This window comes from Coloeus monedula, assembly GCF_965178545.1.
Source record: "Coloeus monedula genome assembly, chromosome: 28".
NCBI lineage: Eukaryota > Metazoa > Chordata > Aves > Passeriformes > Corvidae > Coloeus > Coloeus monedula.
In genome coordinates this window covers 4909147-5044350 of record NC_138808.1, presented here as the reverse complement: position 1 = coordinate 5044350, position 135204 = coordinate 4909147, and the positions used below count along the sequence as shown (strand labels likewise).

The following is a 135204-nucleotide window of genomic DNA, read 5'->3' as shown; positions in this document are numbered from 1 at the left end:
TGGATGAAGCTGGGAGGATCCGTGCCCTGGGCCCCCAGGTCCCATAGCCCTGTATCCCCAAAGCTGAGAAGGGATCCAGATGAATCTACACCCCTGCAGGGGTAGAGGCAGGTCTGGGGAGCAGTACTGGGCATACGGGGTGCGGCACCAGGGCACTGAGTATGGGGGATGCAGCACCAAACGTGGGGCACAGCACAAAGTGTGCAGGGGTGTGGCCAAGTGCGGAAGGGTGTAGCACTGAGCAAAAGGGAGCACAGACCCTTGCACATGGGGAGCAGCATCGATCACACGGGTGCAGCACTGAAGAGATGGGGTGCAGGGCCAAGGATGTGCTGGGAAGGAGCAGGAGGGGTGCCCTTCAAGATGCCCCCAGGCCAATACGTTGCAGGTTCCTAGCACTGGGAGGGGATCCTCAGACCTTTGTCAGCTTCACTCCTACGCTGAGTCCCACTCCTGAGCAGTGGGACTGTGACACTGGAGGCACTTAAAGCAGTGAGGCAGCACTCTGGCAGCTGCTGGGAGCGCCCTGGGAAACACTCCAGCCCGTGGCCATCTCACATGCAAACCCAGAGGCTACATCCCCCCGCCCCAGTAACACCAGTAAGTCTGTAACTCCTGCACTGGGAGCCTTTGATGGATGCTGAGCCTGCCCTGCAATCCACCTGCTTGGCATTGGCCCTTCCGGTCCTGGTGCTGGCTTTGACCTGCAGGTCCCTGCACGTGCCCTGCACGTGTTCAGCAGCATCACTGGGCATCCCAACACTCGCTGGCACACTGTGGACCTCGTAAGTGTCACCAGCAGTCTCCGGAAACCCCCAGCACCTGGCTACCCTGGCTCCATGCCTGACCGATCCTCTTATTTTATGTTGTCCTACTCTGTTGTTAATTGGTAATAAATTAAAACTAATTTTCCCGAGTCAAGTGTTTTCCCCGTGACTTAACTGTTGAATGATCTCCCTCTCCTTACCTCACCCCAAAAGTTGTTCCGCTGCTCACAACCCTGCCACATGTGCCTACATCACCCCTCCCTGCACACCCAGAGCACACCACTTCCCCTCCAACGCTGCTCTGGCCCCCCAGCCAGCTCACATCTCCCCTCTTTCCCCAGTGCCGAGTCACACCTCTTTCTTCTGCCCACTGTGTCCACTCTGACCCTCCATTTCTCCTTTGCTCATGCTCAGATCTCTTTTATTCACCAGTCTGGATCACTCATGTCTCTTCCTTTTCCTCTTGGGATGCTCAGAGTCCCTTCCGTGTCTCTGTGCATGCTGACATCTCCTCCACAGACCCCCACCTAAACCAAGGGATCTCTGCTTGCTCCTGTGCCAATCCTTTCCCCTCCCAGGATGATGGCTCTGGTCACCTTCCCAAAATCCTCTTCTGCTGCCCTGCAGTGCAAGAGAGATGTGAGATGAATAGAATCACAGGAGTGTTTGGGTTGGAAAAGCCCTCTGAGACCATCGAGTCCAGCCATTCCCCAGCACTGCCAAGACCACCACTAACCCGTGTCCCCAGGTGCCACATCCACACAGCTGTTAAATCCTGTTAAATCCCCCCAGGGATGGGGACTCCAGCAAACTATGTCCTCAGATCAGAGCCTTCCCCACAAGCCCAATGGACCCCCTAAGGTGTCTGTGTGCACACAGGGGAGGGTAAGATGTCCTGCCACCTTCTGCAAGTCCCATTACTGGCAGAGGAACCATGTCTTGAAAGGATGGGCTCTCCAGGGTGGAAGGGCAGGGCCAGATGCCACATTCCTCCTCCTTCACCTTCCCTGGCAGCTCTGTGTGTGTCTCCAGCCTTGCCAGAACTTCTCATGCTTGTGGTGGCAAGCAGCTACGATGGTGGTGAAGTATCACAGTATCCCGCAGTGGTAGAGAGGAGAAATCCCGCAGGCAGGAATTGTGCAGCAAGATTCATTTATTTAATTATTTTACAAACTCTTTTATAGACTTTTTTCTTCATAGTCTAATTGGTCAAAGGATCAGCCACCTCTTGGGGTGATTGGCTAAAATCCTAAAACACCCATCGTCAAAATATTTTCCTACTGTACTATAAACAAAGCTTTGCAAGGTTGCAGGTGTTCTATAGGTGTGCTTTTAGAACTCTGTAGATACAAAAATGCTGCTAGCGAGGATTTTCTTGCTATTTTCTAAGTCTGTGAGAGACTTTTCTCTCTCACAGAAGAGGTAGCAGGGAATGTAAACAACCAAGCCACCTGCAACCTTGAAAAGTCTTGTTTATGGTATAGTAGAAAAATATTTTGACAATGGATGTTTTAGGATTTTAGCCAGTCACCCCAAGGGGGGGCTGATCCTTTGTCCAATTAGGCTGTGAAGAAAAAAGTCTATAAAAGAGTTTGTAAAATAATTAAATGAATAAACCTCGCTGCACAATTCCTGCCTGCTGGATCTTCTCTCCTCCTCCTCCCTATGGCTGCGGGACATGGTGATATACCCTAGGGCCCAGGCCTGCGGTAATAGAACTCTACCAATATCTTCTGTGAGAGACAAAAGCATCCCACGGAACTGGAAAGAAGCAAGAGAAATTCTTGCTAGCAGCATATTGTATCCACAGTGAAGGATTACCTCTGGGCCCTGGCTGAGCCCCAGCCTCTGCCCAGGGACCTCCACAGCCCTGCATGGCATCACCCAGGTGCCTCTTTGGCACTGCCAAAGCAGGGATGGCTGGGTGCACAGGGATAAGGAGGGCAGGTCAGGGATGTCACAACAAGCAATGCCAATCGAAGGGCTCTGGAGCCCTCTAGTACCACTGCCACAGTCCACTGGCAAGAGTTTAGAAATTTGGCAGGAAACAAACCCCCTTGTGTTCCAGCTGGTCCTGAGAAATCAGAAGGCTAAATTTCAGAATATCACCAACTGGGCACTGTAAGTGCAGTCATGGTCTGTGAGAACTTAATTGATCCAGATTCATGAATAGTTTGCTTAATTGGAGCAACAGGAAAGCAGGTTCAGAATAAATGCATGAACTACAGAGTGTTAACATGTCATGGCAGAAGGTATAGAAGAGAATATATATATAATATTCCTGGGTCTAAGTGTTGCTGGAGGCTGGGAAGCACTCAGTGCCTGTTCTGGACAGCAGCCAGACACAGGGGATGCCTGCACAAGCAGCCCACCTTTTCCTGGTGTCCCAGGAAGCCGGGATGGAAAAAGCCCTGTCAAGGTCTGCCCCAGCTCACTCACCCGGCTCCTTTCCTTGCCATGCATCTCTCCAGGAGATGGTGCCCAAGCATATGAAAATATCTCACTGGGTGCCTCCCCTGCATGGGAGACCCCTTCCACTCACTGCATGCTGGTGAATCACTGGCAAAGGTATGAGTGAAAACAAACTTGAATCACATTGTGGATAAGGTTGAACGGAACAACAGTGGGGTCATCTGGTCCCACCTCCCTCCTCAAGCAGGGTCATCCAGAGCACATTGTACAGAACTGTGTCCAGATAGTTGTGGAATATCACAGATGGGGGAGACTCCACAACCTGGGCAATCTGTTCCAGTGTATGGTCACCTGCACAGAAAAGTTCTTTCTCATGTTCAGGTGGAATTAATATGAATTTGCAAAAACACAACAAATTGTGATGTCCGGGGTCACTGTATTGCTTACAGCATGGATCATGCAGTGAAAATCAAATTAGAAAAAATTAGAATCAGTGGCAAGTTAGATTCAGTGGTGTCGTGGGGACCCCCACACCCCCTCAGAACCCAGGGGACCCCCAGGGTTCTGAAGGGTGTAGTGGCACTCATGGGAGTTTGCTGCCAGTACAACACAGTTGATTGTGCTGCTGATCTTTATTTATACTCCTGCAAATATTCTGCTGGCTTCTGTCCGGCTGTCCGGGCGCTCCGAACTGGCTTTGGAAGCTGCGAGGCGCCTGTGGAGAGGAAGCTGCTGAGGCCCGGCCGGGGCACGGGGCGGGTGTGAGGGTGAGGAGCAGCACTGGGTGCCCCACGGGCTCTGGGCACCCAGCTGCACCGGTGAGCTGTGGGCACAGAGAGCTCTGGGGAGAGCACAGGGCACCAGCTCACAGCTCCAATCTCCACAGTGACTTGCTGGGCACCCAGAGCACCAGAGCTTGAAATGCCTCGTGCCACTCAATACCGGTTTGGCAGCTCCACTCCGCCCCACCAACTCACTTTCTCCTCTTCCTCCACACGTGGAGTACACAACACAGCACCATTCCCAGCAGCATCGAGCCAAGGACCGCCACGATGCCTTCGATGCAATACTTCTGGAAATTATCAGCATCCACGGCATTTGGGTCTGCCCTGCCCACTACAAGGTATGGCTTTGCCCCACCATCCACATCATCGTCCTCATCATCATCCTCATCGGCTGGGTCTGCTCTGCCATTCCCAGTGCTGGTGGATCTCCTGCTGACAGCGCTGTTGAGGCTCAGGCTCTTCACACCTGGAGGAACGATTCTGCATGTTAGTGTGCCCTGCACACCTCTGGCAATCTCACCGGAGAGCTGACATTGCCAACAAAAGTTCTTTCCCACTTCATTAGCATCTCTGAATGAGGGGATATCCTTTTGGCAGCAACATTTCTATGGCTTCGGTAGAAACCAAGGGAACTCCCGAATGTCTTGCTGGTCCGTGCTCTCTGGACCCTCTCTCTCCTCTCAGCTTTGCTTACACTTTGGAGTGGCCACAATCCTGTTCTTCCAGTGTCTGCCTTTCCTCCCTGTTCCTGGGGATCCTTCACATGTGCCCACAATTTCTCTTGTGTTCCAGCCAGGGATGATCTGACTGGGGCAAATGCAGTCCCTGGGACTCAGCTGGAGACACAACTGGCAGTAGAGACTCTGGACCACCCTTGCAGCTCACCAATACCCGCAGGGCATGACATGGAGGGTACCTGCAGTGAGGGACTGAGGTGTGGGCAGGGGTGCTACGGTGTGCCCCTACATGCACCTGAAACCTCCGCTGCCCCATTGTGCTGGTTAGGAGTGACCTGTACCCACCTGCTAGTACCACCCTCATCTCCCTCAGGATTTCATGTAGCACTTTGGATGTCTCCAGGGAAGATTGCCTCCTTCCATCTTGATACTCTGGACCTTATTGGAAAGAGTAAAGTTGCATTTTCCCCCCAGCAAGCCCGGGAAGCAGCGCTCAGGCTGTGCAGTCGGTCAGGACCGACCAGTGACTCCTGCAGTGCCAGGGGTCTTCCAGTGCAGGGTCCAACCGAGAAGCTGGCAAAGCCCTCCCTGTGCCCACAGCTGCAACCAGACCTCCCCCTGGCAAGGAGCTCCCTGCATACCCTGGAGCACCATCTGTCCTGATGGAACAACAGAACAGGGAAGGGGATCAAGGAAGAACACAGCACACCCAGGCTTTGCTCCCTGTTCCCGGGGATCCTTCACATTTGCCCACAATTTCTCTTGTGCTCGCCCATCTTCCCTTTTGAGGCTTGGCAGGTGCTGCCCTGGATGGAGACTCTGTCTGATGCTGAAGGATATTGCTGTCTCCCTGGGAAGGACTCAGGGGGTTGGACAGAGAGCATGGGGGAAGCACAGCTGTCTGACCAATCACCCCTTGGAGTGAGATGGACAAAACCCATCCCTGTGTCAAGGAGAGCTACCCCCAGCTCTCCCTCTCCAGCCCAGCACCCATACCCCAAGGGGATGCAGTCAGGCCCTCTAGGGAGATACCTGAAGTTCCCTCTCCCTTGTTGCCTTCTCTGCAGTATGGGCAGCATTTGCCTGCCCCCAGCTTTCAGGACTTGTCTCCCATTTACAACCTCTGGCAGGGCTGCCCAGTGCCTGAGTAATTTTGAAAGCATTCCTATATCCTGGCATGGGGGCCTTCCCCAGGGTTGGCCAGCACTGTCAAGGATCAGGGAAAAGTAAAGTGTCAGCATGGCTCAGGCACAGAGTTTGCAGGAGGACAATGTAGGGTCCCCTTAAGCCATGCCAGCTCTGAGAGTGCACCCCTTTGGACCCCAGTTCCAAGGAGGGATGCCCCTCTGTTGTGGTAGGGCCTCCAGGGTCTCACAGCAAGGTCTGGGACGCAGGTGCTGGGGGAGGGACATTAGACCCAGAGTCACATTTCCCATCATTCGCTGAGGGGTGTCCAGGTGGCCTCATTCCCAAAAGAGCACAGTTCTGAAATCCCTGAGAACGGAGTGTGAGAGGTGGTGAGCATCTCGCTGCACCCACAGAGCGTCCGAGCGCGTGTCCCTGGCACAGCAACAGCAACAACCTGCACCCCAGAGGTGACAGTCACCCCAGAGCCACTCCTGGTTGCTGGCAGAGCCCTGGCTCTGCACTGACAGTTTGGCTGCTGCTGCTGCTGCACACACCCGGGGATCTGAATGGCCAAAGGACAGCGATTACCTGACACACTCGTTGTGTGAAAGGCCCTGGTGTTTTCCTCAGGGACTGGCACTGCCTGACGGCCTTCCTGAGGTGCTTCCTCCTGAGGCACAGCCTCACGCTCGGCTGTTTTTAGAGAGAAAGTGTGTCAGCTGAATTCCAAGTTGCTGTTGCTCGTCAGGATCTGTCAGAGCTGGGTGCTGGCCCTGGCCTGCCCACCTACCCACTGCCTGTGCCTGCCGTGGAGCAGCCCCAGCATCCTGGGCTGGGAGGGCCACCAGGAGGAGGACGAGAGTTAGGGCCCACCGTGCCTGTACCATGATGCAGCTGCTGCTGCTCCTGCCACTGCTGCTGAAGCCCCTGACACGCAACCTACACTGCACACCAGGGCCTGGCTTTGTGACCTCACAGGGAGCTTCTAACAGCAACATTCTGCCATCTCCACGGTGCACCCAAATATTCCCCGGCTGCTGGTGACAGGTCAAGCAGAGCCACCAGGTTCAGCCCTTCCCCAGCGTACACAGGGTTCTCTGGAGAGCTGTCCTGGGTTGCAGAGTGTTCTATTACCATCCTCAGGAGCTGTTGAAACCAGGTGGGGCAGTGTTCCCTTGCCTCCTCTCCCCAGACTATCTTTCTGTTAATTGCCCATCATTGTCCTGCCGCCTGACTCAGAGATAACTCCCTCCGGACTATCATCTGTTAATGAGCCTAATCAACACTTGGCCTCATGACTCATTACCCCATTGTGAGATGCTCCACCCAGAGGGAGGAACCAAGCATCCCATCGTGGATGTAATCTGGGACTCTGACCACCAGAGACAATCCCTTTCCACTGGATTTCCAGAGGACAGGAGCTACACAGCCACCATTGGACTTTCTGAGGAAGAGCAGACCCCTTTACTACAGGATTGCCACTTCGGGAGGACTGCAGCCACCATTCTACCAGACTGCTACCACCACCTTGCCTAACAGGGTGCCAGGTTGTATCCTAACTCTGTCAGTTTAACCCAGTGATTTCTGCTTTTATTGTTTTTTCTTTCCCCCTCCTTTTATTTCCCTATTAAATTGTTATTCTGACTTGGTGTCTCCCACTAGTTTGTTTTCAAACTAGTACAAGAGCTGCTCTAGAAAACACTGCAGAGACTACCTGGGACTTAACCTGTCTCCAGAGCAAATCCCAGTGCTCCTGGAAGTGCCTGAGGGTGTCAGGCAGCTGCTGGTATGGACCTGTCCTGAACGTGGACCAATCACTTCCTGGAGTTCCCTTGGAGGAGTCAGGAGCTGGCACCTGGGAATTATCTCAAACCCTTCATGCTCCACATCGGTCGTCAAAGAGCACTGTCAGCTAGCAATTAAGCACCATGAAGTTGCTCATTTACTTTGCCCCGACAGGATAATGAGCATAGTCAGGAAAGCAAAGAAAATAGAACTTGTGGGCTGAGACAAAAACAGTTTAATAACTGAAATGCAGGAAAATAATAATAATAATAACAATAATAGTAATAAAAAGGAGATGGTGAGAGGGAAAGAACACACAAGAAAACAAGTGATGCACATTACAACTACTTGCCACCTGCTAACCAATGCCAAGCCAGTCCCCAAACCCCTATCAGCCCTTTGTTCTGAGTAACTCCCCCACACTGGGCATGACATTCTATGGCACACAGTATCCCCTTGGCCAGTTCAGGACAGCTGTCCCAGCCATTCTCCCTCCCAGATTTTAGTGCACCTCCTCCCTGGCAGAGCATGAGATACAGAAAAGTCCTTGGCTCAGGGCAAGCAGCTCCTTGGGGCCACCTCTCCTCTCTCCTACCTGATTTGCTGCCCATCCCACTGGCCCAGCGGCACCCACTGCCCTGGCCAGCAGCTCCCAACGTGCCTGGCACAGAGCTTGGGGACGTCCACAATGGGGGCCAGCTCAGCGGGTGCCCCTGAGGTTCCCCCCAGCCCAGCACGGCTCCCACTTGCCCAGGTCTGGAGGGGCACCATGCAGCTGTTTCTTTGCCCCTCAGAGCTTCTGTCTCCAGTGGACCGGCACCAACCCACCTTCACTGGTCATCTCCATGCTGGGCCACAGTGCCACTGCCCTGGGGCAGTCACTAGAGGCATTAAAATGTTCATAAACAGGATCTATGTCTGACTGTTTGAAAAGAAATACCTAGACTCTGGGAACTAGCAACTGCTCAGCTTCAGCTCTATGCGTGGGAAGATTTTGGAACAGATCCTCCTGGGAGCTCTGCTGAGGCCCATGGAGGGCAGGAGGTGATTCAGGACAGCTAGCACAGGTTCACCAAGCACAAGTCCTGCCTGACCAGCTTTCTGCGATGGAGCAACTCCACCCGGGGACAAAGGGCGGACTCCGGGTGGCACCTCCCTGGGTTGTGGACATGGCACCCCCAACACCCTTCTCTCCCCTGGAGAGGTGGATTTTCAGGGGGTGTTGGATGCACGTCTGGTGGGTGAGTTGATTGGATGGTCGCAGCCTTGATCAAGTCGATCAAGGGGAGCAGCTGATGGAATAATTTTTGGTATCGGTAGTTTTGATACGGTCTGTCCCGGGACCTTTCTGGACCAAACGTCCCGCACACGGCTGGATAAACCCATCCTCCGTCAGGTGAGGAACGGGCCGAGGAGTCACAGTGAGCGGGGTGACACCAGACCAGAGCCCGGGGGACAGGAGCGAGGGGACGGCTCGGGGAGTTCCCCCGGCTCCGAACGCAGGCACCGCCGGTACCGCAGCGCCCCCGCCATGACGGACCCGGGTACGTCACTTCCGCCCCCACCGCCCGGCCCTGGCCCCGCCCCCGCCCCCGAGCGGCGGCGGCGGCGCCCGGGCGCCCCCTGGAGGTTCGGAGCGGGTACTGCAGCCCCGGCCCCGCCCGCCCCGTGGGGGCAGAGCTGGGAATGGCGAGGGGAGGGGGAGGCCGGGGACATGGGGGACACGGAAGATATGGGGAGGGGGACACCGGGGACATGGGGGCGGGGGTCTGGGAGTCCTCTGGTGCTGGGAGGCGACAGGAGGTCCCAGCGGTGCCACTGGGGGACCGGGAATGCCTTGGAACCCCCAGCGGGGCGGGAGGGGCCTCCGGGGAGGCCGGAATACATGTGCGCGGGGCGGGTTCCGGGCGGACCGGAAGCGGGGCCGAACTCGTTGCCGTGACAGCGGGCCCGGGGCCGCCATGGAGGCCGCGCTCACCGACATGTACGACCAGGCGCTGCTGGGCATCCTGCAGCATGTCGGCAACGTGGAGGAGTTCCTACGCATCCTCTTCGGCTTCCTGTACCGCAAGACCGACTTCTATCGGCTCCTCCTGCGGCCCGGGGACCGCTTGGGCTTCCCGCCCGGCGCGGCGCAGGCCATGGCCCTGCAGGTACCGGCGGGGCCCGGGGGGATGACGCAGCCTGGCCGTGCTGGCGGCCGGCGCTGTCCCTGCTCGGGGCCGAGCCGAACGGGCCGTGTCTCCCCGGCCGGGCGGTGTTCGTGTCGGGCCGGCGGCGGGGTCAGGTCCGGGCAGGGCGGGGGATCTGGGGCGGGGGTCGGGCAGCACAGCGCTGCCTGGAGAAGTGCAGAGGAAGGCAGGAGAGGTCCCTTGAAGCGGGGGGAAGCGTCACCCTCGTAGGAAGATGAGCAGCCCCGGAGGCAGGCGAGGACCCCGAGACCCCGGTGGGAAGAGCCCGGGTGCGACATCTGCTCGGAGGTTGGCCCCGGGAGCACCGGCCAGGGTGGACTCAGGGAGCTGCCGCCAGGAGCCGTGGGAGTAGACAGGCCAGAGAGAGGCAGGAGGCAGATGAGAACCCGGGAGACGTGGGGGGAAGTACGTCTGAGCTCCGCTTAGCGAGAGCTTGTGGCCGGCATTGCGCTGGTCCCGCTCCTGGACGGGAGGGGGCAAAACGCCTGAGCTACCTGGTTCGGTGTTGGAGGAGCTTTGACTTGGGGTCCTCTGGCGTGTTATTAATTTTCGTTGGCAAGGAGGAAACGAGCTCGTAAAACTTAGAGTGAGGCTGGGTTTGGGGTGTTTGTCTGCTCGGCCTGGATGAGTTTTCTTTCCCAGGTGCATCAGGCCCGACGTGACATGGGTGGGGGGACAGGAGTCCTGCCCCTCCCTGTAGTGCCCCGTGGCACATGGGGGTCCTCATCACCCCCCAGGGTAGCCCCTGATGGCCTCTCTGGATTAGGGGGACCCCAGAGGGTGCTCAAGCTGCAGAGGGATGGCATGGAGCTCAAACTGTTGGGCAGAGGGGCAGTGCTGATGGGGTTCCTGTCTGGTGGCCCCCTGGGACTGTTTGGGGCTGGGCACAAGGAAGGAGGTGCAGCATTGCACCATTGGGAAGGTCTTAGGCAGGGTGGCCTCATGGCTGCAACCAGAGGTACCCAGAGTGTGGGGGCAGTGTGGAAGGGGCTCATTCCTCCTCATCCTGGCTCGACGGCAGCCCAGGGAACACAGTTCTGCGGTGTTGCTTTGCATGATCCATGCAGGGCTGGCACTCGCCTTTCCCACATGCTCCCCTCTGCTCATTGCTTGGGGGGGAAGGCCGGGGTAAGTGGCACAAGTTTCTGTCCTGTTGTGGTTGCGCTGGCAGGAGCCCTCTCTGGGCCATGTCCTTTGTCCTGCACCTCCTGGACCCAGAGGAAGACTCAAATCAAGCAGGTGTGCCAGTACACTGCTGGAAGAACTAAATCTGCTTCCAGAATATTCCTGGGAAGCAAAGGAGGGTTGTGTTTGATGCTTGCACACTTTTCATGTTTACAGTGCCAAAGCCCTGGCACTCAGGTGGGAGAAGTTGCAGCCCTTTCAAGGAGCAGGTGCAGGGTCTGAGTCGCCATCAGCCCTTGCTGCAGACACGGCTGTGGGCTTCACTTCTGACCTCCAGCCTGCACTGGACAGGCATGGCCAGAAGCCACCTGTGGGGTAGGATTACATCTCCTGGGATCACATCTTCTCCTGCACCTGTCCGTTTGGGCACAGTCAGTGCCAGCTCAGTTGTCCTGCAGCTTCTCCTGGGGCAGCTCATCCTGTTTGCCTGTTGGAGACTTTGTCTGAGTCCAGGCTTGCAAATGGTCCCTGGGTGAGTCCCGGAATTTGGGGTATGGGGAGGCTCCCTTGGAACCCCCTCCCAGTCAAGAGCTGAATCTCACCGCTCTGCTTTTCCCTGGAGTAACCAGCCCTCTTCCCAGGCTGGTGTGAGGTTGGCTGCAAGAACACAATCCTAGAAACAATTCCAAAATGCTCCCAGGAGTTTTTGAAGTGTGCTTGACATGGCCATGGAACTTTTCAAAGAGTCACCAGCTGTTTTTGTTGGTGACTCAAGCAGCTCGAGGTAGGTGTGTGGTGCGGAGAGAGGAAAGGCAGGAAGGAGTAGGTGCCCCAAGTGTGTGATGCTGCTCCTTTCCTTTGCTCGGCATCCCAGGCAGAGCTGGCAGTGCTGCTCACTCAGTTTGCTCTTTCTCTCCCAGGCATTCCGAGTGTTTGAGCGGATGGCCAGGCAGGATGATGAGAAGAGGCGCCGGGAGGTGGAGGCAAAGCTGAGGAAGAAGGAGGAGGAGGAGGAGGCAGCTGCAGCTGCTGAGAGGGTGAAGCTGTGCCCTGCGGCTCAGGAGATTGAGGTGGAGACAACGGAGCACATCCCAGCACCAGATGCCGGGGGAGCTGCAGGCACACAGGAATCAGCCGCAGCCCAGGGTGCTGCAGCCCCCAGCCCTGTGTCAATGGAGCCTTCAGGGGCTGCTGCCCCAGCAGAGCTGCCCACGTAAGGGTCTCTTACTTTCTTCATGCTCCTGGCGGGGGGAGGCAAAACCATGGACAGGGTGTCCACTGTTCCCTGCACAGCCCTTTTTGGGTTTTGGCCTTCTTCTGCAGGCACTCAGCCCTTTGGGAAGCTGTGAGGATTTCCCTTGCAGGCTTCCAGGGCCAGAGGCATCATGTAACTTCCCACAGGAGGGCAGGAGTTGTTGTCCTGTGGGTGGTTTGGGGTTTCCCACTCTGCTCTGAGCAGGGAAGGTGGCACATCCCGTACATGGCCCCACAAAGCTGGGCTGGGCCATGTGGCTCCTCCACAAACTGCCTGTGGTGAGCACTGTCCCTCTTCTGGCACTTGCTAAGGCTCACATGGAAGTCCTGGCACCAGCCTGCACTCTTTTTGTTAGTGCTGGACTCCCTGGTGTGCTGGGAGACATCCCAGCAGCTGTCTGGGAGTGTGCACGGATACCTGCAATGCCTACAAGTTGGTACTGGCAGGCCTGGCCGTGTGACAGGCAGCTGCAGCAGCAAATGGGTTTGGAGCCCTGTAGAGGTCTCTGGCCCGGCCCTTGGCTCAGAGCAGGGCCAGCTTCAAAGATCAAGCAAGTGCTGCAGAGTTTTCTCTTTAGCCAGGCTTGGTGGCTTTCCAGCAGTGCCAAGCAGCCTCCATTTGTGCAGAAATGTCCTTGTGTCAAAGTCCTTCCATGGCTTCTGGGACACTTCCAGCCTGACTCTGTCTGCTGAACAGCAAGACGTGAGCTCCAGCGGGCCAGGGTGGCCTGTCTGAACCGTGTACCTGAATGCAGGTTCTGTGCAGGGTTCACTCGTCCTTCCTTGGGCATCACCTTGACCCTGGGCCAAGGAAGAGCTGCCCAACCCTTGCTCAGGGCCTCATGGCCCATTGAGGTTCAAGCTCCTGTGTTTCTTTGCTGACCAAGTTGGGGGAGTGATGCTGTGAGCTGGCTGTGCAGACTCCATCTCCTCCTCCCCTTTCTGGTGTGTTCTGTGGTCAGACCCCATGTGATGGCTGCGCTGCCCCTCTCCGATCACCACGACTGTCCTGGCCGTATGCGGGGCTCTGCTGTGGCCCGTCCCTGCTGTCCCACTGGTGCTTGGTGAGGAGGGAAGCTTAGGCTGGTGAACCCTGTCCTCCCAGCCAGTTTTGGACATGTTATGGGGAAGAGCAAGCTGCCAGAAGGAAGTGGACCACTGGAAGAACCCCAAATCGTGGAAGGACTGGGGTGGCCTATGCCCCTGAGGGGCATAGAGAATTCAGAGCTCAGATTTAGGGGCTGTTGACCTTTGGCATATGGAAGGAACAGTCTGAGGACCAAAATCTTGGGAACAGTGGAATGATACATGGCAGGAGTGGAGAGGTTTGGTTCCTGCCCCTGGGGATGGTTGGGCACTTGAACAGGCTGCTTGGTCACGGCTTCAAGGCTGCCAGAGCTCAAGGAGCATTTGGACAATGCTCTCAGGCAAATGGTGGGATTGTTGAGGTTGTCCTGTGCAAGGCCAGGAGTTGGACTCAATAATCCTTGTGAGTGCCTTCCAGCTCAGGATATTCCATGATTCCATTATTCTAGGACAATGTTGGAGTCAGGTTCTGCAGCCTCGGCTGGAGGCCATGATGGGGAAGGGCCTGAGCGTGGCCACCACTGGGGGAGGAGGAAAGGGGACTGGCAAGGTGCCTGGTGAGTCACGTGGTCTGTGGTCCGATGGGAGGAGGAGAAAGGACTTAGGTGTAACTGATGTGCATCCCAGAGCATAAAGATAAGCCAGAAGCCAAAAATGAGATCAGCTGCAATGCCTGTGCTGGAGCTCTCCTGGTAAAGGAGGATTGTCCCTGGGGCTGCCAGTCTGACACCGATCCTGGGCAAAATTAGCAAGTCAAAAAAAGCCCTGCCAAAGTGCACAGCAGTGGCCTGGGTGTGTCCAGCTCAGCTTTCTCCCAGTGGAGAAGACAGGGAGAGACTAGAGGCCCAGTGAAGCCATGAGCAGAGGGAGCTGGGCTGGGCTGAGTGCCAGCTGCTTGGCCCTGTGCAGGCCACATCTACTTCGCTGCCCTGTGAAGTTTCACCTCAAGGACTTTTGCTGTGGGGCAGCAGCTGGTGTGAGAGAGTTCAGCTGCCCGAAAACAAATGTCAGAGGGAGGGATCAGGAAGGAAGGTGAGGGCTCATGTGGAGCAGGATGAGTCTGACAGCGAGTGTGTTGGAGACAACAGGGATGGTTTCTGCTGTGTGTGGTGAGAGCCTGGTTGAAACTCGGCCATCGCATGTGCCACCCTCTGAGTGTGTCCTGGCACCGCTGGAGAGTGGCCCCTGTCCGACCTCAGACACTCAGGTGTTGTTTTGCAGCCTGCAGCTGTGGCATTGAACACCAAGCCATGCGTGGCAGTTTTCCCGTGGGTGTTGCCATGAGAAGAAGATGCCTTCAGCTGAATACAGCTGCCGCTGCAACTTCTGCCTTCCCTGATGGGCTCTTCTCCCTCTTACTGCTCCTGCCACCCCAAACTCGCTGGTGGGGTGGAACACCTGCAGCTCCCTTGGCGCCTGCCCAGTTTAAACACGTGGTGGGCGAGGTGGGGTGCAGGTCCCAGTCCCAGTCCCAGGAGTCTCTAGTGGTTTTCAGGCCAGGAGGATGGGGTGGCTGCAGGCCTGAAGTAGGGCAGAGCAGCCCACGGGTTTGTCACGGGGCTGTAGTTGGTTTCGATGCCTCTGGGGGGCACTGGAGCCCCCTGAAAGGCAGTGGGGGCCGGGCGGGCACCCCCCGACAGACTATTAATAATTTAACCGACTGCTTAATTCTCCACAGCCCCTTCCTTCTGAGCAAAACCCAGAGCACCCAGCCTGGGTACGAGGGGCGCATGAGTAATGCACAACTCTGGCAGCAGGAATGCAGAAAAGAGCTTAAACAAAAATATTTTCCATCTCCCTTCCTTCCCCCCGCCCCTCCAGCCACTGGTGAAGAAAACCGCTGCCACCAAAATCTATATAAAAACTTGCTCATTCTGTCAACCTGACGGCTCTGGAAATGTAGGGCAGGTACCATCCCAGATCTGCCAGCTCCCATCAGAGCCTTGCGCTGCGCCTGGATGCTGGGGTGCTGGTTGGGAACATCTTGTGAAGCACAGTGAGATGGTAGCTTTTTCAGGGTCGATCCAGATGAATTGAGCCAGTTTTGCAGGTGTGGAGGCTTTCAGGGCTCAGTTTGGGGCTCGGCCTGGTCTCCCCAAGTCCCTCACCTTCCCCACTTGTGAAAGGCAAGCAAATCAATTCCTCTTTGCTGTCCTGTAAGTACACCGAGGACTGAGGTGTCTTTGGGGTGATGCTCGTGCCAGGACCTGTGCCAAGGGGGACAGAGGTCTCTGTGCCACAGAAGAAGCCAGGCTCCTCTTGCAGTTGCCCCAGGTGTTGCAGCCATCCTTCTCTGGCTGTCAAAGCTCTCTTGCTGTCCTTCCTTGTCAGGAGGGTAGCAGGGCACAGCCCTCCTCACACCTCACCATAGGGCTGTTCTTCCTGGCACTGCAGCTGCACAGTCCCAGCTCTGGCTCTTCCCCCATCTGCTCCCAGAAGCCATCCTTGCCTGAGCTCAGCTCCTAATTTTGAACACCTCTGCTGCCCAGCACCCTCGCCATCCCCCAGCTTGGATTCCATCCTGCATATATTTGCCACACAGCATTTAAAATAGAGCCTGGCAGCCCACGTGTGGCACTGCGCAGCCTGGCCTGTGCTTGTGCTTTATGACTTTGGTTCCTGGCTTCCCTCTGCTCTTTGCTTTCTCCCAGTATGAACTGGGGGGGAAGCTCTCATCCCCCTGTCCTGTGAGTCCCTTCCCTTACTCCATGTGTGGGCAAGAGGTAGTGGCAGGAGGCTGGGAAGGGCAGTCCTGGAAGCCTGTGCATGATGGTGAGGTTTCTGAGGGGAGGATGTTTGGGTGTAGACAGCACAGCCAGGGCTGGAAACAGGGCCAGTGGGACATGGAACACGGTGCCAGGTGGGCCCAGGAGGATATGCAGTGCCTCATTCCTGAGGAAGGCTTTGACTGCTGCCAGGCGATCTGGCACAGTAACATGCAGAGCAGAACGAAACGCTGGGGTCTCTGTGGCCTTCTGCGGGTGGAGAGGGAAGAGATGGCTAGAGGAGTGGGCTGAGGTGAGGAGGGAGCTCTTCATGGCTCCACCACTGCTTTGTGGGGCCTTGAAGGAGATCCTTCAGGTGTTCTGGAGTCCGTGACTGGAGAAGGGACTCCACTCACCCTATGTGCACAGTGCCGTTGTGCCAAGGAAGGGGGCAAACAGGCTGCTGCTGAGCAGCAGAGCCCTGGCCACCCTGACCACCCCAGTCACCTGGTCCAGGTGAGCCCTGCCACCGGGGCTGGTCTCCCTGACATGGCTCTGTTATCCCTGGGAGTGGGTGTTTGGGCTCAGCAGTGACCTGCAAAAATCCTTGGTGTACTCCCTGGCTTGCTGGCCGGTGAGAAGCAGAGTAGAATTGAACTGAAATGCATTAATCTGGTGAGCTGACTCCTAATATTTCAGCTCTCTCCTGAGACCCACCACTCCCATTCCCAGAGCTCCAGGAGACCTGGGGTTAACCCTTTGTGAGACTGGGAGCGTCCCTAGGATGACACAGCAGAGCTCTGGGAAATTTCCATGAGGCGCCTGTGTGAATCTAACTCGACTTAGCAACGGCTTGGCTTTGCTGGAAGCCCAGATGGCGTTTTGTTGTGAGGTGCCTGCAGGATGGGCTTCCTGGCATGGCTGCATCCTTCTTGGGGTGTTGGGAGTTTCACTGCTGGTCACCCTCTGTGGGGGAGCAGGGCTGTGAAGAGGAGCTGTTGCTGCACGCTGCTGACTTCGAGGCCGGTTTTGTTTGACTCAGAGACTGTGTTGTCCCAGGCTTTCTCCTCTCAAGCCTTTTCCATTCAAAGGGAGGGGAACCCTTAGGTGCTCAGCAGTTTTGTCTGGGACTGTCCAGACCAGAAGCCAGTTAAACTGGTTTCCTTCCCCACTGCCCCTGGGGACTTTCCTGATGAGCTCACCTCAGAGTCTGTGCTGTTCTTTCAGCCTGACCCAGAAAGGAGCTGATCTTGATCCACATTTAAGGAGAGTCTGTCCTGGTTCTGATTCCTCTTACGCACGTGGGGCTGTGCACAGGGAATTCCTCCAGCATGGCCAAGGCCTGTCATGAGCAGGAGTCAGACAGTGCTCAGAGAATGGCCTGACCTGATACAGCTGAGCTCCATCTGGCCCCGTATCCTGTCTCCATCAGCAGCAGATGCTGGGGGAAGAGGAGAAGAACAGAATGAGCGTGCAGTGATACTTTCTCTGTGCTTTCACCCTGCTCTGGTACATAGTGGCTCAGCAGCTTTCTGAGCACTTGGTCCTTCGGCTCTTTGGGGGGATTATTTTCCCTTTTCTTTCTGAATTTCAGCCCTCTCATGCCTGAGGGCTCTGCAATAGCATCCTGCAGCAGGTCCCTGCCACACAGCACTGCCATGTGTGGCTATTTTCTCCATGTGGGTGAAGAGGCATTGAGTGGATCCTCAGTCCCCTTCTCTGCCCTCTATGGGGTTCTTCTACTGTGTCCATTTTCCCCTTTCAGCCTGTTTTTGGGCTGAAGAGTCATCATTTCCATGCTTGTTTCTCACTTGAGCATCCTTATGCTCCTGGTCCTGTACGATTCTCCAGTGTTCTGAGGGCCATCCCCATGCTCATGTATGGACACATTGGTGGTCTCTGCCTCCTACCCCATTTCTTTTCTCCTTGGCTGTCCTGCTTTTGCAGTGAGGCCATGAAATCGTCTTCCAGCAACATGGTACTTCCTGCAGTAAAGTGATATCACTCCAACCCCTTTTCTTCACTTCCCAGCTCTCCCCAATGATGACAGCTTTTTCAGGTGGGAGCAAGAGCTTCATGGAAGCTCTGTGTTGGTGAGACCTCCTTCTGCTGACATGCCCCAGTGTGTCCTTGGCTCCTTATGTGTCACCAAGGCTTTTTTGGCCCTCAGGGTCTGCAGCGCTGCACTCGCAGTGCTGTTGTGTTTGGTTTCTGGGAGGAATGTGTCTAGGTGATACAGAGGGAAGCAGGGAAATGTAACTTAAGTCGTTTTTGCTAAGTGTAGTCTTTCTTGCAATGGAGAGAGGCTGTGGTTCCTGCTGGAATTGTGTGCCTTCTCCCATTGTGGTGGGAACTCAACTGCTCAGGAAGCATTCTTTTCTAAGGCCTGAAACACTTGAGCTGAGGGTAAAATCCCTTAGTCATTTCTGGTGCAGCCCTTGTCACTCCCAAGCCTTTTGCAGATGATGAGGAACTAGTCAGGGTTCAATTTCTCAGTGTTTTCATGGAGAACCAGGCCCCTCCAGCTGGGTTGCTGAGATCAGCAGCAGAGTGCCAGTTTCCCTGTCCTGCACTGAACTGCTAAGGCTTTTGGTTGCCCTACCAAGCTACTGAGCTCCAAAATTAGGTCCTGGGACCAAAAATAACTAAATTAAAACCTATAAATTTTTCTCTCAACATGCAGAAGATCCCAGGGCTGGAAACCAAGGGACAGCATGTGCCCAATTCTTAAGTAAAAAAAAATTGCTGTTTGCTTGGTTTAATATTGCAGCGTTCACCGAAAGGAGCCTAATGTGGAAAACTACCTGGACTGGGCCAGGTTGTGTTGGTGGTGCAGGGGTCTGAGAGGCCACCTCGTACTCTCTTCCCACAGCTCAATCCCATTGGCTTCCTTCGGCCTTATCCCCCTTTCCCAGGGGAGCCTGGTTGGCTGTGTGTAGGTCTCTCTCTTGGGAGACCTCTGAAGCCCAAGGCTGTATAAGCTCTGTGCAAACAATAAGATCCCAGGGGTCTTTTCTGGATGGTAGCATGTCCTGCTGTCCTTGACCTAAATATCCCAGCAGTAGTGAAATTTAGCCCCCTGGTGCTAGCACTCCAACACTCTTCTGCAAGCTGGTGGTGGCATTTCAACTTGCCTAATGTCAGTAAGTTGGCGCTGCCGAACAGCTCTGTAAATAACTCGGGACGCAAAAGGGAAGGCTAAAAGCTCTCCTGAAGAGAGTGAGCTTGGAAAAGAGCAAGGCTCTTTCCCAGCAGGGAGAGGAGCAGAGTGTCTTGGTGGGGCTGGTGGGGCTCCAGCTGCAGAGGAGGGGGTGGATTTGTTGGCTGGCTGTTGGGTTGAGCAGCATCATGTGGGTGGTGCCTTGGGCACCTGGTACCAGGAGCCTTGATCCCTTCCCACTGCATCATCCGGGCTTGGTGACACAATGGCATATAGAGGAATGTGTCTTGATGGGCTTGACTTTTGGTTGTTGGTCCCATCGTGGTGGTAAGTTGAAGCTTTGAGGCGTCCTGAAGGTGAGGTGACCTTTGAAAATACAAGTCATATGAGAAGCAGCTGAGGGAGCTGGAGGAGCTTAACCTGGAGAAAAGGAGGCTCAGGGGGGACCTTCTCACTCTTGACAACTCTCTGACAGGAGGGTGGAGCCAGTTGGGGATCTGGCTCTGCTCCCAGGGAACAAGGGACAGGACAAAAGGAAATAGCCTCAAGTTGTGCCAGGGAAGGTTTAGGTTGGATATTGGGAAGATCCCTTCATGGAAGGGGCTGCCCAGCCCTGGCACAGGCTTCCCAGGGTAATGTTGGAGTACTCATCCCTGGGGGGATTTGACAAACGTGCAGATTTGGCTCTTGGTTACATGAGTTAGTGGTGGCCTTGACAGTGCTGGGGAAACAGTTGGACTTGATAGTCTCAGAGGGTTTTTCCAACTGAAATAATTCCATGATTCCATGATCCTTGTAATGCTGATGGTGGGCACTGCAGGCTTGAGCCTGGGCTGCACTTCCTGGCTGGGCTGTGCCTCAGGTTTCAGAGTGAGGGGAAGTCACTGGCTTGCATTTTTCACTTTATTTTTTTGAGAGCAGGACCACCAAGCTGCACAGTGCAGTCCTGGAGGTGTGTGCTCAGGAGCTCAGGGATAATGGGCCATGGGGAACTGTTGACGAACTTCTGCCCACTTTGGGGGTGAAGAACACTTTCCAAAATTGGATTTGGGTTGTTCTCCAGCAAACCAAACACACCTGGGCTAGAAGAAATCCCGAGGATTGGGAGGGCCCTGGACCACTGCTGTGCTCAGGGCTGGAGCTTGCTGCCAGCCAAGGAGCATCACAGAGGATTGGGGTGGATCAGAGTGGATCCTGAGGCTTACTGACTGCACTGTGACTCAAACTGTAAAGGAAGGGATTTGGCATTCAGTTTGCTTAGTGCTGTGCCAGAGCCTTCATTAGTTGAAGTGCTGGTACAAAGAAGCCTTTGGGGAGCCCTGGGTGCCTACCGGACCCCAGCGAAGGTCTGGGAGCTGCAGTCTACGTTCTCCTAGCACAGCACTTCCCAGGCAGAACCCAGAGACAGAAAGTGCAACTGTCCTGATGTTTTGATGCCAAAAGATGTTAAATCTGGAAGTGGGGGGGAGGCTCCTTTGCAGCTTGCTTGCAGAAGGAGCACAGAGCTGGGATTTTCCATGCGCACAATCCCTGCAGCTTTGGGAATGCAGCTTTCTGAAGAGGTTAAACCTCTGGCTTCCCTACCTGTTGCTACAGCACCCACACTGGATCCCTGAGGACCAGAGGGCACACTTTACCCTCTTCAAAATCATCTTAGAAGCTGAGGTTTTTTAGCTTTGGGTGTTGTCCATCTCAAGCTGAAGCTTGATAGCAGCTTTTTGGGGTGCACAGACCTTCCTGTGGCTTGAGGCACTTTGGGTTCTCATCTGGAGGGCTAGCAGAAGTTCTGGAAATCGGAATTCCAGTAAATCTGTATTCTGTTGCACGTGCTGGTGTCTTTGGGTGAGCGTGGCCTTTCTGCAGCACTGCAGAACAGGCTCTGCCAACCCCCTGCCCACTGCCCGCCTGCCTAGCTGGCACTGCTGGATGGTTTCTGCCCTGCTGGGCTTCATGCAGCCCCTTTAGTGCTGGAGGTGTGGGATGCAGGTGTGGTGCAAGGTGCTTCCCCAGGAGGGAGTGGGGATTTGTGATGGTGTGAAGGCCTGGAGGCTGCCAAGGGTCTGATGGGCCTCCCTAGGTGGGTGACCCAAGTGTTGCCATGGCAGGAGGATGGTGGCTGCTGACGTGGTGCTGTTCCCAGCAGCCCTGTGCTACCTTCAGCAGCAGTTTCAGGGGGACAGAGCCTTCATTAGTTGAAGTGCCGGTACAAAGAAGCCTTTGGGGAGCCCTGGGTGCCTACCCGGACCCCAGCGAAGGTCTGGGAGCTGCAGTCTACGTTCTCCTAGCACAGCACTTCCCAGGCAGAACCCAGAGACAGAAAGTGCAACTGTCCTGATGTTTTGATGCCAAAAGATGTTAAATCTGGAAGTGGGGGACAGACTGTGGGCTGCTTCTCTCATTCTTCCTCAATACCACTCTCCAGGGAGCCCAGTGAGGTGCTTTGAGCCAAGCAAAGCTGGCTGTGAGCTACAGGCAGATCTAAATGAAACCATGGTGGGGCCACAGCTTGCCAGGGATATGGACCATCTCCCACCAGGCCTCAGGCGCTGGCAAGTGCTGGCACTGGGAGCTGCAGGAAGGCATCTACTTTGGAGCCCCCAACCCCAGGGTAGCATTCCCAGATGAGCATGGGGAACCAGCCCTTGCTGCAGTGGGGCCAGGTGCCCCTGGCAAATACGTGCCAGCAGCAGCTTCTCTTCCTGAGTGTGCTGGTGTCTCTCTGAGTCCTCACAGTGCTGGGGCCATAGGATTTATGATTCTGATGGATGCCATTTGATCTCAGCTGCTGTTAGGGAGCAGCAGCCTGGATCCCAATGTCTGCTTGTTGCAGTAAATGTCAGCTGGATTGACGACGTGCAGAGTGTCTCCTGGCAGGCCCTGCTCTCTGCATGTGGATTTGGGTAAGGCATGCGGAGTGCTTTTTTCTTTTCCTTATTGCTCTGAACTTCATTGTTACTCAATGAGTTCTTTCCACTCTTGGTAACTTCTCAAGCTTGACGATGGTTTCATGTATCACACAGGGCTTCTGACAGTGGTTAAAGCTGGGGTGTTTGTCCTCTTCTGTCTGCTGCCAGGGTGACTCCGTACACCATGCCCTCTGCTTGCCCACTCAAATGGCAGAAGGTCTCATGGAAGGGAGAGGCTGTCTCTGGCGGTTAGGATGTGCTTGTGGGATCTGCAGGATGTGTTGTGGTGGCAAAGTGCAGATAGAATGGGACTGTTGGAAATACCTCTCTCAGGAGCAGCTTTGCATAAAGGAATGGGTCTGTGTCTCAGTTTCTGCTGATGCTGGGTTGGTTGCTTCAAAAGGTTGGTTGCCAGCCCAGCTTTTTCTCCACATCATTCCCTTTGGCATCGGCCAGTCCTGCTGTCCAGCTTTGGCTGTGGCAGTTGTTTCTCTTCTCATCCACCTCCACATCTGGCTTGACACGTTTTCCTTAAAGCTGCCTAAATAATTCACCTTGACTAATAGCAAACAGCAGTGCCAGCTCTGGAGGAAGCTTTCTGGGAATGCCAGTGACTGGAGGGTGTCTGCAGTACTGGCCTCCGAGCCGTGGCATCCTTGACTGCTAGATCCAGGTATCCTGGACTTCCCTTCCTGAGACAGCAGGGATCCTGTCTTGGAAAGTTGAACTGCTCCAGGCCGAGAGGATCACTTCCATTAAGTTCTTCTGAAATTCCTTGGAATTTTCTCCTTCTTATGGGGAAAAAAAGAAGTCCATTGGGATTATGCCGTATCAGTTCCCTCCCGTGACACTTTCCCACCTCTGCTCCTCCTCAGGCTGAAGAATGGCTGCTCCCATGCTGCTGTGTCTTTTCCACAACTTTTGCATGCTTGCGCCAAAACTCCTCAGTGAAGAGAAACTTGGTGAGCTGCCCTGCTTCTTCTCAGCTCAAACATTAACCAGATCCTTTGGTGTGTTTGGTTCCTGCTCTTGGTTTGTGTCCAGCACTGCTTTCACAGAGCTGATGCTGCAGCTGTTGAGCTCCAAGGACAGAAATGTGTTCAGCTGAGTGTCCACAAGAGCGAGGATTGCTGTTGCCATTTCCACATTGCTCAGCTCATCGTGCGTCACCAACCCACGGAGCCGGGAATCCCAGAGTAAGAAATGGCCAGAAATCTGTGTATGGGGCTTGACACGCGGCTCAATCCTCAGACATCCAGCGCGCCCACCAGGGACAACACTGCTACCTTTCAGGGGGTCTTGTCCCCTTGTGCTGCTGCCGAGGGTCTCACCCCGCGTGTAGGGAGTGGCTTCAGTCCCAGGGACAGCGCAGCCGTGCTGCACCATGTGGCTCTGAGGAGTGGGAAACAGATCGGCTGCTTCTCGACGGTGCATTGTTAAAGGTTTCACCTCCCCCAAAATGACACATTGCGAGCAAAAATAGAACAAGACAGAACACATAGACCCACCCCCATCATCCCCACCACCCGGCAGCCAAGTGCACGCGGTGCCAAACCCATGGGTTTAAAAGCTGGTGCTTTGTCACCCTCCCTCCCCTCAGCCCTGCCACCACCTGCCCCAGCCCAGCAGGCATTCGGGCAGTCCAGTGAGTGACCATTGCCACCCGGCCCACGCTGTGTGCTGGATCTGGCCTCCCTCTTCACCTGGTGGGTCTGGGGATGGGAGCAGGAGCCGTGGTGTTGATGCAGGAGATTCTCTTGCCCGCTGCACAGTGGTGCTCTTGAGAAAACGTGAGGGATGCCTTTGGCCAGGAGAGCCACCTGCGGCGTGGCTTGGCCCAGCATGCTGTGAGCCAGAGCTGTCTCCTGCGAACAGTGAGGGAAGCTGCCTCCCAGCCAAGGAGCAGGGTCCAATTCTGGAGTGCCACTGGCGTGTGCTAAGCACAGTTGGACCAGGCAGAGATCTGGTTGGAAAACCTCCAGGAAAGGAAGAGTTGCTCCAGGAGGTGGTAGAGCTGTCAGCCGTTTGTCAGCAGTGCCTAACAAGGCTGCGGCCTGCCTTCACCACCCTGGATCTTCCACAGCTCCAGAGCTGGCAGTTACACTGGCAGTGAAATTACCCAGGCTTCATGAGTCCCCCGGTGATCCTGTTCTGGGGTAACAAAGCCCACTAGTTTCACATGCATGGATTTTTAACACTGGAAACAGAGCTGAAGCAGAGGTTCATGGTGTCTTGGGAAAACAGCTGGAGGGATTTGGACTGGATGTTGGGGAGGAGAGGAGTGGAGAAGTGATGGCACTGGAGCTCACATCCCCAGGATCAGCAGCCATGGCTGGAGAGAGGTTTAGGCACGAGGGGGAACTTCTCCCCTTGAAGCTGGGTGAGCAAGGCTGGGGCTGCAAGGCCAAGGCAGTGGGGCTGAGCTTGTCCAGTGAGCTGCACGTGAAGGCAGAGGTGGTGGTGACACATTCCTCCATCACCCAGCCGTGCTCCAGTTACAGCACAGGAATAGCTCTGGAGAATGACAGAGGGACAGTCGGGCTGGGAGTAAGGCTGCTATCACCTGCACAGTACCTGTGCTGTGCAGAGAGACATTGGACAAAGTCCCTACAGAGCAAGTCCTGCCTCAGTTTCCCTGTCACACAGTTAACACTGGCTGTGGGGCTGATGAATCAACTCGTGCCCTCATAGTCAGTGAGACTGCGCTTGGTAAGCTCCAAGTGGGACTACAACATCCAAAACTGTCCAGCTGGGATCTGCTCAGTCCTGGTGCTCTTCTCCTGAGGGAGAGGAGGCACATCCAGGACAGACCTGGTGGCTTTGTGACAGCAACTGACGGCTGTATTTGTCCATGCTGAGGCTGTGTGGCATTTGCAGCTGGCGTTCTCACCATGTGTGCCTTTGTACCAGTGGATTTCTCCCATCTTTGATATTTGCCTCTGTTCTCATGAGCCTTGGCTGGGCATAGGCCCATTGCTGCCTCCTGCTCCCTTTTGAGTTTTTCCCAGGAAAGGCCTGGAGGGGCACATCTGGTTCTTTTGTGATTGCAGGGAGCCCCAGACACTTGGAATGGCAACACTTGGTTTGGGAGGAGCCAGGTTAGGGTCTGCCTTGGCCAGCATGGCCGCTGAGCCAGAAAGCTGGGCTTCTCATGGAGGGGGGCTGCAGGTAGAACTGTGGGGTGTTGAAACCCCCTCCATGCTGCTGCCCCTGAAGGTCACAGAAGAACAGAAAGGGGCCCACACTGCTTAGAAGAAAACACTCTCTTAGGAGGGGTTTAAACCAGCTGGGTTTAAAATCGAGTCAGATTTGTTCTTTGGTTCGCTGTGTGGCCTGGGGTGGAGGGCGGGAGTCCCGTGAAGCTGTGCTGTGCCTGGGCAGACCCCACAGCATGGGTACACGTCCTGCGAGGGCATTTAACCAGCCGAGCTGCCCCAGGCTGCACACAGACCCTCCTCCCTGCTGGGGGCTGATGCAGGGTGGTCTCTGAGACAGTTGTGCCTTGAGAGCCAAGCTGGGTGCCACCACTGGGGTGTCCCTAGGTGAGGACCAGGGGACACATGAGACAATGCCTGGGGACATGCCACTGCATTTCAGCATATTTGCTTCCCACGGGGACGAGCGTGGGGCCCTGAAGACCCTGTCACCACAGCCCCTGGTCGCCTGCACCATTCGGCTTCTCGCCCTCCAGCCTGTTTGACTCCTACAGTCCGGGGGCGGTTGGGAAGCGACAGCTGGAGCCAACGCACCAGCCCGGTGTGCGCTGCCATGCCAACCCTGTTTCCATGGCAATGGGCACCCAATGGGCGACTGCCAGGCAAGGCCAAGATGCCCGAAAAATGATGCGGTGCCCCCTGAAACGGCCAGCTGAGGCTGGGAGCCTGTGAACACTGCCAGTCCCAGTACTGCCTTCAGTGCCTGGGAGCAGCTCAGAACCACCCCGGGCCACAGGTGTAACAGGGCAGGTGAAACCCTTGGTGCACCTGGTGAAACCACAGAGAAAAAAAATCCGGGAGGTGTGCACAGCCACGTTGACAGCCCCCTCCGACGGTCTAATTTAATTTAAATAGATGGCTTTTATATAACCCTCAGGGCACCGTGCTGCTGGAGCCAGCCCCACCCTGTACTAGTGAGGGCCCCCCAGACTGGGGGTGCCAGGAAGGCAGTGGGGCACAGGAAGATAGGCTCCCCAGGGCTGTCTGTGCCCTAGGGCTGCTCTTCACCAGCCCCCCCTTTACATAAGTCCCTGAGCCCCATGTTTATCCAGCTCTACATTGAAGCCTAGGTGGGTATCAAAACATTTTAAAATAACTCTGCCTTTTGTTAGCACCACAGCTATCTTTAGAAGAGATTTGATTTTATTTGAAAGCCCTCTCTGTGAGGGTTCGGTGGAATAGATCCCCAGCCCAGCAGTTTAAAGGGATATGGGTGTGGTGGTCTCCTTTCTTGGCTGGAAACACTGTATTGATTATTGCTTATTGATCTGATAAACCCCATCTTACCCCTGCAGCTGTCTCCTCAGCTTTTCTCACATTTCCACAGCTGGAAGGGGCAGTGTTGTGCTCTTGAGTGTTGCTCATGATTCACTTGCCCAGGCACCCTGGGATGGCTCTTGAGGCATCCCGCTCCGCAGCTCCTTCACCTCCATGTTGCCAACTGCCCTGGTCATAACAGCTGGTGCTTTTCCCAAACGTTAAAATCAGGGTGAGGAGAAAGAATGCTGTGTTTTCATGGTGAACTCAGGTCACAACCATAGGCCACCAACTCTGCAGCCATGACAGTGGCTTGGGGGTCAGGTCAGACCCAGCATGTGCCAGTGTCCCTGCTCCAGCCATGATGGGAAGCAGAAGGAACGAGGAGCTTGTGCTGGAGCAGAGGTGGCCAGGAAGGCGCCCTGGGCCCACTGGGGGCCAGTTCTGCACCTTTTGAGCAGCCAAACCATCGTGCGTCTCACCAGCTGTCTTTTCAGCAGCCTGACTGCTGCTGCAGCACACTGGGGAGAGGGGACTGTGAGTGTCACCCACAATGGGTCTGTGGTCCCTCTGTCCTGTGGCTGCTGACTTGGACCTGCTCCCTTCCATAGAGTCAGCAGTGAGGGAGAGACTGGGCAGGAGCCCAGTGCTGGAGATGCTGTAGGAGGCCTGAGCAGAGGCTATGCCCTCCCTTTTGGTTTCTTGGACCCTGCTCTCAGAGCTTCCTGCTCTCTCTAGGCTCTGATCTCTGACATTTAACATGTCACCCCTTTCTCCCTCCACCAGGAGACAGGAGCAGTTCCAGACAAACCCTGACAGCTACAATGGAGCTGTGCGAGAGAATTACACCTGGTCCCAAGACTACAGCGACCTGGAAATTAAAGTGCCTGTGCCCAAGCACATCGTCAAAGGCAAACAGGTAAAGTGGTGTTAGTGGCGTCTCTTTAGCATTTCCCTTTCCATCAGGGTGCCCAGCTTTCCTGGGAAACTGTTTGGAGCGGAAAGGCTCCTTGTCCCTTGTACTGAAGGACCAGGATGTGGTTGTGCCATTTTCTCCCGTGTGAGTCTGGTGGGGACTGAGATCCCAGCCTGTCCGTGTTCCTATTGTGCTGCAGTGTTCTCTGCTCCATCCCAGCTAGGTTCCCTGGCACTGCCTCACCCTTTCTGTGCTGCTTCTCTCTGCTGTCGCTACCTGCGTACTCACGTGGGTTTTGGAGCCTGGTTGGGGATGGATGCCCTTCCTCAGTTGTTCCTCTGGCTCTCCGTGTCTTCTGCCTCCTGTTTGGAAGCAGGAGTTGCTGGAACGGCTCCTCTGGCACTGGGGAGCTGGATCAGGCACAGCCCCTGTGTGGCTTGACCTGCTCTAGATGGAAGGGAGCCGGCCTGGGTGGAGGCTGAGGGCCAGCCCCTCCCCCTGGCTGGCTTTGTGCACAGAGAGGTCTCGCCTCTCTCTCTCTGGCTCAGGCAGGAACTTCTCTGTTCTGCTTGTGGTCACGTTGTTTTTCCTGCACCACTTCTGTTCCCTCCTGGTCAGGGACCCAGAAGGAGTGTGCCCATGGCTGGCCTTGGTCAGACCTAGAAGTTTGAACTCTTTCCCAAGTGCTGCCCTTCCCTCTGTATTTTTCCATTTGGGAAGCCTGTGCTCCCCCACCTCCTGCTCTCCTCTGCTTCCAGGGCGGCTGAAAGGAGCACGCTGGAGTTTGTCACTGGCTTCAGCCTACACAGCTCCTCAGCATGCCAAGGAATGTCACTGGCAGCAGCAGCAGCAGCAGCCCGGGCCGGAGGGGTGAGGGGGCACACGGCTGCCACAGGCACAGCAGGGCACCAGGAAGATGCATCTCTCCCAGCAGGTCTCTGAAACAAACCCAGGCTGTTTCTTGAAAGGATTCTGGGGTGTCCAGATGGATATTCCATCCCTCCACATCGTGCTTCGATCACGATTCCTCTCCCTGCCTGGGGAAGTTTCCTCCATGCCAGGGGAGTTGTGTCCTTGTCCTTGCCAAAAACCCCACACAGGGCTCTGTCTGCTCCATCCTTGGCCCTGGAGAGGTTCAGGAGCCTGCAGGAGCTCACAAGAGTGGAGACAGGATATGGTTTCCTGACCTTCCCTTGGGTTAAGACTGTGCCATCGCTGTGGAAGAGTCCCTGCACCGCAGAGTGGGCAAAAGGGGTTTCAAGATACCCCATGCCAGTGCCCGTGGCATGGCTCTGCCTACCCTTGCCCCAGTATCTGCCCACGTCCTCTTGAAGCAATCTGTTGTTCGGATGCTGAACTTCCCTTCTCCTTGCACTGTTGCCTGGTGTTTTGTTCATCCATCCTTCTCAGGGCTCCTCTTGGCAGCTGAGTTTCCATTTCCAAATGATTCTATATATTCCCAGCCTTGGGGGAATGGGAACAGGCAGGCTGGGTCTTGGGCCAGAGCAGGAGGACTTAGAGCAATTTAAAAGTTCCATGGACTTCGGACATGTTGTTCCTGAGTACCTGCACAAGAGTTGGCACACCCCTGCATTCACACAGCTTCATATTTTTTAAAAAATTACCAGGTTTTTGGCTCCTGCTTGCCAAGGCGAGATTAAAAATCTCCCAGTTTGGTCCCTAGGCTCAGAGTGCACCCAACTCTAATGCTGCTCACAGTCTTCCTTATGACACTTTTTGGGATTCAGGCTGTTGCTATGGCATAGTTTTGCTCTGGTGAGCTTAAGGTTTCCTTGTATGGAGCTCGGGTGTCCTTGAAGCAGGAATGGGTGGTTGGGACCATCTTCCTACATGGTCCCCACCTCTCTGATCTACTTACGGGTGCAACAGAGGCCCACAGATCTGAGCGCTTAAATAGAAATAATGACTCCAGGCCTTTCTCTTTGCTGGACTCAGAGGAGACAAGCTCGTTTCCTCTCTCAGTTTGTATTTGCTTGTTTGAGGTGCGTGGGCAGGCGTGGGCGTTCAGTGTGCACAGAAATCACTGTGGTGAAAAGGCCACAGCACACAGACGAGAGCTGGCTTTCCTTGGGAGCAGCCAAATGTTTTGGGGAGCAGGGAGCGCATGGGGAGGGACAAGCAGCTTCAGAGCTGCCGGACTGCTGCGGGTTGCTCTTGGCCTTCCCCCAGCTGTGGGCTGTGCATACGAGTCCTCTCAGACATGTCTCTCCATGCATGAAGGGGCAGGGCTCTCCCACAGGGCATGTGCTGCCCCTGTCCCTACTCCTGGGGGGCTGGTGTGCTGGGTGGGACCTTCTTGCTAGGCGCAGGTAGAAGCAGGGGTTGCAATTGGTTCTCATGCTGGCTGCTTGCACAGCCAAGTGGCCAGGTGGTGGCTTCCCAGTTTGGATCTCTTCTTCCATTTGGGTCTCTTTGCTCCCTCTCCCAGTGCATGTCTGGTCCCAGAGCCCCCTGAAAGGTGTCCCTCAGCCCCTCCAGATATCTTGTGCAGCCACCTGGGAATAAAACCCCTCTCACATTTGGTTGTTCTTGTCCATGTGGATCCCACAGACACAATGCTGCACCTGTACCTTCCATGTCTCCAGCTTCCCTGGCCCTCCACACCCCAAAGAATTTCCCCCCAGAAGGTGACTTGGGAGTCACCTTGCTTTTTTCCCCTTGGTCCTTTCTGGGCAGGCCCTGGAGTGTGCTGAGAGACCAGCATAAGTAGCTGTGTCCCTGTGCCCAGGGACCTGAGCAGATGGTGGTAAGGGAGGGCAGAGCCTCATCCCCATGCCTCATCTCTGCAGTAGGGCTTCAGCACTGGTCTGGAGGGAGCTGCTCCATGGAAGGAGCACCTCCTCTGGAGGTGTTTCCATCCCAGGGCAGCTGCTCTTGTAGAGGCTGTCTACAGTCACATGCCAGGTGACAGCCTCTTGTCCTCTCCCATCCTCATGTCCCTTCCCCAATCCCCTGTGAGCGTGGTCCTGCTCCCAGCCATCGCACTGGAGCTCAGTCCCATGTCACCCTGTGCTGTGTGTGCTGGGCCTCCTCTGCTCCTGCCGGAGCACACAGCAGCTTTGGGGGTTGTACCCGGGTGACATCAGTCAGACACAGCCATGGTGCCCTCCCTGGCTGGAGCAGCTCTGCCTGTCTTCTGCCTGTGTGGAGCTAGTGAGCTGCTGGAAGTCTCCTAGGTAATGGATAATGTAATAACATTTCAAATGAGATCTGCAGAGCAGGAGGAAGATCTGGGGGAACTCTGGGAGAGAATGCAGGCAAATCTCACTGCAGTCTCCTCCTCTCGGGCCAGCACTGGGGGCCACAATCCTGCCCCTTCCCAGCCAGGTCCTCCCTACATCCTCTGGCTTGACGTGGGCTCTGCTGGCGGCACCTCAGGGCCAGAGGGGACAAGAGAGAACATATGGTCTCTACAGAGACCAAGGGTACTGCGTGCCTGTCACAGCCTGCCTCTGTCTCCCCAGGGGACAGCCATGTCACCTGCATGGCAGGTCAGAGCAGGGTTCCCCATATGGCTGCTGTGGGCGGGAACTGGCCCCGTTCCTGGGGACAGAGCTGCCGCTGTAGCAGGGAGCCGGGAAACCGTGCTGCAGCATTCCTCCTGCACGCGGCCCCTCCTCACACACCCGATGGGAGGCCTGGGCTGAGCCCAGGGCTGGCTCCAGCAGCGGAAGCAGAGCCAAGGAGCATGCTTTCAGCATGGTGCAGCAAAGAGGGGATGACCTACTGCAGCCCTAGTGTAGGAACCCCCAAATTGCCCCTGCTCAGCTATCAGGATGACATACACTCATGCCCAGCTTGTCACAGTGACGGACAGACATACCCCTAAAGAGCTCTCTCACAGCAAGTAGGTGCTTAACCTTTGAGTGCTGTGTGGAGGCCTGTGGCATTACTGCTCTTCCTTGTGGGGAAACTGAGGCATGGGGCAGAACCAGCTGCCTTGAATCCTTCAAGGGCCCCTCCAGTACTGCTTTTCCCTCACTGAAGAGATTCCCTCTCTCCTCCAAACTGTCGCTGTTTGCTATGAGAGAACAGTGGGATTCCCACCCTGCTGCTACAGGCAGGCCTGGAAGCTCTTCTCTCTCTCATCCCCTGCAAGTGCACTTGACCCCAAACCCCAGCTCGCACAGTGGGATGGCAAGCAGGAGCCTTCCAGATTATTGTCTCTCCCTTTGTTTCCAGGTGTCTGTGGATATCAGCAGTGGTGCGATTCGTGTAGCAGTGCTGGAAGGAAGCAGCCAGCACGTCCTCATGGAAGGGAAACTCACCCACAAGATCAACACAGAGAGTTCCCTGTGGAGCCTGGAGCCAGGGAAGTGCGTTTCGGTAAGGATGGTCTACACCAGCTGTGTCTCCTTGGCTCGCAGCTCTGCCGCGCTCGACCTAGGAAACTGAAGCAGCTGGAAATTTGAGCCAGCTCTGGATGTGTCTGGCTTTGCCTGTCCAACATCTGGCTCTGCCTGTCCAACGTCTGGCTCATGCTGCCCTTGCCTGTGTGCTGTGCCTTGCCTCCTACTCCTGAGTTGCCTGTCAGGGTGCTGGCTGGACAGCACATCTGTCAGGCTGGGCAGGGTGGTCCCCAGCTCCAGCACAGCCATTACTTGGGGCTGGTCCTGCACACCTGGCCTTGCTGACTCTGCTTTCCAACTCTCCTGGGCCCCGCTCCAACCCCAGCATCTTGGCAGGTGCCTGTTCCCCACCATTCCTTTCTGTCCTGCCATGGGATTCCTACTTGCCCTGTGTGATGCGGACACTGTGCCTCCTCCTCTGCCTCCAGCAGGCCTGTGGTTTGCTGTGTGCCTGCTGTCCGAAATCATCCCTGTCAAGGTGGTCTGAGTGCTGCCAGTGCCCAGCTGTGTATTACTGGTGGGTTCCCAGCCCCAAGCCTCATTTCTGATGTGCTCCAGATGTGCAGGCTGAGGGTGTGAGTTCAGCCGTGTTCACAGCTGGAGTTGTTGTGGGAATTCTGCCCATCACCCTGGGATCTTGAGTGTCAAACAATTTCCAAATTTCTGTGCCAGTTTGGGGGCCAGGATTGTGCTAGGAGCGGGATTTTGCTGCCTGTGACCATTTTTGCCCTATCCTTTTTCAGCCAGAGGCTTTTCCAGGAGAGTTTCAGGAGTCCCAAGGCTGTTGTGAGACCCAGGAGAGGACACATGCCATCCCTGGGAGGGAGGGAGCTGGCACCAAGCCTTTCTCCCTGTGGCACAAGGGTGGCAGCAGATGAGCACCCAAATCCAAGCCCCCACAGTGGAAAATGGAGTGGGAATGTGCTGCCAGAGTCAGGAATCCTGTGGATGGTGTGTGGGGAGGCTGCGCAGTGCCACTCGACCACTGCTGATCCGCAGGGATGTACCTTGAGTGACAAGCTGGTGCCAAAAGGGTGAGTGAGGTCCCTGCGAGGGAGAGGAGCTTCTCCAATGCTGCTAGGCCTTTGAAGGGATGTGGTAGCAGCATCCTTAACCTGCATTTTGTTAATATTCATAAGCATCTTGAAAATTAGCTTATCTGGAACAAAGAAACAATCCTGGAAAGGTATAAACCCATTGAAGAGGAGGTGGCCCAATGAGTGGCTGCTCCACAGTGTGGATAGAAGTCTGGAAGTCCCCAGTGGGTGTTCCCAGGATCAGCAAGGGAGGCAGTGTCTCTTAAATACCCATCAGAGGCTGGGAGTGGCGCGGGTGGAGCGAGACTCAGTGCCTCCTGGAGCAGCCGTGGACAGCGTGGGGAGCAGAGTGGGCCCATCACCCCCAACCCCAGAGCTGGGTCTTGCCTCGAATAACACGAGCCCAGGCTTGTGAGGATCTCCAGCTGGCTGCCAACATATTGATGGTGGGATGAGATCTCGCTTGAAGAATTGTAAGGTAACTGGAGCAGAGTGAGTAATTCTCGCCCAAGAGCATCTCCTTTTTCCATGTGCTGAGTAGCCAGGAGTGGTTTGCGCCTCCTCCCAGTTCATTCATCAGAGGACACCCACCCTTGTGGGAATGCATTGCTTCATTCAGTGCCTGGATGGGGTCATTGGGGTTTGTTTGGAGCTTATGGGGCATATGGACCATTTCTGTGCCCCAGTTTGTGCATCACTGTGTGTGAGCTCCAAATGCAGCAGTTGGGCTGTGTCCCTCTTGCAAGGTGCTGCAAGGTGCTGCCTGGCTTCCCTCTGTGGGACCCAGGGATGGCGTTCCCTGACAGGGTGTGGATGTAGCCAAAACTGAACTCACCCAGTGCCAGCGCTGGGGTTGTCCGAGGAGATCCTGCCTGCCTTGGGGACTGCTTGGGGCACATTGATGGCCCTGTCCATGCTGTGTGTTCGTGATCTGTGAATTGAGGTGATCCGTGCAGCAGAACTCGATCTTTGTGCCCAGGAGGTGTAATCTCTCTTGCTTGGTCCTGTCTGTCTGAAAAGGTCTCAGTTCTGTGCAGAGAGGCCTTTGAGTCCCATGTCCTCTTGCAGGATGTGTCAGGAATAATCAAGATCCCCAGATTCTTCAGGAGGCTGCTGTAACAGCTTTTTCACTGTCCTCGGCCTCCCTGGCCTCCTCCTGGCTCCCTTCTGGGATGCCATTCATGGCTGCACCATGAGCAGACTTCCTTCTCCTCCGGCTCTTACCCCGGGAAGTTTATTTTGCCTTACAACCCTTCCTGGCTCTGCTTCCCCCATCCTTCCTGGTGTTCTTATTCATGTATCCTCTTCATTGTGTCACTTGCACTCCAGCAGCCCGAGGACTCCCCTCACCATCATTCAGAGACCACTCTGCCTTCCCGCTCCTGCTCCATGGAGTTCTCACAGCTGGAGCCCAGCCTGACACCAGCATGTTTCTCATCTCATCCTTTGGCACACCCGTGTGCATGGCAGCAGAATCCAGCTGGCATTGTTCTGCAGTGGAGTGCTCTGCCGACGTGGGGCGGGGACCTGTCCCTACCTCCTGCTCAGGATTATGTCCCAGGATCGTGCCCCTGCCTGTGGCGTGCCACACTGTACCCTGGTCCTGGGTGTCATCCCTGTGCTCTCCCTTCTCCGTCACACCCGCTCGCTTGTTGAAAGCGAGATTAAAATAACCTTGCTGTTTTTAGCAATCCCCACTGGGTGTTGTGCACAACTCCTTTTGGTATTATTTTTGTTGTGGAGGATTTTTCTCCCATTCCCTCTCTTTTTCTCTTCCTCTCAGCCTTTGTTTTCCACGCTTGGGCTTTTGTCAGCAAGTCCTGCCTTGAACGTTTATTACAGTCTTGGCTTGTCATCCTGTGAGCCACAAGGCTGAGGGGATACAACTCGATGGTGTTCAGCCCTGCCCTCCACGTACTGCTGAGAATGGCACTGCTGCCTCCTCTGTCCCCCTAAACACCTCCCAGTGACTTTTGAGGTGACTTTGGCTGATGTGGTTCCAACAGGAAAGCTGGCCGGGAGAGGCTGTCCTCCCAAGACCTACTTATACCCCTTGGCAGCATCTCTCCAGCTTTGACCAGGTGTTTGGGATCAGAGAGGAAACCTTGTGCTACCACAAAGCCCAGCACCAACAATGGGGAGTTGTGACCTTCCCAGTAGGGTGTGAAGATGGGACATGACGCTGTGTCCATGCTGGTGACGCCTGTCACCTGCTAGAGGGTCTCTCCTGCTGAGTGTCCCATTGTTCCTGCAGCAATCCTCCTTGCAATCTGTCATTACCCTGGTGCTTTTCCAGGGAAAGGCCCCTCCTGACGTGGCTGAGAGCTCGTATCTTGGACACCGGTTGTGGGAACTGAGCACTTCAGCATGAGGACACTGCCAGCTTCAGATACAACATTGCCTTCTGCAAGCCTCCTTCTCCTCAGGCCACCGTTGCAGAGGCTGTTCCTGCCTCCCTGTGCATCCCAAAAGACTCAGCTGGGCTTTTACCCCAGTGGGACCCACTAGGCAGAGCCGAAATCTGGCTGAGGGCACAGGCACACTGCAGGGACCTCATCCTTCCTCTGGCAAGTGGCTCTCAGCATCTCTGGGGCCCTGAGGGGTCAGCCAGAGCTGTTGGCTGGAAAACTGGGCAGCGGTGTCAAGTGTGGGCAAAGCTTTGCCTTGTTTCAAAGTGAGAAACATAATGGGCTCAGGGTTTGTCCTTGTGGAAGAAGCCGTGCTGCCTCCTGGAGCCCCCCGGTTTCTGGAGCTCTCCCCAGCGGTGCCCACAGCTTCGCGGGGCCCTGTCAGCTGAGTACCAGAGCCTCCTCCATGGGTGGGTGGGTGGGTGGGTGGGTGAGGACTGGCGTGTGTGGGGAGTCACCCAGAGACCTGCCATGGCCTTTCAGCTCTCCCTTACCTCCACCTTCGGGCACCCAAAGCGCTTGTGGGGGGAACCAGCTGCATCTCCATCACCACCGGCTCTCATAACCCAGACACTCAGCCAAGCAGGGACTGGATCCACAGAGGACATCGGCAGAAACTGTCCAGGAAAATTACTTATGTCTGTGTCCCCCATCCTGGAGGTGGGACCTGTCTGCAGCAAGTCCTCCAGCACCACCTTGAACCACGAAACTGCAGACTCAACGGGGGTAGAGCGACCTTTGCCCTGACCTGTGGGCGTTTTAGAAACTGGAGCTCAATTGGAGTGAGTCTCACTTTGACAGCTTTCCCTCTGGAATAAAGAGGGATGAGCGGATCGCCCCAGGCAGGCTGCAGAGGTGTGCAGGTGGTGGCAGGGTGCCAGCGAAGGAAAGGGGTTTGGTAGGGAAGGGAGGGGGGATGGGTTTCCATCCCAGATGCTCCAGGTTGGGTTTTCCATCCCCCAGTTCTCTGGGATGGAGTTGAGGTGACGCCTGAACTCCTCCAACACTTGTCCATCCCTCTGCCAGCAGGCTGGCTCTGGTAGGGATATACCAAGCCATGTGTGCTTCACAGCAATGCCATGGGAGCATGGCTTGTGCTGGAGCCTCACTAGGGAAACCCACACTTTGCCAGCAGCACCACGGGAACATCCCTCGTTTTCCAAACGCTGAGGAGCTGAAGTGTGCTCCTGCTGCAGGTGTGGGACAGTCAAAGCTGCCCCTCCACTTTGCTTCCTGTCTGAGGGGTGACGTTCTGGGGGCTCCTCTGTTCCCCCACCTGCCCACCCAGGGTTGGGAAGCCCAGGAGCAAACCCTCGCTGGCTCTCCCTCCCCTCCAAAGTGGAACTGTGCAATTAAAAGGAGAGCAAGCATGCCTGTCTAGCTGGAAAAACTAACGCCTTCCCCAGGCTGGAATATTTTACCGGCTCTGCTCTCCCAGAAGGATTAAACCCCAGCCACCCCCTCCTGTATTAATTGGTTCCTTTTCTTCACACCGCAGAGAAACCTAGCTCCATAACAGGAATGGCTGTCCGTGTTCTCCCCTCTGGAGCCATTGAGCTTCCAGGGAGGTTTGAGCAAATTGTATTGTCTGCCTTTATTGATGATTTTGCAGAGGCCGACGAATGCCATAAATCTGCCCTGCTGCTGGGACTAGTGCTAAAATAACATGGGAGGAAGCAGCCCACTCTTCCTGGAAAAACAAAAAGCAAGTTGGAGTTCCCGTTGCAGGATGCCCCGTGCTGGCCCCAGCACAGCCCCGCTGGCCAAGGCTCTGTTGAAGGCACTGCCATCAGGGATGCCTGTGACTACAGCCAGCGGCTTTTCCCAGTGAGGTTGTTGGCTGGAGCAAGGAGATGCCCTGTCTCCTTGTGCACCCCTCCGGGGCTGCTGCTGAGCTGCGGTGCCACAGGAAGCAGGTGCTGGCAGTCAGCACGGGTGGCACAGAGCAGCAGGTGATACCGTTGCCTCCTTTGCCACCCATGCTGCTGCCCACCGAGCCAGTGCCAGAGGAGCTGAGGCCAAGGTTCCTTCTAGGTTAGGGAAAGGCAAGATGGCTGCACTACCACACTGGGAGCCCTGGCCCCACACTCCACCAGACACAGCCTCCTCATCCGACAGTCCTGGGTTCTGTCACGGCTGCTGTGTCAGCCATGTGGCCCCAAGCCAGTGTCAGCCCTAGGCAGGCACCACTGGGGGACACTGGTCCTGACTTTGAGCCATAGCGTGGGCTGAGATTTCATCCCTGAGGCCTGTGCTGGGGCTGTGGGGGCCCACAGCAAGGTTGTGCAAAGCCTTTGGCTGCTGAGGGAGGGAGGCACAAGCATCCCTCCCCCTCTGCCAACTGTGAGGCTGGATCAGTATGAGCTTGACTTCCACTTGCGGCCAAGCCCCATGCTGCTGTCGGCACAGCTGAGCTCTGCATCACTGCTGTGGAGCTGTGGACAGGGGTACCACACTCTGGGCAGGATGGGGGCTCCTCCCCCCATTCACTGACCCACACCTTGTCCCCAGATCAACCTGAACAAGGGGGACGAGTACTGGTGGAACGCCATCCTAGAGGGCGAGGAGCAGATCGACATCGACAAGATCAACAAGGAGCGCTCCATGGCCACGGTGGACGAGGAGGAGCATGCTGTGCTTGACCGCCTCACCTTTGACTACCACCAGAAGCTTCAGGGCAAGCCCCAGAGCCATGAGCTGGTAGGTGCTGGCTACCCTGTGCTGCCAGCTCAGCCTGGCCCTCCCACCTGCCCTTCAAGGGTCCCATCCCCAGGAAAAGGGGGCCCCATGGCTCTGCTCCATCTCAGAGCTCCTTTTCACAGTGTTCCCCCACATTAACATTTCGGGGGTGAGGTTCTGCTGATCAGTCTTTTGCCATGCACTCCTGTCTTCCCTATCCTGGCACCATGGCAAGTTACCTGTAAGCCCAGATCCCCCATAGCAGGGATGGGCCCCACCTCCCTGTGCCTCCTTGGCACCTCTCTGCCAAGCTGGCCCTGCTCAGGGATGGACCCACATGGGTCTGGGCTCAGCCCGACCCAGGAGCTGCCTGGTGCTGCCCTGGGTGCTGTCTGTCCTTTGCCGGGTAGCAAGGGGAGCACAGAGGTGGTGTGTGCCCTTGCCAGTAACTGCTGCCAGCCAGGGAGGAGGGGGACTGCTGCCCACACCCCCTCCTGTGGGTCCAAACGCCTGTGGGATGAACGGCAGGGGAGAGCAAGGGGTGTGGGGAACAGCATGGGGTCACCCCGGGCTGACGGAAGCCTGTGCCCTCTTTACAGAAGGTGCACGAGATGTTAAAGAAGGGCTGGGACACCGAGGGCTCGCCGTTCCGTGGCCAGAAATTCGACCCTTCCATGTTCAACATCTCCCCCGGTGCCGTCCAGTTTTGACAGTGGCAAAAAACAACTGAAAAATAAAGCAGGGAGAGGAAACGTCCCCGCCCCCGGATGCCCACCAGGACCCTCACACCCAGCGCCGGTGCCCGGGACTCACTGATGCACGCTGCCAGCACCCATCCATGCTGTGTGGGGAAGCCTGAGGAAGCGGGCAGATTTACATCCTGTCACCACGGCAACCTGGGCACCAGGACCCCTCCCTTCCCCTCGCCTCACGCTGCCGACGCTCCGTGTTTTTCTGGAATAGAGGGAGCGCGTTGGGTCGCATTGGGTGACATAATTATTATTTTTGGTGGGTGAGGATACTGCTTTTGGGGTTTCTGGGGATGCGGAGCCCTCCCTGCCCTGGCACTGGGCAGCTTTGCCCCTCGCAGGTGGAGATGGGTGCTGGGTACGGGCAGTGGGGATGGGGAAGCCTGCCCCTGCCTGCCTCTGTCAGCACCCTGCCCACCTGGCACCCCCAAATCCCCTCGCCAACCCCACTCCAGAGTATCCCAATGGGGCTGTGCTGCCCTCTACCCAGCCCCGGGGGAGGCTTCCTCCTGCCTTCTCCCCCCTTCACGTCCTCACTGGAGGGTTGTCAGGACACGCGGGGGTGGGCAGAGACCACAGCCGTGCCCCAGGGTTTGCCTCCCCTTTGTCAGGGGGCCGCGGGGGTGCTCCCTACAGCACTGGTGTTTGGGGGTGGGCTGCAGGCCCACACCTCATAGCCAGCAGTTGGGCAGGAGCCTCAGAAGCATACAGGTTTCCCTGGCATGGTACTTAGGGGTCTGAGAGTGGGGACTATCTAGGAGAGTAGGCCCCACCCAGGCCCAGCCTGGCCCTTGCAGCTTCCCACCAGCCCTCCACCCTGGGGTGTGTGGGCTGGGGGTCCCCAGCCATCACCTTCTCTGGTTTCCCACCCCCCAGCCCCAGTTCGCAATAAACACTCTCACCGTGGGGCCTGTGAGTGATTCGGTGCCACCCCTGGGGAGATGAGTGTGCCCAAATCTCCACCGTCACCTTGCTTATGGGACAAGGGCAGGGACACCCAAGCGGGGTGCCTGGGGTGTCTGTCTGCCGGCATGGGCTCTAGACATTAGGGTGGATGTTGTGGTGGATATGGGATTCGTGGGGGAGAGTGGAATTTGGGGGCCCTTCGGGGTGCAGATACAGGATTCCTGGGGGTGGAGGGAGTGGATATTGAGATCCCTGGGAGGGGCTAGATACAGGACACCCTGAGGAGGGCTGGATTTATGGGTTTCTTGGGCGTGGGGATGGTGGAATGTGGGATTCCAGGGAGGCTGGATTTTGGGGTCCTTGGGGTGTGGTATGAGATCCCTGGGGAGAGGTGCTGGATTTTTGTGTCCTGGGGGGTGGTGGATATGGGATCCCCAAAGGCTGGCTAGGTTTCACATGGTAGGTGCTTTGGGGGTACCACCCCTGAGGTGTCACCCACCACTCTCCCCCTCTACCGGTGCCGGCATCTCCCGGTGCTGATGCGCACACCGGGCCCGCGGCCCCCCGGCCGCCCACGGTCCCCATGGCAACAGCAGCGCCAGTCGCCTGCCGCCCACCCGCGCCGGGGGGGCCCACACCCCCCCGCGCCCACCCACCCCTCCGGGTGGGGGGGACACTCCACTGTCCCCCGGCCCTGGGGCTACTGGTGGCCTTCGGGGTGGCCTTTTGTGTGTCCCCCGCACCAAAATCCACCCCCCCCCCCATTATGCTGCTGACACTGGGGGGCTTCAAGGTGCCCTTAGGGGAAGCAGGGGGGTGATTTTGCCCCCCCCCCCCGGCCTCTCCCGGGCGTTTTGCTTAGGGAGGGGTTGGAGCCTGGAAGGGTTGTTTGGGGTGACATCGGTGCTGGAGGAGAGAGTTCAGTATTGGGGGGAGTAGGGGGGAAGTCCCCGAGGCGGGGGAATGCGGGGCATGGATGTGGGATCTTTGAACGGGTTATCTGGATATTGGGGCTTTGTCGGGGGAGAACGTGGGATCCGGAGGGGGTGCAGGTTTGGGGTCCTTTGGGGGAGGTTGTGAGATTCTTGGGAGGGGTCTGGATGTGGGGTCCTTTTGCAAGGGGTGTAGATGTGAGTCTGGATTTGGGGTCCTCGGGGGAATCCCTCAGAGGGAGTCTGGACACAGAGCTATTTAGGGGGGGAATCCCGGGAAGGGGCGTCTGGATATAGGGCCTTTAGGGGTGGGGGCTTGGTCCCCCACTCCCGGGGGTAATTTGGGATAAAGGGGTCCCGGGGTTGGGGGGATCTGGTTATGGGGCCCTTGTGGAGACAACGGGGATCCCCCCGGCGTGCGGGGGCAGGTCCGAGGTGGGGGGTGTCCCGGGGAGGGGGTTGGGGGGGATCCCGGGCGGGGGGGGCGGCGGGGGCTGTCCCGGGCTGGAGCCTCCCCCGGCCCGGCGCCTCCCCCCGCCCCCCCGCGCCGGGCGGAGCCGGAGCCGAGCGGAGCCGGTGCCGGGGCGGCTCATTGCGGCGCGGCGCGGCGGCAGCATGGCCACCACCGTGCCCTGCACCCGTTTCACCGACGAGTACCAGCTCTACGAGGAGATCGGCAAGTAAGGGCGGCGGCACCGGCCCCGGCCCCGGCCCCGGGGCGCGGCGGGGGCGGGGGGCGCTGCCCGGGGCTCGGGGAAGCCGCTCGGTGCAGACGTGACGCATCCCCCCCCCCCCTCCCCCCCTGGGATGGGACACCCGGGACTCGCCCCCCCCGCCCCCCCCGGGACCGGCCCCCCCCCAGCCCACCCCCCCCGGGACCAGCCCTGCCCAGCCCCCCCCTCCCCCCCCCCCCGGACTGCCCTCCCCCCGGTATTGGCCCTGCCCCCCCACTGGCCCCCACCCCTTATACCGCCCCCCTCCTGGGGCCTTCCAGCCCTCCGGGCCCCCCCTCCCCATAGCTCCCCCTAGTCCCTGCAGCCCCCCTGTTCCCCAAGGTTCCCCCATCCTTACGGACCCTCATCTTCACAGACTCCCCTGATGTGTCCTCATCCCCGCAGCCCTGGTCACCCCAGACCCCTCCTCCATCCCTCCAGATCCCCTGCAGTCCCCAGTCACCTGTCCCTAGAGACCCCCCATTCAGTCCTTAATAGCTGCCCTTGACCCTATGGACACTCCATCCTTACAGACCCCCCCAATTCTTCCTTAACTCCCCCAATCTTCACAGATGCCCCAGCACTCCTAATCCTGCCCCTGGCTCCTGCAGACCCTCTCAGTCCTTAAAGCCCCCTTGCTCCAATAGAACCCCCATTCTTACAGACCCCCTCATCCTCACAGACTCCTCCATCCTTATAGCCCCCCCTCCACATTCCCCGGTCTGTATAGATCCCCATCCCTCCAGACCCTCCCCCAAAGCTCCTACAAACCCCTACCCCGTCTAGCCCTTATAGCCCCCCTGGTCCCTGCAGCCCTCCCAAACCCTCCACCCCCATCCCAGTCCTGATAGACCCTCCCCTCCCTTGTCCTTACAGCCCCCCTAATAGACACCCCCCATTCCTCAGACCATCCCTGAGTATTTATAGGCACCTGCTCCTTTTAGACCTCCTCCCCTTTCAGGACCCCCTTGCCCCTCACCCTGATGGCTTTTCCCATCCCTCTGCCCCCCCCCCCCCCATCCCTATCCCCTCTGGTCCTTTTAAACCACCCTCCCCCCCTCCCCTATTAGACCCTTTTAGGCCTTACATAACTCCCCAAATCCACTTCCCCTTCGGGTCCTTATAGATTCCAGCCCTGCTGGACCCCCCGGGCCTTAAAGACTCCCAGGTCCCCTCTGCCCCCCTGGATCCTTCCAAGCCCCCCGGCTGCACCCCCCACATCATGACCCCCCCCGGGGGGGGTGGGTGTTGTGGGGAGCTGAAGAGGAGCTGTTTCTGGGGGGGGTTCATTTGCCCTCAAGGCCATGGGAGTTGCAGTTCCCTCCCCCCATCCACGGGCAGCGATTGGGGGGGAGTAAAATGAGGGGAGGGGGGAGGGGGTCCGCTTTTGTGAGGGGGGTTGCACCACCACCTCCCTAGATCGGGGGAACGTTTTGCAGGGGTGGCTGTGGTCCCTTTGGGGGTACCAGTAGGGGGAACATGGTGCCAGTCGGGGGCTGTTCCTTCGGTCTGCCCAAAATCCAGCCCATCCTGGTTGCCATGGCAACGTGGTCCTGTTTCCCCCCTCCCACCTCTCAGTGTAGCCCGCCAGCCATCGCACATGTGTCCCCCCCCTCACCAGAATGGGGGGGACATTGCTCTGGCCAGGGGGAAACTGAGGCATGGCTAGGGGCTGGCACCCACCATGTCCCCTGTCCTGGGGGCCAAATGGGGAAGGGAGGGGTCAGGGGTGCCAGGCCTTGGGAACCCCCACTTTTCCCCTGGTGGTGAGAGGGTCCCCACTATTCTGGCCAACATGGGGCCCTTGGTGCCTGAGGACATGGGGACATGGGTGGTGGCACGGGACAGGCAGGCCCTGAGCCCGTCCCAGGGGCACCCTCTCCATGGCAGGACTGGGGTGCTGGTCTCAGCCATGTTCCCAGCCTGTTATGGGGATCCCCTCTGTGTGCCCTGACGCTGCCTTGACCCCCCCACGAGGGAGGGGCCTGTCGAGCAAGGGACAGGCAGGGGATGTGCAGGGATGTGGGTCCTGGAAGGGGGACAGGTGCTGATGGCACTTGAAGGGGCTGCAGGTGCTTCTGCCTGGCATGGGTACAACCATGCTTTTCTCATCTCTGTCCCTGTCCCTGGGGTGTTGGTGGCTGCCAGCTCCCTATACTCACAGCTGGGTCCTGTGCCCATTGTCAGCACTGTCACCACTGTCACCGCCACTACCACCATCACCATCACCGCCACCACCATGGCCACTGCTGCCATCCGGGCCACCCACTGTTCCCATGGCAACGAGCTGCCGGTGCTGGATCCTTCCTGCGACCCCCCCCTCTGATGATGCGTGGCACTGAGCCCCCCCTCCAGCCTCTTCCCCCCAACCACCCCCTGGTGCCTCCCCAGCGCACCCATGGCAGGGGCCCAGTGTGTCAGGGCCCTCCCTCCCCATCCCCGTGTCGGGGTTCACCCCCCTGGTGCTGAGTCACTGTGGGTGCAGCCCCCTGGCCTCGGGTGCTGAGTCACGGGTGGGAGCCACCCCCCACTTGCCCCCCAAGGTGCTTTGGGGCGTGCTGAGCCTGTCCCTCCCCAGGGGGGCTTTCTCGGTGGTCCGGCGCTGTGTCAAGCTCTGCACTGGCCATGAGTACGCTGCCAAGATCATCAACACCAAAAAGCTCTCAGCCAGAGGTAGGACCCCTGGGAACCCTGGGACTCCCCAAGACCCCTCTGGCACCCGAGGGGGCCACTCCCCAGACACCCCTGGTACCTGTGATAACCCCTGGTGCCTGTGGCACCTGTGACACCTGTGATACCCCTGGTGCCCATGACAGCCATGATACCTGTGGTGCCCATGACACCTGTGACAGCTGTGACCCCAGTGGTGCTGGTGACACCGGGTGCTGGTGGAGGGGGGGGGTGAATGCTCCAGGGGGTGGGGTCTGGCCTGGCCCATCCCCATTATCCCCCCTGCTGCCTCCCCCGGGGCCCATCAGAACTTCATCTGTCCCTGAGGGGTGTCCTGCAGGTATGCAGGTGTGAGCAGATGGCAGGGGAGAAGGGTGTGCACACACAGGTGTGAGCTCTGTGTGTGCACAGGTGTGTGCAATGTGAACATGGGGGTGTGTGTGATGGTGGGTGTGTGCACACATGAACAGTGGGGGTACCTCAGTGTGCTTGCCCATATGTGTGTTCATGGTGTGTGTGTGCACACACTTGTGAGCAGGGGGGTGCCTAAGTGTGCATGCAGAGGTGTGTGTGTGTGTGTGTGCTTGGTGTTCACCCAGGTGTGAGCAGAGTGTGTGTCAGCAGGGCTGCGGGTGTGCACGTGTCAACAGTGTGTGCGTGTGTGTGTGCTTGCACATAAGGGTGGGCACTGCTGTGTGTGCACACCTGCGAGCAGTGGGTGCCTGTGGGGTGGGGTGTGCTCCCAGCTCAGCAGTGGGGGTGTGCAGGTGTTTGCAGGTGTTTGCAGGTGTGGGACGTGTGACAGTGTGTGTGTGGGGGGGGTAGATGTTTAGGATGTGCACCTGGATGAGTGGCATGGGGAGGGGGTGTGTGTTCTGTGTGCACACACGTGTGTGTCTGTAGCCATAGCTGTGTGCACAGGTGTGAGCAGTGAGTGGAGCAGTGCACACACTTGTATGTGTGCAAGCTGTGTGTGAATTGTGTGTGTACACACACACGTGTGTAGAGAGGTGTGTGAGCAGGTGCACACACCTGTGCACGCGTCTGTGTGCTCTTGTTTGCAGACACATGCAGGGGTGCAGCTGCACACGCAGGTGCACATGTGCACTCATACAGTGGGTGCTGCAGGCACACACGTGTACAGTCGCACACAGGCACAGCGGTACAGATGTGCACACCTGCACACACCTGCACACGCAGGAACCACCACGCACAGGGGTACAACTGCACACTCCACACACAAACACAGGTACAGTGAGACACATGGGTACAGGCAGGCACACGTGTACACCTGTGCACACAAGTACAACCACAGAGCTGTTGGCTGCACACACAGGTGCACACAGGTACAGCCACAGACAAGCACACCCACGTGTGTGCACAGCTGCAGGACACGGATACTCCCGCACACCCATCACAGCTGCACACCCACATACCTGTATATCCACACAGGTACAGCCACAGGTGCTGGCACACCCCTCCCTCTGTGTGTACATGCATGCACAGCCTCACACATGAGCACACATGTGAACATGCACACCTGTGCACACCTGCGCAGTGTGTGTACACCTGCGTGCATGTGCATGCCCAACCCGTGTGCGCATACATGCAAACCTTTGCACACATGTACACCCACAGGTACAACCCCCACCCCTGCCCCCTGTGCATACCTGCACACCCCACAGAGCCACATGCACTCCCACATTGGCATCTACAGCTCCTCTTGCTGGGGTTGGGCTGGGGGCAGGTGACGGGGCGGGGGTGGAGGGGGCAGGTCAGGTGCCCCCCTGACCACTGCCCCCCCAGACCACCAGAAGCTGGAGCGTGAGGCGCGTATCTGCCGGCTGCTCAAGCACTCCAACATCGGTGAGTGACTGGGGACACCTGGGGGGGTCTCACCCCTACTTGGGGCCACCCAGGGACACCTTGAATGACACCCTGGCGATATGCTGGGTGTCCCTCTGGGGATGTGTGGGGTCCTGCTGAAGGCTACCTTAGGGACACACTGGGTGCCCCCATAGGGGACATGGTGGGTGTCACCCTGGTGACATATGGGGTCCCACCCTGGGGTCCCTCTGGGTGCCACCTTTGGGACACTGGGTGTGGGTGTGTGGGCTGCATGTGACACAGACACCCATGGGTGCCACATGTAGTGGCTGGGGGAGCCAGGCAGGGAGTACTTGGGGGCTGAGACTGAGCCTGTCCCTGTCCCCATCTGGTCCCCACAGTGCGGCTCCACGACAGCATCTCCGAGGAGGGATTCCATTACCTCGTCTTTGACCTGTGAGTGTGGCAGGAGGCTCCCAAAGCTTCAGGAGGGGCTCAGGGGATCCTGGGGGCTCCCAGGGGTCTCAAGGTGATGTGGTGCCTGGCTGTGTTTCAGGGTGACGGGTGGTGAGCTCTTTGAGGACATCGTGGCGCGGGAGTACTACAGTGAGGCTGATGCCAGGTGAGCCTTCACCCCCCACACACCCCCCAAAGCCCTGGACACCCCCAGCCACCCGTGCCCTGTGCCTTGGGAGGCCTGCAAGGATGGGGCAGCTCCAGCGAGGCAGGCAGGGGGGCACGCAGGGGGAGGGGGGGTACACCCCCTCGGCCCCCACGTTATTGTAACCCCTCCACTGGCTCCATCCCGCTGCTGGGTGGGGTGGGGCCCCCGGGTGGGGCCCCCCCATGTTCCACTTCTGACCCCATGCTCCCCCCTCTGCCGCTGAGTCCTGACACTGTCATGACCTGTGCTGGGGGGCTGGTGGCAAGTGGGGGGCCCTCAGGGCCCCCCCCATGCCGTCCCCAGCCCCCAGTGCCCTGTGTGCCGCTGTGTGCCCCTCCCCGTGGTCTCTGGGCTTTCACAACATTGTTTCTCCCCCTCTCTCGTTCCCCCCATCTCCACCCCTGCCCCCGTCCCTGTCCCACTCGTGCCCCTCACCTCCTCCATCCATTCCCCCCATCCCTCTGTCCCTCTCGTCTCCCATCACACGTTGCTCGGGCTCTGTGCGTGTCCGTGTGTCCATCTGTGTGTCTGTCCGTCCCACTGCTGCCCTCTGCTCGCTGCCCCCCCCAGCACCCTTCGCCCTCTGTTTTGCCTCCTACACCCATCCTTGCCCCTGAACTGCTCCCATATCCTCCCATCCCCCTTTCCTGTCACTTTCTCCCACCCCTTTACCCCCATCCTGTCCCCACACCCTGACCCCCACTTCTTGCCTGCCACCCCTTTACCTCATCCTACCCTGCCAACCTGCCCCCCCCACTCCCACCCCCTTTACCTCATCCTGCCCCCATCTCCCACCCCCTACCCTTCCATCCTGCACCCCTTCACCCCTTCACCCCATCCCGCCCCCTCCCACACCCTTTGCCCTATCCTGCCCCCCTATCCTGACCCCTCTCCCACCCCTAACCCTCCATCCTGGCCCCCCGCCCCCGCCCCCCGTTCTGTTTTGCAGTCACTGTGTCCATGAGCTCTTTGCCCGCGTTCCTCCCACCCATCACTTTGCCCCTGAGCAGAGGGAGCCGCAGGTCAGTATCTGGGGGGGGCCGGGGGGGCTGCTTCCCCCTCGCTGCCCCCACCCGCCGCAGCCCCCACTCCCGGCCCCCCGCTCCGCTCGTCAGGACCCTGCTGCGGGGCTTTCTCCTCAATCTTTTTTCTCCCTGATGCCCCTTTTTTTGCCCCCCCCACCCCCACAGGGAGGTTGTCCCCCCAGCGCCCCTGCTCCCCCAGCTAGGCGGGGCCCCCCTTCACCCCCATTTCAGGCTCTCATCCCCTCGCTCCTTCCCTCTTTCTTTCTTGTCTCGTCTCCATCCGCCCCACCCCCCCATCCCCTGTTCCCCCCCTTCCCCCATGAGTCCTGTCTGGGGGATCCCAGCATCCGGGCGGCAGCAGGGATGGGGGGCCCCCACGGGGGACAGGGGGTGGGTACAAAAGCACCACTGGGATGACCCCCACAGCTCTATGCCAAGGTTGGAGCTCACCTGGTGGCCACTGAGGGGTGACCCCCAGCCAGTGATCTCCCCAGGGATGAACCCCCACCCAGTGACCATCTCCTCCAGGATAAACCCCCGGCAGTGACCCCCCAAGGGATGATCCCACAGGGGTGACCCCTCGTCAGTAACTCCTTTGGAGTGACAACCCTGGGATGATGCCCCAGGGGTGACGCCCGAGGGATGACCCCCAGACAGTGATACCCCCCCAGGGGTGATGCCCCCCAGGAAGGAGTGACAACCTCAGGGCTGACCCCGCCTCAGGCACTGACATCCCCATAGGTGTCCCCCCGGCAGTGACCCACCCCAGGTGGGACTCTCCCCAGGGGTAACCCCTCTGGGTGACCCCCCCAGGTGGTGATCCCCCAGGAGTCCCCCCAGGGGTGACACCTCCGGGATGACCCCCCTGGCAGGGGTACATAGGGGTTGCCATGCACAGCACCCACAAATCCAAGGTCACCACTTGTTTTTGTCAGTTCCCCCCAGGGTGCAGTGGGGCCCCAGCAGAGGGGCAGGGGGGCTGGTTTGGAGGTACAGGTTGTGGGGTACAGGGGGTGTGGGAGGTGGGGGAGCAGCGTACCTCTGACCCCCCTCCCATTTGCACGCAGCCACTGCATCCAGCAGATCTTGGAGGCTGTCCTGCACTGTCACCAGATGGGGGTGGTCCACAGGGACCTCAAGGTAAGTGTGTCCCCCCAGCCCCCGTCTGTCCCTCTGCCCCTCTCCCCCTGCCCAGCCCTTGGGGTCCCTACAGCCTGGGTATGGCCCTTGCCCAGTGCGTTCTGGGGGGGTCACTGAGGTCTTGCTGGGCTTAGGGGATCCCCTCAGCTCTGAGCACTCCCAGCTTTCACCTCCCTTTTCTGGGGATGCACACAGGTCCCCCAGTTGTGTCACGGTTCTGCACTGGTGGGGGGTCTCACTGCAACCCCCCCAGTTGCCATTGCCCCAGGGAGAGTGTGAACTGGCTGGGATGGGGGGATGGGGGTGGGAGCAGCTGGAGCTTGGCTGGGGGTGGGTCACGGCAGGACACAAGGGGGTGATGGGTGGGACACGGAGGGATGGTGGGATACAGGGGGATGGGGGGGGATGCTGGGATGAGGCTAGTGAGACATGGGATGACCCTGAGCTGGCCATGGGGCTGCGCCATCCGGCACCCTGGGCCATTGGCAGAGGGCGGCCATGGCCACAGCCCCACGGTGCAGAGCCGGCTGACGGGCAGCACCCAGTCGATGGCAGCAGTAAAGTCCCTCCCCTACTTGCCCCGTCCCTTCTCTCTCCCCACCCATGTCTGTGCCTGGTGCTGTCCGTGCCTGGTGCTCCCTGTGCCTGGGGACCACACAGCCGGAGAACCTGCTCCTGGCCAGCAAGTGCAAAGGGGCGGCGGTGAAGCTGGCGGACTTCGGCCTCGCCATCGAGGTGCAGGGGGATCAGCAGGCCTGGTTCGGTGAGTGCTCTGTTCCTACTGCATCTGCCCTGTGCCCAGCACAGCCCTGTCCCATACCCACCATGTCCATGCCTCTGTGCCCACCATGTCCATCCCTGCCCAGCACATCCCTCCCCCATGCCCATGTCCCAGTCCTGTGTCCTGTCCTTGTCCCCTCCCGTTGTGGCTCACCTGCCTCTCCTCACCCATCTCTCTGTCCCTGTCCCAGGATTTGCGGGCACACCCGGCTACCTGTCCCCTGAGGTCCTGCGCAAAGAGGCCTATGGCAAACCCGTGGACATCTGGGCGTGTGGTAAGAGCCAGTCCCTGCCCAGTCCTTGCCTGGTCCCTGCCCCTTCTCTGCCCCCATTCCGAACCCAGACCTGGTCCCAGTCCTGAACCCTGCCTCATCCCTGCCCCATCCCTACCCCAATCCCTGCCCTGATCCCTGCCCAGTCCCTGCCCGATGCCTGCCCAATCCCATCCTAATCCCTGTTCCATCCCTGCCTGGTCCCATTCTGATCCTATCCCACTCTCATTCTGGCACTTTCCTGGCTCCATTTTAGTCTTATCCCATTCCCATCCTAGTCTCACCCTCTTTCCCATCCCATTTCTATGCTGGTCCCACCCCAGTTCCTGTTCCAGCCCTGACTTCATCCTGGGGCCATCCTGTGCCATGTGCCCCGGCAGTGCCATGCTGTCCCCTGTCCCTGCCATCCTGGCAGCACAGGGACAGGCCATATTGGGAATAACTGCTTTGTCATGGGGACACAGCAGGGCCAGAGGGAGCCTGGGGTGGTCTGGGGTCCCTGCACTCCCCTAACCCCGCTCTCCCTGGCTCAGGGGTCATCCTGTACATCCTGCTGGTGGGCTACCCGCCGTTCTGGGACGAGGACCAGCACAAACTCTACCAACAAATCAAGGCCGGGGCCTACGATGTAAGTCCCCGGTGCCATGAGCCCATGCCCTGCAGCAGCTGGCCCGTTAATTGTGGAACCTACTGAGGGACCCTACAGCTGATCTTCAGCAGGCAGAGCCCGGGGGTGGCTTTGGGCCATGTCTTTGGTGGCTGGCTGGGGATGTGTCAGGATGTGGAGTGACACAGGTGCCATGGGGCTGCCCCTCCACAGCTGTCACCCCCGTGTCCCTGTACCCCCCCCAGTTCCCTTCACCTGAGTGGGACACGGTCACCCCCGAAGCGAAAAACCTCATCAATCAGATGCTGACCATCAACCCTGCCAAGCGCATCACAGCCCACGAGGCCCTCAAGCACCCGTGGGTCTGCGTAAGTGCTGTGTGTCCCCCCAGTGCGTGTCACCCCAGTTCAGTGACCACTAGCACCTGGTGCTGACCCCACTGTCCCCCACAGCAACGTTCTACCGTGGCCTCCATGATGCACAGGCAGGAGACAGTGGAGTGCTTGAAAAAGTTCAATGCCCGGAGGAAGCTCAAGGTGAGGGGTGGGGGAGGCGTGGGCTGGGGACGGTGCTTATCCTTCCAGCAGCACCCTGCCTGTCCATGGGGCTCTCCTGTGGGACCCTCCCCTACCCGCTGTGGGACCCTTGTCCTGCCTGCTGTGGGACGTTCCTCTGTCCACTGTGGGACCCCTGCCCTGCCCACTGTGGGACATTCCCCTGCCTGCTGTGGGACCCCTGCCCTGCCCACTCTGGCAGCAGCCGGTGGCACATTCCCACCCTGGCACCCACCAGGGCCTTCCTGTGCCCTTCCCAGTGGGTGTTGCGGTCCCACTCTGGTGTGCCCGGTGCTCTGCTGTGGGCTTTGGTCCCATCCTGGTGACACACAGTGCAGTATGGTCCCGTCCTGTCCCTGCCCAGTATCCTGCCCCGTGCCATGGCTCCAGCCTGTCCCCGTCCAGCTGCATCCCACAACCTGCACCCTCTATCCCACTGCCTGGTCCCATGGCTGCATCCTGCCCCCTCATCCTGCATCCCCTCTCCCAGTTCCCAGTCCCATGGGCCCCATCCTGTACCCCCTCCCATCCCATCATCCCAGTTCTCCCCCTCCTTCTCACCCACCCCCATTACTTCCCGCGCTCCCAGGGCCCCATCCCGCCCGTCCCACCCCGCACCCTCTCCCCAGCTCACCCTGCCCCTCCCCGCAGGGTGCCATCCTCACCACCATGTTGGCCACCAGGAACTTCTCAGGTAAGGGGGGGCTCCCACTGGCCGGGGGGCTGGGGGCCGCAGCCCCCCTCCATAGCTCCCCCCCCGGGCCGGTGCCCCCCTCTCTCTATCGCTGTCTTTCTCTCTTTTTCCCCTCCCTTCCTTAACCCCCCACCATTTTTTCCCCATCGGTGAGGACGGGGCATGTGGTAGCCAAGGTGGGGGCAGGACCCGGCCCCCCCGTCCCACGCACACAGCAGCAGGTAGTGCCCGGTCCCCGTGTGTCCCCCCCCACTCCGGTGGCTGGTGGGGGGGCGACACGGGGAGGGGGATGGAACAGCACCAGCCACCCCAGGCCTGAGGCCAGGGTGATGGGCACCCCAAGAGTTCGTGCTGGGGGGGGGGGGGAAGGTGGGGTCCCGGCTGCAGCCCCTCCCCGCCCCCCCTAACAGGAGCTCTGCTCCCTCTCTCTCTCTCTCGCGGCCCGCAGTGGGCAGACAGACCACCGCTCCTCCCACCATGTCGGCGGCCGCTGCCGGGGCCCCCCTGGGGCTGGTGGAACAAGGTAGACGCGTCCGCAAAGGGCCCCCCCGGCCCCCCCGGCCCCGCTTGGTCTCTGTGTGTCCCCAGATCCTTCATCCCCATGTCACCCTCTTCTCCCAACCATCCTCTTTCCTGCCTCCCACCTCCCCAACGGGTTTCGGGTGCCCTCCTCGGAAATCGGAGCGCATGCATGGCCCCCGGCACTGCCCCCCCCAGCCTCTGCCCCTCCCCACTGGCACCGAGAGACGCCGCCGTCCCCCTGCTGCCATCCCAGCACTGGCCCGGGGGAGGGGTCTCTGCACCAGCCCCCACCCCCAAGGCGGGGCTGCTGAGTGCTTGACCCTGGGCCGGTGGTTCCTGGAGGGGGTCACCCTGGTGGCACCCCCAGGGTCCACATCTGGGTCAACAATGGGGAGCTGGGGGTGGGGGGATGATTTTAGGGTGTGGCCCCCCACTGCTCCCCCCGCACGGCGTTGCCCCCCTCCTGCACACAGGGGGGGCACAGCGGTGCATGGATTGGGGGCAAACGGGCTGCATGTCCTGTGTCCCCCCGTGCCCCCCCTGCGTCCCTACCCCGCATGTGCCCCCCGTCGCATGTGTCTCCCCCCGGCATGTGCCCCGCCCCCCCAGCATGTGCCTCCCCCCAGCTTCTGAGAGCTGCAGCCGGTGTTTGTGACGCCGCGAAACACTCGGCGGGTCTTAAACCATCCCCACACCAAGGGCTACCGCTGGCCCCCCTGCCAGGGGTCCCCCTCTCCCGACCCCCAATTTGGCTCTGGTTTAAACCCCCACCTCTCAACACCCGCCTGCTTTCAGAGGAGGGACCGGGACCCTTGGGGACACCCTGCTAGGGACCCCTGAGGAGACATAGGTCCACGGGGGAGGGATGTGTGGGTCATCCCCCCCTCCCTGCATCTGCCTGCCCCCTTCTTTGGTGCTGATGAGTGCCACCCTGCTGTCACTGGACTTGTCGCCGCACATCCCCCCTCAACATGTGACACCAGCCGGGGGAGGGGTCCCTGAGTGTGGAGGAATGATGAGGATGCTCGAGGTGACACCCCCCCCTCCCGCCCTCCACACCCCCTCAACCATGTCCCCATCACTCCCTGTTCCCCCACTGGCCAGAGATCGTGGTAGCAGTGACAGATGCTCAACCCGTGCCCGTCCTTGTCCCCCTTCAAGGAGACGGGGGGGGCACAGGCGGCTGTCCCCACCCCCCGTACTCAACTCATCTTTTTTATGTTCTTTTTTATGTTTTCCCCCTTTTCCTCCTTCCCCCCCCCCCCCGTTTCTCTCTTGCCCCCCTCCCCACTCCTCTCTCTCGCTTTCCTCTCTGCATTTCTCCAAGGTAAGCCAGCCCTGCCCCCCACCATGGGGGCCATCAGGATGGGGACCCCCCCCTCAGGTTGGGGGCACCTCCTTCCCCCAGTATGAGAACCCACTGAGTTTGGGGACCCCCCCCCCTCCAGAATGGGGACACCCTGCTTGGATGGGGATCTCCACAGGTTGAGGACATCCCTCCCAGGATGGGGACAGCCCCCCCAGGTTGGGGACCCCCCCTGAGTTTGGGAATCTCCCACTAGGATGGGGACACCCACCAGGATGGGGATGGCCCCACAAGGTTGGGGAAACCCCTCCCTGGGTGGGGACACTCTCTTCCCCCAGGATGGGGACCTTCCTGAGGGTGGGGACCCCTCCAGGTTGGGGACAGCCCTCCCAGCATGGAGAACCCCCCCCAAAATGGGGATTCCCTAGGATGGGGACACCCCACCCTCCATGGGGGCTCCCCCTAGTAAGGGAACACCCCCAGGATGGGGACACTCCTCCCAGCATGGGGACACCCCTCAAAATGGAGACCCCCCCTTAGAATGGGGACACCCCTCCCCGCATGGGGACCACCCCTCCAAAATGGGGACCTCCCCCAGGATGGGGACACTACCTTCTTCGTGTGTTCCCAACACTGGGGAGGCAGGTGCTGCCAGCACCCAGGGTGGGGTCAGGTTGGGTGGCCGGGAAGGGTCCGGGTTTGGAGGGACACACAGTGTCCCTTGTGCTGGGGAGGAGCACTGACACTGTCTCCCCCCGCAGCAGCTAAGAGCTTACTGAACAAGAAGGCGGACGGTGTGAAGGTGAGGGGCCAGCGGGGCCGGGGGGGGCCGGGGTGGGCTGCTGCCCCCACCATGCCACTGAGCCCCTTCCATCTCTCCCCTCCAGCCCCAGACCAACAGCACCAAAGGCAGTGCCGGCGTCACCAGCCCCAAGGGGACCCTCCCGCCCACCGCTCTGGTAGGTGCTCCGTACCCTGCACCCCCCAGATCCCCCATCCCACTGGATCCATCCCACCAGCCCATCCTATCCATCACCATGCGCGCCCCCTGACCGGCTCTTCCTGGGGTTGCTGGGGAGGGGGGTGTCCCAAGGATGGAAAGGGGTGTGCAGGACATGGGCGCAGGGTGACTCTGCTGGACAGACAAGGTGGGTGAAGGGTGCAAGCACGTGGACAGCCCCACGTCTCCCTCAGCCATGGGGACAGTGACATGGGTGCAGGACACGGTCATGCAGGTGTCCCGCTATGGGGATAAGGTAGGTGCAGGACACAGACACAGAGATGTTCCTGCCATGGGGACAGCAAGGTGGGTGCAAGATACGGGCATGAGGATGTCCTGTGACATGGGGACCGAGGTGGGTACAGGAACATGGATATGGGGGTGCCCCACCATGGGAACAAGGTGGGTGCACAGAGTATGGGCATAGATGCCCCGTAATGGGGACAAGCAACAGACAGGAGGATCCTGGTGACACAGATGGCGAGGTGGGTGCGGGGTTGGGAGACAGGGACACCCTGCAATGCCAATGGCAAGGCAGGTGCAGGGTCACAAGGATGGGGGTGCTGACTGTGACCCTGCAGGTGAAGTAAGTGCAAGATCCAGACACAGGACTGCCCAGCTGGCACAGGGAGTGCAGGACACAGGTAAAGGCGTGGTCATCTGAAACAGCAGGTGCAGGATTTGGGGGTGTTCTGGCAATGCCAACAGCACGGTAGGTGCAGATGTGGGTACAGGGGTGACCGTTGTGACCTTTATGGCACAGGGGGTGCAGCAGAAGGGCAGGGACGAGGTACCATGAGGGCAGGATACAGGCAGGGTGATGCCCAGAGTGCTGTGCACTGATGAAGGTGTGCCTGGCTGGTCACTGAGTGCAGGATATGGAGAAAAAAGGGGTGCTCACCCTGTACAGTGAGGGTGGGATGCCGGCAGCGGGAAGCTGTGGATGAGGGGTGCTCGGGATGTGGGCACCAGGATGGTCAGGATCTGGGCACAGGGACGGTCAGGATGCAAGACAAGGGATGCTTGGGATGCAGGCAGTGGGACAGTTGGGATGCAGGCACATGGATGGGCTGGGGGATGTGCAAGGATATGGGCAGTGCTCGGGATGGAGGCAGGAGGATGGTTGGGATTCAGGCACAAGGATGCTCAGATGCATGGTGAGTGGAGCCCCTGGGCACCGGGATGCAAGACACGGGCACGGAGCTGCCCCCCGCCCAGCCCATCCTTTTGGCCTCACTGCGTCTCTCCCCCGGCTCTGCCCACCCCTTTCCCTCCTTTCTTCCCCCTCCATGTCTGTGAATTAAACCATTTGGCTTCGCTGGACTAATGACTCTCTGCTTCTCTCCCCCTTCTGCCCTTCCCAAATCCGGTCTGGGTCTCTCCTTGCCCCTGTCCATGTGCTGCTCACTTCGTCGTCCCCCCTCGTTGTCCCCTCCGGGCTCTCGCTTCCCCCCACCCCCGCCTCTGTCTCTCTCCCTTCTCCCGTAGGAGCCTCAAACTACTGTCATTCATAACCCCGCGGACGGCGCCAAGGTACCGCTGCCCCTGCTTTCCGCCTCCATCCTCCCCCAGCATCAGCCATGTCGCGGGGGGGGTGACGTGGATGAGGAGTGCGCATGGGGCGCGGTGACAGTGGGGTACCCCTGCGGCGTCCAGCATCGGTGGGGTCCTGCCAAGCCCCGGCTGGGCTTGTTCCCCCTCCCCGTCCCCCCGGGGCCAGGTCTGACCCCCTGTTTGTGTCTCCCCCCCACCGCCGCCGTCCTGCGAGCAGGAGTCCTCCGACAGCACCAACACCACCATTGAGGACGAGGACACCAAAGGTGACGGGCGCAGGGGGCGGCAGGGTTGCACTGGGATGCACTGGGAGGGAGCTGGGATGCACTGGGGTGGTGCTAGGATGCATTGGGTTGCACTGGAATGGCACTGGGATGCACTGGGAGGGTCTTGGAATGCACTGGGGTGGTGCTAGGATGGCACCGGTATGCATTGGGGTGCACTGGAATGGTACTGGGATGAACTGGGATGGCTGCAGGATGCACTGGGATGGCACTGTGATGGACAGTTGTGGAATGCACTAGGATGGCGCTAGGATGCATTGTGATGCACTGGGAGTGTGCTAGAATGCACTGGGGTGCAGCTGGGATGTGCTGGGATGACACTAAGATGCATTGGGGTGCACTGGAATGGCGCTAGGATGGCACTGGCGTAGCACCAGAGTGCGTTTGGTTCACTGGGATGCACTGGAGCAGCACTGAAGTTCATTGGGATGAAGCTGGGATGGCACAAGGATGCATTGGGGTGCACTGGAATGACACTAGGATACACTGGGACTGTGGTGGGGTGCACTGGGGTGGCACTGGGGTGCACTGGGAGTGTGCTGAATGGAATGCATTGGAATAGAGCTGGGATGCATTGTGTTGGCACTAGGATGCCTCAGATTCCACTGGAATTGCTCTGGGATGAACTGGGATGGAACTGGCATGGCACCAAGATGCAGTTGGTGCACTGTGATGTGCTGGGGCTGCACTGGAATGCACTGGATGGGATTTGGGATGGCATTGGGATAGCACTAGGATTCACTGGGTTGCCCTGGAATAGCACAGGGATGGCACCAGAACGCATCGGGGTTGTACTGGGACATTTCTGGGATGCACTGGGAGAGTGTTCACATGCACTGGGATGCATCTGGGATGTGCTAGGCTGAAGCTGGGATGACACTAAGATTCATTGAGATGGCACCAGGATGCACTGGGAGCATGCTGGGATGCACTGGAATGGTACTGGGATGCACTGGGATGGTGCTAGGATGCACTGGGGTGCACTTGGGTGGAAATGGTGTAGATTGGGACATGCTGGAATGGCACTGGAATGGCACTGGGATTCATTGAAAAGGCATTGGGGTGACATTGGGATGCACTGTGATGATACTGGGACATGGTGGGATGGTACCAAGAGGTGTTCTGGGTAGAACTGGGCTGTACTGGGATGTGTTGGGATGCACTGGAATAGCAGTGAGACAGTACATTGGCACTGAGATGTTAGGGTGACAAAAGAATGGACTGGGGAGCACTGGGATACAGTGGAATGGTACTAAGATTAATTGAGATGCACTGGATAGAACTGGGGTATACTGGAATGCACTAGAATGGTACTGGGATGCACTGGGAAGCAGCAGAATGGTACTGCAATGCACTGGAATGGAACTGGGATGTATTGGGATGCACTGGTATGACACTGGTATGACACAGGCGATTGGCACAGAGATGCAGTGAGATACTACTGGGAGGCACCAGGGCAAACTGGAGTGTACTGGTATGCTCTGGAATAGCACTGGGAGATACTGGGATGGAACTGGGCTGTGTTAGAATGCACTGAAGTGTCACTGGGCTGCACTGGGATGAAACTGAGCTGACTGGGCAGCATCAGGATGAAATGAGTCATTGGGACATAGTGGGATGGGCTACATTGGAATGATACTGGAACACACTGAAATTCAACAGCACGATGCTGGGATGCACTGGGATGGAACTGGGGCGAACTGGAATATACTAGAAGGGCACGGGGTTGCACTGAAGTGCAGTGGCATGGCCCTGAGATGTACTGGTGTAAACTGGGGTGTATTGGGATGCCCTGGAATGGCATTGGGACACTCTGGGATGTGACTGAAATGTAGTGGAATGGCACTGGAATGGCACTAGAGTGTACTGGGCTGTCACTGGAATGCAGCAGGATTGCACTAGGATGGAACTGGGGTGTATTGGAATGCGCTGGACTGGCACTGGGATGCAGTGGGAAGCAATAGGATGGCACTGGGATGCATCAGATGGCACTGAAGCTGCTCTGGGATGCACTAGGATTGCACTGGGATGTATTGGGATGTGCTTGCATGGAACCGAGAGGGTACTGGGATGCACTGGAATGGCACTGAGACAGTGCAATGGCGCTGGGAAACACTGGTATGGAACTGGCTGTATTGGGATGTGCTAGAATGGCACTGGGATATACTGGAACTTGCAGGAGTAGCACTGGGATGCACTTGAAACTACTGGGACATGCTGAGTGGGCACTGGGATGCTTGAGCATGCTGGGAGGGCACTGGGATGGCACTGGGACATTTAGGGGTGGCACTAGGACATGGCTGGGGTGACACTGGGCTAGCAATGAGACGTGCTGAGAGGATGATGCGAATACTGGTGTGGCAGAGCTGTGGGGGCCCTGGGAGCACAACGGTCCCTATCTGTCCCCAAGGGCCTTCTGTCCCCAAGGGGTGTCTGTCTGTCCCCATGGTTTCTGTGTCTGTCCTCAAGGTCCCTGTGTCTGTCCCTGTGGTCTGTCTGTCTGCCCTCATGGTCGGTCTGTCTGTCCCCAAGGTCCCTGTGTTTGTCCCCATGGTCCATCCCCATGGTCTGTCTGTCTGTCCCCAAGGTTTTTCTGCCCCCAAGGTCTGTCTGTCAGTCCCCGTGTCCATCCCCATGCCTCCCCTCCATGTCCCATGTCCATCCCAACATCCCGTCCACCCACCCCCACGGTGTCACCGGGGGGCTGGGGCGGTGGCGGTGGCGGTGACAGTGACGTGCCCCCAGCCCGCAAGCAGGAGATCATCAAGATCACGGAGCAGCTCATCGAGGCCGTCAACAACGGGGACTTCGAAGCCTACGCGTGAGTGGGGCAGGGCCAGGTGGGGCCGGGTGGGGCCAGGTGGGCTGGGGCCAGTCAGGGCCACTCTCACCCACTGCCTGCAGGAAGATCTGCGACCCGGGGCTCACCTCCTTTGAGCCCGAGGCACTGGGCAACCTGGTGGAGGGGATGGACTTCCACCGCTTCTACTTCGAGAACTGTGAGTACCCGACCTGCCTGTGCCGCCTGCCCTGCCTGCGCCCTGCCCATCCTCTCCCTGTCCAGCCCAGCCCTATCCATCCTGTCTCCCTGCCTGTCTCCCTCACTGTCCCCTGTGTCTTGCCCACTGCCTGCCCATCCTGCTCACCTCGCCTGCCTGCCCCCAGTCCTCCCCTGCTGAGCCATCCATCTGCTTGCACTGTCCCCATCCCTGCCCCTATCCCTGCCCATTCCTCACGCGTTCCCTGTCCCCATCCCTTCCCCCATCCCCCTGCTCGTGCCAGCCCCGCTGACCTCGGCCGCCCCGCAGTGCTCTCCAAGAACAACAAGCCGATCCACACGACCATCCTGAACCCGCACGTTCACGTCATCGGGGAGGACGCGGCCTGCATCGCCTACATCCGCCTCACCCAGTACATCGACGCGCAGGGCCGGCCCCGCACCAGCCAGTCCGAGGAGACCCGCGTCTGGCACCGCCGCGACGGCAAGTGGCAGAACGTCCACTTCCACGGCTCGGGGGCCCCCGTCGCCCCGCTGCAGTGAAGGTGAGGGTGGGCTTGGGGCTCGAGGGGACGGGGTCCCCCGGTTGTGGCTCACCAGGATGTCCCCACAGAGCTTGCGGTGGCTGTCCTGGTTCCAGCCCGACGGAGACGGCGATGGGAGCCGAGGCGGCAGCCGGAGCTGCGGCCCCCCGAAGCACGCGTCCGCATGCCTGTCCCCCCCTACCCTGGCCCCTGCTCCCCCCCTCCAGTGCCTGTGTTTGCAGAAAACAAAAAGACAAAAAAAAAAGCCAAAATGATGAAGACGACAAAAAAAAGGAAAAAAAAAAAAAAAAAAAATGGGGAAAACCCACCCCAATCCCAAACCCACCCACACCCCCAAACCCAACCCAGCCGCTCGGCCACAGGCGAGGGCGCTGGGGGGCTCAGCCCCCTCCCTCGGCCCGTCTCTGCTGGGGGGGGAAGGGGGGTCCCAGCCCCCCTCCCGGCTGTGCTCGTGGCGTGTTGCTGTCGCTGGTGGTGGATGTTGTTCTTTGGGCTCCGCTTTGCTCTGTCCTGCCCCGGCCCCTGTACATAGAGAGAGCTCTTTATTTTTGAATTCCCACGGGGGTCCCAGCCACAGGGGGCTGCCAGGGGGTGAGTGAGGTGGGGGGGACACACACAGACTCTCTCTCCTCCACCCCAGTCCAGTGCCTCCCCTGGGGGGCCCGAGACTGATCCTGGGCACTGCTGCGCAGGGAACACGGTGGGTGCCTTTGGGAGGGTCCACCAGTCGCACCCCCGTGTCCCCATCCCGCTGATCCCTACCCCAGCACCGCATGTCGCAGGTGCCAGTCCCAGGTGCTGGCAGGTTTTGGCAGGGGGCAGGTGGGTGCCACGTCAGGGGGCAGAGGGCAGCTGGGGGGTGTTGGGGTTCAGGGTGGGGGGCTCAGGACGATCCAGCCAGCACTGACGCAGCATTGAAAGCACTTTAGACTAAGAGAATGGGTCTCTTAGGGGGCACAGGCTGCTCCGCCGGCGCCCCTCCCAGCACAGGGGCACTGGCAGCACATCCTGCACCCCCCCCTCCCACGGCCAGCGCTCGGGGGGACCCCGTCACCCCCAAGGCCCCCCTCCCTGGGGAGGCATCACTCCACTCCAGGCACTCCCCACGTGATTCCCCAGGGCATCCCCACCATGCTGAGGGCTGGTTTTGGCTGGGGGGGAGGGGGCGGGATGGGCGAGGGATATTAATTATTTTTTAATTATTCTGATGATTTCTCTGCATGCCCTTTGCGCGGGAGCAACCCTCGGGCGCTAATGCTGTATGTCGAGGAGCTGAGCTGTTCCTGTCCCATGAATGCTGGTGGATCGTTGCCAACTTTTTCTCTTTCCTCCCCTTTTCTCTCATTCTTTTTCTGTCTCCCCCTCCCCAGCATATCCCCCCCCATGCCCCTCCCCCCAAAAAACCCTTTGTCTTTTCTTTCTGAGCCTTGTAAGTGTAAAAGATGACTCTGATTTCGTTTTTGTCTCGGGAAAACTGCAAATAAATTATGAGGAAAAACCAATGATCATTAAAGTAGGTGGAGAGAGAAGGGCAAGTGCATCCGTCCCTGCTGGGGTGCCCAGGGCATGTCCCTCTCAAATCCCACCCTGGGACGCCACAGAGAGGGAACAGAGGTACAACTGCCAAATACAACTTTATCCCCCTGGCCAGCGCAGCCAGGACATGGAAACAACTGGAGCACTGCAAGGTACAGCCCAAGCCCAACTTTTCCCTTCCCGAGGAGGAGGAAGAGGAGGCAGTGAGGGCTGCTGGGCCCTGGCAGGTGCTGAGCCCCCCCCACCCCGGCTGGTGGGAGCAGGGGAGGGGCTCCGAGGTGCAGGGCAGGCTGGTGAGCTCCCCCCTCCTCCAGCACTGGGACACAGCTCCAGGCGCAGGGAGAAGCTACCCAGGGAGGCAGTGAGCACCCCCCACCCAAGAAACCTCTTCTTTTTCCCTTCCCCCCTTCTCCCACCCCCCAGCTCACCTTTAGGACACAAATACATAAAAGACCCCCCAGCCCCTGGGATGGCAGGAGGAGACTCCACCTGCCCCCTCAGCCCCCTGGAGAGCAGTGGACGACCCCTCCAGGCTTCTGGGGGGTGTGAAGGCAGAGGAGTGCGTGGCCGGGTGCCCCCTGGTCCAAGCTGTCCCAGGAACAGCAAGGGTGGGGGGTCTTCAGTGTGGACCTCCCCCCATGTGTGCTGGCCCGGTGCCAGCCTTGGTGTCCCCTCAAGGTGGACAACAGTCACATCAGCCCAGGGGGCTGAGGACCCTCGACCCAGCCCCAGGAACACCCCTGGGGTGGCTGCGGAGGGGGGTGGAGGGCTGGTGGTCCGGAGGTGGAGACCCCGGGCTCCATGTCACATGATTTCACAGCAGGAATTCTGCTTTCGGGCCTAAGAAGAGAAGGAAAACCATCTGTAAAACTCCCCAAGGGTTTGGGGGTCCCAGGGCCACCCACCCGAGGCCCCTCTCCTGCTGAAGAGGCCAGCACAGCACAAAGGCTGATGACACGGAGGCTCCTTTCCTTTTGGCCAGAGCTGGTGCCAGGAACTGGGATGGGCATCACCCCCCACTCACTGCAGGGTGCAGGACACCCCCAGTGAGGGGCTGTGGGGCTCTGCAGCTGGAACTGGGGCTCTCTCCAGGCCCAAAGCCTGCAGCAACAGGGGTGATCCCTGCCTGGCACCCAGAGCTGTGCCCCAGGGTTTATCCATTGGGGGTGACCCCCCCAAGGATGACGCTCCACCCATCTCCAGCTCCCTCAGGGAGGGGGTGACCCTCCACACCCACCGTTTTGTAGAAGGCTTTGGATTGTGCTCCAAGCACCTCTGATTTGGAGACCAGGTCGTCCAGCTTCTCCCCACGCTCCAGCAGTGATTCCATGGTGTTGTGCTGCCAGAGAAACATGTGCTGAGCCCCAGCACCAGGCCCCCACACCCTGCGGCAGGAGATGGAGGTGCCACCATCCCCCATCCCACCCTCCTACAGTCCCCCCAGCTCTGCAGCCCCAAGGGAGACAGGAACTTGGCCGGGGGCAGGAGCAGCAGAGCTCCCACTGGGTCACCAGGCAGAGAAGAGACCAGCATTTGGAGGAGGGGTCAGAGCCTTGGTGCTTGTGTCCAGCCAGCTGGGAAATGCCCAAGGAGAAAAAAGGAGGGAAGGGAAGAAGGGGAAGGGAAAAGGAAGCTCCCACACCAGGGAGGTCTCCAGGGTCGACTCTACCCCTGCCCCATACCGTGCCCCCAGGGACCACCGGCTTGTGCAGGCAGGAGCATCCTGCAGCCTCACCAGGATGATTTTGGTCTCGTCCAGCTCTGCCTGCACTCGGGTCATCGGGTCGGCGTCACGGGGGTTCTGGGGAGAAACAACATGCTGCTGGCACCACCACAGGGACACCAGGGTCCCCTGGACACAGTCCCAGAGCACCGGGGTCCCACCATGCGCCGGAGTGTTGCCCACCTCCCCTGCCACTTTCAGGGCTGTAGGGAGCACAGGGATCCTCTGTCCTGGTGCCCTGCAGCGTCCCAGGGGTCTCTACCTGGTATTTGCTGAGGTATCCATCCAAGGCAGAGTAGCTGATGGTGGCCGGTGACCCTGAGGGCCAGTCCATCTTGCTGACCTGCCTGGAGAACTCATCGAGCACCTGCCAGGTAAGGAAGCAGCAGTTACCACCCAGGAGCCGCAGCTGTGGGGCCACAGTGGCTGGAGGGGTTCTGCTTGTCAAAATAGGAGATCTGGAGATTTTTGGGAAGGGACCTTACAGCTCATCCACACCCCTGCCATGGGCAAGGACACTTTCCATTAGACCAGGCTGCTCCAAGCCCTGTCCAGCCTGGCCTTTGACACTTCCAGGGATGGGGCAGCCACAACTTCTCTGGGAAACCTCTGTTAGTCCCTACCACCCTACAGGGAAGGACTTCTTCCCAATATCCCATCTCACCCTGCCCTCTGGCAGTGGGAAGCCACTGCCCTTTGTCCTGTCCCTCCAGGCCCTTGTCCAAATTCCCTCTCCAGCTCTCTTGGAGCCCCTTTAGGTACTGGAAGAGGGTCTGGGGTCTCCCTGGAGCCTTCTCTTCTCCAGGCTGGAGAGGCACGAGAAGGGCTGTCCAGCCTTGACACAGGCTGCCCAGGGCAGTGGTGGAGTCCCCATCCCTGGAAGCATCCAAAGAAACACACAGACATGGCACCTGGGGACATGGTTTAGTGGTGGCCTTGGCCATGTTGGAGAAATGGTTGGACTTGATGGCCTTGCAGGGCTTGTCCAACCAAAACAATTCCACCGTTCCATGAGAGGTGCTCCTGCCCTCTGACTACCTTGGTGACCCTGCCCCCCCCACCCCTCCTCCTCTTCTGAACGAGCTGAGGGCAGAGACATGAATGAACAGGCCTGGCACACGAGGACCAGAGCGATGCCCAGGCCAAGGTGGCCGGCCCCGACTCTCCACAAAGCCCTGCATGTGCCAGGGTGGGGAGACTGGAGGAGTCCCCTGGAGCAGCTCCCAGCATGTGCCCTCACCTTGTCCAGCAAGGTGAAACAAACCCGCTGTGGATACTCATTGTCTGCGATCACCACTCCGGCCAGCCCGTCGGTCCGCACATACACGTGGCACAGGTACTCTGGGAAGGAAATTCCTGTTAGAGATGCAGCAAAGGTCCTGAGCCTTCCCCAGCACCCACCACCTTCCCCCCAGCCCCCACAGTTTTCCCCTCTCCCCAAAACCACCCCGGAAGGTGTCACCAGCACCTGCATTTTTCATTAATTCATTAGGAAAGCAGGAAGGGCTTAAAATTAAAAGCCCCAAGTTGTGCTGTGGCAGGGGACCACAGCCATGCCACACAGTGTGGGACATGAAACCGACAACACATGGTAGCCAGAGGTAGATAAAAACCAGTGGGGGAAGAGCTCAGCCTATTTTTAACTAATTTTATTAATAACAAGGCTGGGGTGTCATTAAAGAGGCTCCAGCAGCCAATCCAGGCTGTGCCCCACATGTCCTGGGGCTCGGGAGGCATGTGAAGCAGGACAGGGAGGCTGGAATGAGGTGAGAATTTGGGATACGGAGCCTGGACTTGCATGGCAAAGCCAGCACAGCCACTCTGTGGTGGGGGGGTCGGGGAAGTTGGGGGGACTGCAACCCAACAGCTCCAGGGGTGCCAAGGGGGACATGGAGAGTGCAGACACTGGAGCAGTTCCCTGCTCCCTCCAAAGCCTCTGCTGCACCGAGCTGGGCTCGCACCCGGCCCAGCCCCTCACGCCATCAGTGCTGCTCACCCGGGCACTGGGCTTGGTGGGACCTTCCCCAGGAATGGGCCGCAGGGAAGCGGGCACGCTGCTCTCACCTTGCTCCTTGACCGAGGCCCTGCTGCCCAGCGCCGAGCGCTCCACGATCAGCTGGCTCGTGAACGTCATGAACTCCTGCACACTGCGGGGACACAGCGCAGGGCCTGGGGCAGTGCTGGGGAAGCAGCTGGCCCACAGCACCCCGGTGTGCAGGGGTAATGAGCCCTTCCTCCCCCAGTCCCCGAGTTTGGGCTGCGGGGCTGCAGCTGAGCACTGGGTTTTACTTGGGAGAGAGGCTGGACCCTGCACCTCTGCAGAGTGGCAACCCCCAAACACATACCTCCAGCCACCACCCAGACCCAGGGGAGCACCCAGAGCCCTCCAGTTGCAGTGACAGACTTGTGTCCTTGGGCTGAACTTGCTTTTTGGGGATTTAGCAGAAAGCAAAAATGCCACTGAACCTGGCTCTGCCCGGCCAACACCTGGTGACCAGCTGGATCATGGAATCACGGAATGATTTGGGTTGGAAGGGACTTTAAAGACCATCCAGTTCCATCCCCTGCTGACACCTTCCACTAGAATCACAGAATCATAAAATATGCTGAGTTCAAGGGACCCATCAGGATCATTGAGTCCAACCCCTGGCTCTGCACAGAACACCCCAACCATCCCACCCTGTCCCTGAGAGCATTGTCCAAACGCTTCTTGAACTTAGGCTTCGTGCTGTGACCACTGCCCTGGGGAGCCTGCTCAGTGCCCAAACACCCTTTGGGGGAAAAACCTTTTCCTGATATCCAACCTAACCCTCCCCTGACACGGCTCCAGCCATTCCCTCAGGTCCTGTCAGTGGTCACAGATCGGAGCTGCTTCTCTGCTGCCCCTCGGGAGGATGTTGAAGAACACAGGGAGGTCTCCCCTCAGTCTCCTCCAGCTGAACACATCAAAGGCCCTCAGATGCTCCTCATATGGCCCCTCCAGACCCTTCCTCATCCTTGTGGCCTACTTTGGACGCTCTCCAATGGCTTAACATCTTTTTTTTATTTGTTGTGCCCAAAACTGCCCCAGGATTTGAGGTGAGGCCACCCCAGTGCAGAGCAGAGCAGGACAATCCCTCCCTGTCCTTCTTGCCATAAAGGGCCCAGAACTGGACACAGCCCTCAAGGGGCCTCAACAGGGCCAGCACAGGGGATGGTCACTCTCCTGGGCCTGTGGCCACACCATGGCTGGCACAGGCCAGGTGCCATTGGCCTCCTTGCACACCTGGGCTCATGCCCAGTCGCAGCCGACCAGGAGACCCAGGTTCTTTTCCAATTCTCCAGCCACTCTGCTCCAGCCTGGAGTGCTGCCTGGGGTTGTTGTGGCCCAAGACCAGGAACCATCACTTGGGCTTGTTGACTCCTCACAGCGTTGGCCTTTGCCCATCAATCCAGCCTGTCACTCCGTGCCTGTGTCCCAAGTCCCTCTCCAGCTCTTGAAGCCCCACTAGGCACTGGAAGGGACGCTAAGGGTCCCCAGGTCCTTCTCTTCTCCAGGCAAACAGCCCCAGCTCTCCCAACCTGGCCCCAGAGCAGAAGGGCTCCAGCCCTTACAGCATCTCTGTGGCCTCCTCTGGACTTGTTCCAGCAGCTCCACATCCCTCTGATGTCAGGTCCCAGAGTTCGAGGCAGCTCTGTAGGTGGGGTCTCACCTGAGCGGGTCACAGGGGCAGAACTCGCCCTGCCCACGCTGAGCCCAGGACAGGGATGCCCTCCCCATCCCAGGGGGATGTTTGACCCCCCAGGCATCCAGCCACCCCTGTGAGTCAAAGTTAAAGAATATCCTTAAGCCAGACTTGCTCTAAGTTTGGAAAACATTCCTGAGCCCAGGCTCAGGCCTGTCCAACAGGCTCCTCAGTGATCCCTTCTCATCCCACAGCAAAGGAAAAGAGGCCAAAAATAATGAGCAAGAGTAAAATAAACCTGTTTCCAAAACACCACATCGTGGGCATGCTGAAATTAGCCAATGTGGGGCAACGCATTCCCCAATTTAGCTGGAAAATCCCAGGAAGGGATATTTGTCAGGGATCAAGTTACAAAGTTTGCAAACACCAAGGAGTGGGACAGCTCCTGCTTGGGAGGTGATGTGGTGCCAAGGAAATGTCACTGGACAGAGACACTGGCATGGCAAAGACCACGGTCTTCTGACTGCCTCCCACTGCTGGAAGCAATTCCAGAGGGGAAGTTGCCTCTCCCAGTTTACACATCCCTTAGAGTGGTCTGCAATCCTCCCAGCCCGGACACCAGTTCCACAGAGACTCTGGACTGTCGGGGTTTCAGGTACTACAGAAGAAAGTCCAGCCCAAGGATTCCTGAACATCCTGAACATCTCAGCTTCGTCAGAGAGGGAACATGGACACCTTCCTCCTAGTCTAGGGATCTGCTGCCAGCCATGGCCCCCACCATGACCCCAGGTTTTCATATCTAGGTTGGAAAAGACGTTTAAGATCACTGAGTCCGAACGATGCCTTAGGTTTGAATGATGCATCACAACCCTATGTCAGTTAGATCCCAGCATGTATCTTCTTCAAGGACACCTCTTCCACTGTGAATACTGCTTTTATTTCCCAGTATTCCTGAAGGAACTGCCCACTCAAGACTTCACTCTGCCTTCCTGACCCTGCCAAATTCCCTGGCAGATGTTCAGCAGACATGAGGCACTGGCACAGCCCAGCCCTGTGCTCCCGCCCAGCAGGTTCCACAGCTCCCAGGAGCCACAGCCCTGTTTATCCCAGACCCAACCCTTTGACCCAACTCTCTGGGAACTCCACAGCCTCAAAAAAATGAATGTGCAGCATTTTAACCCAAACTTCAGCTAAACACACCTTAAACATCACACCTGGGCCAAGCTCTTGCAGATCTTCCGAGCACCACCCATGAATCAGCCTGGGAAAAGCATCAAATCCCACGAACAGCTGCGTGACTGACACGCACCCTCTGCAAACCTCACTGCTCTTCCCAAAATCCCAGGCTCTTCTTCAGGCAGAGACGCAGCCTGCTGTGGGGGAAGCCCACAGCATAAACACACAGGGAATTTTCCCAGGATTTGGGAAAACAAGAGCTGCAGCTACAGAGTGTTTTGGGACTGGAGCTGATGTCACACGCTGGCACCGCTCCGCGTCCCACTCGCACATTTGGCTAAGAAAGAGCTTTTTAAGACAGTCTTACTTCAGTCTTTCCCCTTTACCCCTGGAATTACAGAACCAAATGTGCCTGAGGCTCCATAAAACCTTGGCATTGAAAATTTGGGTCCCAGAGGAATTTCCTAACTCCTTTACCATCTGAGGCAGGCACTGGGAACAACCTGTTCCACAGCATGCTCCTGCTTTGTTTGACAGCTTCAGGAGGTTCTCGGGAGCTGCTGAGAGCTCCCTGATCCCTGTGAGCCCAGTGGAACACCGGGAGTCTGGACTGGCATCTGGGGCTCAACCAGCTCACCTGAAGCCATTGGAATAACTTGAGTAGGGTTTTGTGGGCTGGGAAAAGCTTCAAGTGAGTCCAAACAACCCATGGGCACCAGGATCCAGGCGAGTCCTGTGAGCCTAGCACAGACAGGCCTCTTCTCACCCCACCCAAGGGGAAAGAGCTGAGCCCACTCCCAGGGCATTCCCCGCACCCTGATTTCATGGCTTGGCTACACTGGAGGATTTGTGGAGTCAGACCTGACCTACTGCTGGCTGGGGCTCCAGGAATTTCACTCCATTCCTGAGGCTGACCCATCATTCCAAGTGCTGCAGCAGGTCACAGCACCCAGGCTGTGGCTCTAGGGGTACTACCTCTTAAGAAAAGCCTTTCACTGCTGCCACTGCAGCCCCAGTGGGGCAGAAAACCTCCCAAAAGCTTCTGCTTCCCCTCCCCAAGGTCCTGCCTGAGCCACACGCCAGCCTACAGCACACGGAGGCAATTCCCCCGCCCCAGCCCCCCCAAAAGTTCCAGCGGCCCAGCACCCACCTGGATCTCTGAAAGAAGTTGAAGGTGGACACATCGTAGGCAGCTTTGAGCAAATGCACTTTGGCGTCACCCTTGTAAAGGACACTTAGGCTGTAGAGCCTCATCGCGGTGGCTTCGTGTGCCTGGGGGGAAAAGAAGGGTTGGGGCTGAGGCCACGCAGGGGCCAGGACACCCCCGGACCTCCCTCTGCCACAACCGTGCCTGGGGTTGCCCCCAAACCCTCCTTCCGTCCTTTAAATGCTATCCCAGACAGCCAGAACCCTCCCGACCCCCGCAGCCCAGCCTGACAGCGCATCCCGACCCCCGCCCAGCCAGGTCTCCCTAGTCCAGCCTAACCAACCCCTACCCTCACCTGACCCAGCTGGCCCAGTGCAACCCAGCCCCTCCCCCCAGTGTAGCCCGGCCACTCCTCGGTATAACCCACTACAACCCAGCCGCCGGTCCCTGGGCAGCCCCGCCCAGCCCGGCCTTGCCCCACCGGCCCAGTTCGCCCCGCAGTGCCTCGGGACAGCGGCGGGCGCGGCTCAGCGCGGGCGCTGCCGACAGGGCGGGGGCGCGACCCGGAACGGGAACCGCGGCGCCGGAAGCGCCCCGAGCCCGGACACTGCCACGGGACTGCTCCCGGCCTGCGCATGCGCCGAGACCGCTCCGCCCCCAAGCCTTCTGACCAATCATCGCCCGCCTCCCCGCCCTCCGGCCTCAGCCGGACGGCCAATCAGCGCCGCGCTGGCGGCGCGGGCAGTGCTCGTTCCCCAGCGCGGCCAGCAGGGGGCGCTGAGCCCAGCAACGGGGGCGGGGCCTGTTCGCTCCTCCCGCTGTGGGGCGGGACCGCGCTGGGGGGAGGGGGGGTCCCTGTGTGGGGTGGGGGAACCTCTGTGTGGGGTGGGGGTCCCTGTGTGGGGTGAGGGTCCCTCTGTGGGGTGGGGTGGGGGTCCCTGTGTGGGGTGGGGGAACCTCTGTGTGGGGTGGGGGTCCCTGTGTGGGGTGGGGGAACCTCTGTGTGGGGTGGGGGAACCTCTGTGAGGTGGGGTGGGGTGGGGGTCCCTGTGTGGGGTGGGGGTCCCCTGTGTGGGGTGGGGGAACCTCTGTGGGGTGGGGTGGGGTGGGGGTCCCCTGTGTGGGGTGAGGGTCCCTCTGTGGGGTGGGGTTCCCCTGTGTGGGGTGGGGGTCTCTCTGTGGGGTGGGGCTCCCCTCTGTGGGGTGGGGGTCCCTCTGTGGGGTGGGGGTCCCTCTGTGGGATGGGGTTCCCCTGTGTGGGGGGCCTTCCCCTATGGTGTAGTGACCCTCTGAGGAGGGGCCCCACGGGGGCAACAGCCTCCCCCGGGTGCTGGGGGACGCCCTGGGGACTGGGGACCTTTCCATGGGGCTGTTCTGCCCCTGGGTGGGGACCCCTCCATGGTGGTACTGACGAGGGGTGGGTGAACTTCCCGAGGGTTTTGGACCCCTCGAAGGGGTGAGGACCCCTCTATGGGTGGACACCAGCACAGGGGCAGGGCTGCCAGAGCCCTCCTGTGCCCCCAGGTTCTCCCTGCACAGGGGGCAGGTGAGGTATTGTGGGGTGACCCTGTGTCCCCTAGGCCCTGCTCTGCCACCCACAAAACCTCTGTCCTCCCCAGAGCCCCCTCAGTCCCCCATGGGGCTGTCACCCCAACACCCATCCAGGCTTCCCAGGGACCCTCCCCAGCTCTGTGTCTGAGGAGATGCTGCCACACACCAAGACCAGAAGGTTTTGGGGTCCACCCCTGCTCCTTATCCCATTTGGACCCCCATAGTCCCCTGTTTCCGCAACACTGGGTGGATGACGCGGCTCTGGGGGCGATGGGAGTTGCCACATCCTCGTCCTCAAATCCAGCATCCATCCCCGATCTGTTGCGACGCCTGGTGTCAATCCCAGCACCGCTGGATCCTTTCCCATCCTGGGGGCTCGGAGCACTTCCCAGTCGCCCTCGGCCCTCCACGGGTGTCTGTAGGCCGTGCTGTGTCCGCGGTCTCCATGGGAGCATGCCGGTTGCCAAGCCGGCCGGTGGAGTGCTTGCCACCACCATCGAGCCGTTGGTATGACAACGGGGACACGGGTGACCCGGGGCGTGGTGCTTCGCGTGACGGGGCCAGCGGCCCCTGCGGGGAGGGTCCTGGCCGAGCCTCGCCAACACACAGGGGGTCCCCAGGGGCTGCCAGAACCTGCTGCGTCGGGCTGGGACCCCCGCACCAACACCAGCCCGGGAATTTATTGACACATTGAGGAAGCGAGCGGGAGAGCGAGAGTGGAATCCCTCTGGAGCGAAGGATGTGGGGCGACAGCGCTGATCCCACCAGGGCCCCGGGCCCTGCTCCCTGCCCTTCTGCTTGAGGCCGGGGGTATCGGGACCCCCTCAGTGGGTGCCGGACTGGGGCGTCAGATGAGATAACGCAGCGAAAGTGGAGCATCCGCGTGTGGAGCGAGGGACGGAGCAGCCCAGCGCCTGCCAGACACCCTCCAGGACAGTGCAGGGGGCTCCCCCAGGCCAGGCACCACGGTGGGGGCACAGGGGCTGAGGGGGGCACGGCTTGGCCCGCAGCCCACCCCACCTCGCCAGCTGCCCCCATGCTGGATCACCGAGCCAGAATGGAGAGCAGCAGGAAGGAGAAGGTGAGGCCACTGCCAGGGCAATGCTGGGGGGCCGGGGGGGGGCCAGGGGATGCCCAGTGGGTGTGGGGAAAGGTGCAGATACTCACTGGGGTTCCAGCCTTCCCTGGAGTGAGCGTCCGGGTGCTCCCAGCATCTCCCAAGGTTCCAACAGAGGTAGCCAGGAGGATGGCTGGTGGGGAGGACACCAGCTCCCAGGCAGCCTGCAGGCAGCCCAGCATGCCCCAGGGGGGTCCCCATCCCTGAGGTCACCCCCCAGCACAGCATGGGCCCTACAGCACTGAGGGCTCACAATGGAGCTGGGAGCATTTGTGGGATTTTCTGCTGGGCTGGGATGCTCCCACCATCCAGACATCACCCTGGGCATCTTGCAGCCATGCAGCTGCATCCCTGGGATGAGATTGGGCCTGTCACCTCCTTCAGTTGGCTGTCATCGTTGTCACCGAGGCACCCAGCAGGATGGCACACGGCTCATCCCCAGTCAAAAACCAGTTGTTTGTGGGAAGCATCCTCTCCCAGATGGATTGAGCTCATGGGGTCATGGGTGAGGACAGTGGAGACATTCCCTGCTGCCGACTGGGACACCAAGGGGACACCAAGGAGACTCGGCACATGCTGAACCAGCAGAGATGGATGTCACTGGCCCCTGCAGCCAGTGGCCACATAGTTCCCAGCTCCATCCCTTTTGTGGGACGCATTGGAACACACCATTTCCATGGGACGCTGAGAGCCAGATAATGTCATGTGGGAAGAGCCAAATCCTGCCAGGGGAGAGCCAAGCCCATTGTTTTGAAGGCGAGTGAAGAGATGAGTAGGTACATGTGGTGCTGAGATGGAAAAAACATTGGAGGAATAAAATTTGGACTCCTGGGTGCCAGCCTTGGGAGGGGGACCCTCCAGCCGCGGCAGATCAGGTGTTCCCATGCCAAGCAGCCCCATGGGATGGATTAGCACTGAATACCTTCAGCCAACAACCCAGGAGAGATCAAATCCAGCTCCTTGCTTTTCCTGGCAGGATTTTTCCAGACATCCAGGGCCAAACACCCTCTGGATCAGGGCAAACCTCACCACAGTGCTGTTGTGGGTGCCCGGCTCCGTTCCAAGGGGTCCATGCTGCAGCCATGTCTCTTGGGGTTTTGTCTCCCAGCACCTGGGGGTCCAGGGCTAACGGACCCCCAGCACTCAGGACCAGGATGGAGTGGGGGGGTGCCAGGATCCCACCCAGCTGTGGGTGGCGGCTGAGGTCACAGGAGCTCTGCAGGGCCTCAGAGATATTTGGGCTGAGCCCCACTTGAGGGTTTGGAGGCCAAGGGATGGCACTGGGGGCCAGGCGATGTGCCAGGATGGAGGGCAGCTGGACTGAGCCGAGGCAAGGGGTGCCCCCAATGTTGGGATGCTCCACACCCCAAACGCTTTCTTGAGCCCCCTACCCCCAAAACCTGTCAGGAAACAGCAGCAGCCTCGAGGCAAACATCTGTGTGCGGCGAGAGCACTGGAGCCTCCCCAGAGCCGGTGACTAATGAGCCCTAATGCTGCCGACTGCAGCTGGTGAAGGAGTGCCGGCTCCAGCTCCATCTGACAGCCGGGGCACCTGGCCCCAGCTCTGCTGGCTAATGAAGGCTGCGCCGAGCCCGGGGTTGCTACGGAAAGGATAAACACGGATCCTGCTTGCCAGGTGCTTCCCTGGAGTGGGCCCTGCGGCTCTCCCTGGCAGCGAGGCAAGGCAGCAACCCCTGAGAATGTTCCTGCCTGCCTGCCCTCTGCCCCATATTAGCCCCACATTCAATGGGTGAAAAACGGTACCCATGATTCCCAGTGGGATACAGGGAGAAGGATGCTCCCAGGGGAACAAGGAAGACACACCAGCATCTTCATCATAGAAGAATCCCATGTCCTTGGTGAGAGATGCTGTACTCCTCAATGGCATGGCCAGAAGTGCTCCTTGCTGGGAATGAACCTGGGATTCATCAGGATGGGATGTCCCAGGTCACTGCTGGAATGGGGCCAGCTTCTACACAACCATCCCAAAAATTCAGCTGGGTGATAGAGATGGCAGAACCCCAGTGCCAACCCTGGTCCCCAGGGACCCCAGAGCTGACTGTGGCATCCTGCAGGCAGTACCAGAAGGGGACTTGGTGCCTTGTGACAGTCCTATGGATTCCCTGGTGCCTCAGTTCAGCTGGAGGAGAACAGCAGAGCAATAGGATAAGGCATTTCAGGGTGTCTGTGTGCCAGTGGGGAAAACCAGGGCTGGGGGAAGGAAAGCTTGACTATTTCTTGCAGTTCAGGCCCCTTGCATCCCATATCCCTCGTCCCTGGCTGATGCTGTGTTGTGTGCAGGTGGAGCAGATCCTGTCAGAGTTCCGGCTGAAGGAGGAGGACCTGAAGAAGGTGATGTACCGGATGCAGAAGGAGATGGACCGAGGGCTCAAGCTGGAGACACATGAGGAAGCTTCTGTCAAAATGCTGCCCACCTATGTCCGCTCCACCCCCGAGGGCTCTGGTACGGTGTCACTCCCAGTCCCTTGTGTCTCACCCCTTCCTCAGACCCCATCAAGCTCCGTGTGGAAGGCTGAGCCTACCTGGAGCCCATCACCTTCTTCCCTTCTCCCTGGCTTTGCAGAGGTGGGAGATTTCCTGTCACTGGACCTGGGTGGCACCAATTTCCGTGTGATGCTGGTGAAGGTGGGCGAGGGAGAGGAGGGGCAGTGGAAGGTGAAGACGAAGCACCAAATGTATTCCATCCCAGAGGATGCCATGACTGGGACAGCTGAGATGGTCAGTGGAGCACACGGGGCATCCCATCCCATCCCATCCCATCCCATCCCATCCCATCCCATCCCATCCCAGTCCCTTTCACAGTGTGTGTTTCAGTGGGGACACTGGAGGGGACACCTCCATCCCTAAGAAGCTGGGGGGTGGCCAGGCCTGGGGAACCCATGGTGGGGACAATGTCCATCCAAGGGCAGTGGGAGGGTGGGGACATCCCTTGGCAAAGGCTGGACCTCCTGTCTTCCAGCTCTTTGACTACATCTCCGAGTGCATCTCCGATTTCCTGGACAAGCACCAGATGAAGCACAAAAAGCTGCCCCTGGGCTTCACCTTCTCCTTCCCCGTGCGGCACGAGGACATAGACAAGGTGAGGGGGTGGCCGGGCAGCGTGAGGGCTTAGGGGTCCCCAAGCCTCAGCTACCCCCACAGCCCCATTTCGGTCTGACTCCCACTCCAGGGCATTCTCCTGAACTGGACCAAGGGCTTCAAAGCCTCCGGCGCGGAAGGGAACAACGTAGTGGGGCTGCTGAGGGACGCCATCAAACGGCGAGGGGTGAGAGGATCAGACGGCTGTGCCGGCACCGGTGCGGTGCCGAGACCCCAGCACCCCGGCTGTCCCTGCAATGGGCTCACTGAAGCCTGGCTGTGCCTGCAGCAGGGCCACTGGAGCCTAGTGTGTCCCCAGGAAGGGACCACTGGAGCATAGCTGTCCCCATGATGGGGCTGCTGGAGCCAAGTGTGTCTCTGGGCAGGGCTGTTCCATGTGTGTGCACACACGTGTGCGTGACACATGCCCAGGTCCTCACCCTTGGGGACTGTCCACCCCAAAGCCACCTGTTGTGGGACAGCCTGACCCCCCATGAGCCCACAATGGTCCCTGTCCCCAGGATTTCGAGATGGATGTGGTGGCAATGGTGAATGACACGGTGGCCACGATGATCTCCTGCTACTATGAAGATCACCGGTGCGAGGTTGGGATGATTGTGGGTAAGATGCCCCTTCTACAGGGACACCTGGCTGGGGACAGTGAACTGTCCCATGGCCCCGCTCCCCTGCTGCTTCCCCCATCCTTTTGGGGGGGACACACCAAGGATGGGGGGCTGGCAGTGGCACCCTGCTGGGGTGTCCGGTGGTTGGGACATTCGATGGTATTGCCTGGCCCCAGCACTGGCCCCTGGTTAGGGCACTTTGGGAGTAGAAAGAGGGTGGTCATCATAACAGGGCTGGTCCCCACAGGGCTGTTGGTGGCTCTGGCACTTCATCGTAGGGATAGGGACCCATGGAAGGCAGCTGGTGTCAGAGAGCCAGGTGGTGGGGGTGAGTTTGAACTCTGCTGGCTCCATCCCCTACTCCCTGCAGAGAGCAGCCCCCCACCTCCCCCAGCCCCTCACTATCATTTGTGCCATCAGCCATGTGCCAATGTGTCATCTGGGCTTCGCATCCCCTCACCGGGGTAAACACATGCTGGGATGTTGATCAGCTTCTTGGGGCTGGGCTGGCCTCAGCACAGTGCCCAGAGCCCCTGGGACCCTGCTGTGGGGACAAGTGGCCAGCCAGAGCTGTGGGGACACTGCAGGGGCGGGGAGCAGGAGGGATGTCCATCGCCATCACTGCAGGACAAGGACATGCAGCTCCAAGCACAGCCCTCAGCCATGATCAGTCACTGAATCCTGGTGCTCATGGAACAGCAGTCACTGGCCGTTCAGTCAGTTCTCTGAAATGAGGTCTAGCATGGAATCATGGAACTGTTTGAGTTGGAAAAGCCTCTAAGGTCATCGAGTCCAACTGTTCCCCAGCACTGTCAAGACCATCACTAACCCATGTCCCCAGGTGCCACATCCACATGGCTGTTGAATCCCCCCAGGGATGGGGACTTCACCACTGCCCTGGGCAGTCTGTTCCAGGGCTGAACGGACCTTCCCATGAAGGAATTTTCCCAATATCCAACAGAAACCTCCCCTGGTGCAACTTAAGACAGTTTCCCTTCTATCCTTGGAGCAACCTGGTCTAGTCAAAGGTGTCTCTGCCCAGGGCAGGGTGGTGGAATGAGATGAATTTTAAGGTCCCTTCAAACCCAAACCATTCCATGATTCTATATTTTGATGGTTTTATTGCATCCCAGTGCCGGGTGGAGTAGGGATACAGATTTGGGACCTATGTAGTAAGTTCCCAACCATCCTTGGTTCCAGCTTTCATGAAATCACAGAATGGTTTGGGTTGGAAAGGGACCTTACGGATTATCCAGCTCCATGCCATAGGCAGGGACAGCTTCACTAGACCAGGCTGTCCAGCCTGGCTTGTAACACTTCCAGGGATGGAGCAGCCATAGCTTCTCTGGGAAACTTGTGTTTGTCCCTACCACCCTCACAGGGAAGGATTTTTTCCCAGTATCCAATCTAAATCTCTCCTCTTTTAGTCTAAAGCCTTTCCCCCATGTCCTGGAGCCACCCTTGAAGTAGTTGTAGGCCATGGTGCCAGTCACCAGGTTGAGGAATGTCCCTCATCCATATGGGTCCCAACCCCTGTCCTGGCACATGTCTGGACCCTCTCCAGCTCTTCCCCATTGCTCCACAAGACTATCCCAGCTTTATCCCAGTTGGGATGGGAGGGCTGTGGCAGGGGGGTGTCACTGCTGCCCCCCTGCCGCCCAGACCCATCCCCACTTCCTGGCAGGGACAGGCTGTAACGCCTGCTACATGGAGGAGATGCACAACGTGGAGCTGGTGGAGGGCGACGAGGGGCGGATGTGCGTGAACACGGAGTGGGGGGCCTTTGGTGCCTCCGGGGAGCTGGACGAGTTCCTCCTGGAGTACGACCGCGTGGTGGACGAGACCTCACTTAACCCCGGTCAGCAACTGTAAGGAATAGGAGAGATCCAGTTCCTCTGGGCATCCCTCCCATCCCCTGCACCACACTGGGCTCAGCCGCCCAGCACGGGCATCCTTCGCCCTGGACCGTGCCCATGCACGGGAAACACATCCAGCAAGGAGGGGGGAAGGAAAGAGGGGGTGCTGTGACCCCTCAAATCCCAGCTCTGATGCCACCCCCTCGCCTCTGTCCCCCCCAGGTATGAGAAGATCATTGGGGGGAAATACATGGGGGAGATCGTGCGGCTGGTGCTGCTGAAGCTGGTGGATGAGAACCTGCTCTTCAATGGGGAGGCCTCTGAGAAGCTCAAGACCCGCGGGACCTTTGAGACCCGCTTCATGTCCCAGATCGAGAGGTACAAGGCTGGGGGGTGGCACCCCAAACCTGCCAGGCTGCATCGCACTGGGAGGTTTGTGCTCTCACTCCACACTGGTCCGGGAATACTGGGGAGTCTGTGCTCTCACTCTGCACTGGGCTGTCCCACATCAGGATCCTTCTATTCCATCATCCTATACCAGTCTGCTTTGACTGCCTCATATTGGGGTCCTTTATCCTGTTACTCCACACCAGCCTGCTCTGACTGTCCATCTTGGAGTCCCCACATCCTGCCACCCAAACCACAGTGTCCCATGTCACAGGCCCATCATGATGAGACATCATGATCCGATCATTCCATACCTGCCTGCTCTGTCCCGTTTGGGGTCCCCATGTCCCATCGCTCCACATTAGGGGGACCCACTTCCAGGTCCCTCTGTCCCATCACCCCACACCAGCCCTCTACAGCAGCACCATGTTGGGGTCCCCCATCCCATCACCCCACACCAACCTGCTCTGACTGACCCAGTTGGGGTTCCCCATCCTATCACCCCATACAACTGTCCCATGTGAGGATCCCCCATCCCATCACTCCCCCATCCCTCTCCAGCTGTCTCACCCAGAGTCCTCACCCCCCAGCCCTTGCTGACCCCCTTTTCTCCCCCCACCCCAGTGATTCTGATGACCGCAAGCAGATCTACAACATCTTGTCAGCCTTTGAGCTGCTGCCGTCCCGGACAGACTGTGAGATCGTGCGCCGGGTGTGTGAGAGCGTGTCCACACGCGCCGCCCAGATGTGCTCGGCCGGCCTGGCTGGAGTCATCAACCGCATGCGGGAGAGCCGCAGCCAGGACACCCTCAAGATCACTGTTGGTGTCGATGGCTCTGTCTACAAGCTCCATCCCAGGTGGGGATCTCCAGACCCTTCTCCCTGCTGACATCCCTATCCTCTCCCTTCATCCCCCAAGCCTTGACCCCGTTTGTGACCCCATTTGTGACCCCGTGTTCCCACTCCCCAGCTTCAAGGACCACTTCCACGCCACAGTGCGGCAGCTGACACCCGGCTGTGACATCACCTTCATCCAGTCAGAGGAAGGCAGCGGGCGCGGGGCCGCCCTCATCTCGGCCGTGGCCTGCAAGATGGCCTGCATGATGGGGCAGTGAGCTGGACTCAGGGGGGATGGCAGGGCCAGTGGTCCCGCTCGGAGCGCTACGGGAGCAGATACGGACGTGGGAAGGAGGCGGCTCCGGCCCCCCAATAAACGGGGTGTGTGTGGACTTCTCTGGGGCCACTTGGGCCACTGCTCCTCATGCCTCTCCCCCCATGCTGGCAGGGAGACCCCCATGGGGCTGCCCCACATGTATGAGGCAGCTGAGGAGCTTCCTATGCCCTCACACCCCCCTATCCTCACACAGCTGCAGCAAGGGGTGCTCCAGCGTACCCCAGCCCATTTGCTGGGGGAAAGACCCCCTCAAGGGGGTTGGCCTAGAGAAAAGGGGCACTTTGGGGGGTGTCAGGGTGGAGGATCTCCTCACCAGTGATCCCTGGGGTGCAAAGACTGAGTGCACCAGAAAGGGCCAGATGGAGGGGGGCATATTGGGGGGATCCTCTCTAGCCATGTTCCCACCCATGTTCCCTGAAAGGTCTGGGGCACCCCAGGGATTTGAGTTCACCAGAGGGTCTGGAGCAGAGTATTGGGGTCCCTTTGGGGGTCATGGGCACCCCAGGGTGTTGGGGTCCCTCTAAGGATCTGGCAGTACCGCAGCATATTGTGGTTCTCTGAAGACTCTGGAGGCAACCCAGGGTTTTGAGTCACTCTGAGGATCCGGAGCACCCCAGGGTGGAGGGGTCCTCCTGGGACACCACAGGGTGTTGGGATCCCTTTGGGGATTTGGGGCTCCCCAGGGTCTGGGGCCCACGCAGGGTGTTGGGGTCAGCGCTGGGGTATGGGGCTACCCCATGGTATGGGCTGTCTTGGGGGTCTGGGGTTATATCTGGGATATCTGGGGCCACTGCAGGGGTCTGGGGTCACCCTGGCACATGGGGGCACCCAGGATCTAGGGACCTCTCAGGGTGCTGGGGTAACTCTTGGGCATCCGGGACCATGTGGGGAGACTGGATCACCACAGGGTGTGGGGCCAACCTGGGGGGCTGGGACTACCAAGGGGTCTTGGTGTCCTCACAAAGCACAGGGTCACCCCACAGCTGGGGGGTGCATGTTGAGGGGCTGGGGACACTGCAGGGGTCTGTGTCACTCCAAGGGACAAAGCCACCCAGTGGTGCTGCTCCTGAAGCCCCCAGCCCCATGGGTGGCACTGGGATCCCCACAGCTCATTGCAAGAGGGGAAGGGGATCCCTCTGCTCTGCTTGGCTGCAGCCCTCAGCCAGCAGGATTCCCTGTGTTTTGATTGGCTGCAGCCCTCAACCAGCAGGATTCCCTGTCTTCTGATTGGCTGCAGCCCTCAGCCAGCCGGACTTCCTTTGTTCTGATTGGTTGGCACCAGAAAGACATCCCTGAGCTCTGATTGGTGGCAGGCCTCAGAGACCCACAGTCTCTCTGTTCTGATTGGCTGGGGGCAAACAGAAGTGATTCCCTGCACTCCAATTGGCTGGAATTAAAAAAAAAAAAAAAGGGTGTGGGATTCCCTGTGCTCTGATTGGCTGGGACTGAAGAAGGGATTCCCTGTGCTCAGCTGGGACAGTGCCCATGGCAGTGCCAGTGACAACTGTGTGACAAGTGACATTGTCAAGTGCAGGGACAGATGCAGTGCCAGGCATGGGGACAGTGACAGCCAGGGCCACCCAGGTGTGTGGAGGGAACCGCTCACTCCGACCCACGTGGGACACATCCCCATGCTACCACAGGCACCTTTGGTGTCACCTTGGCCCTGCTGGGGCAGGCCAGGGCCAGACTATCCCCTGCCAGTGCCTGGTGCCATATGCCCTTGTCACCGTGTCCCCCCAGTGCAGACAAAAAAGACCCATGGAGACAGAGGAGGGACTTTATTGTGTGGGAAGGGGATGGCTGGGCTGTGGGGGCATCAGGGGCTGGAAGAGCATCGGGGTTTGGGGGCATTCGGGGCTGTGCCTGTGGAAAAAGGAAAAAGCAAGGGGTGAGTCGGGGGCCAGCAGAAGCAGCTCCTCCAGCCTTCCCCCTGCCCCGCAACGCACTTTGGGGTGACCTGGCTCACCCCCACCCTACAGAGCTGCAGCAGGGAAGGTTCAGGAACCCCAAGCATAGGATCGGGATGTGGGGTGCAGGACACAGGATGCAGAATGCAGAGTGCAGGATCAGCCCATGGGATGCAGGATCAGGATATAGGTGGGCCCTAACCATGCTCAGGACCGGCAGACGCCCATGGCGGTGCAGATGTCCCGGGGCGTGTCCCCATTCTGCAGCGCCTCGGTGATCTGGTCCCGGTACTTATTCACCAGCTGCTGGCACAGCTTGCCCTTGGCCCGGCCCAGCACCTGGCAGCCCTTCTGCAGCGCCGCCACCACCGCCGCCTGCCAAAGGCACCGCAGGTCAGGGGGCCGCAGGGAGATGGCCCCCAGCCCGGCCCCCCAGACCCCCATCACCCCTCACCTCGTCAGGGTCGTCACCTGCCAGTGCCTGTATCTTCTTCAGGGCCTTGGTGCACAGCCTGCACTTAATCCCCCTGCCCTGCGCCACACTGTCCCCATCAGCCGTGTCGTTCCCGTCAGCCATGTCACTCCCGTCAGCCATGTCATCCCCTTCAGCCACATTCCCCTGTGGGGACACAAAGACCCTCAGGGCTGCCTGGACTCCTGGGTGGCCCTGGCAGAACGTGGGGGTGGGGTACTCACCAGGGCCAGGCTGTCCCAGAGGTCCTGGCACTGCTGCTCCTGGCCACAGCGTATGGCCATGTCCATGTCCCAGCACCAGGACATTGGATCACCCTGGCAGGGCGGGGGGACCACGGCCTGTGCTGCTGCATGGGGACAGGATGGCGAGTGTGGCCGCAGGTTGGGTGCCCATCACTGAGGTCCCTGGGGGCCCAGACCCCTAAACTACCAGCCCCAGGTACTCAGCCCCATCCCTACTATCCCTCCTGCCTGTACCCACATCCTTCTGCTCCCACCATTCCTACATCTCCATGCAGACCCTGTCCCCAAACATCCCCAGGTGCTGGTCCTAACATGGGCACCATCCCCATCACCCGTGGGTCCTCAGGCAGACCCCATCCTTGCCACCCCCAGGTGCTTGGTCCCATGAGACCCCATTCCCACAACCCCCGGGCCCCCACCTCCTGCCTGTCTCCTCATCCTCCTTCCCACATCCCTGAGTGCCCATCCCTACACAGACCCTATCCCGATCCACAGACCCCAGCCCCACCAAGCTCAGTCACCCAGGCTGCCATCCCCATTGTCCCCATGTGTTTCCTCTCCCTGCCACCTCAGGGTGACCATCCCCCCTGGGAGGCAGGAGGGTCCCCATTACCTCCCACTACCACCAGCACCAGGAGGAAGGCGGCAGCCATGGTGAGCCCACCGAGCCAGTGACAGCAGGTGACTGACAGTGGGTGACTGCCTGCATCCTGACACCTTTTATAGTGGGGCCGTGGGGGACCAAAACCCCAAAACGCCTTGAAACAGAACACCGCGGCTCCCCAGGCCCCTTCCTGCCTCGCACCTCCACCCCCGCAGGAAGGCGATACGGGGGGGCTCGGGGGGCACATGGGGGAGCTCAGCAGCCCCCAACCTCCCCAGCTTCGTCCCCTAAGGGAAGCTGCCCCTAAGTCCCCCCAAGTGTGGGGCAGGGAGCAAGTGGCCAGACCCCCGAGGGCTCCGGAGGGTCTATCCCGGGATCGGGGAGGTCTATCCCGTGGTCCCCTTTGGCCCCCTCCGGTCTCTGGGGAGTCCAAGGGCTTGGGCTTAGTGTCCCCCTCGAGGTCAGTCTTGGTGTCCTGTCTGGGGTCGGTCACGGTGCCCCCTTCCCCCCATGGGTTCCGTGGGGCCCGGGGATCGATCCCAATGTCTCGCTGTCCTGGCCCCCATCCCCTCCGTGTCCCGCCGCCCCAGGCCCACAGCGGTTGCCTTGGCAACTCCCTGGCGTCATTTCCGCCGCGCGGTCACACCACTTCCGTGTTTGGCGGCGTTCGCGCCTTTTCCCGCCGCAGCCCCACCCCCATGGCGGGTCCCGGTGTCGGCGGCGACCCCCGACCTCTGACCTCGGAGCCCGTACGTGACCTGCGGGAACCCCGGGCGGGGGCTGAGGGGATGTCCCCGTTTGGGAGCAGGGGAGACCCTGGTTGGTGGGGCTGGGGGGACTCTGTGAGGCCCTGCAGCCTGAGGGGGGCTGGAGCGCTGGGGTTGGGGGTCTGGGGGGGCTGTTGCGTCCTCGGGGGGGGGGGTTCCTGGTGCCAGGGAAGTGTTTGGGGGGGTTCAGTGCCGCGGGGAGAAGGATTGTGCCAGAGGGAGTGTGCTGGGGGGGCACTGGTGGCTGGGGATGTCCAGGGGGCTATGCAGGGCCCGGGTCCATTTGGGAGAGGGGGGTCCCGGCGGCATCCGGTGGCCAAGGTGTATTTTGTGGGGAGTTCAGGTGTCCTACTCTGGGGTGGGATTTTAGGAGAGGGTGGGATGGTCCTGTCACCAGGATGAGTTTGGGGATGCCCTGGGTTGGGAGGAAGCAGGGCTGAGTGGGTGCAGCGTGCAGAGGGAGGGTCAGACCCGGACATGGTTTGTGTTTGGGGGTGGGGAAGATCATTTTCAGGGGGACTGTTGTGTCTTGGGGTGACAGCGATGGCCAGGTGGGAGCCAGGATCCTTAATTCACCAATTTATTTTTCAGACCCATCAGTAGACCCGCATGTCCCACACCATGTTTTCGGAGCAGGCAGCCCCCACGGCACAGGGGCTGCTGGCCCCTCCCTCGGCCGAGCCCCCCACCTTCCCCAGGGTGCCTGTGTCGGGGTATTCAGACTGCTCCCAGCCTTTCCAGCTGGGCGAGCGCAGCTTTTCCCGGCAGTATGCCCACATCTACGCCGTGCGCCTCGCCGGGATGCGAGCGGGGCTGGAGCGGCGCGCACAGAGCCGATGGGGTGAGCCCAAGGGAAACTCCCCCTTTATCAGGGCCCTGCCCCAGGAAAAACACTGAGGGGCTGGAGTGTGCCCAGGGGTAGGGACAAAGCTGGAGAGTGGGCTGGAGCACCAGGAGTGGCTGGGGGTCTCAGGCTGGAGAAAATGAGGCTCAGGGGGGCCTTCTCACTCTCCACAATTTCCTGGCAGGAGGGTGCAGCCAGGGGGGTCAGGCTCTGCTCCCAGGAAACAAGGGACAGGACAAGAGGACATGACCTCAAGTTGCACCAGGAGAGGTTCAGATTGGATATTGGGACAATTCCTTCATGGAAAGGGCTGTCCAGCCCTGGCACAGCTGCCCAGGGAGTGTTGGAGTCCCCATCCCTGTGGGGAAATAAAAGCGGTGTGGATGTGGCACTTGGGAACATAGGTTAGTGGTGGCCTTGGGAACAAATATCTCTGGAGCTGCCTGAGGATTTTATCTCCGTGTTTGACCAGATTTATATCTGGAGTCCAGAAGTGAGTGAGTGTTCTCGTCCTCAGGCTGGATGTACCCTGCAGGCATCCCTGGGGACAGGATGCATCCCTGCAGGTATGGAGTCCATCCCTGCCAGGCTGGGATCCACCCACAACCTTCCTGCGACCTGAGCAGCTCCAGTGTACCCAGTTGTCCTAGTCTCCAGCAGCATTTTACACCCTTGACAGGGGATGTGCAGCAGAGCCCACCCCAAACAGCTCAGCCCCCCAGCTCTGGGATGCACAGTCATGATGGGATAATCCATTTGCAGCTGGGTTATGTGCTAATCCTGTTGCAGCTCCCACCTGGAGTTCTGACCTTGGGACAAACCGCATTCCCCATCAGAAGATGGAAGGGGGGGTGTGAGCAGGGAGAACACAACTGTCTGAGTCACATCACCCCACACACTTTTGGGAACAGGAGTTGTGTGTGAGGTTTGTCAGGGTGGGGCTGGGGGGCCCTGGCCAGGAAGTGGGGTACAGGAGGGTGCAGGAGGGTGAGAGGTGCTGGTTGTGCCGGGGGGGCTGTTTCCTGGCTGGGGGCGGTTGTGGTTCTGGGGGCGGGACCCTCACGCTCAGAGTTTCCATCCGCGGCATGAAGCAATGCCAGCGCTGCTGGGGCTCTGCCCCCCCGGCCCGGGCATGGCCTGCGATCGAATTTCCTTCAGCTTTGCCCTTCTATGGGCAAAAACCCCTTCAGTGGAAGCTTTTGGGCCGGACGCCTGGTCTTGTGCACTCCCCAGCCCCGTGGGCTGTGTGGAAGCAAAGCCAGTGCTGGTCCCACGGCGGATGTCATTCCTTGGTTGGCCACCCTGGACTTTGCCAAGTGTGACAGAACCCAATGGTTTGTAAAGCTCCACCTCTTGGAGTCCTGGGATGGGACCAGATTTTGGGGTTTGTCTCCCAGCAGGAAGCGCCTGCAGGCAAAAATCTGGAGAGCACAGCCCCCTCCTGCCAAACGCATATTTTGGGGAGTTTGAGCCAAAAATAAGAAACTTCAACAGGATTGTTTTTGTTCTGCCTCAGAGTGTTTGCATTCCTGGGCTCGGGAATCCATGTTTCCAGTGTGGAATGCCAGGGATGGCAGCGGGGTGCTCTCCCTGGGACAAGAGTCAGGTTCAGCAGCATGTGATGAGCAAAGGGAGATTTTTGGGAGGAGAAATATCACCCAGAAAGGACAAGGAGCTGGCACAGGCAGTGTTGTTTTGGGAGAGGAGACCGGGAGCAGGTTCCTTGCTCCTCTCCAGGGCCTGAGGCTCGGGATGGACTTCACAGGCTGGTTCAAATGGGGAAGGACAGACCCACACACTGGATGGGGCTGGAGCATCTCTGGGTCCCCAGGGGTGGGGTAAGAAGTTTTGGACTCACCTTGTGGTGGAGACTTTTGCTTCTCATCCACAAAGTGGATGCAGCTGGGGCTGCAATGCTTCTTGCAGCTCCCGAGGTTCTCGCAGCCTGTATCCCCTGTGGATCCCTGCCTAAAGCCCAGGGACCTGTCAGCTTGCCAGGATCTTCTCTGGATGTGATGGGGATCCTGAGTTCCAGCAGGGATCTGGGGCAGAGGATCTGGGCCTGGCAGAGATCAGGTTTGGGTGTGTTGAGTGATCTCCTGCCTGTCGGCTCTGAGGAAGTTTGGGTCAGCCCCTGAAGAGCAGGACCAGCAACCCCCCATGCCCAAGGGCAGGAACATCCTGGGCCCTTCCCGGGCAGAGCTGTTACTGGGAGCTGAACGCACCATCCTGACCCTGCTTTCCCCCCAGCACAGAGGAAATGCCTGCAGGCTTGTAGGCTCTGGAATGCTCCTCCGCCCCATCTGGCCCACACATGTCCACTCGGCGCCGTGCCTCGAGAAAAAGCAGGAGGCTTCCCAACATTCCCCAACGCTTCTTGCTGGCCTCGACGCTGGGGCCCTTTGGCTGCTGCCCCCAGCCCTGCGCTGTGCCCGCCGTCACCCCAAGGCCATTGCCTGCTGTCTCTCCACAGGGAATGACGTTGCGCTGCGGAAGCTCTCGGAGCTGCAGGCAGGAGAGAAGTGCTGCGTGGTGGGGACGCTCTTCAAGGCCATGCAGCTCCAGCCCTCCATCCTGCAAGAGATCAGCGAGGAGGTAATGGGCTCACCCCTCCTCCTCCTCCTCCTCTTCCTCCTCCTCCTCTTCCTCTTCCTCCTCCACACAGCTCAGGGGGTTGTACCAGCACACCTGAGAGCTCAGCTGGGTTTCTGTGGCTTCCCTGTGCTCATTGAGCCAGGAAGCTGGCAGGGATTTGAGCTGGATTTGTGTGACAGGATGATAGCCTCTGCCCACCCTGTCCCTGGATGCCACCTTGGTGATGCCTCTTGGTGCCAGCATATGTATGTGTGCATGCTCCTTATGAAATCATGGAAACTGAATGGGTTGGATCGGAAGGGACCTTAAAGGTCATCTGTGGGCAGGGACACCTTCCACTATCCCAGGTTGCTCCAAGCCCCATCCAACCTGGCCTTGAACACTTACAGGGACGGAGCAGCCACAGCTTCTCTGGGCAACCTGTGCCAGGGTCTCACCACCCTCACACGGAAGTATTCCTTCCACATATCCAATCTAAACCCACCCTTTGTCCATCTGAAGCTGTTCCCCCTGTTGCTTACCACCACTCTTGCTCAGGGCTGCTTTTCCAGCCCTTGGAGGGTTTGGATCCAGGGGGGTTGGCAGTGCAGACCCCCTTTCCCTGCCACAGGGGAATGAGGGGGGTGAGGGAGGTGTCAGGGGAGCTCTGCCATCCCCATGTGGGCTTGGGGCCCATTTGCTCCCAGCCAGTTCACGTTGGGAAGCTTGAAGCTTCCCAGTACCCGTCTGAGCCACTTCCTCCTTGGACAGGGCTTGTGTTCGGGACGCTGCAGGGAAGCACTGAGTGAAACCAGCCCGGCCGGGGGGGTTCCAGCTGCCGGGGCCTCCAGCCAGGGTGTTGCCTGTGCTGGTGATGGGGAGCTGGGGTTGGGAAGGGTCCTTGGGAGCTGCTGGTCCTCGCTGAGGCCGTCAGAGCTGTCCCTGCACCCTCGCAGCACAACCTGGTGCCTCAGCCACCCCTGCCCAAGTACATCCAGCCCTCTGACGAGCTGATCCTGGAGGATGAGCTGCAGCGGATCAAGCTGGAAGGAGCCATTGATGTGCAGAAGCTGGTGACAGGTAAGGAACAGCGGTGGCTCTGTGGCAGCACCCACCCTGTGGCTGCTGGCCGGGGCTGACCACGTGCTCTGCTGTAGGGACCATCTTGGCCGTGTACGGCTCCGAGCAGGACGATGGCATATTCCTGGTGGAGGATCTTTGCTTCGCTGACTTGCCCCCACCGCTGCCCTGGACCGGGCCCAGCTCTGACCGGTCAGTCAGCAGCAGCAGGAGTGGGGCTGGCACTGTGTCCCTGCTGTGTCCCCGAGCCCCTTGTGCCAAGAGGGCTGGCGGAGGGGACTGTGCCCCCTGCCCTGGCTCTCTGAAGCCCCTTGGTTTGGGAGCATGGCACTGCCTGAGCCTCTCCATCCATCCAGGTTCGTGCTGCTGGCCTCGGGGCTGGGGCTGGGCAGCGTGAGTGGGGAGGCCCTGCTGAGCACTCAGCTGCTGGTGGACGTGGTGACGGGGCAGCTGGGTGCAGAGGGCGAGCAGAGCTGTGCTGCTCACATCACCCGTGTCATTCTGGCTGGGAATCTGCTGAGCCAGAACACACAGAGCCGAGACACCATCAACAAGGTGCGGAAAGGAGGGGGCTGCAGCATTGTGGTGCTCCTGGGGTGCTGGGAGGGCATGGGGAGGGGCCAGAGGGGGCATGGGGTTGTCCCTCACTGTTTTCCTGCTCACCCAGGCCAAGTACTTGACCAAGAAGACGCAGGCTGCCAGTGTGGAGGCTGTGAAGATGCTAGATGAGATCCTGCTGCAGCTCTGTGTGAGTGCTTGGGGTTGGCTGGTGAATCAGGTTCCTTTGGGGGAGGGAGCCTGGTTGCTGAGGCGGGGAAGCAGCCCAGGGTGCAGGGTGGCAAAACCCCCTTCCCCAGCACCCAACCTCCCTTTGAGCACCCCTTATGGGGAGGCAGCTCACAGCCCAGCTCCAGATCCGTCTCCTGGGATCTGGCCTCCATGGTGAAGCCAAGCAAGGTATCTTGGGGAAAAGGAGCAGCAGTGACACCAGGGCTTTGCTCTGAGCCCCCTTGGAGGGCACTTTGGCCACTCGGTTGATCCCTGCCCTACCGACAGACCTCTGTGCCTGTGGACGTGATGCCTGGCGAGTTTGACCCCACCAACTACACACTGCCGCAGCAGCCCCTGCACCGCTGCATGCTGCCCCTGGCCAGTGCCTATGCCACTCTGCGCCTTGTCACCAACCCCTACCAGGCCAACCTGGATGGTGTCAGGTAAACAAACCTGGTGTGCTACCAGCTCTGGTGACAGCTGTCAGGGGCATGGGACCATGGGACATGTCGTGGCATGTCCACCATCTAAAGCTGCCCTTCTTTCCCCCATAATGTAGGTTTCTGGGGACGTCAGGACAAAACATCAGTGATATCTTCAAATACAGCAGCATGGATGACTACCTGGAGATCCTGGAGTGGACACTGCTGGCAGGACACATCAGCCCCACGGCCCCAGACACCCTGGGTATGGTGAGGGCTGGGGGGATGTTGAATGGGGGGGCTTTACCAGGGGCTCCCCCCCTAATTCCAATCCTCCCCAGGCTGTTACCCGTTCTACAAATCTGACCCGTTTATCCTCACTGAGTGTCCTCACGTCTACTTCTGCGGCAATGCGCCCCACTTCCAGTCCAAGCTGCTCCAAGGTGGGTCTCACAGCACACCCAGATCCTTGTGGGGGCTGGGAACCCGTGCTGGGGGCTGCCAGGGGGCTCCTGTGCCTGACACCCACCTGTGCTTGCAGGGAAGGAGGGGCAGCGGGTGCTGCTGGTGACGGTGCCCGACTTCAGTGCCACGCAAACCGCCTGCCTCGTCAACCTGCGCGACCTCACCTGCCAGCCCATCACCTTCTCCGGCTTTGGAGCTGACAGTGAGGATGGGGACATGGAAGTTGGGCACTGACCACAGGGAGGACACAGACTCCACAAGCCCCCACCCCTCAAGGTTTCCTGGCATCCACTGCCTTTGTCTGTCCTCTGGGAGGGTGACACAGCTGGGGAAGCACTGGAGGGACAAGATGCTTGTACCAATATAACTTGATTTATTTGTGTAACAAAAACTGTATGGAGGGGAGAAAGGCTGTGCCCGCCTCCATGGGCCCTGCCCAGGAGAGCAGTACCACCCCTGCCACCCCACTGGGACACGGACAGTGGGCTGGCAAGGCCCGGCTCCGAGGGATGGGGTGGCATGTCCCTGACAGCACCCAGCTGTTGGTGACGATGCCCGCAGTCCTTGGAAGCAGCAAGGTGAGTGGCTGGAGCCCACCTGGAACAGCTGTCTGGGCTCAGGGAAGATGTTGGAAGCAGATGCCAAAGTGTCCAACCATGGCTTGAAGCTGAGTGAGGGGTCAAGTGTCCCTAGTCCCCAAAGTTCACGGTGTAGGTTTCGGCAGTGGTGAGGGGCTGCGCCGTCCCTGTGTGCAACTCCCAGCCCTCCGTCTCTGTCACCAGCTCAGTGACCACCTCTGTCTCGGTGTCCATCTCCCAGGTGCCAGCAGTGGGTGGCTCCTGGCTCCAGGGCGTGTAGGCCGTGCTGCTGAAGGGGAAGGGCAGGGCGGTGGTGGCCAGTGGGGCCGTGGGGCTGCTGGTGGCCGTGGTGGCATTGAGGCGCCGCAGCCGCATCTGCTCCCGCAGCCGCATGCGGTGCCGGAGGCGCATCCGCAGGCGCAGGCGCTCGCGGGGCGTCATGGGCTGGCCGGGCACCACGCGGCGGATTGGCCGGTTCCCGTTCATGGCCATGATCTCCCGGATGCGCTTCCAGTTGGAGCGGGACAGGACGAAGTTGCACTGGGTGGCCCCGATATCGTAGAGGACGTGGCAGGTCTTGACACTGGGGTTGTAGCCCTCGGCCCGTGCCGACACGCGGTACTCGCCCGGGTTCAGGATGCGCCAGTAGTCCCCGCCGCTGGCTGCAGGTACGGGGAGCAGCGGGGTGGGATGGAGGCGGCACGGGGCTGCTGGCACCCTGCCAGCACCTCATGGTACCTACCTGTCCTGACGTTGTGGTTGATGCCCCCCACCACAATGGTGGCGTTGGCAATGGGCTCGCCCTGCTGGTCCGTCACCACGCCCTTGATTCCCCGATGGATCTGGGTGAGGAAAGGGATGAGTGGAACTGTGTGGGACAGGTGGGGCAGCTGTGGCCATGTCCCAGTACACACCTGCTCCATGAAGGTGAGCAGAGACTCCTTGTTGTTCTCCCACTCCTGCTGCAGCTCACTCTCATGGGGGAACTTGTCACAGCCCAGGTAAATGGAGAGCTCCAGGCAGTTGGTGTGCAGGTAGCTGAAGTCATTCATACCTGCAAGAGCATAGATACGCCCACCCAGCTGCTTGCTCACCTGCCAGTGACTGGGTTACGGGGCAGCCACGCCACTGGCCCCAACTTACTGCCAGCCCGGGGGTGCCACTTGGCACCCTGCACGATGCCCATGGCGTCAGTCATGTCCTGGGTGTGGCAGCCCCCGCGGAAGGTCTCGGTCATGGTGAGGTGTGCCGAGGCATAGGAGATGGCGAGCCAGCGGAACACGGCGTGGTCAGGTGTCTCCTGCAGCTCGGACTGCTCATCCTCATAGTCCAGTGGACGAGGGGCAGCTGCTGGCGTTGGGGGGCTGGGTCGGACCGTGTCGAAGGGGAAGGACACCAGCTTCTCCCCACCCTGCAGGTTGGCTCCCAGTACGAAGGGGTTCTTGTCCATCCACGCCATGACAGCCCGTGTCTCCACTGCCACCTGTGAGGCGGGCACAGGGCATGAGGTGTCACCCCCTGCCACACTCTCCCCACCCCTGCCCCACCCCTGTGCCACACTCACCGCCGCATCCTCAGACAGGTAGTGCTCCGGGATGGGGATGTGGTGGTTGGGGAACTGGTGGGGCACCAGCCGCCTCTCCTCAGCTGCCCACAATGCTGAGGCCAGGTCAGGGAAGTTCTCAAAGAGGTCAAAGCCTTCCTCTGTCCAATGGCCCAGTGCCCAGTTGCCCAGTTCAGAGCCCTGCGGGCAGCCCAGGACACTGGTGAGTCCTGGGGGGCTGCACCCCACCACCCGTGTCCCATCCCACCAGTCCAAGTCCTGTCCCCTGCCCCACCATCCCATCCCATCCCATCCCATCCCATCCCATCCCATCCCATCCCATCCCATCCCATCCCACCGCTCCCGGTCCCATCCCCTTCTCTGACATCTCAGGTGCCCAGCTTGGAGCCCTGCAGCCAGCCCAGGGCAGTGGTGAGCTGCGAGGAGGGGGCTGCATCCCGCGACTTTGCCATCCCATCCCAGTGCCCCACAGCCCATCCCAGCACCCCACATCCTGCCCCACTGCTCCACTGTCCTCCCTCAGTGCCTCACGGTGCATCCCACCCTGCTGCCCCCTCACCGCCTCATGGGCCAGCTCGTAGCCGTCGGGGTTGAGGGACGGGACTAGGTGGATGCGGGTGTCGGTGACCAAGCCCCGCACGCGGGGATTCCCATCCTGGTACTCCTTGCACAGGAACTGCATCAGCAGCAGCAGCAGCTCCCGGCCCAGCGCCTCATTCCCGTGCAGCCCCGCCGTGTACCGGAACTCGGGCTCACCTGAGGTGGGGGGTGAGCAGGGTCAGCAAACTCTGGGGACCACAGCTGGGGGCCCCCAATCCCTCACACCCCCCTCACCCGTCTCGTGCTCGCCCGGGTTGTCGGAAACCTCCATGGCGTAGATCTTCAGCCCCCGTGAGCTCTTGCCAATGTTGTAGATGCGGGTGATGGTGGGACACTCCTCATTCACCACCTTCATCAGCTGCAGGGTGGGGAGAGATGGGGGCAGTGCTTGGGGGGGGGAAGAGCCCACACCCTGCAGAGAACCCCACCCCCATGGAGGATCCCACACTACGGAGATGCCCACCACCACGGAAGTGCCCACAACCACAGAGAATGCCATGCCCCAAAGGTGTGCCCACCACCACAGAGGTGTCCACTTCTCATGGAGGATCCCACCCGACAGAGAATCCCACCACCATGGAAGATCCCATCCCCAATAAAGCTGCTCATCCCCAAGGAGGTTCCCACCCACGTGGAGGATCCAACCCACTCCCCGCCAAGGATCTCACCACCATGAAGGATCCCACAACCCAGGGTGTTCCAACCCCATAGAGGATGCCACCCCATGGATTTGTTCACAGAGTATTCCATCCCCTGCAGAGGACCCCACCCCATGCCCACCTGCCTCATGTCCTTGTAGGAGTGGTGTCGGAAGTCCAGGTTGTCCGTGGAGGTCACCTCATTCTGCTGGGTGTAGTAGCTGCTGACAGCTGTGGAGGGGACAGGGACAGAGCAGCGGGGGGTGGCTGCAGAGATCCCTCCCTCCCCCCCATGGCCCCCAGGCTGCGTTGGGGTGACTGTTACCAGACAGGGGACACCCCAGGACCTCGAGGCGCAGGCAGAGGCTCCCATTCCAGCGCTGGGGGTAGATGCGGATGTATCGGGCCACCACTGGCTCAGGGAACTCACTCAACACCGGTGTGTCCTTGTCCACGTTGCCATAAAACATCTGCCGAGGAGGGAGAGATGTACCCAAGAGGGTCCGTGTTGCTCCCACGTCACCCGTCCAGAACAGGTCCCCACCATCTCCTCGTAGCCATTGCTGTACATAACCCAGTGCTGGCTGTCATTGCTGAAGCCCACGTAGAAACTGGTGACAAAGTCATCGCTGCGGGAGGACAGGGACAGGTTGGGACAGGGGTCCCCACACTGCTCCCCCCCCATGTCCCCGGCTCCACCCCCGTGTCCCCGTACTGGATCTGGGAGTCGCGCCCCTGGGTGATGACACCGGTGAACATGGTGATGCGGCGGGTGTCCACCTCGAGCCAGTGTGCCCGGCTGTCATCCTCGGCACACCACGCTCCATCAAAGAAATCGTCCTCGTTGGTGCCCGCCTGGGGAGCAGTGAGCGGGACGTGGGTGGGGGTGTCACCGTGACCCGGGGGGTGGGCGCAGGGGGTGACCCTCACCTGCATGTTGAGGCGGCCGCGCTGGGCACCCAGCCCATGACGCAGCATGGAGGAGGCCAGGATCTGGTCATCCTCGATGCGGTGGGACTCCAGCCCAATTGGGGGACACCCTGGGGACAGCAGAGGGTAGGGGGTGATGGGCTTCCCCCCCAGCCAGGTGTCCCTGTCACCCCAGGAATGGGGACACTCACTTTTCTTCTCTGCCGGAGGGGTCCATTCCTCCTCATCTGGATCCCACTTCTTTCCTCCTGGTTTTTTGGGTTTTCCTGGGAAAGGAAAAGGTTTAGTGAGGGGGCAGGGATGGGGACAGGTGTGAGGGGACAGGGATGGGGGCTGGCACCCACCTTTGCGCTCCTGGCCCTTCTCCTCCACCCAGCGCTCTTCCTCCTCCTCTTCCTCTTTCTTGGGCTTCACTGTTGGCAAGGTGATACCCACCCCAGGGACGTGACACCAGTCCCAGGAACGTGCCACCCACCCCAAGAATGTGCCACTGATGCCGGGAGTGACACCCACCCTGGGAACGTGCCACCTCCCTGGGGATGTGGCACCCACCGTGCAGACATGTCACTCACCCCAGGGATGTGCCACCATCCCTGAAGACATGACACCCACCCTGGTGATGTGACATCCACCCCAAGGAGGTGACACTCACCATGTGGATATGTCACCTACCCCAGGACGTGACCCACCCTGGTGATGTGCCACCCACTGTGGGGATTTGACACCCACCATGGGAATGGAACACCCAGCCCAGGGACATGCCACCCTCCCTGTGGCTCTGCCACCGACCCTGGGGCACACATGCCTACCATGGGCACATGTCTCCCCCCGTCGAGCCCTGCCCACCCCGCCCAGCCCCCTCCACCCCCTCTCACAGGGTCTGATTTTCTCCTCGTCCGTCTCCGTCCTGTCCCCTTTGTCCGGGTGTTCATGGGGCTTTGGCGGGGGAGGCAGCCCGTAGGTCCCTGGGGGGCACAGGGTGGGGGGCTGGGACAACCTTCTGGAGGTGGAAGGGGCAGGGATGATGGGGGTCCTGGGGTGCCTTGTCCCTCCCGGTTCATCACTCACAGTCATCGTAGTCGGGTGGCTCGAAGCCCTCACCGTAGTCCCCTTCCGTCACTGGGCCAGGCACGGGGGGCTGCGGGAGGGGCTGGGGGAGGGGCTGCGGGGGGGGCTCCTCAGGCTCTGCTTGGGGGAGGAGGAGGCAATGAGGGTCCCCATCTCCCTGCAGGGTGCCCTATGTCCCCTATGGGGTCCCTATGGGGTCAGCTTGCCCCTCTAGAACCCACATTTCCCTTTGGGATTCCCATGTACCGTGAGGTCCCCACGTCCCCCACCGGACCCCTCTATATCCCACTGGGATGCCCATGCCCCCAAGAGACCCCCACACCCCTATATGGTCCCCACACCCCTACAAGGTCCCTGCACCCCTTATGCTGTCCCCATGCCCACCCCAGCTCCAGGCTGCCCCAAAATGCTGCTTCCCTGGGTTCCCAAGGCTGGGGACTGTCCCCCAGCCTCACCCTGAGCAGTGCCAGCCCCTCATGTCCCCATTCTCCCACATACGTGTCTCCTCAGGCTGGGGCCAGACCCGCTCAGGTCTCCTCCTGCTGGGGGGCTTGCGGGGCTTCTGCTGCCGCCGGATGTACTCGACTGGGGACACAGAGGGTGGCACTGGCTTTGTGGCGAGAGGCAGGGGGGACACCCCCTCCATCCCTCCCTGCAGGCCAGGGGGTGCCGGTGGCCCCCCCACCTACACCCCAGCACCGTACAGTCCTCATAGTCCTCCCGCTCCAGCTGCTCGTTGTAGTCCAGGGTCGGGGGCTCCAGCTCCTCGGGGACCTCTGTAGAGAAGGGACACATGGAGAGGCACAGGGTGGCACTGGGGTGCAGGAAGGGGACAACAGGGAGCAGGGAGGTGGCACTTGAGAATAGGAGGGAGGCCCTGAGGTAAGGGTGGCAGCCCTGGGGCACAGAGGAGGTGACACTTGGGAGCAGGGAAGTGGTGCAGAGTGCAGTGGGGTGCAGGGAAGTGACACCTGGGAGGAGGGAGGTGGCCCTGGCGTGCAAAGTGATGGCACTGGGATGCAGGGAGATGGTGCTGGGACACAGGAAGGTGACATAGGGGTGCAGGAAGGTGGCGTTGAGGAACAAGGACGTGGCCTGTGTTGCAGGAGCATGGCCCTGGGGAGCTCGGACATGGCATTGGGGTGCAGGGAGGTGACATTTGGGGACAGGGAGGTGGCCTCAAGACACAAGGAGATAGCCCCAGGGTACACAGGGGTGACCATGGCCTGCAGAGGAGTGTCCCCAAGACACAGGGTGGTGGCCCTGGGAGCTGGGCACTCACCTGGCTGGGGCTCAGGGTTCCAGTCCTCCCGGCCCAGCCCCCAGCGCTCATTCGGCTCTTCCAGCTCTCCTGGGGACAGGGACAGAGCAAGGGGCTGGCGTGGCCTCCCCACGCCCCTGTCCTGGCCCTCCCTAGCCCCACAGTGGGAAGAAAAGCCCATGGGAAGGAAAGCTGGCAGGGCAGAGAGGGGAAACCCCAGGGCACAAAGCCCAGCCAGCTGTAGGATGCCACCAGGGCAGCTGAGCAGGATGTGGGGTGATGCTCTGCTGTGCTGAAACCTCCCACCCCAACCCCACTAGCAGCAAGATGGGTGTCACCAAAACTCACTTCGGACACCTCCATCCTCCTCCTCCTCCTCCTCCTTGTAGTGCGAAGGCTCCAGGAACTCAGGTGTCTCTTCATCCTCCTTGCCCTGTGAGGGCTGCAGGGTAGTGGGGGATTCAGTGGAGGGGCTTGGAGGAACTGGTGGCTTCTTGCCAGAGGGTTTGGTGGCCTTGGGTGGCTTCTCCTTGGGCTTTTTGGAGCCTTTCGGGGGTTTTTCAGAGCCTTTCGGTGGCTTCTCCTTGGATTTCTTGGGGGGTTTGTTCTTGCCCCGGTCCTTGTCCTTGACCTTGTCCTTATCCTTCTTGGCGCCCCGCGGTCTCTCTTTGAGCTTCTTGGGGGGTTTTTCCTTCTTCCCCTTCCTGGGTTTCTCAGGCTCCGTCAGCGACCCTGGGAAGCCTGAGGGGACAGGAGCGGGGAGGCCGCCACCCCGAGGCAGGGTGAGTGTGGGGGGCCGGGCTCCCCCCGTCACGCCACCCCCGTTCCCCTTGGCATCCTGGTGCCGATCTCTCACCCGTGCCGGTGCCGGTGCCGGTGCCGGTACCGAGGTCGGTGCCGAAGCCCAGCTCAATACCGTCCCCGTCCCGGTCCCCGCCGTCCCCGGGTCCAAGGAAGCCCCGCAGGAACTCCTCGATCTCGGCGTCGGTGAGCGCGGGGGGGCCCGGGGCTGCCCCCGGTGCCGGTACCGGCAGCAGCGGCAGCAGCGCGGCCGTCAGCAGGAGGCAGGAGCGGGGCGGCCCCGCCGGGACCATCGCGCTCCGCACCGGCCCCGCTCCCCGAGAGCCCCGAGAGCCCCGGACGGGCGGGCTGGGGGCGGTGCTGCGGCCGGGGGCGGGATCCGCTCGGCACCGGGATGGCACTGGCGCTTAACGGGACCGGAATGGCGCTTAACGGGACGGGCACCGACACTGTCACTGTCGCCGGCCCGGTATTGGCACCGCACCGGGGCCGGGACTGCCGGGAACCCGCACTGACCCGCGCGGGACTGGCGCTGCCTGGCACCGGGACTGGCACCGGGACTGGCACCGGGACTGCCGGGGACCTGCGCTGCGCTGGCACCGGGACTGCCTGGGACTGGTACTGAGCCCACCCTGGCGCTGTGCGGGGCCCGGATTGCAGGGGCTGGCACTGCATCAGCGCTCGCACGGTGTGGGGACCAGCACGACACTGGCACGGGCCCTGTGCCACCACGCCGGCCCCACGCACCGGGTACGGGCAGGGCTGGCACCGGCCCGGGCGCTGGCGGCACCGGCACACGCCTGTCCCCCCGAACCCCGGCAGCCCTGTACCCCAGCGGGTGCTGCACACGCAGGCACAGGGTCCCACACACCAGCGCTGCGCCTGCACGGGGACCGGGCACACACCCAGTGCCTCCGCCACACTGCAGGCACAGTGTCCCCATGGCCCGGAGCAGCCCGGGGACACGCTGCACGTGTTGGGACACCGAATGTGGGACATGCCCAGCACATGGAACATGCCCAGCACATGCACACAGAACGCCCACACGGAACACACACTGCACATGAGATCCCACACGCGTGTGGCAGTGCCTTGGGCTCCCTGCACACGCAGGAAGCACCCGCAGGGGATGCAGTGCACACGTTCTGCACTGCACACGCATTACACGTATGTGATCCCCCCGAGCCCCCCTGCTCGCGGGGTTGAGGTTCAGGCTGGGGTGTGCACCCCCAGAGTGCCCGCTGGGGTGCTGGGGGGTGCAGGGGGTGATGCTGGGGGGTGCACTGGGTGCCCCCCACCCACCCGGGCCCCGCAGGCTCCCTGGGCCGCGGTGGCGGCAGGGCCACGTGGCAGCTCAGGCCGCCCGCCATCGTCACATGTGTGATCCCCCCCAGTCACACGCGTGGCCCCCCCAGCCATGACTCACTGTCCAGCAATGCTGGGGCCTGCCAGGAGCTGGGGGGGGCCCCACCTGCACCTCCCAGTGCCTCCCGGTGCAGCCCAGTGAGCCTCTGCTGCAGCCCCCACTCCACTTCATGCAGCCCCAGGAATGCCCCCCGTCCCAGTTGCACTCCCACTCCCACTCCAGCCTCCCCAGCCTGTTATGGCTCCCCCAGTACAGCCCCGAGTACCAAACCCCTCCCTCCCCCCACTACAGTCTTCCCCCAGTACAGCTCTCCCATTCCCAGTACAAATCCCCCCACCAGTAACAGCTCCCAGTATACTTCCTCCAGTCCCACCCCCGTACAGCCCACCCACCACAGCTCCCAGTACAGTCTTCACACCCAGTATAATCCCTGCTTCCCAGTACAGATTCCACCCCTCTGGATCCCCAGAGCTGCCCCATCCCCTGGCAGGGGGGCAGAGGTCTCGGACCCCGAGGGGGAATGGCTCATAGGTGGCACTGGTGGGGTGGGGGTCCTGGGAGGGGTGGGTGGTCCCGGAAAAGGGGGGTCCCAGGAGGGTGGGGTAGGGTGTCATCAGGGTGGAGGGGTCCCATGAGGATCCCAGCGGGATGGGGATCCCAGAGCGGGTCCAGGAGGATGGGGTGGCGGATCCCCTGAGAGTGTGGTGGTCCAGCAGCACTGAGGAGGCTTCAGGAGCAGGGGGTTCCTCAGGAGGGTCCGCAGAATGGTGGCGGGGTCCAGCAGTGCAAAGAGGGATCCCAGTGGCGGGGGGGGGGGGAGGGTCCCATGAAAATGTGGAGGCAGGAACGGTGTCCCATGAAGAAGGGGACCCCAGGAGGGTGGGGGGTCCCAGGGCTCAGTGCCCCCAGGGCTCAGTGCCCCCCGCAATGCGAGGGGCCACACCCGAGGCCACATTCCCCCCCCCCGGGGAGGCCCAGCCCTGGCGCCCCCCCTCCCCTCCCCTCCCTCACTCCCCACCCTCGTCCCACCCTTTCCTGCGCCTGAGTCACTCCCGCCGCCTTCCGGGTGTTGGGGCGTCCGTCGGTCCTGCTCGGTCGTAGCCTCGGACGGAGCCGGGCGCTGTCGGGGCATCTCTCGGGGGTCCGTCCGTCCATCGGGGGTCCGTCCGTCTATCCCTCGGGGGGGGGGGCGCTGTCGGGTTGTCCGTCTGTCCGTCATGGGATGCACTCCTCGCGGGTCTCTGTCCCGGGGGCATCCCACTCCCGTGGGGTCCGTCTGTCCTTCCAGGTGCCTGGCTGTACATCAGGACACCTCTGGCTGTTGGGGGTGTCTGTCCGTTTTCCTGGGTGTCCATTTATTCGGTTGTTTGTCTGTCCATGGGTGTCTCCCCCTACCCATACGGGCCTCCATGGGTACGTAGGGGTGTCTGTCCGTCCTCTGGATGTCTGTGTGTCCATTGAGGTGTCCATCTACCTCGTGGTGTCCATGTGTTCATTGAGGTGTCCCTCTGCCCTTCTGGATGTCTGTTGGCATGTCTGTCTGTCGGGGTGTCCACTTGTACTTCTGGGTGTCTCTTGGGGCATCCGTCTGTCCTTCTGGGTATTAATCTGTCTCTTGGGGTGGCCTTGACCTTCTTCCTCGCTCTCCATCCTTTGCAACCATCTCATGGTGTCCCTCCGTCCACAGGTCCATCTGTCCGTTTGTGCATCCGTTCATCCACCCACAGGTCCACCCATCCATCTGTCCCCACCGCCCCAAGGCCATGTACACCGCACTCCCCAAAAGGTACCTCCTCCCCATTCTCCCCAACCTCCCTGACTGCCCCCATCTGACCCTGCCCACTGCCCCACAGTGGTTCCCCTTTTGGCCCCGGTGCCACCCGTCCGGGGCTGCACGTCTGGAGGGTGGAGCAGCTGCGGCCAGTGGAGGTCCCCGAGGCCACCCTGGGCGTTTTCTTCTCGGGGGACGCGTACCTGGTGTTGCACAACGGGCCGGAGGAGCAGTCCCACCTCCACCTGTGGATAGGTGAGTGGGGGGATGGAGGGGTTGGGTGATGGCCCGGGGGCAGGCGGGGTCGGGTGCTCACCTGGCTCCCGCAGGCCGGGATTCCTCGCAGGACGAGCGGGGTGCCTGTGCCCTCCTCTCCACCCAGCTGAGCTCGCTGCTGGGCGAGCGCCCCGTCACCCACCGCGAGGTACAAGGCAACGAGTCCGACCTCTTCATGGACTACTTCCCCCGTGGCCTTACCTACCAGGTATGGGGGTCCCCAGGGGTGCTCGGGGTGCTCCCAGTACTCAGCATTCCGACCAGGCTCCCAGCACCCGAGATGGGTGCCCGGTGTCACCGCTGGGCTCTCCACACCCTCAGTACTCTGCTTCATCCTCGCTGAGCTTTATGAACCCCCCTGGGGTGCTGGGCACCCTCAGAAGGTGCTCAGCATCCCTGCTGGGTGTTCAGGTCCAGTTCTTGTCAACACCCCTGTTGGATGTTGGGCACCCCCACCAAACACTCAGCACTCCCACTGGGTGCTGGGCACCCCGCCGAGGGCTCAGCACCCTGGCTGCTCGGTATCCGTGCTGGGTGGCTGTCACCCCATTTGGTGCTGAGCCCCTCCCCTGTACCTGCAGGAGGGTGGCGTGGCCTCGGCATTTAACCGTGCCTGCCCCGGCCCCGGCCCCGAACCCAAACTGTACCAGGTGAAGGGCAAGAGGAAGATCCGAGCGAGCCAGCGGGACCCATCCTGGGCCAGCTTCAACACTGGTGACTGCTTCCTCCTCGACCTGGGACAGGTGGGTGGAGGGCACCTGTCCCCACTGTCCACTCCCTGTCCCCGCTGTTGCCATCCCTGGCCCCAGACCCTTCTCACCAGGTGTGAGGCAAAGTGCAACGTCCTGTGTGCTCCTCTGTCCTCTGGGATGTCCCTCAGCTCAGTGGCATGTCCCTCTTTGTTGGGGCACCTGTCCCTCCATAGGACAGGCTGCTTGTCCTCCTCTTGGGGTGTCTGTCTGTCCTTCCAGTGCCACTGGGGCATTTCCCTATCCGCAGGGATGCTGGATGGTTGGGGTGTCCATCCCTCTTCCCATCATGGCATCTTCCTGGACCAGCTTCAACCGCAGTGGCTGCTCCATCCCCAGCCTGGGCGAGGTGGGTTGAGGGCCATCATGGGGCAGTTCCATCACCACTGTCCCACTCCCTGCCCCCAGACCCTCTTCATCTGGTATGGGGCCCGGAGCAATGTCCTGGAGCGCAGCAGGGCTCAGGAGCTGGCCGCTGCCATCCGGGACAGTGAGCGGGGTGGCAAAGCACGCCTGGAGATCGTGGCTGATGGCGAGGAGCCACCTGAGATGGTCCAGGTATACTCCCACTGGGCAGAGAAGGGGACCTGGGTGTCCCTGGGCTGGCTCTGTGACCTCCCCCATCTCATCCCCCGGCAGGTGCTGGGCCCCAAGCCCCCCTTGCAGGAGGGCAGCCCTGAGGAGGATGTGGTGGCTGACCAGAAAAACACAGAGGCAGCCGTCCTCTACAAGGCAAGGACACGGCAGGACACCATGATGGCACTGGGGCTGGGCATGCCTAAGTGTCACCATGGTGGGCACAGGGGTGGAGATGTTGAGGGGCCCCACGGTGATTCCAGGGTTGGCATGGCCAGGGAACAGTGCTGGGCAACATGGGGGGACACTATGGTGACCCCAGGGAACACCTGGGGCTAGGCACAGCCAGGGGACTCCACGGTGGCCCCAGGAGGTCCATGAGGCTGGGCGCAGCCAGGGGACACTATGATGGCCCCCAGGAACACATAAGGTTGGACATGGCTCAGGGACACTCTGGTGACCCTTAGGAAAGCCACACAGAGCTGAGCATGGGCAGGGGACACTGCAGTGGCCCCAGGGGACACCGCGGGGGCCCTGGAGGAGGTGGGGATGGAGAAGGCCCGAGTGGTTGGGTAGGAGGGAGAGGACACTGGGATGGAAAGGCCCGTGGTGACCCCACAGTGATGTCCCCTCCGTGGGCAGGTGTCGGACGCGACAGGGCGCATGGACCTGACCCAGGTGGCCACCAGCAGCCCCTTCAGCCAGAGCCTGCTCTGCCCTGACGACTGCTTCGTGCTGGACAACGGTGCTGGCGGGATGGTCTTCGTCTGGAAAGGTGCCCAGGGATGGGGACACAGGGTGGCATGGAGACAGGGACTGTCCCCAGAGCGGGTCTGACACCCCCCTCTGCAGGGCGCAAGGCCAACGAGCAGGAGCGCCAGGCGGCCCTAAGGGTGGCCGAGGAGGTGATCGCCCGCATGGGCCACCCGCCTCAGACACAGGTGGGTGCAGGGGGTGAGGGGTGCCCAGGGGCTGGCGTGAGAGGCATCACCCCGTCCCAATCCCTGTCCCCTCCCTGTCCCTGTCCCGACAGGTGGAAATCCTGCCTCAGGGCCGCGAGACGCCCTTCTTCAAGCAGTTCTTCGCCAGCTGGAAATGAGCAGCAGGTGCCCAAGGGGCAGTGCCTGGCCCAGGGTGTGACCAGGCTTGTGCCAGCTCCCAGCAATGCCTGCGCTCTGTCCAGCTGTCCCTGTCACCATGCCATCCCTGTCCCTGTGCCCATCCCATCCCCACGCTGTTGGCATTCACATCCTTGTGCATCACAGCCCTGATGTCCCATACCAAGCCCATGCCATCTCTACTGCTATGATATCCCTGTGCCTTTGGCCACACTGTGCCCATGCCAGGCCCATCTCCATGCCATCCCCAAGCCCACATCATCCCTATCCCTGTGCCATTCCCATGCCCACACCATCCCCAAGCCCCTGCCATCTTCATCGCCATGCCAGTCATTCACATCCTTGTACCATGCCCATGTCCACCCCATGCCCAAGCCTGTCACGCCTGCCCTGTGCATGACAATGCCCTGTCATCCCCGTCCCTTTGTCCACTCCATGCCCACATCATCCCTGTCCGTCCCTTTGCCCTTCTCACGTCCATGGCACTTCCTTCCCCATTCCCATGCCTGCCCTGTGCCATGCCCATGCCATGTCCTTTTTGTGACAAGCCCATTCCCATGCCATCCCAGTCTCCTCACCATACCCAAACCCGTGTCATCCCTGCCCCTGTGCCATCCCATCATCCCAATTCCTTTGTCCACCCCATGCTTATCTCCATCCCCATTCCTACACCACCCAAACCCATGTCATGCCCACAAGACAGCTCCCCCCCACGCTGCAGTGACAGCTCTGCCACCTGCATGCCCTCGCTGCCTTCTTGCTGTGCCTGTGCCACACTGTGCCCACACGTCTGCCCCTGTGGCCAGGTCCTGGTGAATAAAGGGACAGTGCCATGTCCTGATGGGTGTGGTACCAGCCCCGGGGATGGGGAGACATGCTGGGACTCAGACAGGACAGGGCAAGGGCAGTGCAGCGGATGAAGTGTCTCCAGCATCCTGGAGACATGGTGCCACATGGCACACTGCAGGGCCACCTGTCACCAGGGCACCAGTTCTCTGCCCCATGGGTGATGCCCACGTCCCCGGGTCCTTGTGTGAGCCCCTGACCCTGTGTGTTTGGGAAAGGTGGGACACGGCCCGTGGCACCCATCTGGCTGCCAGCATGGGTCCCCCATGTCCCCAAATCCCTCATGTCTCCAAATCTCCACTGTACCTCCATGTCCACACCCTCGCTGTCCCACTCCCTGCTGTCCCTGCACCCCCAATATCCCCAGTGTTGTCAAACCACCAGTGCCACCAACCACACTCCCAAAGCCCCTCTCCACCCTGGGGCCACCCAGACCCCAGGACCCCAACCACTGCAGGCTGCTTCCTCCCTCATTAGACCCAGATAATTAGTGTTGAGACTAATTATGTGCCCAGTTACCCCTCCCTTGGCCCCTGCTCACGACAGCCTGGTGTGATAACATGTCTGGCATTACGGACACCAAACCCTTGGCATTCCTCTCCCATTCCCACCTGGATCCTGCCACATCCATCACCAAAGAAAAGCCCTTTTATTGTAGCTGGGGAGGGCCCAGGGGGAGCAAGGAGAAAAAGGAGCTCGGGGGAGGGACTCGGAGAGGACACCATGTCCCCCACACCCGCAGGAGGGGTGGGCAAGCTGAGAACCCCCAGCACCCCAACTCTGTTCTCTCCTTCTGTTCCTAAAGGGACACCAAGGCAGGAAGCTCCAAGTGAGGGAGGGGCTGGGCTGGGCTTTTCCTTGTTCACAGTGAGTTTGGGGGTGGGGAGGGGGGTCCCACGCACTTGGCCGGGCTGGATCTGCACTGCAGGGAAGGTTATTCACTCCCAATTTAAATCCCCAGAGCACATTTGGGGCGAGGGAACAGTGGGGAGAGCAAGGAGGAAAACACAGGATCACACATGGCAAGCTCAGTGTGCTCGGGGTGGTGGGGAACAGAGCCAGGATTCACCTCTCTTGGTCATGTCAGACCCCGTAGGATTCCAAAATTATTCTGATGAGCTTTTCCAATGAAATAAAATTGGGAAAGTGGCTTCTCCAGTGTGGCTGCGGCAGGTCCAAGGTCACGGGGTGGGAGGGAGGGAGCACAGGGGGGAGGTAATTTGTTCCCTGAAAATTCCTCTGAGGGATTTGTCATGCCCTCCTTCCCACTCCAAAGCTGAGGGAGGAGGGGGAGACCAGCACTGTGGGCTCAGGGTGGGATGGGACCCTTCCTTCACCCACCCAAGGGCAGTTATGGGTGATGGGGGGCAGTGCCTGGGGGGCCCCACTGCCAAGGGACTGGGGAATGGCACTTCACTGAGAGAGAGAAAGAAATAGAGAAGAAAAAGCCATGTGTCGTTTGGAAGAATCAGGCAGGAGCTGAGTGGTCTCGGGGGTCTGGAGCAGTCCCAGGGGTCTGGAGCCCCCCATCAGCCCCCCCACCAGTCCCCCTACTCTATCAGTTCCACGTAGTTGGCGGGGAACATGCCAAAGTGGCCATCGGGGCCGTAGCCACGCCACCAGCCCTCATCGATCATCTCGATGTTGGTGATGATGTTCTCAGGATCAAAGGAGATCTCGGTGTCATCAGCTGGAATGGGACAGAGAGAGGGGAGGGGGTCAGACCAGCTGAACTACCCCAGCTCTGGGGTTCCCAAGGCTAGAGGGATGTGGAGCTGCTGAACAAGTCCAGAGAAGGCCATGGAGGTGCTCCAGGGGTTGGAGCCCCTCTGCTCTGGAGACAAGCTGGGAGAGCTGGGAATGTCCAGCCTGGAGAAGAGAAGCTCCAGGGAGACCTTGGAGCGCCTTCCAGTGCCTAAAGGGGCTCCAAGAGAGCTGGAGAGGGACTTTGGAGGGACAGGACAAGGGGAATGGCTCTGTGGGTCTCACCAGCCTGGTAGTCATAGAGTGCCCGGGCACAGAGCCCCTTCCCCGCCAGGTCCGGGGGCTCCTGGTACTCCACCCTGTAGTCATATTTGGCATCGTCAACTTGTTCCTTCGGGAAGGAGAGGAGAACAAGAATTACTAGGACAACAGTGGGAGGGAAAACAACTATGTCCAACGCCAGAAATGTCCATCAGCCCCCTGAGGCTTGGAGACCTGCGTGCTGGAAGTCCCAAGTGCCCTCTGGAATAAAACATGGGCTCCAGGGAAGTTGTGCCGTGGGTCTGCCACGGCATCCAGGAGACACAGAAGCAAACCAGCTCTTAGCCAAAGAGCCGAGGTGGCCACGTCTCCATCTAGCTCAACACCCATCCCTGTCCCTTGGGATCTCATCCCAACAGAAACACTGGAGACCAGTGGCAGACAACCCCTCTGATCCCTTGGGATCCCTGCTGCAGACAGAGCTCATCCCCCAACAGATAAGCTCCAGCTTCTGAAACATTTCTGCCAGAACCTGAGCTGGCTGTGGTTTGTTTCCCTCAGGAAAGGCTGAGGGGATCATTGAGCCCATCTCCCCTGGAATCCTTTGGAACCTGCTGGACGCTTCCAGACAAATTCCAGAATGAGAAAATGTTTGGAATGCTGATGGTTTGGTGAGCAGAGAAGAAACCAAAGGGGCCCCACATCTCCAAGGGCAACACGGCAGCACAGCACAACCCCGCGATTAGCCCCTGGAGAATCCTGGAGTGCACAAGGAATAGCTGGGATTGCCAACTCCACTGGGTTCAGATGGGCAGAGAAGCAGGAGAAGGAGGAGAAAGGGCTTTGGATCCTCTCCCCTCACTGGTTCTGGGATGTGGCACTGACAACAACCAGAGCAGCCCTGGGGTGCAGGATGGGTGCCAGGGACTCAGTACCAATGTCTCCCACTGGGAGCACTGGGAAGGAACACAGCCACACCCCTTTGCCACATGGGTGCATCCTGAATACACCTGAGCTCTGGGGTTTCTCCGTTTCCTACAATTTTAGCCCAGAAAAGTGTTCCATCCTAAGGATGGGACAAGCCACTCTCTCCCACACAGATCTGGCCCCGACAGGGTCCCCTCCGTCCAAACTCACCTGGGGTGGCTCCTCATAGATGGCCGAGGGCTCCGGAGGCTCCTCATACAGATTCTCTTCCATGTGGGACCCTGGGACACCAGAATTGTATCCAGAGTCTCGTCCTGAGGAGAAACAAGGGATCTGTCACCAAAACCATGCCCTGTCCCCTCGTGGGCTCCTGCCCAGGCTGGAGTGACACCACATTCCTGCGATGAGCTGGGTGTCCCCCGGTCTCCTGTCCAGCTGGGGGATGGAGCACGCACAGACCATGGGATGGAGGAGGCAGGGGTTTAGGGAGCAACAAAAAGGACAAAGGAGAGACCTATCTCTGATAGGGAAGGGATAGAGATAGAGAAGGGATAAACTCGCTCAAGATGAAAATATTCCCGTGGAGGGAAAGGGCTGGAGCAGAGGTCCTGGCCAAGAGCAGCATCTAGTGGTGACAGCAGCCTGGGGACATCAGAGCTGGACCCCCAGTACATCCCTGGTCCACAGTTTGTCCCTGGCCCTCACCTCATCTCTGGCCCCCAGTTCATCCCTGGTCCCTACTTTGTTGTCCCTAAACCCCACCTCATCCCTGGCTCCCACCATGTCCCTGCATGTCTAACTCTGGAGCAGGGAAACCCCTGCACAGGGGTGGAGCCACCTCAGCCGGGTCTTGGGGCATTTTGGAAATGGTGGAAAAGTCCAAGTGTGACTGTCAAAGCCCCTGTGGCAGGTCTGGAGGAAGGCTGGGGGTGCATGGAGCCGAATTCCAGCCTGAATTCCAGCAGGAGATATCATCCCCCATGCACTGAGCCTTCAGGTGGAGACAAGCAGGAACCATCCTCATCCCCAGCATCACACTCAGCCCTGGCTGGAGACAAAGCCCAGGGTCCCTAGCCTACGGAATGGGAAAACCAAATGGAATCTCCAAGCCCGGCCTCAAAATGCCCAATTTTGTGAGATCTAGTTGGAAAGATGAGGAGAAAGCTTCGGGGAGTGGAGGGAGCCAAGCACATACCTGCTGCAGGTACTGGGGAGGCCGGCGGGGACCTCCAAACATCCCGGCTGGGGGAGGCAGGGCTGGGCACCGAGTTCACCTCCTTCTGCAGGAATGGGCTGCGGAGCTTCCCTGGAAAAGGAGTTCAAGGGGGCTGCAGGAGCCAGTCAGGCAGGGGGGCTCCCAGCCTGACTGCACACCCACAGGTACTGCTAGGTCACCCTTCCAAGCAGGAATTTCCAGCCCTAATCCTGGTTGTGGAAAACAAGTTTGGCAACTGGTTACAGCAGCAGCCAAGGGAAAACTAAAAAAAAAAAGGATTTTTGCAGAGGAGGAAGAGCTGGAAGACCCTGCCTCCGGCTCTCCATGGTGACTCTTGGAGCACCCTGAACTCAGACACAGTCCACAGACATCAAACTGGGAAGGGATGGTGCAAACTGGTTTCTGCCAGTGCATTTCCTGTGACAGGAGGTAACTGAGCTGGTATCTCCTCATCTCCACCTCCAAACCAAACAAAAGCTGAAGAGAATTCCCAGACAAACCCTACCAGCACCAAGACTCCCTCCTACCCTTACTTCTGGGTCTGATCAATCCCAGGGCATTTATCTCCCTTTCCTCCATGAAAACTATCAAATCCTAATGAAATACCTCAAAGTCAGTCTCTCCCCATGATGTCTAACCACCAAAAAAAGACATTTTCCCAGCACATGGCATTCCCTCCTCTCCCACCATGGCTTGCCTGCCCAAAGGAAGTAGGAATTAATGCTCCTATCACCAAGTGAAAGTGATTATTCTGAATCAATTTAAGGTGCTTTGGAGGGGGCTGGGCTGAGGAGGACAAAGAGGAAGAGGAGGTGGAGGCGGCAGCAGTGGCAGTCACCCAGGGGCGTCATGCACTCGTCACAGCTATTTCCTCAGCTACTCTCAGCTCTGGTCTGCAAACTTCCTGATTTCTATCTGAGAGATCGGATCAGGTTCTTCTAACAGCACAAGATTCTGCTTGGCTGGGGCAGTGCAAAAATTTGGGTGAAATTTCATGCAGTCAGGAGAGATTGCAATAGTGGTGTTTTCCTGGTGTTAATATCTTGAACTTTAACTAAAAAAAACCAAAACAACTTTAAGGCTCAGAAGGTGAATCAGAGTATGGAAATCTTCCATCTTTGTGATTAAAACCTGGCGAGAGCTGCAACCTGGAAAATGGCAGGAGCCAGGTGTGGGACACAGCACAGCAGAGAACATCAGTGTGATGAGAGCTGCCTGTTGTCAGCTCGAACTGTGGCCTCACGATATCGCTGCCCCACTGGGACCCCTCCACGTGCAGAGAGACCCAGGGGGGGACTGGAACCAGCCCCCAGCACCCTCCCCGTGTCCCCAGGCCGTACCTGGCTGTGCTGGCATCCCCGTGTCCCCTGGCCCTGCTTTCTCCCTTTGCTTGAAGATGTCGCGGGGGTTGACGGCTCTCTGCGCGATCAGCGTGGCAGCCTCCTGCCCAGGAGGGCACACGGCCCGGTCAGGCCCCGAGCAGCACAGCAGGGGCAGAGCCCCCCTCTCCCCAGGGACTCAGGGTCCCAGTTCCCCACCTGGGCTTTCTCCACTGACTCGCTTCTCTTGAAGCCCTTCCGCTGTCGCGCCTCGAACTCCTCGGCCTGCTCCTTCTGCAGCACAGAGAGCATTGGGTGCTGAGCCACCCCTGCCAGCCCCGCCCAGCCTTCCTGCCCCCTTCAGCCCCCTCCTGCCCCATCCAATTCCTTCCAGAACCATCCTGCCCCCTCGGGTCCCTTCTGCCCCCTTCAGCCCCCTCCGGACCCAAGGAACGGCGATGGAGAGTGAATGAGGAGGAAACGCTGGATCTGGGAGGGAGACACAGGAATTCTGGGCTGAGGACAGGGACTTGGTGTCCTGGAATCGTGGAATGATTTAGGTTGGAAAAACCCACTGAGAGCATCAAGTCCAACTGTTCCCCAGCACAGCCAAGGCCACCACTGACCTGTGTCCCCAAGTGCCACATCCTGTTAAATCCCCCCAGGAATGGGGATTCCAGCACTGCCCTGGGCAGCCTGTGCCAGAGCTGGACAACCCTCTTCATGAAAGAATTTTACCAATATCCAACTTAAACCTCCCCTGTGCAACTTGGGGCCATTTCCCCTTGCCCTGTCCCAGGTCCCTGTCCCCTCCACCATGGATAAACCTCGCCTGGGGCCAACACCAGAGCTCACCCATTGCTGCTGCTCCCTGTCCCTGTTCTCAGCCTCCTGTTGCTGCTGGAGTCTCCTGTGGGGACAAACTGGGGTTAAAACTGAGGATTTGAAACCTCACCCCACTGCAGGTCCCTGGGAATAGCACATGAAGGCCATCCCTCACTTTGGTAGTGCTCCCCCTCACTTCAGGGCCAGACAAGGTGCTACAGGTCACCCTTGAAGAGAGGAGCACGGTGAGAGGGGCAGGTGCTGCTCCAAATAGTGGGATCATTCCAGGGAAATCTCTTCCTTGGGGATATGGACATGAGCATCTTGATATGGGAGATGGGCAGATTTCCCTGGAGTCATCCCTGTGGGGCTTGGAGCTCCCTGGACCTCTGACACCCCAAAAATAGGGGCCATGGGTGCCAGGAAAGAGTTTGGGAAGCAAAAGGGGAGTAGTCCTGGAGCAGGATCCATGGCCAGGGGAACTCAGGGACGATGCTGAACAAGCAGCCAAGCTCCTTGGGGGTTAGCCAGGGAGATGTTTCCTCCACACCTGGAGTAAGATTCCCTCTTATCTGTTCTCTTACAGGAGGTTTCCTGAGATTGCAGGAATTCCAGCAGTGGGGAATACATGGACATGATCCACCATTTCCTAAGGAATGAACTTTGCTGGAGTGGGGGCAGCTCAGAGAGGTAGTGACAGGGACACCTGGCACCACAGAGATCCCAGAGAGCAGGACAGGCTCTGGGAATCATTCCCAAAACCCCACTCACTTCTGGGCTTCGATTTCACTGGATCTGGCTTTAAACATCTGCTCCCGCCCCGCTGCCTCCTGCAGCTCCCGCTCCCGCCGCTCCCGCTCCAGCCGCTGCCGCTCCTCCTCCGCCCTCCTCTTCTCCTCCAGCCGACGGTTCTCCTCATCCTTCTGAGGGGAGACGGGCACAGAGCCTTGGGCTTCCTGGGCTCAGGGGTGTGGGGGCCACGCTGCCAGTGCTCGGATCCCCCTGGGCCTCTGCATCCCAGGGCACACAGCAGGTCCCAGGGGACACAGCAGGTCCCAGGGGACACAGCAGGTCCCAGGGCACACAGTGGATCCTGGGGCTCGTGGTGGATCCCAGGGTGCTTATCCAGCCAGAAGGTTCACACGTTATTGCTTAACCCCATAAAACCCAATGTGAAGGGGAAGGAAACAGGGAGCAGCCCTCGGAGAGGTCAAGAACCAGTTTCCTCACCCAAATGGGGTTTGCTGGGAGCTGGGATGCAGCCCAGCTGTCTGCCAGGAGAGCCAGGGTGCATCCCAGCCCTCTCTCCCTGAGCCAAATTCAGATGAGATAAAGGAGCACCTTCCCCTTCAAGACTCAGCCCCTCCTCTCAGAGCACCCCAAGGCAGCAGCTCTGCGCTTCCCTGAACTCTGGGTCCCCGATTCCAGGCAGGATTCCCCAATTCCCAGACAGGGAATAAGCATATGGAGAATAATCTCCAGCTAAATCCAAACACTTTGTGCTCTGAGGGATGCGTTCACTCACCTCTGCTTTGGCCCAGAAATTATCCTTATTGACCCGCTTGATTTCAGACATTGCGTTTGTCTTCTGGTACACAGAGCCCTGAGGAAGACACAGAGAAATCACCTTTTTTGCATTTTCTGTCAAAAATCAGCCCAAATCAGCACAGTCTGGGACTTCTCTTAGAAGTTCCTGTAACCTGATGCTTTGTCCCAAAATTTAAAGAAGAGCTGGGTGAGGCCAATGATATGCACGTTGCCAAAAATGGGGAATTGCTTGCCCTGGCACAGGTTGCTGCCCCATCCCTGGAAGCGTCCAAGACCAGGCTGGATGGGGCTGGGAGCAACCTGGGATAGTGGAAGGTGTCCCTGCCCATGGCAGGGGTGGGACTGGATGGGCTTTAAGGTTCCTCCAACCCAAACCATGATTCCATGCTTCAAACCCGCCCTCTGGCAGTGGGATGCCATTCCCCCTTGTCCTGTCACTCTGTGCCCTGGTCCAAAGTCCCTCTCCAGCTCTCTTGGAGCCCTTTTAGACACTGGAAGGGGCTCTAAGTTCTCCCTGGAGCCTTCCCTTCTCCAGAATGAACATTCCACAGACACGTCAATGGCCAGGGATGATGGTGGTCCCAGACCCTCCCCCCACCCAGAGGGACCCAAAAGCCCTTACTGACTCAACTCACCACGGGAGCCTGGGGCCCCGAGTCCTGGAACTTGCTGCTCTCCTTGTGGAAGCTGTAGTTGGCCCCGGAGGCCTTGGCCACCTTCTCCATGATGAGTTCAGGCTCCACATCCTCCTCTGCCCGGGCATTGATGGTGACGTGAGCCCCCTGAGCAGAAGGAACCAGGGTAGGGGTGAGGGGGTCACTCTGGGAGCCCCCAAACCCACCACTCTGCCCTGGTGGGTCCTGTCTGTGCTCCCAGAGCTCCCAAGGGAAGGAAAAGGGTTCTGGTGAGAAGGAGAAAATATCCAGAGGGATTTTTTGGGCAAGCTGGTCTACTGGAAGTTGTCCCTGACCATGGCAGGGCAGTAGAACTGGGTGGTCTCTAAGTCCCTCCAACCCAAAGGGAGGACATGAGGAGGATCAGACCTTCAGGAAGTTGGCCACGGTGCTGACGTGGTTGGCGCAGGCTCCTTTCCGCACGTCATTGACCCCTTCACCCGTCTGCAACGAGACACCATCGGCCCCAGCTCACCTGAGCCCATCTGGGGGGGATCCATGGCAGCAGCAGCACCTGGATCTGAGCCCAAGCCCCTCTCCAGCTCTCCTGGAGCCCCTAAAGGCACTGTAAGAGCCCTCTCTTCTCCAGGCTGGCCACCCCAGCTCTCCTAGCCTGGCTCCACGGCTGAGGGGCTCCAGCTCCCTCTCAGTTAAGCCAAGGTCTGTCCCCACTCACCCAGTTGACGAGGACATATTTGGGCAGCCCAGAGTTGGGATCCTTCACACGGCAGAAGCCGTACATCACCTTCCCGCTGTTGAGTTCCTCCACCATCTCCTCCAGGCCCCCATCTGTCCCGGGAGGAAGGAGACGGGGTGAGTCCAGCCCATTCCGTACGTGTGCCGGGAGCAGCCAAACCCACGGAGCCTCCCAGCTCCGTATTCCCTGGAGATTATCCCCGTTAGATTTGGGGTCATTGTACCTCACGAGTGTCTCAGACCCCTGTGTTTACTCTGTAAACACATAACCTGATCATTTGTCATCCACGTGGTTATTTGGGAGCCAAGCCCCAGCCTCTTCTCACCCATTCCCATTCCCAGCAGCCTTCACCACCCAGTTCCTCTTCCTCAGACCCTCACAAACCCCATACGGAAAGATCCTGGATCTGCAACCGAGTGCTGGCAGGACACAGAAGGAGCTGCTCAGACTCCCTAATCAATTAGAAGCTTTAATGAGAGCAGGCAGCTGTCAGTTTTGCCCACAGGTTTCTGCACAAAACACCTCAGTGACGGTGGGAAGGGTGCTGAGAAGTGGAGGAACTGGCTGAGCCTTGTTCCTGCTTTGTCAGATGGGACATAGAGAAGGAACCAAAAGGGTAACATGAGGTAAGGTCCTGCTTGTCCACCATGGACTCCAAGGGCAGTTCTCATGGGCAAACTCCTGCCTCAACGCCTCCCTCCCTGTTACACCCACCTAGAGTGGTCTCAGTGCCGGTTTGAGGACTTGGGAGTAAATCCCAGAGGGAAAATCCCATACAGGGCTCAGGCAGGGGCAGTGGAAAGGGAACAGCATTGCTCCCACTACACCAATAAAGGAAAATGAAAGGATGAAAAACACCAAAAATGCACACTCTCATCTCAAAAATATTCCCCCAGACCACAATTCCTCCTGTGCTGGATTGTCTGAGCCCTGAAAAGTGGGAAAAGAGCCACTGGTCCTTATCACCCCTGGCAGGAGCAACCCAGTCCAACACAGCTCACTCTGCTCTGCAGCATAACTCGGATCATTTCCTTCTCCCTATTAAATATTTATGATTTGGCTCTAAATTTGGCTCCAAACCCAGCAGGGAAGTTGAAGGTTGGAAGTCGGAAGCTGATCGGTGAGGGCTGGCATGGAAGGACATGAGGGGAATGCTGGGGAGAGCAGGGATCTGCGAGGAGCTTGGGGCACACCCTCTGCAGCTCCCCAGAACTCTCATTTGTGACTCAACAAGAGTTTTCCTCAACAAAATTCCCCAGCACCAAACCCCTGGCTCCATGGGCTCCACCAGATCCTATGGGGCATCCCAGAAACTTCCATAGAGCTCCACAGGCTAGGAAAAACACTTGGAAGTTAAGGGAGAAGCTGGGGAGAGGATGCAAATTCCGAGCACGGGGAAACCCGCCTGGACGCGCTGCTTCCCGAAGGCTTCGGCTTCCCAGCCAGTAGTGTTTGGGTGGGAATCAGCAGCCAAATAAAAAATAAAAGAAAAAGAATTGCAGGAAGAAGGGAATTCGACATGAAGGGCTTTAGAAGCATTGAGTAGGGAGCCCTGGCTTAGTGAGTGGCTTTGGAGTACCAGGTGGCCCTGCCTAAATCAGGGATCTAAAATACTTCAGGGATGCAGAAGGCAGCCAGGATACAGACTTCAGATCCTTTGGAAAGGAGGAAAATGAAAGGAAGGGAGAAGCAGAGCTGCCAGTGAGGCTCTGCTCCATATTCCTCACTTCGAAATCACACCAGACCCCCCCCAACACAGTTCCCACCCTTCTCCCACCACCAAGGGCACCTCCCAAAATACCCTCAGGGGTTAAAAACCCCCCCGACACCTCAGGCAGGTACAGTGAGATGGGCCCTGGAAGCCCCCCAGACCCCTGGAAAGCCCTGGAACCGCAGAAACAGGGGGTGGTCCCCAACACAGTCACCTCCGGAGCCGGCCACTCGCAGGTCATTGCTGTTGCCTTCATAGGTGAACAGAGCCCTAAAATTAAGGCAGAAATGGGAATTTTAGCCAGCACAGTGCTCATCACACACCCCTGACACCTCCTGAAGCGCAGAGCCCCACAGGGACCCCCACCCCACAGCCCGGGCTCTTCCTGTTCCCCCCGGACACCCCCACAGCCCCCTGAGTCTCTCACCCCGCACCCCCCAACCGCCCCTGTACACCCTCACCCACCCCACATCCCCCTCAAACACCCCCACACTCTGATCCCTGTCACCCCATGTTCCCCCCAAGCCACTGGCCCAGCCGCAAATTTTTTCCCAGGCCCTCCACCCCCACCCATCCTTGTTTCACTTCCACCCCTCCATCCGCTCCCCACCCCCTCGGATTCCCCCTACACCGCCCTCCCCCCCAAACAACCTCATCCCTCCTAAACACCCACATCCCTCCAAACACTCTCCAGCCGCCCCCTCCCCCAGCTCCCCATCCTCCCCCATCCCCCATCCCCATCCCCCCGGCCCCCATCCCCGCTCACCGACCCCCGGCCCCGCCGCCCCTCCCTCACCAGTCCGTGGGGCTCCCCGCGGCCACCACGCTCCCGTAGGCCTCCTGCAGCGCCCGCCCGTTCTTGGCCAGGTTCAGCGCCATGGCCGCGCCCGCTCCGCCCGCCGGCACCGCCGGCACCGCCCCGCCGGTGCTACCGGCACCGCCTCCGTACCGCCCCCGGCACCGCCCCGGTACCGCCCCGGTACCGCCCCCGGCACCGCCCCGGTACCGCCCCGCCGGTGCTACCGGCACCGCCCCCGGCACCGCCCCGGCACCGCCCCGGCACCGCCCCGGTACCGCCCCGCCGGTGCTACCGGCACCGCCCCGGTACCGCCCCGGCACCGCCCCGGTACCGCCCCCGGCACCGCCCCGGTACCGCCCCGCCGGTGCTACCGGCACCGCCCCCGGCACCGCCCCGGCACCGCCCCGGCACCGCCCCGGTACCGCCCCGGTACCGCCCCGCCGGTGCTACCGGCACCGCCTCCGTACCGCCCCGGTACCGCCCCGCCGGTGTTCCCGCCCCGGTACCGCCCCCGCCTCACGGGCGACCCCGCCCCGCCAGGCCCCGCCCACGAGCGCCCGCCCCCCCCCTCTGGTCCTGCAGACCCCGCCCCCGGTGGGGAGACCCCCCCCCCCCCGGCAGAGGGAACACCCCCTCCGGTGACAGAGCCCGCCCCGAGTGACAGAGCCCCATAGGGACACCCCCCGCCATGGGAAGACCACCCCTCCGAGCGGTCAGCCCACGCCCCCGGCCCGCCAGGCCGCGCCCCCCCCGCGCCCGTGTCCCTCACGGACCCCCCATCCCCGGTGTTCCTGGGGATCCCCCGTCCCAGAGCAGCTCTCGGGGACCCCCACCCCAGGATGACTCTTGAGGACGCCGTTCCCGGGCAGTTCCGGGATCGCCTGTCCCAGATCAATTTTCGGGTTCTCAGGGACCCCCATCCCGGGCTGTTCTGGGAGACCCGGTCCCTGGTGGTTCTTCGGGTTCTCTGCCCTGGTGCAACCCCGACAGTCCCCGCATCCCATACAGCCCTCCCCGGGCGGAGAAAATCCCCTACCCGTACCCCCTAAAGACAGCCCGCGGGTGGAGAAATTCGGCATTTCCGGGGACTTCCCTCATTTCCCAGCCTGAGGGGGCGGGACGCACATCAGGGGTGTTTGCGGGTACCGAAGCAGTTCGGAGCCTGGAACTTTTTGGGGTATAAATGCGTCTCAATTTTACCCCAAATCATCAAAATTCTGCCTCCCACTCCACCCCCCCCCCCCCCCCCCCGTGGCGATGACCCTCCCGAAGAGGTGTTCTTGGGGGGCAGGAGGTGACCTGAGGTGGAGGGGGAGGGACAGGGGGTGGGCCCTCGCCCAGCGGTGTCCCCAGAAGGTGCTAATGGGACATTAGCAGCTCATTGTCCCCACAGCCCTCCCCCGCTGCCAACATCTGGCTGGAACCGCGCTGCCACCGCGCGGGGAAGGGCTGCTCGGGGGACTTCGGGGTGGCCCTCCATCGGGTCCCCTTTCTCTCCCCCGAGCCTTCCTCCACATTCGGGTGACCTTAAAGCTGGGAAAGCAGGAGGGACGCGGAGATGGGGGGAGTCCCTCAAAACTCCTGCGGCGTCTCACCCCCATCCCTGCGGGCTCGGGGGCCACGGGGGCAGCAACTCACCCATGAGCCGCCACCGTCATGCACGGGGAAAATAACGGGGGCCCGAGCTCTACCTGCCCCGGGAGGGTGAGGTGGGGTCTAACGAGCCCCCCAAGGCCCCCGGTTTGCCCCCAGAGATAGCGATGGTTCCAGCACTCTATCGGGATTTGTCTCCTTGGGGCTTCAGGCTTCGGTTGAGGGGGGTGGAGGGTGGTGGGAATACCCTCGTGCCCCCAGTCCCTGGGATAAATGTGTCTGAGGGAGTGGGATGGGGTGGGAGATGGTGAATGGGGTGATGGAAGGTCCTGGGGTGTCCAAGGGTCCTGAGGAACCTAAAAGTTCTGGGATCGCTGTAATCCTGGGGTACCTCAGGGTCCCAGGGTGTCCAAGGGTCCTGTGGTAGGTGAGAGTCCTGGGGTGCACAAAGGTCCTGGGGTGTTCAAGGGTCCCAGAGTGGCCAAAGGCCCGGGGGTGGGTGTTGGGTCCTGGGGTACCTGAGGGAGCGCTGGGTGGCACGGGACGTTCACCCTACACATGCCCCATGCTGGGAACCAGCCACCTCCTCACGCCTCGAGGATTCATCCCATGTTATTTATGGGAAATACGGGCAAAAATAATGCATAAGGTGATTATTCATACTTTTTAGCATCCTGGGACTCACACAGCCCCCTGGACATATCCATACCTCCACTCCATGTACCCCTAAACAAGGAGCTATCTGGGAAGAAGGGGCAGATGTGAGCTCCCCATTCAGCACGTGGCTGGAAATGTTAATTAAACACAGAGTAATAAAACATCTGGAGGGCTGGGAGCAGGGAAGGGCCAGCCGGCACGACCCCCCACAGCTGCCTCCTGCTTTTCCTTGGGAATCTTGGGCAGGGGGGACTGGGGTCACCAGCGATTTCGATGGTACAAAAGCCTTTTCATGAAGTATTTCAGGCAAAGCAACTGAAGAACCTTTGTGGCACAGAGCTAGGGGCTGCCGGGGGTGGTGGAGTCTGGTGGCCCCAGGGGTTTGGGGACTGGACATGGCTGGAGATTGGGGTTCACGGTCAGGCTGTGGCTGATGGAATGGGACAAAGACAATGCTTTGGAGATGCTGGGTTAAGCCCCATTTGGTGCCACCCCACCAGCCCCGCAAAGTGCCTGTCATGGGGGAATGAGCCCACCCTGTAGAAAAAGGGGGGAAAAGGTTTTTTCAGATGAGTCTCTCCTGCAGGCTGGCTGGTCCCACCATGGCAGAACCCTGCTCCCAGTGTGGAGAGCGATGGGCATCTCCCTCTGAGCCTTCCCTGGGGTAGGGGACAGGGGCACTGGGTGGACTGGGATCACTCTGGTGTGGTGAAACAAATGGGTGGGATGGGGACACCGTGGTGGGGCAAGAGTCTCCCTAGGTGAGGTGTGGAGTGTCCTGATACACGGAGGTACACAAATGGGATACGTGCACCTCGGCAGGACAGGAACAGTGTAATGAGGGGCACCCTGGGTGGGATGAGGGCACTAAGGGAGGGTGGAGGCAAATTAATAGGATGGGTAGCAGGGATGGGAGCACCCAGGTGGGAGGGGACACCCTGGGACGAACGGGGGGACCCTGGGCATGATGGGGAGACCATGAGCAGGGTGAGAGGAACACGAATGGAATGGGGGGGACCATGAGAAGACTGAGAACACTCGGATGTGTCAGAGGTGTCACCCTGCATGAGATGGGGGCACCACGGGTGGGATGGGAACACTCGGATGGGAGGTGACACCCTGCACGGGACGGGGGGACCCCAGCGGGGGCACCCTGGACAAGGCGGAGGAACCCTGGATCGGATGAGGGCGGCACCGATGGGATGGGGAGACCCCGGACAGGATGGGGGAACCCCGAACGTGCGGGGAGCTTCGGACGCGGCGGGACCGACTGGTGGGCGTCCCGTGGGCAGCGGGGCCGGTGCGTGGCCGGTGGCGGAGCGGGTACGGAGCCGATGCGGAGTCGGCGGCGGGACCCGTGCGGAGCGGTGCGGGCCCGGCGGGGCGGCGCGAGCCCCTGCCCGGCCCCCGGTGTCGGTTTGCATCCCGGCTCCTCCCCGCCCCGCCGCCCCGCGCATTCCCGACCCTCCGGGCGGTGGCGGCGGCGGCGGCGGGGCCCGGCGGGGCCGGGGCGGGACCCCACGATGCCGCAGCTGGAACCGACGGGGGGAGACGACTTGGGGGCCCCCGACGAGCTCATCGCCTTCCAGGACGAGGGCGAGGAGCAGGACAAGGGCGCGGGGCGCGGCTCGGCCCACGGGGACTTGGACGAGCTCAAGTCCTCGCTGGTCAGCGAGACCGAGAACCGGGGGGGCCCCGGCCCCGTGGTCGGCCCCGGCCCCGAGGTGAGGCGAGGGGCGGCGGGGAGCCTGGGGGAGGCGCCCCCCGCCCGGCCCCGCTCCGCTCACCGCCTCTCCCCGCAGGCGGAGCGGCCCCCGCCGCCCCGGGAAAGTTTCCAGAAGCCGCGGGACTCTCTGGCAGAAGGTACCGGACCCCCCCTCCCGGCGCCCCCCTGCTCCCCGCCACATCCCCCGGGACCGGCCGACACTTCCCAACTTCTTTGTTTCCGCCCCCGGCTGCGGGCGGGACCCCTTGTGTGCCCCCCCCCGTCTCCCCTCGTGTGTCTCCGCGTGTGCCCCAGTTCCCCCCAAGGTGTCCCCCCACAGTCGTGTCCTCATCCCCCATGTGTGTCCCCCCCCGTGTCCTACTCCCGCTCGCCGTGTTCCTCTCCCCAATGTCCTCAACCCCCCCCCGTCCCCCGAATTCCCTTTTCCATGTCCTCACCCTCGTGTCCTCGCCCCCCCGTGTGTCCCTCCGCCGTGTCCCCCAATTTCAGCTCCCGTGTCCCCTCCCCCGTGTTTGCCCTCCCGTCGTGTCCCCTCTCCCACCTCACCGGCCCCAGGTCCCGCCCCCCCGCCCCAGTAACCGGCCCCGGTCGCTTCCCCACGGATGGATCGGTGCCCCCCACCGCTCCACGGAGCACCCGGGCTCGGGACACCCCCCAGGGCTGGGTCCTTTCGGGGAGTGACCACCACCCGGACCCGCCACCCCCCGGGACTCCCCCGCGCAGCCGAGATCCCCCTCCCGCGGGGACCGCGCTCTCCAGCAGTAGGGACACCCCCAGAGGGACCTGTCCGGGCCCCTCCCCCGTGGGGACCCCCCAACAGAACCAAGTATCCCCCTAAGGGACTTGGGCACCCCCAGAGGGACCTACCCAGGTGCCCCCCAAGTGGGAACCCCTAGAAAATCAAGGAGCCTCCCAAGCGACTTCCCCGGGTCCCCCCATGCACCCAGCCTTGCCCCCCTCGGTGGGTGCACCCCCCACCCCTCCGCCTCCTGACCCCCCCCTTCCTTCTCTCCCCAGTGGTCAGACGACAGCAAGATGGGGGTTTTTTTAAGGGCCCCCCCTATCCCGGCTACCCCTTCCTGATGCTCCCCGAGCTGGGCAGTCCCTACCTCGCCAATGGAGCCCTCTCCCCCGGCGGAGCCCGCACCGTAAGTGCCCCCCCGGACCCTCCCGAACCCCCCAGCCTCTCCCCACCTTTTGCGGGTGCTCAGACCCCCCCTAAGCCTCACAGCCCGTCCTGTAGGAAAGCAACCACCTGATGCTAAGAAAAACCCCCAAGAAATTTGGTTTATTTCCTTTATTTTTGGTTCACTTTGCCCCTTTGAGGGGGGAGTTTGGGGGGCCTCACTCCGGGGGACCCGCCCCGAAACCTGACCCTGAGCTGCCGCTTTTCTCATTTAAAAGGGTTTTAAAGCCATTAATGGGCCAACATTGGCCGCGGGGGGAGAAGTGATTAAGCAAATTGAGCGAGAACTGGGGGGGGGGGGGGGGGGGCAGGAGAGGGGGATCGACCCCCTCCTCTCAGCAGAGACCCTCGACCCCCAAACCATCCCACTCAACTTCTTGGGCAACATCCTACAGTGATTTAGGGATATAAAGGTATTTTAGGAATATAAGGTGTTCCCTACGCGGCCCCACAGTGCCATCCTGGGAGGAGGAATTCTCAGCTCCCCGAGGGACGAGGGAATTCTCAGCCCTCTGGGGGGTCCTCAGCCTTCGGGGAGGGATGCGGACCGGGCTGTGGTACCCACCGAATCCCGGGCTGGAGCATCGCTCCTGACTGTCCAGGTGTATTTCTTGCTCCAGTGGTGCTTTTCCACATATTATTTCTTCGGATCCATAGGAAACTGCGTTCCCATATGGAACATATATGGGATAACAATATTTGTGGCATTTATAATGATTTGAAATCCCAGAATCCGGCTGGTTTGCATGGAGAGTTTTCCATGTTTTTAGGGTTTTCCTACTTTTGCTTTCCTGGAAGCAACTGGTTGGAGTGGCCGTGGAGCCAAAATCCCGGGATGGGGAGGGTAGATAAGCTAATTATCCCGGTGTTTTGCCGGCAGCTGGATAAAGGTTGTATTCCCAATTTGTCACTTCTGGGATTATGAGGTTTTGGGGATGAAGCGCGACTGACCGCGATGCCAAACACTGGCGAGGAATCCGGGATAATGAGAAGGGATTGGGGTTGGGATCCGTCACAAGCGGCCACTAACGATGATTTAATGAATCCCAGAAAGGGGATTAATTAACAGGGGCTGGAGCGGGTGTCGCCTCCCGGATGTTTTAGAAAGATGACTGGGGTTGGGAAAGCATGGATTGGGGCTGAATTCCGACGGACTGGGGCCTCTGCACGGATCCAAGTTAGTGAGGGGTGTGGGTGGGGGAACTGGGGATGCTGGGGGCGGGGTGGGTGAATTTTGTGATGCCGCTGGGTGAGGCCCCGCTGGATCCCACGGCCACTCATGCACGGAGTGCAGCCGAGCTCTGTGCCCATCACCAACCTCCTTCCATGAGCTCCCACCGGAGTGGCAGTATGGGGATCCCCCAGATCCCAGGATGTCATCATGCCTAGTGCAGCTAGACGGGCACAGTGTTCCGGATCCCACATTAGATCCATCTGGGTACAGCATCCCTGATCCTGTATGAAATCCAGCCAGGCTCAGCATCCTCAATCCCAGAGCAGAAAACGGCAGGACAGAGCATCTTTGATCCTGGTCTGGATCCAGCTGGGCACAGCATCTTTGATTCTGTACTGGATCCATTTGGGTGCAGCATCCTCAGTCCCAAACCAGATCCTGCTGGGCACAACATCCTTGATCTCGTGCTGGATCCGGCCGGGCTCAGCGGCATTGATCCCGTTCCTGATCCATCCAGGCACAGCATCCCTGATCCTGTATCGAATCCATCTGGGCACGGCATCCTGGATGTGATACAGGATCCATCCAGGCTCAGCCTCTTCAATCCCATACTTCAGTCCTTGATCCTGTACCAGATCCATCTGGGCACAGCATCCCTGATCCCGTACCGGATACATCCAGGCACAGCCTTCCCAATCCTCTGCTGGAAGCAGCCTCCCCGATCCTGACCCCTTCTGGATCCAGCCGGGTGCAGCATCGCCCGAGGGCACCGAGCTCCGCCAAACCCGCTTCCCACCCTAATCCCGGGGCTCTGGATGAGTCTGGACACGTGGAACACCGGGGTGGCAGGAGGCACAGGCTGCTTTGGGAACAGTCTTTTTCTTGTTTCCTTCTTCTTTTGCCCCAGCGTTGGAGGGAACGAGCTGATCTGCAGGATCCAGCCATCCCAGTGGCCGTGGCATCCATCCTCGTATTCCACAGCCGGGTGCTGTGGATTGAACCACATGGAAAAGAAAGATTTTGGAAGAAAAACCCAAACCCAAACTCTGAGGAGGTGGCCAGGAAGGTGGTGGATCCTGGGGATGGATGAGTCTGTGGATGGCAGGACTGATCTGACAGCCAAACTGGAGGACTTTTTTTGGAATACTGGGCAGGTATGCAGTGCTTCTGCATTTCTCCACTCCAAAATCTTTAGAAATCTAGAAAATCTATGGAAATCTGGGAAATATTTAGGAATCTGGTTGCACAGTGCCTTCCCACACTCCAAACCAAGAGAAGTCCCATCCCTGTGCCAACCCACCAAGCACCAGTGGATGGATGGATGCTCCTGCCCTTTAATCTGTGTGAATTCCTGGGTTATTTCCAAATGGGATCCTGGAATCTGGGAAGCGTCTGTGGTCCCCAGTATCACCTTCCTGGCAGTTTCTGACCAGGGAGTATTTCTGGGGCTCTGCTCCGATGGTGAAGGAATTTGTTGGAATCTAACGATGGCACTGCTGTTTGGGGCAGCGCTTTAGCCCAATTTTCCTCATGGGGAATCAGGAACTGGGGACCCCTGAGGCTGTGTTTGGCTCCTTGGGATCATTCCCAACAACAAAAAGGTCTCCAAGGTGGGGTGGAAAGGAAAGGCTCTGGACTCTGGACATGGACAAGCTGGATGGATGCAAATCCCTACTGCCACGATGCCGGCGCCATCCTGTCAGGATCGTGTGGAGTTGATGGGTTTTATCCCAAACCCAGAATGAGATGGATCCATACTGGGGTAAAATCTCATCCCAGCATCCTTCTCCTGCTTGGAAAGTGGATGGGAACCAGGCACAGCACTGCCGGAGCAGCGAAGCCGAGACCATGCACAGGATTGGCATTATTCCCAAAAAAACCAGTTTAACCCCAGGAATTCGAGTCTGGAGGCGAAGATTTAAATAAATCCAAACCTTCCTCGGGCATGGAATTCCATCCAAACAGCTCTCCCGACGCCATGCCGGTGTAATTAATGCACCTCGGTGTAATTAATGCACCTCAGCAGGCTGCGATCCCAAAATAAATGAGGGAAAAATCCATAACCTGGGCTTATTCCGGCTTTTTTTGCGCCACTCCTGCGATGAATTCCCGAGGATACAGAGCCGTATCTGTCTCCTAAAGAAAATAGATCCTTAACTGTGCTGCTGCCAAGGAAAATGATTAAAATACGGATTTTTGGCAGGAAAAATGGTTGCTCCAAAAACCGGGCGGGTCCTGCTGGCGGTTCTGGCAGAGCGTGGAGGGTTTTGGCATTGGGATACGGATGGAGGTGTTGGAATGGGGGAATTTTTCCGGCGTGGGGGCTCACTCGATGCTCAGCATCTTCAGACCACAGCAGTTCCTCCTTCCTCCTGCACTAATTTGGGATTTTCTGGTTTGTTTGGGATTTGCCCCCCCATCAGTGCCGCCTTCCTTCCCCACCTGGAAAATATTAAGGAAAAACCCGATTTTTTCACACTTTTTGGCTTGTCCGTGTTGCTCTGTGCAGCTGCTGGGTTGATCCAGTCCTTCCCGGCTCTGAGCCCTCCCCATGCCTCAGTTTCCCTACTCCCAGACTCTCCCGCCTGCTCTGCAGAGCTGCCGCACACAATGGCCCCTTTATCCCGCTCCTTAATTATGCTCTTCGGCTAATTACCCTGCGGGCGGAGTTTGTAGACCTACAGGAGGTTTCCACTCCCCCCCACCCCCCCAAATCTCCCTCCTCCCTCCTTTTCCAACACGATTCCCAAATTAAAGCGATGAAGTAAGTGCTCGGGGCGCCTCTGCTCAGCCCTGGGATTGTTCCGGGACTGAGGCGCATTCATCATCCTTCTGGAATTCCCAGCAGCTGCTTTTCATTAGTTTTCCTTCCTTGAAGTCGCTGGCGGGAGCTTGGGAGGGAAGAGGAACCCGGGGGGAAGTGCCCGGTGCATCCTGGATGGAGGAAGAGGAGGGATAAGGGAAGAAGGGGTCGGGACCGGGATCGGGTTGTGTTGTGTTCGTCTCTCTCCTGCTCGTGTCGGAGCTCGGAGAGAAAGGGGATGGAGTGTGGGAGGGTCCGAGGGGGAGGGGTGATGTGCCCCTTCCCGATTTGCCTCTTATTCCGGTGGTTTTTGGCAACGATGTCACTCTGTGTGTTCACCCTGGGGATTCTTGAGGGATCCCGGAGCCTTTGGGATCCCGGAGCCCTGGGGATGCTGCTCAGAGCTCTGGAAGAGGGCAGCGGAGGTCAGCAGGATGGGAGCGGGGTGTGCTGGTGTGGCTGCTGTCCCGTGGGTCAGCCCTGGCACCGGGGATGCCCTGGGAGGCTCCGGAGCAGTGGGATTGTCGGTGCTGGGGCCGGCTGAGCCCGTTACTCCCGCTGGGATCCCCCCGTGCGGATGCGGGGAGATGAATGGATCCATTGAGGCTGGGGCCGGGAGCTGCAGACAAAAGCCTCGGGGCAGCAGCAGCATTCGGGGCCACTGGGTTTGGGCACAGATCCTGTCCTGCCCCGTGGCCAGTGTGTGCGAGGGGTGCTGGGGGCACCCATGGGTGGGGAAAGCTCGGGGTATCCATGGGGTGCTGGAGTCACCGGGGGCAAGGGATGAGCCGGTCCTTCGTGGGGGGAGGCTGCTCAGGGGTGAGGGATGCTCGTGGTGAGGGATGCTCAGGGCACCCACGTGGGGAGGATGCTCGGACATCCTGGTGCCGAGGCCGCTCTGGGCTGAGGCTGTGTCCTGGCTGCTGTCCTGGCCGTGCTCCAGCCTCATCCCGCTGCCTCCCATCCCTCCCATCCTGCCTGCCCTCTCCCTCTGCAGATCTGAGGCCGCATTCTTCAGCAGATGCCACCGGTGTCCCCATGGGGGGGACTTGGGATCTGTGGGTGGAGATGAGGTCACCTAAGTGCCACCACTCCAAGCTCATCCCAGATGGAGGGCTTTTCCACCTTCCCATCCCAGCCCTGTTGGCATTTCCCATCTGGTGTCCGTGGGTCTGGGCTGTGCTATGGGAACGGACAAACATCTGTTGTTAAGGTGTCACAAACTCTCATTCCCACCCCAAAGTCCTTGTCCCCACCTGGGACATCCTTTGCCTGGCCGGACCCAAAAAATGCCAGAAGGTGACACGGTGATGTCTCCTGCATCACCCCAATATCACCCTTTAAAAAGCCTAAACCCTGATGGGAAAACAACTCTTACCAGAAATTTTGGGGGTTCTCCTTGGGATGTGGGGAGCCGGAGACCTCCCCCATAAGTCTCCCTGCTGGAATTTGTCATCCTGGTGTTCATGGGCAACATCTGGAGGAGATTATTTGGCTGGGAAGTGGATGGATGGCGGGGGTGGGGGAGAGATTTATGTCTCGTTCCCCGGGCTGTAAATCCAGCTGTAATTGGGATTTCTCCCTTCCCAGTTATCCCAGGGAAGCAGAATGCAGCAGCTGCGGTGCGAGGTTGTGGGCCGGGTGATGGGCACTGTGGGGCCGGGATGCTCCTGGGTTTTCTCTGTGATTTTTGGCATTGGGGTGATTTATTGGGGTGCAAAGGACACCCCATCCTGGCTCAGGAGGGTGAGAGGCCAGGTCCCTACTTTCCCCTCTCCTTTCCCCCCCTTCCCCCACCCGCTTTTTTCCCCTGTTTGGGGCTTCCCCCCAATCTGCCTTGGCACCATCCCCATCTGCAGCACCCCTGGGTGCAGCCCCAGACCCTTCTGCCAGGGCAGATTTGGGGTTTTTTCCACCTTCTTACTCCCAAGCACAAAGTTTTATGGGATTGGACGATACATTGAGCCCAGAATCCCCATTCCCTCAAAACTCCCATCTCCCTGTGACTCCTGGAGCCAAATTTGGGGGTTTTTTTCCCAAACAAGCCAGTGACACTGCCCAAAGCTGGATCTTGGGATGCCATGGGGCTGCAGTGGCCACACCTGGACAAAGATTTTTGGGGGGGCTCCATTAATCATCCTACAAGCCCCCCTTTTCTGCTGTAATGCTTGGCCTTTCCTGTCTCCCTGGCATGATTTTGGGATGAATTTTGGGGGAAAAGGGCTGGCAGAGGTGGGAGGGGGAAGGGCTGTTGGTTATCCTGCAGCTGTGTAAACAGGCTGGGAATCTGGGGATCTCTGGAGGGGCTCAGGGGACTTTGCAAAACCCTGGGAATTTGGGCTGGAAAAGGGATTGGTGTGAGGACGGGTGACTGGGGGTCGCCATTCCCCACCTCCTGTCCTGAGCAACAAAAAGATGGATGCTCAAATCCATGGATCCCTGTGGGAACCTTCCTGGGTGCTTTCCAGCTCGTCCAGGGGGTTTTGGGGACAGGGATGAAGCACTCACATGCTGGGATCACCTGGATCTCCTCCATGGTGGCTCCTGCAGGATCATCTCTGGGCTGGAGCCTCTGCAGGCAAAGGGAAAAGCCAGCAAAGAGGCTCCTGCTCTAGAGCCGCTGGCAAAATGGTCCCAAACAGACCATTTCTCTCCCAAAATGAGGCTTGGTGAGTACCAAGCCTGAGGCTTTGATGGCAGCAGAGAGGAGCCTGTGCTGGGACAGGGAGCATCGGGATAAGTGATGGAATGTGCAGCACAGGAGTTGCGGAGCCTGGAAGTGGAGCAGTGGGACAGGCAGTGCTGGGATGGGTGATCCTGGGACACCTGGACGTGGTGCATCCAGCCCAGAAAACCCATTTCCCTCAAAAATCACACCTCACCGGCACACGAGACAGCACGGCGGTGCTGGGACACCAGGACAGGACACCAGGACAGGGACACACGGTGCTGGGACGTGGAATCCTGGGACACGCGACACCGTGACAAACCGCGCTGGGACACGCGACCTCGGCACGTGGAATGCCAGGATGTGCAATCCTGGGACATGTGATAGTGGGACACACCACCAGGACATGGCACACGAGGACATGCAATCCTGGGACCCGCAGCAGCCACCCGGACGTGCCACCCCAGGATCTCCGATGCTGGGATGTGCCACACCAGGACAAGGCAGCCCCAGCCCAGCCCCAGCCGGGCGCTTTTCCCCCTTCCCAGAAAAATCATCACAACTGGATCGATGCCTGTGCCGAAGAGGAGCGGAAATCCTCTCGTGAACGCCCTTAACTGGGCATTGGGGGATCCCCTGGCCCCCCTTCCTCCGGGTCTGGGGGCTCCCAGACGGATGGGCTCCAGCAGGGAAGGGGTTATCCTTGTTTTTAATTGGCTGGTAACGAGGACCCAGGACTGGCTCTAATCTCTCTGGAATGTGACCGATTTTCAACTATTTTCCTCTTTTTTTTTTTTTTTTTCTGCTGTTTCACAGCTCGGATCCCCAAGTGGGGGGACAGTGGGGGCTGTGTCCCAGCTGGAGCCAAGGGATGGGGAGGAAAAAGAGGGGAGGGGGGGGTCATTTTTCCACATCACCATTGAACCATTCACCAGCTCCCCCCGCTTTGTATATTTTGAAAGGGTCCCCCCTCTTCCCCCCCCTTCCCTTCCCCCTTCTCTTCCCCAGCTTCCCGAAATGGCCTCGAAATGAGAATCAGCCTTTTATCCCCCAAACCTTCCCCCACTGCCATCCCCCCTGCGCCGCCTCCCCGCCTGTCCCCGTCCCCTCGCGCCTTCTCCGCTTACAGAGCAGCCTAGAAAGCCCCTTTGTGACGGGGAGGGGGCGGGGGCTGGGGGGTCAGGGAGCCCCTTGGGATGTGGGGGGGCATCTCCTGCCCTGTCCTGGACGTGGTCACAGGGGGACACGGTGGGGAGCACCGAGGGTCTCATCCAGTGCTCAGGTCTTGGCTAGGGACAGCTGGGGGGTCCCCAGTGTCACCCCGGTGTGGCTGCAAGCGTGGCCCTGGAGGTGTTGGGACGTTTTGGCTGCCCTGGCACCTGTGGGTCACCCGGATCTGGGGAGGGTGCATCAAAGCTGGCACTTGGGGAGCAGCTCCTTCCTCCCAGAGAGAGCAGGCTCACAGTGAGCCCGTGGGTGACAGTGAATCTGGGGTGGCAGTGAGCTGGCAGGTCATGGCCAGCCCACAGGGGACAGTGATGAGCCCACGGGTGACAGCCCACGGGTGAGGGGTGAGCCCGGGGCCATGGGGCCACCCGCATACCAGGCGTGCTCTGGGCGCGTGGTGTCCCAGCTGCCAGGGGTGGATCCAGTCCTGGCACCTGTGGGATTATCCCAGCAGTGCCACAAGTCTCCCCATGGAGGCACTGGGAGCATGATGCTGGAGCGTCCGTGTGCCAGGATGGGGATGGAAGTGGCCCTGCGGCACCTGGGTTAGGCAGTGAAGCAGGATTTTGGAGAAATGGTTGGATCACGAGGAATCCTCATCAGCTTCGGGACTGTGCTGTGCCAGGGGGGTCCTGGATGGGGGTCCTTGGGTGCCAGCAGGGATTGGGGTGCTGGGAGCTGTGCTGGGCATGGAGGGGGATGCTGGGGAGGGAGCCATGGGGGATACTGGGGAGGAAGGGTTACTGGAGGCAGAGGGAGGAGACTGAAGGTGCAGGGTGGGATACTGGGAATGCAGGGACAGGATACTGGGAATGCAGGTGGAGATCCTGGAGATGGAGGGGGGATACTGGAGGTAGAGGTGAGGATGCAGGGCTGATGCTGGATGGGATGGCGGGTGCAGGAGGGGCCTGCTGGGGACAGGGGACAGCCAGAGGTGCTGCAGGGGGCACACAGGACACTTTGGGGGTGACAGGAGCCCCCCAGCTCTGGAAGAGTTAACGCTACCCCAAACTCCTCCTGGGTTTTCCTTCCAGCTGCCTCAGCTCAGGAAGGTCTGTGTTTGGGGAAATTCCTGCAGGCAGCTGCTCCAGCCACATTCCTGAGCCCTGGCATCTCCAGGGACCCTCCTGCTGTCTTTGGGAAATGCCTCTGTCCCCCCAAACACGACACAAAGCACCTTTCTTTGGGGGTGCCAAGGAGACACCCCCATGTCATGGCAAGATGTTACCCCAGAAAGGGAGAAAAAACCCCCAAACCCCTGCATTTGACCCCACCCCACAGTGTGGGGCTGATTTCTTGCATTCCCACAATTTGGGGTTGGTGATGGTACCCCAAGGATGGAAGAGGCACCCCCAGACACAGGGACATCTCAGGGAGGCAGCACCATTGGGGTAGGATTTGAGGTTTAAGATTTAGGGGGTTTGCACTATTTGGGGCAGATATTTGATGTTTGGGGCTTGGCACCATTTGGGGTTGAAGATTCAAAGGGTTTTGCTGTTTAAAGCTTTGCATCCATTGGGGCAGAGATCTGGGGCTGGGGTTTTGCACTATTTGGGATTTAGGATTTGGGAGCTGGCACCAGTACTGGGGTCCTAGGAGCATATATGGCTGAAAACATCCCCGTATACCCTCAAAACCTCTTTGCCAGCAGCCCATGTGTTGGGGTGTCCTCGGTGGATACTTTGGAGTCAGAGGGTTGTTTCAGAGCTAGGGAATGTTTTGGGATTGGGGGGAAGTTTTGGGGCTGGGGAATCTTTTGGGGACAGGGTTTTTTTGGAGGGCTATAGGAATGTTTTGGGGCTGGGTGGGATGTTTTAGTGTTGGGGGTGCTTTGGGGCTGGGGGGTGTTTTGGGATCAGGGGGTGATTTGGGGCTGGGGGGGGGATGTTTCAGGACTGGGGCAGGGGGTTTCCTGGGGCCAGGGGTGTCCAAGGCTCTTGGAGGGCATCGTCCCATCCCTCCCACAGTACCTGCAGATGAAGTGGCCGCTGCTGGACGTGCCGGCCGGGGCCACGCTGAAGGACAACCGCTCGCCCTCGCCCGCACACCTGGTAAGAGCAGCCCTTACCTGTGGGGTGGTGTGTTCCCAGCACCCCCACGATCCTGCAGATGGGGAATGTGGGGGTGGTTTGGGATGGAAGGGACCTTAAAGACCAAAGTCCCGCTCTCCTGCCATGGGCAGGGATGGCTTCCACTGGACCGGGTTGCTCCAAGCTGCCTGGAACCGCTCCAGGGATGGGGCACCCGTGGCGGTGCTGCCCCGCTGCCCACAGGGGTGTTTTTGGGGGTGGCCGCAGTTCCCTGCTCTCCCCACAGTCCAACAAGGTCCCGGTGGTGCAGCACGCCCATCACATGCACCCGCTGACGCCGCTCATCACCTACAGCAACGACCCCTTCCCACCGGGATCGCCGCCCAGCCACCTCTCCCCAGAGATCGACCCCAAGACGGGTGAGCAGGGGCTGGGGCAGCGTTTGGGGGAGCAGAGGGAGCGAGATGGTGCAGGGGCTGTGCTGGGAACGGGGGGCTCTCCATTGGGTGCTCCCTCTGCCTCCCGGGTGGTCTCTGGGAGGGGGCTGGGGATGCAGCCAGGGACCGGGGGGGTCCTTGACCAGCAATGGGTGGGGTTGGGGTGTGGGATCCCCCCAGGGCTCCGCTGTGGCTGTTGCAGCTCTCCCCAGCCTGGGGTGATGGGTGCTGAGGGAGATAGGCTGCTCTGAGGGGAGTGGGTACGTGGGCTGAGAGAGATGGGGTGCTGGGAGGGAGCTGGGGTGCTCAGAGGAAAGGTGCTGGAGGGCACAGGGGGTCCGAGGCTGCTGTGGCCCTGTTCTCACCTTCCCCCATGCTCCCTCTCCCCCTCACAGGGATCCCGCGGCCGCCGCACCCCCCCGAGCTGCCCCCCTATTACCCACTGTCGCCTGGAGCCGTGGGGCAGCTCCCGCACCCGCTGGGCTGGCTCGTGCCACAGTAAGGACAGACTGACCCTGGGGTGGGGTCCCCAGGAGTCCCGGGAGCCCCACTTCTGGCTGAGACCCTCCTCCTCCTCTTCCTCCTCCTCCCACTTTACCCACTCTTCCTGCGAGCTCAGCAGGATGCCGCAGGCTCCTGTGAGGGGTGGGAAGGGAGGGACTCCCCACTGCTGGAAAATTTGGGAATCTTCCAGATGGAGATCAGCTGGAGACCAGTCCAAGGGTGCCCATGAACTGGGAAGGGATCTTTTTTTCCCCTGAAACTCATGTTTCTGTAGGCAAGGACAGCCCGTGTACTCCATTCCTGCTGGTGGCTTCCGGCACCCATATCCCGCCCTTGCCATGAACGCCTCCATGTCCAGGTGGGTCTGGGAAGGGGGAGGGACCCTCAGGGGCACCCCAGAGCTGGCAGTGGGTTTTGGGACACTTGGCTGCAGACCATGCATGGGTACAGCCCAGTCCCAGGAGATCAGGGTGGTCCCCTCAGCTGAAAATGCCCCCAGAGGGAGTGGCTGGTCCCCGTGGGTGGAGGAATGGGACATCCCACGGACTCAGGGCATTGCTTAGGCTGGATCAGTGTCACCATCTCAAAGCTGGGGTGTGATTTGGGGGCTTTCAGGTGGATTCAGGGTCTCCAGCATGGCTGTGGGGGGTGCAGTGTAGATTTGGGGTTTGCAGAGCGAATTTGGGGTTTCCAGGGTAGACTGGGGTTCTAGCAAGGTTTCGGGGTTCCCATTGTGCATTTGGGGTTCCAGCATGTTTTCAGGGTTTCCAACTCAGCTGGGTTGAGGCAAGTGGTGTCTCAACCCAGGAGGTTCTCAGAAGGGTCTTTGGGTGCCTGTCGGGAGGTGACCACCCCTCCTGTCCTCTCCCGCCGCTGCAGTTTGATGTCCAGCCGCTTCTCCCCGCACATGGTCCCGCCGCCCACGCACGGGCTGCACCCCTCGGGCATACCGCACCCCACCATCGTCTCGCCCATCGTCAAGCAGGAGCCCTCCCAGCCCAGCGCCAGCCCTGGAGGCAGCTCGTGAGTGGGGGCTGGGCCGGCCGTGGGGACGGAGATTTGTCCTGGGGGTCCTGACCCCTGTCCCACTCCTTCCAGGAAATCCCCCGTGGCAGTGAAGAAGGAGGAGGAGAAGAAACCCCACATCAAGAAGCCGCTCAACGCCTTCATGCTGTACATGAAGGAGATGAGGGCCAAGGTGGTGGCCGAGTGCACGCTGAAGGAGAGCGCTGCCATCAACCAGATCCTGGGCCGGCGGGTACGGAGGGGATCCCCCATCAGGGACCCTTCAGACCCCCTGGCTTCACTTCTCCTCATGATCGGATCCCAGACCTGGGGCATTGCCAGCTCAGGGAGTCCCAGGGAGGTGGTGATGACCTGGGTGGCACTGGGATGGGAGGGACGGAGCTCTGCAGCCCAGGGCAGCAGGTCCTTGGGGTCAGCAGTGTGGATTTGGGGATTCCAGCAGGCTTAGGGGTTTTCAGTGTGCCTCTGGGTCCCCAAGTGAGGCTTTGAGATCTCCAGCATAGATCTGGGCATCCTAGCATGTATTTGGTGTTTCTGGTGCGCATTTGGGGTCTCTAGCATGGCTTTGGGGTCTCCAGTGTGGATTTGGGGGCTCCCAGCCTGGCTTTGGGGTTCCCAGAGTGGCTCTGGGGTCTGCAGTGTGGTTTCCCCCCGCAGTGGCACTCGCTGTCGCGGGAGGAACAGGCCAAGTACTACGAGCTGGCGCGGAAGGAGCGGCAGCTGCACTCGCAGCTCTACCCGACCTGGTCGGCGCGGGACAACTACGTACGTGTGCCCCTTCCCGGGGTCTGGCTGGCGGGAGGGGCTGGCTGTGCTCGGGCTCAGCGTTTGGGGTGCTGGGGCAGTGGGCGATGGTGCCGAGTCCCTGCAGATGCTCTGGGGCACTGCCAGCCCTGTTTCCCACTGCTGGCAGCCCCCATGGTGGCCAAAAGCCACGGAAGGACCTGGAACCATCTTTTCCAGGGCAAGAAGAAGAAGCGAAAGCGCGAGAAGCTGGCGCAGCAGCAGAGCCACGACACGGACAGTGAGTACCCCCCCTCCAGCTCCCCCTGCGCGGGGCTCTGGCCCTCACGCCCTGCCTGTCCCTCCAGGCTCCCTGCCCTCCAAGAGCAAGAAGCCGTGCGTGCCGTACCTGCCGGCCGAGAAGCCGTGCGCCAGCCCGGCCTCGTCCCACGGCAGCATGCTGGACTCGCCCGCCACGCCATCGGCAGCTCTGGCCTCGCCGGCCGCGCCGGCCGCCACCCACTCGGAACAGGCCCAGCCACTCTCGCTCACCACCAAGCCGGAGGCCAGGGCTCAGCTCGCCGTGCATTCCACCGTCCTCACCAGCAAAGCTTCCTCTTCCTCCTCCTCCTCCTCTTCCTCCTCCTCCTCCAGCCTCAGCAGCCCGCCCTCGCTCCTCTCCAGACCCATCCCCTTCACCTCGGTGCCCCCCACGGCTCTCCTGCCCTCACCCCCCGGCTCCATCCCGGCCGCCCTGGCCGTGCTGCAGACGCAGCCCCTCTCCCTGGTCACCAAACCTGCTGACTAAGGGAAAAGCCTCGCTGCCCCCTCGCCCCCCGTCCCCTCCCCGCTGTACATTGCAGAAGCCACAATCAAGATTCAAACGCAGCCAAAACCATTATTGGTCAATATTTGACCCTTTCTGAACTCTTTGGAAGCAGACTCTGGAGGAAGGGGCTTTCTGCTCAGAGCTGCTGCCAGCAGTCGACCTAAAGACTGTTTTTATTAAAAAAAAGGAAAAAAAAGGAAAAAAAAAATAAAATAGACCCTCCAGAAGCTGCCAACGATGGGAATCTCCGTGGGATGAACTGAGTGCCCATTGCTGCCGTGGGGCACAGGAATGACACCGGCACAGGGACGACACCCGCATGGTGATGCCAGCACCAAACACGGCAGGTGTTGACTGGAACTGGCACTCCATCCCGGATCCAGGAGCAGGAATGCCTCCAGCTGCTCCCAAATCCTCCTGCCCTACTCCCATCCCCAGCTCCCACCCTCGCTCTGCCCTGGCAGGGAGCCGGATCCTGCCCCAGGGATGCTGCTCCGTTGGTGCTGCTCCTGCCTGCAGTCGTGCTGGGGTGGGCAGGGTCTGGGGCTGAGCCCTGGGAGGGGTTGTGTTTTTATCACCTCAAAATCCTGTTATTTTTCACAAAAGGAAATAAAACTACAGCTGCAACTTACCATGTGAGTGTGGTCTGTGTGGGAAGCGCTCACCTCTTACCCATTTTGACCTTCCTGGGAACTATCTTGGGACAGAACTCCTGCTCCTGAGGTCCAGTGTCCTCTGAACACCTCTGTCGATGGGCACAGGGGGATTTTGGGGTGTCCATCAACAGTGTGCAGTTTTCTGGAGTGATCCAGGCATCAGGACACGGGGGGTTTGGGTGAACCAGTTCAGGAGGTCCCCAAGAAGCCAGGGAGTGGGAGTTACTGGTGTGTACTGGGTCCTCTGTGCCTGTGTCTTCCAAACTAGGGGTGGAAAGACTGGGATGAAAAAGGACAAAACCAACCCAATGGATTTTCAACCCATCTGGAGGCTTCAGTCAGTTCAGTACTTTGGCGTATCAGGACTCTTCCCTCTCCTTGTATTTTAACAGGAAAAACCCTCAATTTTTCCCCTGGAACTCACGATTTTGTTTCTGTTGCAGACTGACTTGGAGCAGCACCTGCCTAGAGCTTATGTATGGGGTTCACAGGCCTGTTCCATCCCCCTTTGGAATTTCCTGCCCTGTTCCCTACTCTCTACCCACACCTCTCCTGCATTTTGGGGACCACAGTGTCCCTCAGTTCCCAACAACAGCATCCCGACCATAGGTGATGGGTGAGCCCATCCCGTAGCTGCTGGGTCTGGTAGGGCTTTGGCTCATTTGGGGGATCAATTACACTTTTTCCTCCTGTTGTGACATTTCTCTTCTCCTTTTCAGTGCTGAGAAGCCACCGGGGAAGCATTTTTAAGGAAGTGGATCAGCAGCAGGTGCCTGTCTGCAGGTGGAGGGGAAAGGGAACTTCATGGTGAGTAAGGAGGGTCTGTCTGTGTTTCCTAGATGTGCGGGATGTTGGCATCCACATCTGCAGCAGGTGACACCCGGATTTGAGGATTTTCATATCAGAGCTGGGCAGAACTACCAAAACTCACACCTGAACCAGGCCCCAACTACGGGCACAGATGGGAGCCCTTGGCTGAGCCCTGGGGACACACCTGGGGCCAACGCCAGCTCCCAAAACCTTATGAAAGCTCCTGATGCCTTTGCAAGCAGCAGTGGGACCTCCAGCAGGAGCACAGCTTCTCCATCCAGCTCAGGACCATCATCTGAACAGCTGAAATTCCCAGTTTGGAGCATCCCAGAACTCCAGAGTCACTGCTCTTAGGCGCCCTGGCAAGTTGGGAGCGGCAAGCAGAGAGTGCAGCTCACGCAGCCCTTTGGTGCCACCAAATCCTCCGAGTGCCCGGAGCATCCTGATTGTTGCCACACCCAAGACAACCCCAAATCTGGGAGGTGTTTCCATTCCACACTCCAAATTATTTGAATTTC

General features: G+C 59.7%; 10 protein-coding genes across 16 annotated transcripts; 6 read left to right on the top strand and 4 right to left on the bottom strand.

Annotated features, from left to right (window-relative positions):
• The first annotated feature begins 9481 nt into the window (after positions 1-9481).
• NUDCD3 (NudC domain containing 3) lies at positions 9482-39515 on the top strand. The gene is made up of 6 exons (XM_082298376.1): positions 9482-9707; positions 11792-12084; positions 27241-27373; positions 31574-31717; positions 37697-37885; positions 38464-39515. The coding sequence occupies exons 1-6, from the start codon at positions 9516-9518 to the stop codon at positions 38572-38574; spliced, it is 1062 nt and encodes a 353-aa protein (XP_082154502.1). The 5' UTR covers positions 9482-9515; the 3' UTR covers positions 38575-39515.
• A 1551-nt stretch (positions 39516-41066) lies between these two features.
• CAMK2B (calcium/calmodulin dependent protein kinase II beta) lies at positions 41067-59783 on the top strand (the record flags this gene model as incomplete). The annotated part of the gene is made up of 21 exons (XM_082298341.1): positions 41067-41131; positions 43743-43837; positions 45641-45700; positions 46063-46117; positions 46218-46283; positions 48418-48490; positions 49151-49253; positions 49462-49545; positions 50076-50170; positions 50395-50517; positions 50602-50685; positions 51355-51397; positions 51846-51920; positions 53987-54027; positions 54113-54184; positions 55714-55758; positions 55997-56045; positions 58809-58884; positions 58968-59062; positions 59372-59606; positions 59675-59783. 20 exons carry the CDS (start codon positions 41067-41069, stop codon positions 59602-59604), a joined length of 1632 nt encoding a protein of 543 aa, XP_082154467.1. The 3' UTR covers positions 59605-59606; positions 59675-59783.
• A 1801-nt stretch (positions 59784-61584) lies between these two features.
• Positions 61585-69425, bottom strand: YKT6 (YKT6 v-SNARE homolog). Of its 4 annotated transcripts, none has more exons than XM_082298436.1 (8): positions 69358-69425; positions 68857-68978; positions 64930-65012; positions 64106-64206; positions 63128-63232; positions 62825-62943; positions 62380-62481; positions 61585-61982 (listed from the first exon to the last, which is right to left on the bottom strand). In XM_082298436.1, the coding sequence occupies exons 2-8, from the start codon at positions 68958-68960 to the stop codon at positions 61832-61834; spliced, it is 765 nt and encodes a 254-aa protein (XP_082154562.1). In that variant the 5' UTR covers positions 68961-68978; positions 69358-69425; the 3' UTR covers positions 61585-61831. The 4 variants fall into 4 exon arrangements, with proteins under 4 accessions (XP_082154562.1, XP_082154563.1, XP_082154564.1 ...); XM_082298437.1 differs by having other exon boundaries at positions 69281-69414; XM_082298438.1 differs by having other exon boundaries at positions 69335-69401.
• A 1988-nt stretch (positions 69426-71413) lies between these two features.
• GCK (glucokinase) lies at positions 71414-78601 on the top strand (the record flags this gene model as incomplete). The annotated part of the gene is made up of 10 exons (XM_082298246.1): positions 71414-71485; positions 73823-73985; positions 74106-74260; positions 74502-74621; positions 74712-74807; positions 75142-75241; positions 76928-77111; positions 77322-77477; positions 78111-78344; positions 78457-78601. The coding sequence occupies exons 1-10, from the start codon at positions 71441-71443 to the stop codon at positions 78599-78601; spliced, it is 1398 nt and encodes a 465-aa protein (XP_082154372.1). The 5' UTR covers positions 71414-71440.
• A 1854-nt stretch (positions 78602-80455) lies between these two features.
• LOC309582897 (uncharacterized protein) lies at positions 80456-81963 on the bottom strand. The gene is made up of 5 exons (XM_082298308.1): positions 81901-81963; positions 81267-81391; positions 81025-81189; positions 80773-80945; positions 80456-80526 (listed from the first exon to the last, which is right to left on the bottom strand). The coding sequence occupies exons 1-4, from the start codon at positions 81938-81940 to the stop codon at positions 80778-80780; spliced, it is 498 nt and encodes a 165-aa protein (XP_082154434.1). The 5' UTR covers positions 81941-81963; the 3' UTR covers positions 80456-80526; positions 80773-80777.
• A 576-nt stretch (positions 81964-82539) lies between these two features.
• On the top strand, positions 82540-89150 carry POLD2 (DNA polymerase delta 2, accessory subunit). Its single transcript, XM_082298199.1, has 11 exons — positions 82540-82640; positions 83250-83499; positions 85976-86097; positions 87033-87156; positions 87234-87348; positions 87513-87711; positions 87824-87904; positions 88213-88370; positions 88487-88614; positions 88691-88792; positions 88891-89150. The coding sequence occupies exons 2-11, from the start codon at positions 83268-83270 to the stop codon at positions 89046-89048; spliced, it is 1419 nt and encodes a 472-aa protein (XP_082154325.1). The 5' UTR covers positions 82540-82640; positions 83250-83267; the 3' UTR covers positions 89049-89150.
• An 81-nt stretch (positions 89151-89231) lies between these two features.
• On the bottom strand, positions 89232-96547 carry AEBP1 (AE binding protein 1; the record flags this gene model as incomplete). The annotated part of the gene is made up of 21 exons (XM_082298304.1): positions 89232-90054; positions 90135-90234; positions 90307-90446; positions 90536-90875; positions 90957-91136; positions 91516-91712; positions 91791-91914; positions 92337-92425; positions 92520-92664; positions 92739-92823; positions 92910-93049; positions 93125-93234; positions 93316-93390; positions 93469-93537; positions 94000-94089; positions 94193-94309; positions 94691-94777; positions 94897-94968; positions 95475-95543; positions 95802-96194; positions 96310-96547. 21 exons carry the CDS (start codon positions 96545-96547, stop codon positions 89504-89506), a joined length of 3411 nt encoding a protein of 1136 aa, XP_082154430.1. The 3' UTR covers positions 89232-89503.
• A 2765-nt stretch (positions 96548-99312) lies between these two features.
• On the top strand, positions 99313-102091 carry CAPG (capping actin protein, gelsolin like; the record flags this gene model as incomplete). The annotated part of the gene is made up of 9 exons (XM_082298410.1): positions 99313-99406; positions 99474-99646; positions 99721-99875; positions 100249-100410; positions 100825-100974; positions 101056-101148; positions 101635-101767; positions 101845-101933; positions 102026-102091. The coding sequence occupies exons 1-9, from the start codon at positions 99384-99386 to the stop codon at positions 102089-102091; spliced, it is 1044 nt and encodes a 347-aa protein (XP_082154536.1). The 5' UTR covers positions 99313-99383.
• Positions 102092-103609: 1518 nt separating this feature from the next.
• On the bottom strand, positions 103610-114745 carry DBNL (drebrin like). Of its 2 annotated transcripts, XM_082298332.1 has the most exons (14): positions 114635-114745; positions 114053-114108; positions 112107-112219; positions 111800-111874; positions 111392-111538; positions 110734-110811; positions 109980-110131; positions 109239-109293; positions 108603-108677; positions 108405-108507; positions 107044-107154; positions 106059-106162; positions 104946-105051; positions 103610-104646 (listed from the first exon to the last, which is right to left on the bottom strand). In XM_082298332.1, the coding sequence occupies exons 1-14, from the start codon at positions 114715-114717 to the stop codon at positions 104507-104509; spliced, it is 1398 nt and encodes a 465-aa protein (XP_082154458.1). In that variant the 5' UTR covers positions 114718-114745; the 3' UTR covers positions 103610-104506. The 2 variants fall into 2 exon arrangements, with proteins under 2 accessions (XP_082154458.1, XP_082154459.1); XM_082298333.1 differs by lacking the exon at positions 111800-111874.
• Positions 114746-118410: 3665 nt separating this feature from the next.
• Positions 118411-133788, top strand: TCF7L1 (transcription factor 7 like 1; the record flags this gene model as incomplete). Of its 3 annotated transcripts, XM_082298385.1 has the most annotated exons (12): positions 118411-118611; positions 118690-118750; positions 119631-119761; positions 129639-129722; positions 129988-130120; positions 130534-130636; positions 130917-131000; positions 131522-131665; positions 131741-131900; positions 132326-132433; positions 132632-132692; positions 132760-133788. In XM_082298385.1, 12 exons carry the CDS (start codon positions 118411-118413, stop codon positions 133197-133199), a joined length of 1710 nt encoding a protein of 569 aa, XP_082154511.1. In that variant the 3' UTR covers positions 133200-133788. The 3 variants fall into 3 exon arrangements, with proteins under 3 accessions (XP_082154511.1, XP_082154510.1, XP_082154509.1); XM_082298384.1 differs by having other exon boundaries at positions 118411-118750; XM_082298383.1 differs by having other exon boundaries at positions 118411-118750; positions 132632-133788.
• Between the last annotated feature and the right edge of the window lie 1416 nt (positions 133789-135204).

Bases quoted from the DNA above. Each gene is read 5' to 3' on its own strand.
- NUDCD3 (XM_082298376.1), top strand. From the start codon at position 9,516: ATGGAGGCCGCGCTCACCGACATGTACGACCAGGCGCTGCTGGGCATC. The intron at 27,374-31,573 runs GTAAAGTGGTGT...CTTTGTTTCCAG, and splicing joins ACATCGTCAAAGGCAAACAG to GTGTCTGTGGATATCAGCAG. The intron at 31,718-37,696 runs GTAAGGATGGTC...CCTTGTCCCCAG, and splicing joins AGCCAGGGAAGTGCGTTTCG to ATCAACCTGAACAAGGGGGA.
- LOC309582897 (XM_082298308.1), bottom strand. From the start codon at position 81,940: ATGGCTGCCGCCTTCCTCCTGGTGCTGGTGGTAGTGGGAG. The intron at 81,392-81,900 runs GTAATGGGGACC...GTCCCCATGCAG, and splicing joins GGTGCTGGTGGTAGTGGGAG to CAGCACAGGCCGTGGTCCCC. The intron at 80,946-81,024 runs GTGAGGGGTGAT...TGCCTTTGGCAG, and splicing joins CAGGTGACGACCCTGACGAG to GCGGCGGTGGTGGCGGCGCT.
- POLD2 (XM_082298199.1), top strand. From the start codon at position 83,268: ATGTCCCACACCATGTTTTCGGAGCAGGCAGCCCCCACGGCACAGGGG. The intron at 86,098-87,032 runs GTAATGGGCTCA...GCACCCTCGCAG, and splicing joins TGCAAGAGATCAGCGAGGAG to CACAACCTGGTGCCTCAGCC. The intron at 87,349-87,512 runs GTCAGTCAGCAG...CCATCCATCCAG, and splicing joins ACCGGGCCCAGCTCTGACCG to GTTCGTGCTGCTGGCCTCGG.
- YKT6 (XM_082298436.1), bottom strand. From the start codon at position 68,960: ATGAGGCTCTACAGCCTAAGTGTCCTTTACAAGGGTGACGCCAAAGTG. The intron at 63,233-64,105 runs GTGAGGGCACAT...CTTACCTGGCAG, and splicing joins GTTTCACCTTGCTGGACAAG to GTGCTCGATGAGTTCTCCAG. The intron at 61,983-62,379 runs GTGGGTGTGGAG...TTCTCTTCTTAG, and splicing joins CCAAAGCCTTCTACAAAACG to GCCCGAAAGCAGAATTCCTG.
- DBNL (XM_082298332.1), bottom strand. From the start codon at position 114,717: ATGGCGCTGAACCTGGCCAAGAACGGGCGGGCGCTGCAGGAGGCCTAC. The intron at 111,875-112,106 runs GTGAGTGGGGAC...GTCTCGTTGCAG, and splicing joins AATATGTCCTCGTCAACTGG to ACGGGTGAAGGGGTCAATGA. The intron at 106,163-107,043 runs GTATGTGCTTGG...GTTTCTCCTCAG, and splicing joins CTCCCCAGTACCTGCAGCAG to GACGAGACTCTGGATACAAT.